A 144,179-nucleotide genomic window follows, 5' to 3' on the forward strand; every position below is an offset into this window, starting at 1 on the left:
GTTCAACGTTTAATCTGGTTCCACTTCCAAAGATTATCTTAGATGCACCTCCAGCATTCACACAACATGAAGCACCATAACACAAACTGAACTGTGCAACAAACTGAACCAGACTTCATTGAGAATAGCATGATTTCTACTTTGAAGACTTCTGTCCAGTTACAAAAGGTCAATATTTTCATTAAATACATGTGTTTGTGATGTGTGTTAATGTTAAATAAAATGTAAACGGTCATATTTACTGTGCATCAGGGATATCGAACAAACTGTTTTAGCGTTCATTAATTAATTAATTGCAGAACAATCTCAATTTTTGCTCATAAAAGCTTGAAGATTCATCATTTTGTATATTTTTAGACTGTTATCTGAGTTTTTCGCTTTCTGGATATACAAGGATTCAACGTGACAGCTGACAGTGATATACTGAATTTTTTTCTACTTTGCTGATTTTATGAGTCTGAAGGTTCGAACAATCATTTCAGTCACTGTTAGCAGCTTTTTACCTTTTACATCTAATATCGTCTTTCTGTTTGTTTTCCTGTATAACATGAGTATTGTTCAGTCTTTAAGACAGTTATCAGTACTCACTGGGCTCAATGTTCAGTCTGGTTCCACTTCCAAAGATGAGCTTGTCATTTCCAGTATTCACACAACATGAAGCACCATAACACAAACTGAACCAAGCAACAAACTCAACCAAACTTCATTGAGAATAGCATGATTTCTACATTGAAGACTTCTGTCCAGCTACAAAAGGTCAATATTTTCATTAAATACATGTGATATGTGTTAATGTTAAATAAAATGTAAACAGTCATATTTACTGTGCATCAGGGATATCCTACAAACTGTTTTAGCGTTCGTTAAGTAATTAAGATTCATCATTTTGTATATTTTTAGACTGTTATCTGAGTTTCTCGCTTTCTGGTTATACAAGGATTCAGCGTGACAGCTGACAGTGTTATACTGAATTATTTTCTACTTTGTTGATTTTATGAGTCTGAAGGGTCAAACAATCATTTCAGTCACTGTTAGCAGCTTTTTATCTTTTACATCTAATATTGTCTTTCTGTTTGTTTTCCTGTATAACATGAGTATTGTTCAGTCTTTAAGACAGTTCTCAGTACTCACTGGGCTCAATGTTCAGTCTGGTTCCACTTCCAAAGATCAGCTTAGCTGCAGATCCAGCACCAGTATTCACACAACACGAAGCACCATAACACAAACTCAGCAGAATAACAAACTGAACCAAACTTCATTTAAAAAACGTAAAATTATTTTTACACTCAGGTTTTTTAAATTTGATTTTAAAATAGCTACCTCCCAAAATATTTCATAAAATGCAGCCAATTTGTTTTATTACATTTACGTCACTTTTACATTTAGGATTTTTGCCTAAAAGATTGAATTATGATCGAAACAAATGAGCGGCTTTTCTCATTAAAAATAAATGTACAATATTTTTATGAATTAGGCCTAAATGTAAATTTAGACATTTACTTTCACGTAGACACACAAACTATTTTTGCAATTTGAAATATTCCGGTTAAACTTTATAAAATTAGCTTCATATAAATAATGATTATGACCTTTATCTGTACTCACTGGGCTCAATGTTTAATCTGGTTCCACTTCCAAAAATGATCTTGTATCCACCTCCATCAGTCACACAACATTAAGCACCATGACACAAACTGAACTGAACCAATCTAAGCACTGTGTGTTTACTCTCACATAAACATTGTTTTAATATTTGAGAGTTATAACTAAATAATGACAGTTCTGTTACAAAAACAGAACATTAATTATATGTTATTTTTAGTGTATATGACCGTCTACGATGAAGAAAAATACAGGAAGTATTTCTGATTAAAATCAAACTCAGGCCTGCATTTTAAATTATATATAATAAATTCAGGTCATTAAAAATATATTACAAGTTTTCGTCATCAAAGAAGCATTGATTTATTTTATATTTTAAATTAATTCGCTTCAGTTTAAATTATTGTTTTCTGGGTTCAGTGTTTATTCCAGCTCCAGAGTGACAAACTCAAACTTCATTAAGAAAACAAGCTTTTTAAAATTTCCATCAAACACATGCAGTTTAATATAAGTGGTCGAGCGAGTGAGGTGTTTCAGTGTTGATGCTCTGAATCAATACATTGATTATTCTCATTAATACTCTCTCAGCTGCTGATTATTACTGTCAGGATTAAAACAATCTTTGAATCAGCCCAAAACTGCAGCATCATCCAAAAACAAGGAGATACTTTTTTTTTTTTATTTTTACACAATTATACTGAATCCACCTGATCTCCAGAAGAAATGTTAGCCGCTGTGGTCTGCAGAAACGTTCACTGCTAATATTCCTGCAACTGGGCTGAACAAATGATTCTCTACTTTGTTCTGATTCTATGATTTCATACCAACATTGATTATGATCCATTTCAGTACTCACTGGGTTCAATGGTTAATCTGGTTCCACTTCCAAAGAAGATCTTGTATTGACTTGATCCAGTATTCACACAACATGAAGCACCATAACACAAACTCAGCAGTGACGAACTGAACCAAACTTCACTTAAAAAAACATGTTTTTTACTATTGAGAATTCTGTCCAGTCAAATAAACACCCTATTTTCCTTTATGATTAATAATTATGTTATAATATGAATTGATACATTTATTTAATGTATCGTGTGTGTTTGTGTGTGTGTATAAGTATTAAAGCCAGTGATTAATACGTGAATGATTAAACACGATCTGTCAACAATTTCTGTTTGTAACTGATGATTCTTCCTTTTTCATGTTGTCTTTGTTCCTGACATGTTGGTGATTTACATTTCCACCTCGATTTTCTACTTTTGCTGTTTTGATGATGTTGAAGAGTCAAATGAATAATTTCCATCATCGTCAGCAGCTTCACTCATCAATCAGTCCAGATAACTACCAGCTTTTATCTCCTGTATCTACTGCTCTACACTGAAGAGTGTGCGTTTAAAGATGTTTCATTTAGATGATGATAAACGACTCACTGGGTTCAACGTTCAGTCTGGTTCCACTTCCAAAGATCATCTTTTGAGTTCCAGTAAACACACAACATGAAGCTCCATAACACAAACTCAGCAGTGACAAACTGAACCAAACTTCATTTAAAAAAACTACGACTGAACAATTCACTTTGTACATAAATAGTCAGATGTGACTGAAGAGTTTGTGAATTATTCAAATGATCATTTTTTGATTATCGCATTGATTCTTCTGAAAATCAATTGAATTTTAGTTTATGATCGACACAATATTACAGCTGTTTTTACTTTAGTTTCTGACATTTTTACTACCTGGAAGAGTTTCACTGAATAATGTTCTGATTTAATGACTCTGCAGAGTCCAGTGAATCATTTCCATCACTGTCAGCAGCTTCACTCGTCAATAAATCCTGATAACTACAAGTTTTAACTTTATTATCTTCTACTCTGGTTTGTATATATTCATGTCAAACTCTGTAAACTGTGTGTTTAAAGATGCTTCATATAAATAATAGTTATAATAAATTACTCACTGGGCTCAACGTTCAGTCTGGTTCCACTTCCAAAGATGATCTTGACATCATTCACACAACATGAAGCACCATAACACAAACTGAACTGAGCAACAAACTCAGAGACAAACTTCATTTAAAAAAACTGCAACTGAAAAATTCATTTTGCACATAAAATATCCAGATATGATTTAACTATTTAAATAATTATGTATTTGATTATCACATTGATTTAAGAGGTTTTGAACTATTTACTATTTATCACACTGATTATTCTGATTAACAATTACATTACATTACAACATTAATTGCATTTGTCTTTGTTTCAGCTGGATGATTCTTCATTTTTGATGTTTTCTAAAGATGTTCCTGTCCCTGACATTTTTAAATCCTGACAACAGACTTATACTGAATGATGTTCCACTTTGTTCTGATTTAATGACTCTGCAGACTTCAGTGAATCATTTCCATCACTGTCAGCAGCTTCACTCATCAATAAATCCTGAAAACTACAAGTTTTTATCTTTTTTATCTTCTACTCTGGTTTGTATATATTCATGTCAAACTCTGTAAAGTGTGCAAATATGCTTCATATAAATAATTATTATAATAAACTACTCACTGGGTTCAACGTTTAATCTGGTTCCACTTCCAAAGATCGTCTTAGTTGCACCTCCATCATTCACACAACATGAAGCACCATAACACAAACTGAACCGAGCAACAAACTCAACCAAACTTCATTGAGAATAGCATGATTTCTACATTGAAGACTTCTGTCCAGTTACAAAAGGTCAATATTTTCATTAAATACATGTGATATGTGTTAATGTTAAATAAAATGTAAACAGTAATATTTACTGTGCATCAGGGATATCCTACAAACTGTTTTAGCGTTCGTTAATTAATTAATTAAGATTCGTCATTTTGTATATTTTTAGACTGTTATCTGAGTTTCTCGCTTTCGGGATATACAAGGATTCAGCGTGACAGCTGACAGTGTTATACTGAATTATTTTCTACTTTGTTGATTTTATGAGTCTGAAGGGTCGAACAATGATTTCAGTCACTGTTAGCAGCTTTTTATCTTTTACATCTAATATTGTCTTTCTGTTTGTTTTCCTGTGTAACATGAGTATTGTTCAGTCTTTAAGACAGTTCTCAGTACTCACTGGGCTCAATGTTCAGTCTGGTTCCACTTCCAAAGATCATCTTAGATACAGCACCAGTATTCACACAACACGAAGCACCATAACACAAACTCAGCAGAGTAACAAACTGAACCAAACTTCATTTAAAAAACGTAAAATTATTTTTATACTCAGGTTTTTTAAATTTGATTTTAAAATAGCTACCTCTGAAAATATTTCACACGTTTAATGTGGCCAGTTTGTTTCATTACATTGACATCACTTTTACATTTAGGATTTTTGCCTAAAAGATTGAATTATGATCGAAACAAACGAGCGGCTTCTTTCATTAAAGTACAATATTTTTATTAATTAAAATTTAGACTACTTACTATTTACTTTCACATAGACACACAAACTATTTCTGCTATTTTAAATATTCCGATTAAACTTTATAAAATTAGGCTCATATAAATAATGATTATAATCTATATCAGTACTCACTGGGCTCAATGTTCAGTCTAGTTCCACTTCCAAAGATCATCTTAGTTGCAGATCCAGTATTCACACAACATTCAGTCCCATAACACAAACTCAGCAGATTAACAAACTGAACCAAACTCCATTTAGAAAAATGTGATTTTCTACAATGAAAAATACCGTCTGGATAAAAAGGTCAATATTTTTCATTAAATGAATTGATTACTAATATATTCTAAATAAAATGAAGATATTATGACTATATGATCGAGATACTGAACAATCTCTTTTCGTGCTCATGCTCTTGATTAATACATTGATGATTTGATAATTACGATCAAGAACAATCTTTCAACAATTTTTGCTAATTCAGGCTCATTGTAATCTTTTTTTAGCTGGAAGATTCTTAGTTTGTTCTAACAAATGTTTTCTTAGTTCCTGAAATGTTGGATATAACAGTTTTTCACCTGACCGCAGTATTTCTACTTTGTGGTGATTTCACAAGCCTGAAAGTCAAACGAGTGTTTCCATCACTATTAGACGCTGTTTTCAGTTTTCAGTCAGGTTTTGTTTATATTCCTGTAAAACACAAGAATCATTTGAATATACTCTACATGGGACATCTATAATATTAATCTGTACTCACTGGCTTCAATGTTTAATCTGGTTCCACTTCCAAACACGATCTTGTATCCACCTCCATCAGTCACACAACATTAAGCACCATGACACAAACTGAACTGAACCAATCTAAGCACTGTGTGTTTACTGTCATATAAACATTGTTTTAATATTTGAGAGTTATAACTAAATCATGACAGTTCTGTTACAAAAACAGAACATTAATTATATGTTATTTTTAGTGTATATGACCGTCTACGATGAAGAAAAATACAGGAAGTATTTCTGATTAAAATCAAACTCAGGCCTGCATTTTAAATTATATATAATAAATTCAGGTCATTAAAAATATATTACAAGTTTTCGTCATCAAAGAAGCATTGATTTATTTTATATTTTAAATTAATCCGCTTTAGTTTAAATTATTGTTTTCTGGGTTCAGTGTTTATTCCAGCTCCAGAGTGACAAACTCAACCAAACTTCATTAAGAAAACAAGCTTTTTAAAAATTTCCATCAAACACATGCAGTTTAATATAAGTGGTCGAGCGAGTGAGGTGTTTCAGTGTTGATGCTCTGAATCAATACAGTGATTATTCTCATTAATACTCTCTCAGCTGCTGATTATTACTGTCAGGATTAAAACAATCTTTGAATCTGTCCAAAACTGCAGCATCATCCAAAAACAAGGAGATACTTTTTTTTTTATTTTTACACAATTATACTGAATCCACCTGATCTCCAGAAGAAATGTTAGCCGCTGTGGTCTGCAGGAACGTTCACTGCTAATATTCCTGCAACTGGGCTGAACAAATGATTCTCTACTTTGTTCTGATTCTATGATTTCATACCAACATTGATTATGATCCATTTCAGTACTCACTGGGTTCAATGGTTAATCTGGTTCCACTTCCAAAGAAGATCTTGTATTGACTTGATCCAGTATTCACACAACATGAAGCACCATAACACAAACTCAGCAGTGACGAACTGAACCAAACTTCACTTAAAAAAACGTGATTTTTACTATTGAGAATTCTGTCCAGTCAAATAAACACCCTATTTTCCTTTATGATTAATAATTATATTATAATATGAATTGATACATTTATTTAATGTATCGTGTGTGTTTGTGTGTGTGTATAAGTATTAAAGCCAGTGATTAATACGTGAATGATTAAACACGATCTGTCAACAATTTCTGTTTGTAACTGATGATTCTTCCTTTTTCATGTTGTCTTTGTTCCTGACATGTTGGTGATTTACATTTTTCTACTTTTGCTGTTTTGATGATGTTGAAGAGTCAAATGAATAATTTCCATCATCGTCAGCAGCTTCACTCATCAATCAGTCCAGATAACTACCAGCTTTTATCTCCTGTATCTACTGCTCTACACTGAAGAGTGTGCGTTTAAAGATGTTTCATTTAGATGATGATAAACGACTCACTGGGTTCAACGTTCAGTCTGGTTCCACTTCCAAAGATCATCTTTTGAGTTCCAGTAAACACACAACACGAAGCTCCATAACACAAACTCAGCAGTGACAAACTGAACCAAACTTCATTTAAAAAAACTACGACTGAACAATTCACTTTGTACATAAATAGTCAGATGTGACTGAAGAGTTTGTGAATTATTCAAATTATCATTTTTTGATTATCGCATTGATTCTTCTGAAAATCAATTGAATTTTGGTTTATGATCGACACAATATTACAGCTGTTTTTACTCATTAAACTTTGTTTCAGCTCGATCATTCTTCATTTCTGGTGTTTTCCAAAGACTGTTTTCTTAGTTTCTGACATTTTTACTACCTGGAAGAGTTTCACTGAATAATGTTCTGATTTAATGACTCTGCAGAGTCCAGTGAATCATTTCCATCACTGTCAGCAGCTTCACTCATCAATAAATCCTGATAACTACAAGTTTTAACTTTATTATCTTCTACTCTGGTTTGTATATATTCATGTCAAACTCTGTAAACTGTGTGTTTAAAGATGCTTCATATAAATAATAGTTATAATAAACGACTCACTGGGCTCAACGTTCAGTCTGGTTCCACTTCCAAAGATGAACTTGACATTATTCACACAACATGAAGCACCATAACACAAACTGAACTGAGCAACAAACTCAACCAAACTTCATTGAGAATAGCATGATTTCTACTTTGAAGACTTCTGTCCAGTTACAAAAGGTCAATATTTTCATTAAATACATGTGTTTGTGATGTGTGTTAATGTTAAATAAAATGTAAACGGTCATATTTACTGTGCATCAGAGATATCGTACAAACTGTTTTAGTGTTCATTCGTTAATTAATTAATTGCAGAACAATCTTAATTTTTGCTCATAAAAGCTTGAAGATTCATCATTTTGTATATTTTTAGACTGTTATCTGAGTTTCTCGCTTTCTGGATATACAAGGATTCAACGTGACAGCTGACAGTGTTAAACTGAATTATTTTCTACTTTGTTGATTTTATGAGTCTGAAGGTTCGAACAATCATTTCAGTCACTGTTAGCAGCTTTTTATCTTTTACATCTAATATTGTCTTTCTGTTTGTTTTCCTGTGTAACATGAGTATTGTTCAGTCTTTAGGACTGTTATCAGTACTCACTGGGCTCAATGTTCAGTCTGGTTCCACTTCCAAAGATCAGCTTGTATTGACTTGTCATCACACAACATGAAGCACCATAACACAAACTCAGCAGAGTGACAACTGAACCAAACTTGTTCACTTTTTCTTCACTTCGCTTTGCACATAAAATATTCAGATATGATTTAAGAGTTACGACTTATTATTTATCACACTGATTATTCTGATTAACACTTTTTAATTGAGTTTGTTTTTCTTTTAGTTGTTTAGATTCTTTATATTTGGTGTTTTATAGAGACAGTCTTTGTTAAACACCAAAGTTGAGGAATCGTCCATCGTAGTTCCTGACATTTTGAAGAAACAAGTGTCTCACCTGACAGTGCGGACTGAATTATTTTCTACTTTGTGCTGATGTCATGTTTCTGGAGAGTCATATGAATCATTTCTATCAATGTCAGCGGTTCATTATTTTCATTAATAAACTCATTAATAAGTCAAGACAACTTCAAGTTTTTATCTTTATCTACTACTCTGTATATATTCACGTCAGTACTCACTGGGCTCAACGTTCAGTCTGGTTCCACTTCCAAAGATGAACTTCTCATTTCCAGTATTCACACAACATGAAGCCCCATAACACAAACTCAGAGGCAAACTGAACCAGACTTCATTTAAAAAACTGTAAACTGAATATCCAGATATGATTTAACTATTTAAATAATCATGCATTTGATTATCACATTGATTTAACAGGTTTGAAACTATTTATTATTTATCACACTGATTATTCTGATTAACAATTTTTAATTGAGTTTGTTTCAGCTGGATGATTCTTCATTTTTAGTGTTTTATAAAGAATCTTTTCATAATTCCTGACATTTTAGATACACAAGTTTTTCACCTGACAGACTTTTACTGAATGATGTTCTGATTTAATGACTCTGCAGAGTCCAGTGAATCATTTCCATCACTGTCAGCAGCTTCACTCATCGATCAGTCCTGATAACTACAAGTATTAACTTTTTTTATTATTATTATTCTACTCTGGTTTGTATAAATTCATGTCAAACTGCAACAAGTGTGTTTAAAGATGCTTCATATAAATAATTATTATGATAAATGACTCACTGGGTTCAACGTTCAGTCTGGTTCCACTTCCAAAGATCATCTTAGTTCCAGTATTCACACAACATGAAGCACCATAACACAAACTCAGAGCAACAAACTGAACCAGACTTCATTTTAAAAAAAACGAATTTTACTTCTGAGAATTCTGTCCAGTTAAAGACCCCATTTACCTTTATGATGAATAATTATAAATATATAATCAATACATTTTTTATTAATGTATTTATTGTTGATCAATGTTGACATTTACTGTACATTATTTAATGTACAAGTATTAAAGTCAGTGATTAATACACGATTGACACGAACTGATTTTGATAACTTGATTATTAAGATCGAGACAATCTGATGATTTTTCTGTTTCAGCTGGATGATTCTTCATTTTTGGTGTTTTATAGACTCTTTTCATAATTCATGACATATTTCCTCCTGACAACAAACTGAATAATGTTCTACAAGTTTTAATCTTTTTTAATATACTACTCTAGTTTTGTATATATTCATGTCGCACTCTTTCAAGTGTGTGTTTAAAGATGCTTCATATAAATAATTATCATGATAAACGACTCACTGGGCTCAACGTTCAGTCTGGTTCCACTTCCAAAGGTGATCTTTTGACTTCCAGTATTCACACAACACGAAGCACCATAACGCAAACTCAGAGCAACAAACTGAACCAGACTTCATTTAAAAAAACTGCAACTGAAAAATTTACTTTGCACATAAAATATCAAGATATGATTTAACTATTGAAATCATTATGCATTTGATTATCACATTGATTCTTCTGAAATTTATTGAATTTCAGTTTGTGATGAGATAATATTACAGCTGTTCTTTGTTTCAGCCGGAGGATTCTTCATATTCTGGTGTTTTCTTGGTTCCTGACATTTTTCAGATTTTCCTTTTTTCCATCTGACAACAGTGTTAAATTATTTTCTATTGCGTCGACTTTATCAACTAGTCTGGTTCTTTGTATAAATTCATGTCAAACTGCAACAAGTGTGTTTAAAGATGCTTCACATAAATAATTATTATGATAAATGACTCACTGGGCTCAACGTTCAGTCTGGTTCCACTTCCAAAGAAGATCTTATTTACAGTATTCACACAACATGAAGCACCATAACACAAACTCAGTGACAAACTGAACCAGACTTCATTTAAAAAAACATGATTTTTACTACTGAGAATTCTGACCAGTTAAAGAAAGACCCCATTTACCTTTATGATGGATAATTATAAATATATAATCAATATATTTATTTTATTTTATTTATTACTGATCAAATGTAAATGTTGACATTTACTGTACATTATTAAATGTGTAAGTATTAAAGTCAGTGATTAATACACAAATGACACAAACTGATTTTGATAACTTGATTATTAAGATCGAGACAATCTGATGATTTTTCTGTTTCAGCTGGATGATTCTTCATTTTTGACTCTTTTCATAATTCCTGACATTTTAGATGTACAAGTTTTTGACCTGACAGCTGTCAGCAGCTTCACTCATCAATAAATCCTGATAACTACAAGTTTAACGTTTTTGTCTTCTACTCTAGTTTTGTATATATTCATGTCAAACTCTATAAACTGTGTGTTTAAAGATGCTTCATATAAATAATAGTTATAATAAACTACTCACTGGGTTCAACGTTCAGTCTGGTTCCACTTCCAAAGATCATCTTATTTCCAACATTCACACAACATGAAGCTCCATAACACAAACTCAGAGCAACAAACTGAACCAAACTTCATTTAAAAAAAATACGACTGAAATTCACTTTGTACATTAATAATCAGATGTGACTGAAGAGTTTGTGAATTATTCAAATTATCATTTTTTGATTTTCACATTGATTCTGAATGAAATCAATTGAATTTCAGTTCATGATCGACACAATATTACAGCTGTTTTTACTCATTAACAAACTGAACCAAACTTCATTTAAAAAACGGGATTTTTACTATTTTATACTATTTTTACAGCTGGATGATTCTTAATTTTTTGGTGTTTTATAAAGACTCTTTTCATAATTCCTGACATTTTAGATATACAAGTTTTTCACCTGACAGACTTTTACTGAATGATGTTCTGATTTAATGACTCTGCAGAGTCCAGTGAATCATTTCCATCACTGTCAGCAGCTTCACTCATCAATAAATCCTGAAAACTACAAGTTTTTATCTTTTTTAATATACTGCTCTGGTTTGTATATATTCATGTCAAACTCTGTAAAGTGTGCAAATATGCTTCATATGAATAATTATTATAATAAATACTCACTGGGCTCAATGTTTAATCTGGTTCCACTTCCAAAGATTAACTTTTCATATCCAGTATTCACACAACATGAAGCACCATCACACAAACTCAGTGACAAACTGAACCAGACTTCATTTAGAAAAAACTGATTTTTACATTAAAGACCTCTATTCAGTTAAAAAAGGTCAATATTTTCATTAAATTAATTTATATCAGTTCATGTTAGAAATACATTGTAAATGGTCGTATATACTCAGAGATGCCGAATGAACCGTTTAAGTGTTTGTTAATTAATATTTAATAAAGATTAATCTTTCAGCATGATTTGCTCTTAACATTTTGATTTGTCATTTTTGATGTTTAAAACTCTTTTCTTTGTTCCTGACATCCTGGTTATGCAAGTTCCTTTTTAAAACCCGACAGCAGAGTTATACTGAACCATTTTCTGAATTGTTGTGTTGACTTTTAACACATTTTAAACAACATTGAACATCCATCACTATTAGCAGCTGTTCATTCATCAGTGAGTCCAGAAACTTTTCATCTTTTTTAGCTACTGTTCTGGTTTTTGTTTGATCGGGTCATTAAGACAGTTCTCAGTACTCACTGGGCTCAATGTTCAGTCTGGTTCCGCTTCCAAAGACCATCTTAGTTCCAGCACCAGCATTCACACAACACAAAGCACCATAACACAAACTCAGCAGTAACAAACTGAACCAAACTTCATTTAAAAAACGTAAAATTATATTTACACTCAGGTTTTTTAAATTTGATTTTAAAATAGCTACCTCCGAAAATATTTCATAAAATGTGGCCAGTTTGTTTCATTACATTTACGTCACTTTTACATTTAGGATTTTTGCCTAAAAGATTGAATTATGATCAAAACAAACGAGCGGCTTCTTTCATTAAAAATAAATGTACAATATTTTTATAAATGTAAATTTAGACATTTACTTTCACGTAGACACACAAACTATTTTTGCAATTTTAAACATTCCGGTTAAACTTTATAAAATTAGCTTCATATAAATAACATCACATGAACTCAGCAGTGACCAACATTATTTTTTACATTTACATTTGTCCAATTTAAAAGTCACAATTGATTAATTAGAAAATGATTTAAATAAACTGTAAACGGTGATTTTTACTGTACAATATAGGCTATGTATAAGTTATGAACAAGCTGCATACTCTTAATTAATACATAGATGACTTCTTATTATGATTGAACAGTTTCTGCTCATATAAACTTTACGTTTGTTTCAGCTGGATGTTGATCCACATTGGTGTCTTCTGACATTATGACTGGATTATTACTTTTTCATCACTGCCAGCAGCTTCACTCATCCATCAGTCCAGATGAACAACTACTGCAGGCTTCATCGTATTATTAACCATTCTGGTTTTTAATGCAACACACAAGTAACGTGTGTTTTTAAAGATGCTTCGTATAGATAATATTTATGATCTGTATCGGTACTCACTGGGTTCAACGTTCAGTCTGGTTCCACTTCCAAAGATCATCTTATACCCAGTATTCACACAACACGAAGCACCATGACACAAACTCTGACCACCTGAACCAAACTTCATTTAAAAAATGTTACTTTTAAACCATAAATACATTTTTAATGTTGACTGAACAGAATTATTGAGGTGTTCTAGTGTTTCTGTGCTCTTCATTAATACAGTGATGACTTGATTATCATGATCAGTGTGTCCAAGTAAAACACAATAATGTTTTCTTTAAAGACACTTCATATAGATAGTGTTTATGATCTCTATCAGTACTCACTGGGATCAATGGTTAGTCTGGTTCCACCTCCAAAGATCATCTTTCGATTTCCAGTGTTCACACTACATGAAGTATCATAACACAAACTCAGCACAGCAACAGCCTGAACCAGACTTAGCTGACAGTGTTATACTGAATTATTTTCTACTTTGCTGATTTTATGAGTCTGAAGGGTCGAACAATCATTTCAGTCACTGTTAGCAGCTTTTTATCTTTTACATCTAATATTGTCTTTCTGTTTGTTTTCCTGTGTAACATGAGTATTGTTCAGTCTTTAGGACAGTTCTCAGTACTCACTGGGCTCAATGTTCAGTCTGGTTCCACTTCCAAAGATCATCTTGTCACTATTCACACAACATGAAGCCCCATAACACAAACTCAGAGACAAACTGAACCAGACTTTATTTAAAAAACTGCAAACTGAATATTCAGATATGATTTAACTATTGAAATAATCATGTATTTGATTATCACATTGATTTAACAGGTTTGAAACCATTTATTATTTATCACACTGATTATTCTGATTAACAATTTTTAATTGAGCTTGTCTTTGTTTCAGCTGGATGATTCTTCATTTTTAGTGTTTTATAAAGACTCTTTTCATAATTCCTGACATTTTAGATATACAAGTTTTTCACCTGACAGACTTACACTCATAACACAAATTCAGCACAGCAACAGTCTGAACCAAACTTCATTTAGAAAAACATAAGTTTTACATTTGGGACTTTTGTCTGAATGATGACATCACCCTCACAGAATAGGCTGTTTTTCTAATTAAAATACATTTTGATTTGAATCATTTTTTGATGTTGACTGCAGTACAGTACAGAGACAGTGACTGAACTGTTTCACTAATGAGGCTCGTAAAGAATCATCTCTCAGTTGATGTTTTTATTTTTATGATTCACATTTTAAGTTGTGTAACTTTTGTATAAAAAACACTTGTTTCTTCTGTGAGTTCAGGTTCAGTCAAAGATCAGATCAGCAGTCTGTGTGGATTTGAGCTTTAACTTTAAATTAATTTCTGTTTGTGTGAATGAAAATGATTCAACTTACTGTTATATACATGCAGTTTGGTGCCGCTTCCAAAGATTAACTTGTTACCACCAGAGTCGAATGTCACACAGTCCGAAGCTTCAGCACACAAACCTCCCTCTCTGAGTTTCTACCTGACAACAGCTTTATACTCACTTATCTTCGACTTCAGCAGTAATAATATTTATCACTGTCAGCGGCTGTCCGCTCATCAACACAGTCTCACTGATGACTTCATGAAATAAAGATAAAGTAGAAGACTTACTGGACTGAACCACTAACAGAGAACCAGAACCAAAGATGAGTTTCTCACGTCCGCTGGCAGTCACACAACACGAGAGCACAGAACAAAAACACTGATTCACTGCAGCGCACCAAACTCCACTCTAAATATCCAAACTTTACTGCCTGGTATCAGAGCACCGAGACAACAGATGGAACAAATATCACCGAGAGGAATCAGAGAAAAACCATCGGAGACTTAATGTGTGAACTTAAACTCTGGTTCAGCTGAGTTTGGTTAAACCTGGATTATATAAACCTAATTAAATAAACCTGGGTTCAACCAGTCCAATAAAAGCAGATGAGATTTCATCAAACACGTTTCCAACAGAACTTTATCTTCACCCGAAGTGCAACATATCCAACACACTCAGGTAACTTTCAGATAATTCACGTACAATCTGCGTTTAATATAAATAACATTTATTATCAGTACTTACCGGGTTCAATGGTTAATCTGGTTCCACTGCCAAAGATGAGTTTAGTTACACCTCCAGTATTCACACAACATGAAGCACCATAACACAAACTCAGCAGGGTGACACACTGAACCAAACTCCACTTAGAAAAACATCATTTTAACATCTGACTTGAATGGTTAAAGCTGATATTTGTGCAATATTATAATTAGAATATACATTTTTTATGTTTTTATACTTTATTACTTTAAGTATTTAACATTATGATGATCTTTTGTTGTGTTTGAACTTTTCAGCTGTTGAGTTTTTATCACCACACGTTTGTAGAACTTGTTCTTTTTGTCATCGAATCGTTTCTGATTGAAAACAACTTTATATATAAAAAACACGTATTTTTGATTTTTTGCACATTTTACACGTGATCATTTCTCACATAGCCTCGTGTAACTTTCAGATATTTCACATGCAGTCTGCTTCTTATATAAACAATGTTTATGGTCTGTATCAGTACTCACTGGGTTCAACGTTCAGTCTGGTTCCACTTCCAAAGATCATCTTATTTACACCTCCAGTATTCACACAACATGAAGCACCATAACACAAACTCAGCAGGGTGACACACTGAACCAAACTCCATTTGGAAAAACATCATTTTTACATTTGAGTGCATGGTGACATTCCACTCACATAAAAAGCTGATATTTGTACATTATTTTTTAATATCAAGATTTAAGTGTACATTTTTATATTCTAGTGTCACATTAGAGATGATGCTCATGAGTGATACTGTATTAGATATGTATTTAACATTATAATGATGTTATTTTGTCTGTTTGACCTGTTTTTAAAACTTTTTTTAGTTTTCTTTTAGTTTTAGGAATATGAGCGTGTTGGTTTGTGCTGCTGCTGTTTACCTTCAGAGACCCAGAACAGTTTCTGTTCACCTGTATTTATCCAGTTTTTCAGTCAGCGTCAGGTGTCGTACATCATTTGGTTCTGTTCTCACACAAACTGTGGCTGCAGATCAAATCTGTTAAACTCATTATTTTATATTATATCATTTTCTCAACGTGTTTATGAAATTCACTAAGTTTAAAACAATTCACAGAGATGAGCATTTTCTTTCTCTTGAAGCCATCAGTCAGTTTTCACATGATTTAACGTGGATATTAATTCTTTATTGTTTCTATTGACGCTACTTCTGGTTTCTTCTTGTTGAATTTAACGCTTCATGTTTTGAGTCCGTCTTGTTTTAAACATCTTATGATCATGTTCAGAATCTCACTTTAAAAAGTTCAAACTCACTGGACTCGACGGCCACTTTGGTTCCGGAGCCGAACAAGATTTTGTCGTAGCCTCCAGTTTTCACACAGTGTCGAGTGTCAGCACAAAAACCTCAAACTACAAGAGCCCATCAACTGTGTGTGTCTGAAACATGACGGCAAACTGAAAATCACCATCATCTTTTTATCAAAGCTTTTTCTTCTGACTGAGCTGCAAGAAACGTTTTATCAGCCTCGATTCAAAACACTGAGCTGAAGAAATCATTTCCAGGAGTAAATCCGGCTGCTCAGTTTGTCAGATCACTTCAAATTTCACCGCTTTCAATCAGAAAAATGTCAAGATTCAAATAATCAGATGTAAACATGTGAGGAGACACAACAGCTGTGAGTTTGATCAGCTGATCATGTTTTAAGATCATAACATTAACATCATTAATTCAGATTAAAGATTTTAAACAAATGAAACAGCAGCTACAGAAACACGGATCAAGTCTGCAGAGCCGTCGTCTCCGCCAAACTAAACGTTCATAGGTTTAATTATAACATCATGAAAATCATCACTTCCATCTGATTTCACAGCTCAGCGTGTCAAACATCCAGAAACAGAACCGAGCCGACACGTTCGGTGACGGACGTCAAACTAAATGAGAGAAACTACAAACTGACGAGCAGACCCACAGGAGTCCACCGTCACTCTGGTTCCAGCTCTAAACAGGACTTTACTGACACCAGAACTCTTTACACAGCAACACAACACATGACCCAAACACACAGTGACTCAGAACCTCTGAGAGACCATGAGGCAAAAAACTGGGCCGCTGCCCTCCCTGAACAGAACTCTGCTCAGAACTTCAACCCAACAACGTCTCGTTTTATTCTCTTTAAAATGGAGATTTTCCAAACAGAGTTCTGTTGAAGAAACTTCACCGACAGCAAAACACACAAACTGGAACCAGATCAATGAACAGAAACTCAGAACGAACCGATGAACTGATCAGACCCAGAGACCAGAACTCAAACCAAACTACATTTTAGACACTCTTGTTTCTCTGCTTTGTGTTTTGTGTATCAATCAGACAGAAAGTTCTTACGTGAGTCGACAGTCAGTCGAGTTCCTGAACCGAACATCATCTTCTGCCCTCCAGTTTTCACACAGCACCAAACTCTTCAGCAAAAACCTCAAACTCCAGACAGAAAACTAATCTGAGCAGTTCTGACCTGAACCGTCTACAAAGCCACATCAGAGTTTTGATATTTAAAATACACTGAAGAAAATAATGTCCCTGAAACACTGACTGTAATGACTCATTAGTGCAAACTGGTTCTGTGAATAAATGAAATAACTTGGTCTGATTCATTCAAGTTAGTATTACACATAAAAGTAATCCATTACATATAGATTACATGTAGAACTCATGTGATATTATTACATGGACATTTTTATGTGTGACTGAAATATAAAATGTCAAAAAGTTATTTATTTATCTTCTACTCTGGTTTGTATTTTCTGTATCAGAACTCACTGGGCTCAACGTTCAGTCTGGTTCCACTTCCAAAGATGAACTTATTTCCAAGATTCACACAACATGAAGCTCCATGACACAAACTCAGAGCGACAAACTGAACCAGACTTCATTTAACAAAACAGGATTTTTACTACTGAGAATTCTGTCCAGTTAAAGAAAGACCCCATTTACCTTCATGATGAATAATTATAAATATATTATAAATATATAGATGATATTTTCTGTTTCAGCTGGATGATTCTTTATATTTGGTGTTTTATAAAGACTCTTTTCATAATTCCTGACATTTTAGATGTACAAGTTTCACCTGACAGACTTTTACTGAGTGATGTTCTGATTTAATGACTCTGCAGAGTCCAGTGAATCATCTCCATCACTGTCAGCAGCTTCACTCATCAATAAATCCTGATAACTACAAGTTTTTATCTTTTTTAATATACTACTCTGGTTTGTATATATTCATGTCAAACTCTGTAAACTGTGTGTTTAAAGATGCTTCATATAAATACTAGTTATAATAAACTACTCATTTTTTAAAGTCACATTTTCTGAAGTGTTTCACTGAACTGCTGAGATGACGTGAGAGACACTGATGAACACCGGATCAACTCTGGACTTCATGTTTCATAAATTAGTTTAAATTCAGATTTTGTCATAATTGTGATTGTATTTATTAATAATGTACTGATGAGAATCCTTTAACTGAAACAGACTTCAGTACGTAACTGAGAAGTCTCCAAGTGTTCATGTTTTTTTTCCCTTTGTGACAGGACTCTACTGTACATTTATATTTTTAATGTTCAAAAAAACAAGAATAATAAAGTTGTGCAGGATCTCAAGTTTCACCGGTCGACCGTGTTGACTCTGAACCAGCTGAAGCTGGTGGATCTTCTCAGGGTGACGCATGAGAACAGTCCTCTCGTTAATGAAGGTGATTCACTCGACTGAAGTTTGTACGTAGTTAAAACACGATGTTATGTTCAGACGTATAAAACCTGCAGTCTGTGTTCACTCGTATAAAACATGAAGTTTTCTCTCACCTGAGTCGACCATCAGCTGAGTTCCCTCTCCAAAAATCATCTTTTCTGTTCCTCTCATCACACTGTGACTGACAGCTGGCTGAAAACCTCACAGAGCTTCAAACTGTCTCATATTTAACTTTCAGTCACTTGAATTAACTCGGATCATCTCAGATTAGATTTAATCTGAGCAGGATTAACTTTAAACGTGTCATTAATCTCAGTTTACTTCTCTGTCAACTTATTCTCATCTTATTTCAAGCTGACGGTTTTAAAGTTGTTGGACTCTGAAACAGTTTTAATTCTTTGGTTGTCATTGTGACTCTTTGGTGTTTTTCTGTCGATCTTTAAACTGAGCTCACATATTAAACCTGGATTAAATAATAGTAATTAAATAAATCAACATTCCTCACATTTTCTCTGAGTTGTTAATTACATTTCTTGTTTTTCTGTTTTTTGGATAAAACATTAAAATCATTCACACAAAGTAACTGTTTGGGTTTTTTTGGTTTTAAGAGTCAGTAGAGAAGATGAAACTCTGAACAGTCGGTTTTAAAAACCAAACGTTCAGGATTTTAAGCTCTGACAGAAGAGAGAGTTTGGGATCAGCTCATTTCAAAGTTTTTACACTCACGGTTCTGGACGTTCAGCGTGCTGCCCGATCCAAACACCAGTTTACCGTAAGCAGCTCCAGTGTTCACACAGTCACACGCAGCAGCACAAAAAACTGACTTCAGCTGCTCAGTTCAGCGACAGCAGCTTTTAAATCCTCACTAAAGTCTGAGGAAGCTTTTAAACCATAAACCAACATTTATTAAACAGTCCAGTTCCTCCAGCAGCAGAACTGTAACAGCATTAACATCAGGTCAATCATTACAGTGTGAACACATGGACGTGTTTGGATCTGTGTCTTCATCAGCACTTTGACTCATTTCAGATTAAACTCACGGTTCTGGACGTTCAGCGTGCTGCCCGATCCAAACACCAGTTTACCAACACTGCCAGTGTTCACACAGTCACACACAGCAGCACAAAAACTGGACTGAGCTCAGCTCACATTCACTCACGTCTCCATTTTAACTCTCTAACCTTCAGTTTTTTTCATTAACCGGCCGTATCGTAGCTTTTTGTAGTTTTCATCTTCAAACTATTTTCTTTTCTTCACAAACTCGGTTCGACTGGATCATGAAGTCACAGACGGCTGCAGTGAAAACAGACTCGGGTCCATTCACCTCCAGAACACAGCGACAGCCTCGTTCGAAGGGTCAGAGTTAACCCAAACCCAAACCCAAACCCAAAGCCTTCTTTAGCACAACAACAGAATACCGTCGAGTGAAACTCTTCAGACTCGTCTTCTGATTCGTTTCTGCAGAAATCTTTGATAAAAAACATTCGATGTGTTTTTGTTACAATTTTTGGAAACATTTGACTCATCGTTGTTTTTTAAATTATTTGTTTGCCTTTTTTTCCTGTTTGTTAGTTTCATGTTTGAGTCCAGACTGTTGGTTCGACCTCACAAACGATCACTTTCAGACCTTTTAGGATTTAACTAAAGTCAGAAATGACTCGACAGGACGGAGGTTTTTTCAGTGTTGGTTTAAAAACATATTTGTGACTTTTTCATCTCACCTGAGTCGACTATCAGCCGAGTTCCTCTCCCAAAAATCAGTTTCTCACTGTTTCCTGTCACACTGTGACTGACGGCTGACTGAAAACATTCACTGTCCAACAATCAGTTTGTTACTAACCAGGTTTGAAAAATCTCCATTTTAACAGCTTTTATTTTCTCTTTTAGAAGAAGGGAAAATAATCTTCCTGTTGAAAACGAGTCAAACTGGTTTCAAGAGTCATTTTGTGTTTTCTCTAAAGTTTCAGACTCATTTCTTACTTTACTGGAAACTAATGTAACAGCAGATTTTATCACTTTTTAGAGAAAATTACAACATTTAGGACTCAGCTGTCGACACAAACTAGTTCCTAGGAAGGAGTTTTTTGGAGCGTTAGTTTATCATTAACATTAAATATTGATTTCTGTCTCACCTGAGTCAACGATCAGACGAGTTCCTCTCCCAAAAATGAGTTTATCTGCAGTTCCTCTCACACTGTGACTGACGGCTGACTGAAAACCTCCCTGAGCTGAAAGTTTTAACCGAACTGAACACGACGGACTTCAGATTGGATCCAGTTAGTTTGAAGTTTTCAAACTTTTCATTTGACACAAATTAAATTCATTTTTAATATTTTACAAAACTATATTTGAACTAGTTTCATAGTTTTCTGATGATTTGAGTTCTTAAAACATATTTTTAAAAATAAAGACTGAACAGTAGTGAATAAAATCAGGCGTTTTATTTTTGTTGTATGATAAATTCATTTTTCTTTTATTGTTACAGTTGTTCAACTCAAACATTTAAACCTGAGTCAAACAAACCGGGTTTAAGAAATCTCGACTTCTCCAGTTTGTTGTTGTGTTTATTTCGACCGACTTTAATCCTCAAACCGTCAGTTTCATTTAACCCTGAACAGATTTAATCATCACAACAAGACAAACAACATTAAAAACTTCATCCTGATCTGTGACAGAACTGAACTGATATATTATATTTATCATATAATAAAACATCACTTACTGCTTTGTACAGTGAGTTTTGTTCCTGGGCCAAACACAGTCCTGTATCCTCCCTGACCAGTCACACTGACATACACAGCTCAACAAAAACCAATCACCCATTAAAACTTCTCCTACATTTAGTCTTCAGCTAATCAACACGTAGATTCACAGAAAGAACAGTTTTAGAAACGATCCCGTCCGTGACGCCACGTCCTCGACTCTCATTTTAACATTTAAAACTTCATTTTCTGTCAAATATCTGATTTTTTTCACCGACCTGTCGATACAACGAGCTTCGTGCCGCCGCCGAAGATCAGTTTGTTTCCACTTCCATACACACCACCACACACACCCATACACAAACCTCTCTCTCTCACACACACACACATATAATCAGTGTATCTGTTGAACTCAATATAACGACTGTACGACCAGTTCTGCCAGGAAAAGGAGCAAACGTTATTCACAGTTAAGAATGAAAATAATTTTCATGTTGAGTCAAAGTTATGAGTTTTTAAGATGGAGGCTTCAATACTGATTAAAAAATGACTATTTGTAACTTTGACTTCAGTTTTCACTCAGTAAATTTGATTTATTATCTCTTAGTTGAATCTCTCGCTTTTTCCTGGCGGGAACGGGCGTCCATACATTTGGGCTTTTGTAATTTGTATTTATTATTATTAACTTTTTATTTTTAATTTCATTGAACTTTATTGTTATTAATTGTTTATTTTTATGCATTTGCACATTTTAATATCAACTTGTTTATTGTATTTTTCAGATGACGTTTCATATAAAGCCGATTTGTCTGAATCGTTCTCTCTCGTACTGGTTTTTACACAATTTAAAACCAATTAGATTTTTTTTGTCTCTTTATTTTTAACTTTAATATTCATTATTACTCTGTGCAGTTTTGCAACATTTGTATATTTGCATAATGTCAAAACCATATTGTGATAAACTAGAGAAGAATCTCTGATCAGTGTTTAAAGTGTGAAGTCATTGAAACATGAATCTTACCAGTTTGAACAGTCAGTCTGGTTCCACTGCTGAAATAAAGCTTCCCTGTTCCCTGATTATTCGCACTGTGACTCACACTGGGACAAATACTGCTGCTGTGCACTGAGGACACATCCTGATTATCTGATCATCTCTCAGTTTAATCTGTGACTTTTATATTTCTTTCTTGTCATGTCGTCTCAGTTAGTTTGCGCTGTTTTCATTCTGATCTCAGAGTTTATTGTAATATTCATCATGCTGATGATTCCTGCTGCTTTTACATTAACTCCAGTTTGTTTTTAACTTTAGTTCCTCGTAACCATTTCATTATAATTTCTTGAATAGACGAACTGCTGTACAGCCTGCGAGTGTTCGCGTCAGCTTGTATAAGTCAAACTCTATAAAAATGGAATAAAATAAACTAAAATGTGAAAAGACAAAGTTCAATTAACACAATTTAAAGTGTGAAATCATTAAAATACGGATCTTACCAGTTTGAACAGTCAGTTTGGTTCCACTGCTGAAATAAAGTTTGTTTCCCCCCTGAGTATTCACACTGTGACTCACACTGGGACAAATACTGCTGCCTCCACGTGCACACTGTTGTTCCTCCATGAATCTTTGTTTAAATGTGTATTTGTTGTCATATTTCATGTTGTGTATTTGTGCAGCTCTCGCTCTGTTAAATCACAATCATCGCTGCTGTACAGTCTGACGCCTGTTTCACACTAAAGCTTATAAAACTCAAACTAAACGACCAGTGAAGATTTATAGTAACACGATTTAAAGTGTGAAATCATTAAAATATGGATCTTACCTGTTTGAACAGTCAGTCTGGTTCCACTGCTGAAATAAAGTTTGTTTCCCGCCTGATTATTCACACTGTGACTCACACTGGGACAAATACTGCTGCTCTGCACTGAGGACACATCCTGAATATTATTTACTGTGATCTGTTTTTATTTGTTTTGGTTTTTAATCTTTATTTTTCTCTCCTGTTGTCTCCTCTTTTAGATTTGTATCCACTTCATTTTGCATGTAGTCACAGATCTTAGATGTGTTTTCAGTTCCTGCAGGTTCAACAGTCCAGTTTTGTCCAGTTTTGTCCAGTTTTGTCCTGCAGTTTGTGTCTTTTAGTTTTACCTTGACTGTGTTTTGGTGTTTCTGTTAGTTTGTAGCTGAACAGTCTGCAGTCTGCACGTGTTCACAACAGTTTGTATCGATTCAACTCCACATTAATGGAAGAAACACAAATATAACGACAAAAGCATCAGTTCTATCATTAAAATATGGATCTTACCTGTTTGAACAGTCAGTCTGGTTCCACTGCTGAAGTAAAGTTTGCTTCCTGACTGAGTATTCACACTGTGACTCACACTGGGACAAATACTGCTGCTCTCCCTCTGAACACGTCTTACATTTATTTTTTTGTCATGTTGTCTCAATCATTTTTATCCACTTTCATGTTTCTTAATATCTAAATGTTTATTGTAAAATGTCACATTTCATAAATGTTTCAATCTCTACCCGTTTTTTCTTTGTTGCTGTTGTTTAACAGCTTCAAACATTTTATCCTGTTTATTTTTACCATCATCAGTGTTACTAGATGGAATAAACACAGATACACAGATGATATATATATACACTGATCGTTTTATCTTTATTTGTCACTTTTATTCTCGTTTTGTCTCAACTTTCAGTCTGAGCTCCTGGTTCTTGTCTGTTCTGTACTAATTCAGTTTGTGGAGCCTTTTTAAAACTCCTGAGAACCACAGAGAAGCGTTCTGCTGACTGTTGTGTTCCCTTAAAGGAAGCAGCTCTGATCAGAAAGACTCAGTTGGATCTGAACACCGAAGCTTCTCATGGTCTCATTAACTGTGTCGAGCTCCAGGCGAGGTCGTTTTCTTCTCTCTTGGACTCAGTCGGGTTTACACAGAAGAATGAGGTCCAAGTTCTGCTCTAGTGTCTAGAGTCCAGACAACCCAACCAGAACCTTGTTTAACAGTGGCTTCATGTCACTCAGTGGTTCACCTCCACAGATCTAAACTGTCACAGAGGGTGTGATGTGAGCTGAGCGGGGCAGTCGTACCTGGTGCTGAGGAGAAGTCCTCTTGGATCCGTCCTGGTGATGATCAGGTTCATGACTCCTCTTCAGATTCTTCCTCTCTGACATCAAACCTCCTCCAGGACTCAAGGCAACGTTTCTGTGACAGACAGGAAGGAAAGAGCCGAACTGACGTGACCCGATTCAGAACCAGACTTCACCTGCGGCCTAAAAACAAACTGAGTCTGAGAGGAAGCTGGGAAACACACACACACACACACACAAACACACACAGACACACACAGATAGGTGTCAGGTGAGTTCAGGAAGCCTTCGTTAACTCACCTGACACCTGTGTCCTGCACTCAGCTCCACGCTCACACAAACCTACAGTCCTGCTGCAGGAAGTTGCTCAGATGCACCGTGTGTTCATGTGCTGGTACCCGAGGTGACTGGAGGAAAGATACAGTGTTAAAATAGTACTCGAGTACAAGTCTTAAAGTATCTGATAGTAAATGTACTTAAGTATCAAAGTATCAGTAAAGTAACTGATCCATATAGTTACATGTTTGTATAAACTGAGTCAGCTGATCGTCACAATCACTGTTTTTATCTGATTGATGAGAAAATACATTCATTTAAAAATGTAATCTGTAAAGTAACTAGTAACTAAAGTAATCACATAAATGTAGTGGAGTGGAAGTTCAAAGTAACAGGAAATGGAAATACTCAAATAAAGTACAGGTATGTAACTGTTGGTTGAGTAAATGTACTCAGTTACATTCCAACAGTCAGAGTGATCTGAATCATTTGATGACATCAGAATGTCACTTAAATGTTCGTGTCAATAAAGATTGTTTGAATTTGAAATGTGAGTGATTGAACTCTGCCGTCCAGCAGATGGCGGCGTCGCTCAGCCTCCATCGTCAGACGTCACGACGTCACTGTGTCATCGCTGATGGTGACAGGTTCAACAGACACAAACAACGTGATGAATCTGTGATGTCACAGTCTGTGAGACCTCACTGAGACCTCGCTGTGTCCTCACTGTGTCCTCACTGCGTCCTCACTGTGTCCTCACTGTGTCCTCGCTGTGTCCTCACTGTGTCCTCACTGAGACCTCACTGTGTCCTCACTGAGACCTAACTGTGTCCTCACTGAGACCTCGCTGTGTCCTCACTGTGTCCTCACTGTGTCCTCACTGTGTCCTCACTGAGACCTAACTGTGTCCTCACTGAGACCTCGCTGTGTCCTCACTGTGTCCTCACTGTGTCCTCACTGCAACCTCACTGTGTCCTCACTGTGTCCTCACTGTGTCCTCGCTGAGACCTCACTGAGTCCTCACTGAGTCCTCACTGTGTCTTCACTGTGTCCTCACTGCGTCCTCACTGTGTCCTCACTGTGTCCTCACTGTGTCCTCACTGAGACCTCACTGAGACCTTACTGTGTCCTCACTGTGTCCTCACTGAGGCCTCACTGTGTCCTCACTGTGTCCTCACTGTGTCCTCGCTGTGTCCTCACTGTGACCTGTGCTGATCAATAACAAAACTATAATCCAAAGACTCAGAAACTGAACAGATCTCATTCTCCTTCCAGGTCCTTTACGTGAGACAAGATGATTTTTGAGTGTCACTTTCAGCTCGTCAGACACTGAAGCTCTGGGCCTGTGGGTCGGGTCGATCCGTCAGTACCTGACGAGCTGGGAGCTTCAAACTAACCAGAACTGAACTTCTTTAATTACAATCTCTGAACAAATGTTTAACATCAGCTCTGATGTGTCACCTTTATAACCCACACTGCACCATTTCATTCACTTCAAAACGTCCTCTGATCCGTTGTCTCCATCCGTCAGACTGAAGTCAGACTTTCAACAATATAATCTTAACAATATAAAGTTTCTCATGAAGTCAGACTTTAAAATAATGTTAATAATATAAAGTTTCTGATGAAGTCAGACTTGCAGCCCAGCAGTGAAACACAGCTGAAGAAGTGTTTCCTGTCGCTGTGACTCTGAGCTGCTGCTCGTTTCCTGTCTGATCTTATCTGCAGCTTCAGGTTTGACTGTTGTGATGGTTTCAGCCTTCTGTTGAAATGTGGTTTCAACTGTGAAACTGCTGCAGACACAAACACACACAGACACAGAACCAGAGCTGACGGATCAGACAGAGCAGTCAGAGTTCAAATCAAATGTACCAGCGAGACAAATTCAGTCCTGGAGACGGACCAGGCGGGACAGAATAATATAAAATGTGACTGAGGTGAAGCATTAATGATGAAGATAAGACTGAACCTGAGGAGCTGCACATGTTACACAGGAGACACGTCACAGCAACAGGTTAAAGGAAACCAACCTGCTGAAGCTTTTAGAATTACTTCATCGTGGAGCCAGAACAGTGACAGAACCGGACCTTAGAAACTGTGTCAGAACTATTCACAGAACATCAGCTGACTTCTGCCTCAGAATCGTTCAGTCAGAGATTTTCTACAAAGCCAACAGGCTTAACACTGAACACCTCCATCATGTGGAGTCCAAAGTGTCTGGAGCTGCTCAGTCCACGTTTAAGTTCACACCGACAAACACGGAGGAAATCGTCCCCGAATATTAAACACAATGATTTTGTAAAATAGGTCAAATATAGATATTTAAAGGAGCAGTCTGTAGTTTAGGAGAGGAAACAAACTGAATAAACAAACTGACCTTAAAGGACAACACAGTTTATACTGTCCTACTGTGTTTATATGTGGCGGACCCTGCCACCTCTCTAGCTTCAAACAGTGTTCTGGGACCTTATTGTCCTCTGAGAGCAGCTGGTTTATTCACTGATGGAGACAGTTTGTGTTATTACATCATTAATGTTGTAAATGTTAAAATTCTCACTTTGAATTGTTTCTACAAAACTACAGAGTTCTGCTTCAGAAATAATCCAAATTAAAGTTTTTAAAATATTTATATATTTTGAAGACAATTTCTTTTGCTACCAAATTATCACAACAGAATATAAAACAGTGGAAACTGAGTTGTAGTGAAGAATGTGAACAAACAGTTTGTGTACTGTGTTTGTTCTATAATATTCCTGTTATGTATTTTATGTCATTTCTTTCTTTTCCACTTTCTTGTGTCTTTGTTGTGAAGATTGAATTCTGTCATCACACAGTCACGTGTCAGTTTGTGTTTGCTTGTATCAAATTTAAAAAATAGATCAAATGAAATGAAATGAAAATAAAACCTGAACTGGAAAAATAAATAAAGTATAAAGTGCAGAAATTATAATTTATTTATTTATTTATTTATTGGTCACAGTTTCAGTGACAGTGGTTTAGTGATGACAGAGTCATCTTCATCATCCTGCTCACAAACTCAGAGAAATCAAAGATCTGAAAGATACTGACATACCTATTCCACACTATTTATATCTCCGGACTTTATATTCCCGAATGTCTCTTAGCTGTACATATTTTATTTTTATTTTTATTTTTAGATCTATATTTCTATTTTATTTTATATTCTTATATTTCTTATTTCTGTCTGGACAGAGGGAAACACAATTTCAATTCTCTGTATGTCTTGTACATATTGCAGTTTTGACAATAAAGTCGACTTTGAACTTTGAAAAAAAAAAGAAAACTGAATCAGAGTGACTGAACTTTTATTAGAAACAAAACAACAACAACAACATGAAGAAGAGCAGAGCGACGAGCGTACAGGCACAAAGTTCACTGCATCAGATCGATCAGTCGAGCAACACAAGTCAGAAAAACACTCAGATACATTTCAATACATTTCATTTTCAAATAGTTATTAAAGAAAACTCACAAACTGAAAATATTCAATACATTTGATCAAATCTTCAATATAGGTAATATAGAAAACAGACTATATGATGACACACTGAACCAGCTTTACGCAGCGATGATGCCGTACAAGTTTATTTACAGGCGTGTGCAGGCAGGTTTCTACAGTGGCCTTTAAAGGACAAACGTGTCTAGCGGAGCACAGCTCTGATGGTGAAGATGGTGCTGAAGGCCAGAACTTTGGTGAACACCACTCTGACCCCGTTCATCAGCAGCAGGTACAGGTTCAGCTTGGCTTTCTCTGAACAGGAGAGAAACAAAAGGTTCAGTTTGTGTTTGGACCGAACGCATTTCTGACTCTGACCCACCAGATCACTGACAGGACACGGTTCTGATCGTGGCTGGAATGAGCCGGTGTCCAGGTGTGTTTGGACTCACCTGGATGAAGGTCAGCACAGAGGTCAACTGGTTGATGAAAACACAAAGAAACATTCGTCAGAGATGTAAAGAAAACTCACAATAATGATGAGCACTGATTATTCTCAGTGTTTGTCTCTCGTCGTCTGACGTCACCTGAGCCGACTGAAGAATCAGTGTCGGCTCATTATGGAGTGAAATGTAACTAAATATTGACTCGGTGTCGGTCAGTGATCTCTAATGAATCACACCGACAAAGAGAACACGTGAATTAATGTTCAGATACCATTTCAAATGTTTTACAGGTGAAATATATGAATAATATACAAATAATATTTGTGATATTTCACATGAACATTTCAAACCTGATTACTTTGCACGTCAACGTAAAACCAAGTATAATATTTCAGGTGAAGTGAGATGAGCTTTTCTTTATGACTTTGATCAGGAGTTTTCCTTATTATTCATATTTTTCCTGTCTCAGTTGTCAGTGGTTGATGTGAAGCTTTGTATGGTTTCATCAATCTGATATGAACCTGAGCTTCATCCTGACACTGAAAATGATTTACATTAGTTCATCTCCTTTCCATTAAGACTCAGACAAACATCACTGCCATCCTTCAGCACCCGACAGTTTACACATATTATTCTGAATATTATGGCAGCAGTCTTCGTACCGTTGTCGTTGTTGGATGACGTGCCGTTGATCTCACAGGAGAAGATCGTCTCGTTGGTGAATCCAGCGTAGAAATAGGTTTTCTCTGTCTGAGAAATGACGGCGTCGCTGGTGCTGGTGTTAATCTGACGCTTGTTACGCACATTTATAACCAGATCGTCTCCCTTTGGACGGAAATTAGTCGCCAGGCAGACCTCGTCCGCCAGCTCCGTCAGCGGCACCCCTTCCGGGTGAAGAGGACTCAGGACGAACAGGGTCGGTTCAACAGGAGACGGATCTGCACAGGAACCAAGAGCGAGATAAACCAGATCCACACAGATCCTGACACAGGACATGTTTCAAACAGTCATCTGAGCCCAGAAATTAGATTTTAAACATTCTTGTAACAGACAGTGTTGTAAAAAGTACCCAACAGTCATAATCGAGTGAAAGTTCAGATATGGTGTTAAAATATGACTTATTTACATGTACGTACTGTTTACTATGGGTCGACTGATTGTTGGCCTTGCCAATTGTCAGATCAGCATTTTTCTAATATATAATACAAAATAAAAATGTGATTGATGATATATGATATATACACATTTATTTAAAATGTGATACTTCGGCTCTGACGCAGCACGTTATCTGTAAAGAAACTAGTAAGTTAAGTTAATAGTAGCGAAGTGGAGGTTTAAAGTAGCAGAAAATGGAAATACTCAAGTAAGGTACAAGTATTTTAAATGTGTACTGAAGTACAGTAGTTGAGTAAACAGAAACAATGATTGAAACATTATAAACATCAAATAAAAACATTACAAGACAAGTTAAAAAATAAAGGCTTTACCAAAAAGAAAAGAAAAACAAAACATTGTTAATCTGTGTGAAACTTTCTATCAACATTGCAAATTAAAAGTTCAGTCTAAAGTTGAACATAACGCAAATTTGTTATCATAATTATCTTTTTTTTTTACAGGACAGTTTAAATTAGAATTGAGAATAACAACAGATTGGAGTCTAAACTGGGTTCAATGAATAGATTCATTTTCTAATACGTCGTAAACGTTATTATCTTTATGTGCACTGCGTAATAACAATACACTTTATTATCAGCAGTAGTAGATTGATGGATGATACTGTTTTATATTATCACCAAATTAGTCAAATTAGCCATTAAGAATTAAAAGCTCTCCTTTATTCTTGTTTTACTCTACGACACTTTTATTTATATTTACCTTTTCTTGTGCACTAGGAACCATAAACAATGTTTAGTAGTAGTAGTAGTAGTAGTAGTAGTAGTAGTAGTAGTAGTAGTAGTAGTAACAGATATATGATTAACTAGATTTTCCCGCAAACAACTCAACAACAACTTATGACCTGCTGTATTTTATTTCACTTAAAGGCACTTAAGTAACGCACATTAAGTTGTATATCTTGTATTAATGAACTTCATCATAATATCATAATATTTATAATAATCAGTCTGAATTGTAATTTTCCACAAACAATGCATTAAAAAAACACTTTTAGGTTCATGTTTTATATATAAGAGCTAATTTCATTTTTCTGTATTTAAAATCACTTAAATCCTCAAAGTCCACATTGTTTTATTTCATTTAATTTTACACAAGTACAACTTAGATTTGTCATTATTTTTATATTAATATTTGTCATTATAAGTATAATCACCAGAATCTGTATTTCTCATCAGAAGAGAAATGCATAAAGAAATCCAAACATTTCTAAGAGATGAAAATATGTTTGACTCTTTATGGTCACCAAAGTTAAAGAAATGATTTGAAGACTTTTTCAGAAGAAGAAAGATTTAGTTTTTATTCTGACTTCATTAAATCCAGAACATGATTTTCTCTCAATGCCTTTTAACTCTAACTTTAATCTCATTTTAAGTAGATTTTCATCAACATAAAAGCACATAAATAACATTTAATCATTCAATATCAATATTTATGTTTATTATTATAGTTATCAGTATTTTTACATTTTTCCAAAGACGAACAGCACATCAGGACACCACAGCATTTCTGAAGCTTTGAAACTGAATTTAAGATCGACTGTAACAGATTTTATTGAAAAACACTTAAGTCTTTACATTTAGAAAAACCTTTCAGGACTTTTCTAAAGCTTCCAGATACTCTGTAGATTTAGTTTGTGTGTTGCCTTCAATAAATCATTGTGCACTCAAATATTTTATATTTTTAGGTTTTAATGACTTTTAACTGTTTTAACTGATCATTGTACAGTTGGTTGTTTTTCTTTATCATAAAAAGCACTTGTTGCATTTCTTGTACAACAAATTGTTATGATTATCAGCAATGTTCTTTATTTCTTATTATTATTATAAATTGTGCTTTTTGACAACCAACACATCAAGAAACAACAAAGAGGCTGTTTAATAAACTGATTTCATTTGAAGGTATTTAAAACACTTCGGTCCACACATTTTCAGTAGATTGCTGTAAATTTAAACATTATGATTTTCATTTTTATGGTTTTCTCTTTAATGCTGTGATCGTTTTAAGTTGATTTTCTTTATCATAAATAGTGTTTCTTGTACAACAACTTAATGTTATGATAATCAAAGACTCATTATTTCTCATTATTATTTTAAACTTTCTGAGCAGTGCACACATCGAGAAACCTCATTGATTTTAGATGATTTTAGGTATTAAAAACCACTTAAGTTGGTTCATTTTCAATTGATTTCAGTTTTCTCTTGAATGCTCTCAAACCTGAAGTAGTTTATTCTTGTATTTTTTCATTAAAGTGATTTCAGCTGTATAACTTGAATATTTTGTTTTTTTACAATTATTTTTTGTTATTACAGCACGGCAAAAAACTGACTTACAGACCTAAAACGTTGCAGATTTCAGGCTCTGAATCGACAGAAAACATAATTTAAGACATTTTAAGACTTTTCCAGGACTTCCTGTCGGAGACGTCTTCTGTCAACATGCATAATTTTTTCTTAAATCTCCATTTTGTCGATCTGAACACAGTCTCACAGGACGTCTGCAGCTCTGCTTCACAGCAGCTCGTCGTCTCATCTCAACTCAGCTGATTCATCAAGTTTTAGCTTTAAAACATAAAATCTCAAATCCAAACCTAAACAGAGCCTTTAAATGAAGTTAATCCTGTTAAGTTATCAAGTAGAAAGTTTGTTTTCTTACCTTTAGGTTCCACGGTGAGCCTGATGGCTTTCCCAAATATTAAAGCATCACAGTGTTACAGCCCCATACAAAAACCTCAGCGCTGCCATTTCCATCAGAGAAGCTCAAAAATGTTAAAAATCCACTTTCTGTCGACACACACTGAGCTGTGAAACATAGAGGAAGCAACACAAAGAGTTTAAGTTGTGTATTTATCTGGTAAATGAAAGATTATTCGACATTTCTGCAGCAGATGCTGCAACATGTCAGACACATGAAGTCCAGTAAAGTGAAGAAATGTGACAGTTTTCAGGTAGAAAAAAGCAGCTGAGGACTCACCTGAAACACAGGTGTGTTTGGTTGGTTATTTGTTGATTCTGGATGTTTCCTGGCTGGAAAGAGACACTTTAGAGGAGCCTGGAGGTTTTTGTTCAGCTCTGTGCGGAGGCTCAGTCAGTGTGGTACCCCAACACGGTGAAAAACCCTCGTACAAAAACCTCTGACAGCTGCAGGAGGAGGCAGCCGAGTGTTTCTGCCAGCAGACAAAAACTCCTCGAGGTTAAAGACCAAATGTTCTGTCTTCATATTTTAATGTTATAATGACATATCTTCCTGAGCATCATTATCAGTTTTATTTTAACTTTTCTTGTTATGAAATAATATTTTTTCATTTGGAACGATCTCAGTGCATCTCAGAACAAAAGCTGCTGTTTGACACGATGTTTAATATTCTAATGTTTCATAAAATGGGAAACTTCTCTTGTAGAAATGTTCATTACACAATATTAAAGGTAAAATATGTAAGAACTGGCCACCACACGTTGAATTGTTACTCCAAACAACTCCAAACATATAGCCGCTAACGGCTGCTAGCTGTAGCTGCCGTTAGCTTGTAAGATAAGTTAACCTGTCGTATTAGCTGACTCTGTCGGGACTGGGAGCTTGGCACACCGGGGGAGTGTTGATGTTGTATACTTTTCATTATTGTCATTTTGACTTGGTCAAGTCGAGTCATGTCGAGTCCCTTCCCCTCCCAAAGATTCTGCAGTCTTACCTGCAGTTTGCGATCTTTAGACGAGGTGTGAGTCCCTGTCTTTATATGGACTATTTTATGTTTCTGGTTCAAAAAGTATGAAGATGAATTGTTTTTGTACGTAAACTGATCATCAGGTAAATAAATGTAATCAAAAAAAAAACCAAATAATTATATTAAAGCTTATTTATTTCTTAATTTCCCTCCCATCACATTTAAACAGTGAAACGCTGACAATTTTTTAAAAAAGTTGTTAAAAACTTAAACATCGAATGAACACAGACAAGTCATTCAAGTCATCATGTCTCAAATAAAGCCAACTCATGACATTTAAGTTGCCAGTTCAAGTCCAGTCTCAAGTCATTTATCTTCTGTCGAGTCAAGTTACAAGTCATTATAACAATGACTCAAGTCCAAGTCTCTGATATGTACCAAATTATTTAAATAAAACATGTTTTTCTAACCACAAACCAACCAATCTCATTAAAACAATGTTATGTTTGTTGTAACATGATCAGCTAAATGCTAACATCAGCATGCTAAAATGCTCACAAAGACAATGCTCACATGCTAATGTTTAGCAGGTATAATGTATTATGTTCAGCAGCTTGGTTTAATTTGTTAGCATGCTGAGATTAGCTAATTAGCAGTCATCACAGAGTAAAACCGATGCGAACGTCTGTCTGTGTGTCTGTCCTCCACTTCAGTTCAGACTTAAACATCTCAACAACCGCAGGATGGATTGTGATGAAACGTGGTTCAGCAGCCTAGTCGCCACTTTACATTTCTGCAAACCACTGATATCGTTTGTACGTGTCAGAGGCTACGTACCATCGACACTGACATTGCTACATTACATGTTCATGACCTGACTCTCACATCGGGAGGTGGAGGTGGTGGTGTTTGAGTTACAGGTTGGCGAAGAAGCTGCCAAGCCAGAGACTGCGGTTTTAATGGTGTTTCAACATTTGTAAGCGTCACATCACTGGATAATGTTCATGAGACATCAGGACAGTTTCCAGCCATGTTTGTGGAGACAGAACCAGGTCTTTTAAGACAAAACACGATCTGTTCCTGAGTCTAATCAGGTGGTTTTTGTGCCTTGACCTTAACAATGTTGTCACAACACACAACTGAACCCAAAGATTTGCCAACATTTATTCAGGCATTTGGTTTGTGTTCAGATGTTTATGTTCCCCTCAGGGTGGACTGTAATGCTGCGTTCTGACCAAACGTGATGAAAATATTTGTGTTGTGTTACAAGTTCGAGCGCGGGATTCTTAATTTTCATCCAGCTGGGCGAATGTCAGCGTCTGGAGCTGCGCCTGGATGATGGCAGCTTCCAGCTGAGGCTGACTGGTCCCAGGTCTCAGATGCAGAGCATCTGTCCATCTGTCTCAGCTCAGAAGCAGCTTCTTAACAGGTGTGTTAAAATCAATAAATAGTTACTGTGACCAGCAAGTAGACCGAATTAATCTGTCTTACCACATCGGTATTAACCCAAAACAAAGAGATTTCTCAGTAGCCTCATTCACACTGCCCATTGAGTGCAGGAATCATGCCCCAATTCTCTGCATTGCCCTCGGTGTGAAAGTTTCAGATGTGGAGAGGGTGGACAGTTTCGCTAGGCTCTGATCCGCCTCCAGAGGTAGTATCAGAGGTAGAGTCAGAGGTAGAGTCAGAGGTAGTATCAGAGGTAGTATCAGAGGTAGAGTCAGAGGTAGTATCAGAGGTAGTGTCAGAGGTAGAGTCAGCGGTAGTATCAGAGGTAGTGTCAGAGGTAGTATCAGAGGTAGTGTCAGAGGTAGTGTCAGAGGTAGCATCAGAGGTAGAGTCAGAGGTAGTGTCAGAGGTAAAGTCAGAGGTAGTGTCAGAGGTAGTATCAGAGGTAGAGTCAGAGGTAGAGTCAGAGGTAGTATCAGAGGTAGAGTCAGAGGTAGTATTAGAGGTAGTATCAGAGGTAGTGTCAGAAGTAGAGTCAGTGGTAGAGTCAGAGGTAGTGTCAGAGGTAGTATCAAAGGTAGTATCAGAGGTAGTGTCAGAGGTAGAGTCAGAGGTAGTGTCAGAGGTAAAGTCAGAGGTAGTGTCAGAGGTAGTATCAGAGGTAGAGTCAGAGGTAGTGTCAGAGGTAAAGTCAGAGGTAGTGTCAGAGGTAGTATCAGAGGTAGTATCAAAGGTAGAGTCAGAGGTAGTATCAAAGGTAGTAACAGAGGTAGTATCAAAGGTAGTAACAGAGGTAGTGTCAAAGGTAGAGTCAGAGGTAGAGTCAGAGGTAGTATCAAAGGTAGTATCAGAGGTAGCATCAGAGGTAGAGTCAGAGGTAGTGTCAGAGGTAGAGTCAGAGGTAGTGTCAGAGGTAGTATCAGAGGTAGTATCAAAGGTAGTATCAGAGGTAGTGTCAGAGGTAGCATCAGAGGTAGAGTCAGAGGTAGTGTCAGAGGTAGAGTCAGAGGTAGTGTCAGAGGTAGTATCAGAGGTAGTATCAAAGGTAGAGTCAGAGGTAGTGTCAGAGGTAGAGTCAGAGGTAGTATCAGAGGTAGTGTCAGAGGTAGTGTCAGAGGTAGTGTCAGAGGTAGAGTCAGAGGTAGTGTCAGAGGTAAAGTCAGAGGTAGTGTCAGAGGTAAAGTCAGAGGTAGTGTCAGAGGTAGTATCAGAGGTAGTATCAAAGGTAGAGTCAGAGGTAGTATCAAAGGTAGTAACAGAGGTAGTATCAAAGGTAGTAACAGAGGTAGTGTCAAAGGTAGAGTCAGAGGTAGAGTCAGAGGTAGTATCAAAGGTAGTATCAGAGGTAGTATCAAAGGTAGTGTCAGAGGTAGTATCAGAGGTAGTATCACAGGTAGAGTCAGAGGTAGTATCAAAGGTAGTATCAGAGGTAGTATCAAAGGTAGTATCAGAGGTAGTATCACAGGTAGAGTCAGAGGTAGTATCACAGGTAGTGTCAGAGGTAGTATCAAAGGTAGTGTCAGAGGTAGTATCAGAGGTAGTATCAGAGGTAGAGTCAGAGGTAGTGTCAGAGGTAGTATCAAAGGTAGTGTCAGAGGTAGTATCAAAGGTAGTATCAGAGGTAGTATCAAAGGTAGTGTCAGAGGTAGTATCAGAGGTAGTATCAGAGGTAGAGTCAGAGGTAGTGTCAGAGGTAGTATCAAAGGTAGTATCAAAGGTAGTGTCAGAGGTAGTATCACAGGTAGAGTCAGAGGTAGAGTCAGAGGTAGAGTCAGAGGTAGAGTCAGAGGTAGTATCACAGGTAGAGTCAGAGGTAGTGTCAGAGGTAGTATCAAAGGTAGTATCAAAGGTAGTGTCAGAGGTAGTATCACAGGTAGAGTCAGAGGTAGAGTCAGAGGTAGAGTCAGAGGTAGTATCACAGGTAGAGTCAGAGGTAGAGTCAGAGGTAGTATCACAGGTAGAGTCAGAGGTAGTGTCAGAGGTAGTATCAAAGGTAGTATCAAAGGTAGTGTCAGAGGTAGTATCACAGGTAGAGTCAGAGGTAGAGTCAGAGGTAGTATCACAGGTAGAGTCAGAGGTAGAGTCAGAGGTAGTATCAAAGGTAGAGTCAGAGGTAGTATCACAGGTAGAGTCAGAGGTAGAGTCAGAGGTAGTATCAAAGGTAGAGTCAGAGGTAGTATCACAGGTAGAGTCAGAGGTAGAGTCAGAGGTAGTGTCAGAGGTAGAGTCAGAGGTAGTATCAGAGGTAGAGTCAGAGGTAGTATCACAGGTAGAGTCAGAGGTAGAGTCAGAGGTAGAGTCAGAGGTAGTATCACAGGTAGAGTCAGAGGTAGAGTCAGAGGTAGAGTCAGAGGTAGTATCAGAGGTAGAGTCAGAGGTAGAGTCAGAGGTAGTGTCAGAGGTAGAGTTGCTTGGTTCTGTGTGAACAAACAAAGGCTTAGAAATGGCGAGTCTTTGCTGCGCCGATAATGTGGTGTCTCTCTGTGAAAAGGGTTTGTGATGTGATACAATAAATGGATCAGAAGACGTTGAATGTCGCCTTGTAAAAAGCCTGAACTCATGCTGAGTCAGACGACAACAAACTACTTTTAAAATGTTTGTTCTCTGAATGGAGTTCGGGTCGATCAGAGCTATGCTGTGCTGAGACATATTTCCATGACTTACAAGGTAGTCAGACTTCCTCACTCACTGTCCTCCACGGCAGCTCCTTCTCTGTCCTGTCTCAGTACAGTAGATGTGTCATCGTACAGCTCTGTGTCTGCAGGCGGCAAGATTACTGATTATTATCCTCCATTGTTGTTCATGAATGTCTGGACATCAACAACGTCAGTGTGAACGTCAACGCTGATACAGCGTCACACAAAAATCTCACTCAAGTTCACTATTTTCAACTCACGCGAATGATGTGAATTTTGCATTTTCACATCATTCGCGTCATTCGTGGCGCCTGCAGCGACTAGACAGGAGCTTGCGTCTTTTCATTGACTTTATATGTAAACTAGACACGTGAAAAATTCACCCTGCGTTTGGTCTGAATGCACCGTAATAACTCCTCCGATGTTCATGTAGCGCCATCGGTCAACATGTTCATGTGGTATTTGACCAAAAATCTGCAGAACTGATGACATCATCAGCCTCAGCTGCACTGTTTACTGATGATGATCTGGACGGTGAACGTGGTAAACATTATAGCTGCTAATAATTAGCATGTTAACATCTCTGCTGTTAGCGATTGTTTCGGTTTGTTGGCCATCCTTTTTAACTCGCCATCATTGTCATATGTTTTTTAAATGCAAATGTCATTCAAAACTCTGACGAGACCAGAACCTGAGCAGCTCTCAGTGATTCAGTCCTCTGGACCTCCAGCTGAGTCAATACCTTTACAGCTACTGTAAATACTTTGTGAATAACTCGAGGACGGACACAAGGTCACTCCAAACTCAGCTGGTCAGGAGCCTGAGGATGTTTGTGAATACGGCCCTGAAGAACTGTGTGTGACTGGGGGGCTTTTCTCTGGGACGACGTCCTTCAAAAGTCAGGATGACCCAGATGTTTCCATGTCTCTGGTTCTCCTCTGAGGGAAAAGGTTTCATCAAATCTTTCCAAATGAAGACAAGATAATGTGTAAAACCTCTTCAGGATTTAATGTCCCAGTCTGTGAGGTTTAGGAGCCCTGAAACCAGAACCAGTTACTCTCCACGAGGAGTACTGAGGCCTGAAAAGGATCTGGAGGTTTTTGTATTGGTGTCAGACTGACTTGACTCACTGTGGTCCGTCGACACTGTGAAAAACTGTCGTACAAAAACTGTTGAACTGTTTGTCTATGGGAGCAGTGAGCAGCAGCAGCTGAACTCGGCTCGAGGTTTTTCCATCAACCACTGTGGTTCCTTTGAAGACAGGAGGAGTCTTATCTGATGATTCGGTCTAAAAACAACCGTGAGAGTCTGTGACGCGTCAACACAGACGACTCTGACGGGTCACATGACCTGATGATCAGAGCCCATCCTGAAACATCACAGGTTTCACCAGAACCACGTCCAGAGTTCACCTGAGGGCAAAACATCTGGAGCTGAACTGCACTCTACTGCGTTTATTTACTACACTGTACTGCGTTTATTTACTACACTCTACTGCGTTTATTTACTGCACTCTACTGTGTTTATTTACTGCACTCTACTGTGTTTCTCTACTGCACCCTACTGCGTTTATTTACTGCACTCTACTGCGTTTATTTACTGCACTCTACTGCGTTTATTTACTACACTCTACTGCGTTTATTTACTGCACTCTACTGTGTTTCTCTACTGCACTCTACTGCGTTTATTTACTGCACTCTACTGCACTGTACTGCGTTTGTTTACTGCACTGTACTGCGTTTATTTACTGCACTGTACTGCGTTTGTTTACTGCACTGTACTGCGTTTCTCTACTGCACTGTACTGCACTGTACTGCACTCTACTGCGTTTATTCACTGCACTGTACTGCACTGTACTGCATTTATTCACTGCACTGTACTGCGTTTCTTTACTGCACTCTACTGCCAGAACCAGTTACTCTCCACGAGGAGTACTGAGGCCTGAAAAGGATCTGGAGGTTTTTGTATTGGTGTCAGACTGACTTGACTCACTGTGGTCCGTATATCCAGACACTGTGAAAAACTGTCGTACAAAAACTGTTGAACTGTTTGTCTATGGGAGCAGTGAGCAGCAGCAGCTGAACTCAGCTCGAGGTTTTTCCATCAACCACTGTGGTTCCTTTGAAGACAGGAGGAGTCTTATCTGATGATTCGGTCTAAAAACAACCGTGAGAGTCTGTGACGCGTCAACACAGACGACTCTGACGGGTCACATGACCTGATGATCAGAGCCCATCCTGAAACATCACAGGTTTCACCAGAACCACGTCCAGAGTTCACCTGAGGGCAAAACATCTGGAGCTGAACTGCACTCTACTGCGTTTATTTACTACACTGTACTGCGTTTATTTACTGCACTGTACTACACTCTACTGCGTTTATTTACTGCACTCTACTGTGTTTCTCTACTGCACCCTACTGCGTTTATTTACTGCACTCTACTGCGTTTATTTACTACACTCTACTGCATTTATTTACTGCACTCTACTGTGTTTCTCTACTGCACTCTACTGCGTTTATTTACTGCACTCTACTGCACTGTACTGCGTTTGTTTACTGCACTGTACTGCGTTTATTTACTGCACTGTACTGCGTTTGTTTACTGCACTGTACTGCACTGTACTGCACTCTACTGCGTTTATTCACTGCACTGTACTGCACTGTACTGCATTTATTCACTGCACTGTACTGCATTTATTCACTGCACTGTACTGCGTTTATTCACTGCACTCTACTGCGTTTCTTTACTGCACTCTACTGCCAGAACCAGTTACTCTCCACGAGGAGTACTGAGGCCTGAAAAGGATCTGGAGGTTTTTGTATTGGTGTCAGACTGACTTGACTCACTGTGGCCCGTATATCCAGACACTGTGAAAAACTGTCGTACAAAAACTGTTGAACTGTTTGTCTATGGGAGCAGTGAGCAGCAGCAGCTGAACTCGGCTCGAGGTTTTTCCATCAACCACTCTGGTTCCTTTGAAGACAGGAGGAGTCTTATCTGATGATTCAGTCTAAAAACAACCGTGAGAGTCTGTGACGCGTCAACACAGACGACTCTGACGGGTCACATGACCTGATGATCAGAGCCCATCCTGAAACATCACAGGTTTCACCAGAACCACGTCCAGAGTTCACCTGAGGGCAAAACATCTGGAGCTGAACTGCACTCTACTGTGTTTATTTACAACACTGTACTGCGTTTATTTACTACACTGTACTGCGTTTGTTTACTGCACTGTACTGCGTTTGTTTACTGCACTGTACTGCACTCTACTGTGTTTCTTTACTGCACTGTACTGCGTTTATTTACTGCACTCTACTGCGTTTCTTTACTGCACTGTACTGCACTGTACTGCGTTTATTTACTGCACTCTACTGCACTGTACTGCGTTTGTTTACTGCACTGTACTGCGTTTGTTTACTGCACTGTACTGCACTCTACTGTGTTTATTTACTGCACTCTACTGCGTTTATTTACTGCACTCTACTGCGTTTGTTTACTGCACTGTACTGCACTCTACTGTGTTTCTTTACTGCACTGTACTGCATTTATTTACTGCACTGTACTGCGTTTCTTTACTGCACTGTACTGCACTGTACTGCGTTTATTTACTGCACTCTACTGCTCTGTACTGCGTTTGTTTACTGCACTGTACTGCGTTTATTTACTGCACTGTACTGCGTTTGTTTACTGCATTGTACTGCGTTTCTTTACTGCACTGTACTGCACTGTACTGCACTGTACTGCGTTTGTTTACTGCACTGTACTGCACTCAACTGTGTTTCTTTACTGCACTGTACTGTGTTTCTTTACTGCACTGTACTGCACTGTACTGCACTGTACTGCGTTTGTTTACTGCACTGTACTGCGTTTATTAACTGCACTCTACTGCGTTTATTTACTGCACTGCACTGCATTTATTTACTGCACTGTACTGCGTTTGTTTACTGCACTGTACTGCGTTTATTTACTGCACTCTACTGCGTTTATTTACTGCACTGTACTGTGTTTATTTACTGCACTCTACTGCACTGTACTGCGTTTATTTACTGCACTCTACTGCGTTTATTTACTGCACTCTACTGCACTGTACTGCACTCTACTGTTTCTTTACTGCACTGTACTGCACTGCACTGTACTGCGTTTATTCACTGCACTGTACTGCACTGTACTGCGTTTATTTACTGCACTCTACTGCGTTTATTTACTGCACTGTACTGTTTATTTACTGCACTGTACTGCGTTTATTTACTGCACTATTTACACACTGTAGAGGATCAGTGTGTTGTGTGTAGTATCAGTGTGTTGTGTAGTATCAGTGTATAGTGTAGCATCAGTGAGTTGTGTAGCATCAGTGTGTTGTGTAGCATCAGCGAGTTGTGTAGCATCAGTGAGTTGTGTAGCATCAGTGTGTTGTGTAGCATCAGTGTGTAGTGTGTAGTATCAATGTGTTGTGTAGTATCAGTGAGTTCTGTAGCATCAGCGTGTTGTGTAGTATCAGCGTGTTGTGTAGCATCAGTGAGTTGTGTAGCATCAGCGTGTTGTGTAGCATCAGTGAGTTGTGTAGCATCAGTGTGTTGTGTAGCATCAGTGTTGTGTAGCATCAGTGTGTTGTGTAGCATCAGTGAGTTGTGTAGCATCAGTGTGTTGTGTAGCATCAGTGAGTTGTGTAGCATCAGTGTGTTGTGTAGTATCAGTGAGTTGTGTAGCATCAGTGTGTTGTGTAGCATCAGTGAGTTGTGTAGCATCAGTGTGTTGTGTAGTATCAGTGTGTTGTGTAGTATCAGTGAGTTGTGTAGCATCAGTGAGTTGTGTAGCATCAGTGTGTTGTGTAGTATCAGTGAGTTGTGTAGCATCAGCGTGTTGTGTAGTATCAGTGTGTTGTGTAGTATCAGTGAGTTGTGTAGCATCAGTGTGTTGTGTAGCATCAGTGAGTTGTGTAGTATCAGTGTGTTGTGTAGTATCAGTGAGTTGTGTAGCATCAGTGTGTTGTGTAGCATCAGTGAGTTGTGTAGCATCAGTGTGTTGTGTAGTATCAGTGAGTTGTGTAGCATCAGTGTGTTGTGTAGCATCAGTGAGTTGTGTAGCATCAGTGTGTTGTGTAGTATCAGTGAGTTGTGTAGCATCAGTGAGTTCTGTAGCATCAGCGTGTTGTGTAGCATCAGTGAGTTGTGTAGTATCAGCGTGTTGTGTAGCATCAGTGAGTTGTGTAGCATCAGCGTGTTGTGTAGCATCAGTGTGTTGTGTAGCATCAGTGAGTTGTGTAGCATCAGTGTGTTGTGTAGCATCAGTGTGTTGTGTAGTATCAGTGAGTTGTGTAGCATCAGTGTGTTGTGTAGCATCAGTGAGTTGTGTAGTATCAGCGTGTTGTGTAGCATCAGTGAGTTGTGTAGCATCAGCGAGTTGTGTAGTATCAGCGTGTTGTGTAGCATCAGTGAGTTGTGTAGCATCAGCGTGTTGTGTAGCATCAGTGAGTTGTGTAGCATCAGTGTGTTGTGTAGCATCAGCGTGTTGTGTAGCATCAGCGAGTTGTGTAGCATCAGCGAGTTGTGTAGCATCAGTGTGTTGTGTAGCATCAGTGAGTTGTGTAGCATCAGTGTGTTGTGTAGTATCAGTGAGTTGTGTAGCATCAGTGTGTTGTGTAGTATCAGTGAGTTGTGTAGCATCAGCGTGTTGTGTAGTATCAGTGTGTTGTGTAGTATCAGTGAGTTGTGTAGCATCAGCGTGTTGTGTAGTATCAGTGTGTTGTGTAGTATCAGTGAGTTGTGTAGCATCAGCGAGTTGTGTAGCATCAGCGAGTTGTGTAGCATCAGTGTGTTGTGTAGCATCAGTGAGTTGTGTAGCATCAGCGAGTTGTGTAGCATCAGCGAGTTGTGTAGCATCAGTGTGTTGTGTAGTATCAGTGTTGTGTAGCATCAGTGTGTTCTGTAGCATCAGTGTGTTGTGTAGCATCAGTGAGTTGTGTAGCATCAGTGAGTTGTGTAGCATCAGTGTGTTGTGTAGCATCAGTGAGTTGTGTAGCATCAGTGTGTAGTATCAGTGAGTTGTGTAGCATCAGTGTGTTGTGTAGCATCAGTGAGTTGTGTAGCATCAGTGAGTTGTGTAGCATCAGTGTGTTGTGTAGCATCAGTGAGTTGTGTAGCATCAGTGTGTTGTGTAGCATCAGTGTGTTGTGTAGCATCAGTGTGTAGTATCCTCACAGCCTGAAGAGAAGCACAAAGAGAAATGGACCCAGAGTGAAGGGAGAACATAGTTAACGTTTATTTAAAGGCTGATCCAGTTCCGGTTCTGAACGTCTACAGAGAGACAGAAACAAGTCACAGCTCGGGTCTGATGTTTCCTTCAGAGCTCCGACCAACGAGGACCCGCCGCCCTGAAGCCTCCCGAACATCTTACAGAGTGGAATGTCACCGACAGATCCCAGTCCGTTCGGCTCTTACTCCAAAAACAACAAAAAGGCAACCAGAACCAGAACCAGCTCAGATCCACGTGGTCAGCTTAAACATGAAAACAAACAGGATTTTTTATTCTTCTCTCCTTGACACTTCTGGCCAAATTCGTCCTCACATTCATTAATATTTTATCTTTATTATTTTTCAAATACATTTTGTAAATGCAACATGAAAAGCACAATCACACGGAAAATAGACACGTCTCTCTGAAGTCTGCTTCAATAAAACGCCTCGGCGGGAAAATAAAAACAGGCTCTGAATTTTTTTTAATCCCGTGGAACTAAACGATGAGTGTTTCACTGTGAAGGTAGAAAAACGGCTGTCTGCTGGTTTAAACTGGACAGGAAGTTACTTACAGTGCTGCAGTCTAAACCGTCACTTCCTGCTATAGGGGGACGTTTGAGCCTCTGAGCGACCCGATTGGTCAGCTGTCACTCGCTGCTCTACACCAATCCGGAGTGACAGCGTGTAAATGCTCTACGAGGGGGAAACCACGGAAATAAAACCCCTGAAAGTCAACAGGACTCTTCCAGTTTCCACCACAGGAACTCTTCAGGAACTCAGGAACCTTTTAGGGGAACATTTAGATCCTGGACCTAAAAGAAGTCAGAACATTCAGGGTGCAGCTCGAGTGTAATCGGTCGTTACGAGTCGCAGCAAAAATAAATATCTAACGAAACAAGTGCTGTCCACCTTCACCTGTCGCCTTTCAAAGAAGACTCAGGGCTGCACTGCAGTGAGATCAGGGAAAAGAAATCATTTCACATTTTTCAAACAGAAATACCAAAATATAGAATATTTAAAACAGATGCTGGGTTCAGCTGCTCGACCGTGGAAAACTGCAGCCGAGCAATACGAAGATTTTTAAAACATTTTTTGACAAAGTGAGCAGAGCTGCAGTCGATTAACAGAACTCAGTGTTGGTAATCGACACGTCGTGGCCTGTAAAGAACTAAAGATCATCTGGTCCTTTTCTTTTTCTGATAATAAACTGAGCGTCTTTTAGTGATGGACTCTTTTACTCTCTTCAGCCCTGAACAACAGGACACTCAGCTTTCTCTGACCCGTTTCACCACTAACGGTTTAATCCATCAGACGTGAAGGGGACATGAAAATGTGACTGTACAAAAAGGGGCTTTTAGTTCCTGAGTTTGGTTCCTGTGGTTCCGTCATTTTCAGGTTGAAAAGGGGCTTCAGTTCCAGGTTAAACAGCAGCAGAGCTGCAGGGCTTCCAGACGCTACGACTCATCAAAAATCTGCTGTACAGGGTCGAGCTGCAGTAGTGGTTATAGAAGAAAAGATAGTGGAAAACATTCAGGCCGAGCCAACTACCTGTATACACCTGTCTGTCTGTCTGTCTGTCTGTCTGTCTGTCTGTGGCGTGGTGCGAACCTTTACAGCAGTCAGTAGTGACGGACAGTGAGCAGGCACAGAAGAGCCGACAGAGCTGCTTAAAACTAGTAAAAAGGCAGAACATGAACAAAAGAAACAGTAAATGCAGGTTAAGTAAGCGAGCAGGGTTACATCTTTTCTTTTCTTTTTCTTCGTTAAGTAAAGAAATAACAGGAAGAAGAGGTCGGAGAGGAAGAGAACCCCAAAAATATTCAAGCAGGAAGCTAATAGACATACCTGTATTCACCTCAGAGGGCGTGAAGCTAAAACTGCTACGAACAAATCACAAAATACAGTTTTTTTTTTGTTAATATCTGCAATCTCTTGAAGCTAACGGTAATACTATCCCTAAGTGAGACAGGGTGTTATGTTCTTAGCCCCCTCCCTTCTTCTTCTTTCTTCCCTGTGACGTTTACTGGCACTGCCTAGCCGTCCCGTCGTCGGGCCTCCAGGCTCTTCCTTCAAAAAGGTCGGTCCAGGTGGCGTTAACACCTGGCGTCCAGTCCTCATTCTCACAACACGGCTAAGAGACAAGGCCCGTTTAAAGTCCAACTATGGCAATATATATTTATTTATATATTTATATAGCTGTACCAACCAAACCGTCCTCCGTTCCTTCAGAGAGCCTTCCTCCTCCTCCTCCTCCTCAGTAATGAAAATGAATGAGAGATCAGAAAGTCCAGTTTATTTTGACCCCGCTGCTTCACCTGACCGCCCCCCTCCGAACCCGATCACCACACCGCCCTCGCTCTCTCACAACACCCCGCTTCAGTCTGTGGCGGCGGAGACGCTAAAAACAGGCGCTCCGAGCGAGCCAGCAGACGTCCAGGAGGTCGTTTATTTTTTAGTTTTAGTTCCAAAGAAAGAAGAAGTTCTTCCAGATGAGAGAGGAGTGGTGGAGATGTGGCGTCTGTCCAAAACCAGGGGGGGCGCAGTGGTGGTGAGGGGGGGGGTTATGTTCCTCAATGTTCAGATTACCGCGGGTTGAAGGGAACCCGGCGGTGGCGTGGCGCGTGGCACCGCGGTTGAAGAGATCCCGCGCCCTCCGGTCCAGGAGGGGCGTCACCGCTCCTCGACAGCCGAGGGGGGTGGGGGGTGTTTCAGCCTCGTCGGGGGGTCGTGTCGCCTCCCCAGCCTCCACCGTTTCTCACCGGTTTAATTTTCCATTTTAGTTGGAGCTCGTCTTCGTCAAACTTCTGTTTTTTTTCCTCCCGTTTCTCCTGGTGGTGGTTTTGTTGACGTCCGGACACAAAGCGCCGCCTCGGCCTGCCGTTCAGTGAGGCGGGTTCATGGTGCCGTGACCTCGCTGCTGCTTCTGTTTCTGCTGCAGGAGGAGCTGCTCCAGCGCCGACGGGCCCGGCTGCATCATGGAGCTCGACCAGATCGACTGCAGACGAGGAAATCAAGAGAACATTTCAAACAAATCATCGACAAACAACTACAGCAGAACAAACACCTGGACACTGATCAAACCCAAAATACATGTCACACAAAATAAAATACATATTAAACATAAATGAAGAAAAGTACTGATGTTAAAATGCAGAATAAATGTAACAACTGTTAAACTGTGACACCACTTCCTCTCTTTACTGACACGCGTCACATGTTTCTGACCTTGAGGCTGTCGAGCAGCACGGTGGAGGACGACTCCTCCATCGGAGACTCCTGATTGGTCCAGGAGCTGCCGGTCGGTCCGGCCTGGTGCCAGCTGGTGTCTGAAGCTGCAGAGGAGGCTGCGGCCGGCAGGTAGTCCAGACCGAACCCGCTGACCGCACCTGAAACACAACAACCAACCACAGGTCAACATCTGGAGCGAGAGCTCGCAGCAAGTTTAACCTTCTGAACTGAAGACAACATCCACATGTCTGATAATAGTTCTGTTGTCTTCAGTGAAGCTCAGAGATAAAAACTGTTCTGAGCTGCTGAGTTTCACTGAACTGGCTTGAAATTTGTCCGAATTCAGTTGAAACTGTGAAAATTCATAAATTCAAACAGAACTGTGTGAATTTGTGCTGTGAACAGTTCTGGTTCTGGGTGAGTAGGTCTGGATTGACCCTCCCTGGACACCGTCGCTCTCTTACCGGTCTTGTCGGCCTTCCAGCGGTCCACGACCCTGCGGTCCCGGCTGTCCGGAGTGCCGATGGGCCCGAAGTTGGAGAAGGGCATGGCTCCGTGGTTGTGTGTCGGGGGGGAGGACGGCAGGCTGCTGGGGTTGGAGGAGTGAGGGGATTGGCTGGCCGGGGTGGAGTGATCTGCCAATCAGAATACAACTGACATCAGAGCCCTGTTCCCCTCAACATGAACACACTTCCTGTACCTGTCTACAGGTGTGACGTACCTGAGCTGGCAGGGAGGGAGGGGGACCAGGGAGTCCCCTCGAACAGGGAGTAGAGGGACGGCTCCTGGTGCATCATGGGAGCGTCGGGCTTGGAGCTGGGCGGCAGGTTCTTGCCGTAGGCCTGACTGAAGATGCTGTTCTGGTTGTACTCCTGAACACATGGAGACATCAGGTATTTTCAGTTTCACCTGTCTGACATTTTCTTGATTAATCGATTAGTTGTTTGGTTTATAAAATCGATCAGTGTTTCCAAAACCCGACATGACGAATGTCCCAAACACAAAGATCTTTAGTTTTCTGCTGTAAAAACTCAAGAAAACAGAAAATTCAGGCTGAAGTCAGAGTTTAGACTTTAGACACGTCATCATGTGTTTTCTGCAGCTGCAGTCAGAATCAGTCATCTTGTGATGAACTTAAACACTAAAATCTGAATCATGTCACAAATATTCATTCAGATGTTTTAAAACCTTAAACAGAAACATTCAGATGCAGCTGATCAGGTGTGAGAAACAAACACACTGATGGATTTACTGACGACAGACTGACACAGTGTCTATTGTGCCTCCTGGTGGTTGACCCACGTTACAGCAGTCACACGGCAGCAGCTTCTGGACATTAAGTTAAAGTGTAAAGTGTTTGTTATTAAATGGAAACGAAGTGTTTTGAGGTTTATATTCTGTATGATCTGATTCTGACAGGTTCCACTCCGGCAAGACCGACTGCAGGACGAGCCAGAACCTCCCAGACTGGAACCAGCAGCGTACAGAGATCCACTTCTGACAAACGACGAGGTTCAGTCTCTGAATTATAATAATAATAATAATATTAATAATTGTGTGAATTATTAAATCACAACATAAGATTTCTCTGTTTGTTTGTTTGTTTGCAGATCAGTTTTAAAAACATGATCCAGAACAAACTGTTCAATCTTTTTATCTTCAGAAAACTCGACAGGTGAAAACAATATTTCTCAACTTAATCAGATGTCAGAAATACTTTTATCCAGATTTTAATATTAGTATATTATGTTATATAATAGTATTATTATAGTGACATAGTTTTAAATAAGTGAGCAGAAAATCACTTTAAGTGCATAAAATCCACTGGAGAAGATAAAATCTGGATCGAAATATTTTAACATCTTTTTTAGACGTCCAGTTTTCTGACAATAAAAACATTTAACAATTATTGCAGAGACACTTGCTGCGTCTCTTCTTCCCGCCACCATCTTGAATTTATGATATCATATCTCAAAAGAGATACAGAGATAATAATCAGACGGTAGAAACATTGTTCTCCAACTTGAATGGTCAAAATGTCGACCATATGTCTGGAGTGGACACGGTGTATGAACAGGTTCGGGGGGCAGAAGCCTCAGCAGGTTTGTGAGACGACATTTTAAAGACAATCGTTTCCAGGTCTGACCTGCATGGGGAAGCCAGATATGGGCAGCAGAGAAGAGGACTGGCTGACGACCTCGGGGCCGCTCTCCATCCTGGTCTGGTTTGGCAGCTGCAGAGACGAAGGACAAACAGGATGAGGACGGACAGACAGCTGCTGGATGACATCACACATCTGTAGAGCTGCATCATTAATTATTTTTACCTTCTGTGGTGTATAAATAAAGACATGAGGCTGGTTTCAATCTCATCTACAAATAACAAACGGCTGCCAGAGTATAAACACACATTCATGTTCATTCATCACATCCTCATTATTTACTGTCCTGTCAGTCTGAGCACAGCTGAAGCTTCACAACCATCAGACTCACATGTTGAGAAGGACTGGACTTTAACTTTACTGTTTTTAAAGATCTAGTCTTAGTCTGCTGATTATAACCAAGCCACGTCATTATTACTCTACACAACAACTGACAACACAACATGTGAAAGATGGCAGCTCTGTTCAGTGAAGAGATGGCAGATGATGAGCAGAGTGGAGGTGGAGGAGGAGGAAAACAGGGCTACATACAAATATGTTTGGTCCAGGAGCAGTGCTAAGAGGGCCAGCCAAGGCCTGGAAGAAATCAGGAGGCTTAGAAAAGACGAGCTCCTCCTCCTCCTCAAAATCTGCTAGAGTTTTTAACAGGTCAGGAGGTAGAAGAGGCGAGCTCTTGTTGTCCTAGTGAGAGATGAAGCAAGAAGAAGAAGAAACGAAGGAGGAGGGAGAAAAAGAAAGAAGGCAAGCTGGTAAGACAGAGGTGGAAAGAAGGAAAGTTACACTTAAAGCTACAGAAGCCTGAAAGCTGAAGACAGATTGTGATCAGTTGAACATCACACAGGACGGCAGAGAGAGAAACATGAAGACCGAAGACCTGGAATCAACTTCTGTCCTGAGTGATCCGATCACAAGAGGACATCTAACAGACGCCGTGTTTCTACACAAACACAAAGAAGTTCATGTAGAACATTTGCTGAATTCACAAGAAGGAACAAATAAGTCAGAATCAGTCAGAGACAGAGTTTCACACAGTTTATAAAGTGTCTCCAACTCAACAACTCACTAAACTGACACATTTGTTAAGGGAGTCTGGGGACAAAGAAGTCGCCTATATTGGTTACTTTTTAGTGTATTTGTAAAATGTGACATGTTTAGCATCAATAAAATGTTTCTTCTGTCATAAATTGAGTGTAAATGGTGAAATCAGTGTAAACAGTGTGTTCAAACAGCTGCTAAATGTTGGCAGGTCAGACTTTAGCACTTTAGACACAGAAGCAGACAGGCTGGTGCAGCCATGCTGCCACAAACTGACACTTTTTACAAGGAAACACACAACTTACTGTTTTCATTTAATGCTGAATTTACAAGAAGGAGACAATGATTCAGAATCTGTCAGAGACAGAGTTTCACTACGTTATAAAGTTTGTTTTAACTCAACAACTCTGAAAATCACCACATTTGTTAAGGGAGTCTGGTGATGTTGTGTTACTGGTTCAATGGTTGGATCAGTTGAAACAGACGGTGTTCACAAACATCGGCAGGTTAACAGAGACCCAACATGTCATCTACATCACAGTGAAGCACCTGAGGCCTTACAGACCTCTGGTCCTGGTCTAGAGGTCAGAAAGAAACCAAGTAAGAAAAGACTGTAGGAAAGAGAAGTAAAGCGACAGATAAGCGGCAGAACGGGACCACCTCCTCCTCCTTCACATCACCTGGGAGCTGCTCACCTCAAATGGGGGTCCCCGGGGCCCAGAGGAGGGGTCCTGTTCAGGACAGAGACCACCTGGCGGCGGCCTCTTCATCCTGTCTGCCATCACAGCCAGACCGTCCCCTATCCTGTAGGACGGCTCCCAGTAGAAGTCCTGCATCTTGACGTTGGGGTACTTCATCTTCTTGTCCATGTTGGAGAGCTGTGGCTGCGTGGGCGGCTGCAGCTGGTGCTCGTACAGCTTGAGAGGATCCTGAGCCGCCATGTAGAAGGCCTGCTGCTGCTGAGGCTGCTTCATGGACATCTGCATGGGAGAAATCTTCTGCAGAGCAGCCTGAGCCTGGTTCCACATCTGAGCCGGCTGATCCTGGACCTGCATGTACTACAGAGACCAGACACACAACCAGAGTTAACGTCATTCACCAGGTCTCAGAGACCTTTCCAGGTATGTGGGTCGTGGTACATTTTTGTCATAGTTTCAGTTTAATGTTTCTGTGTGTTGACAGACACAAACTGGGAGTACTTTGTTGACCTTAAAGGAACAGTTCACCTCTTTCAAAACTGTCACGTCGAGGGTGTAACTGACAGATCAGGTTGATCTCTGTGATCACAGCAGACGAGCTGCATGGAGACATCTGATGTTCAAATCATCTCCAGCTGCTTCAGCTGTTCAGCAGAACGCTGCAACTCTGTTTTACTGTGAAGCTCCAGAAATGTTCTGTGGACTACGAGACTTCACCTGACTTTATATCATCAGGAGGAGATGATGGCTGAGCCTGACTTTATATCATCAGGAGGAGATGATGGCTGAGCCTGACTTTATATCATCAGGAGGAGATGATGGCTGAGCCTGACTTTATATCATCAGGAGGAGATGATGGCTGAGCCTGACTTTATATCATCAGGAGGAGATGATGGCTGAGCCTGACTTTATATCATCAGGAGGAGATGATGGCTGAGCCTGACTTTATATCATCAGGAGGAGATGATGGCTGAGCCTGACTTTATATCATCAGGAGGAGATGATGACTGAGCCTGACTTTATATCATCAGGAGGAGATGATGGCTGAGCCTGACTTTATATCATCAGGAGGAGATGATGGCTGAGCCTGACTTTATATCATCAGGAGGAGATGATGGCTGAGCCTGACTTTATATCATCAGGAGGAGATGATGGCTGAGCCTGACTTTATATCATCAGGAGGAGATGATGACTGAGCCTGACTTTATATCATCAGGAGGAGATGATGACTGAGCCTGACTTTATATCATCAGGAGGAGATGATGACTGAGCCTGACTTTATATCATCAGGAGGAGGAGATGATGAGTGAATATACATTTTTGGGTGAACTGTTCCTTTAGCCCCTCAGGCTTCATACAGGCCGACGCCTCCCTGTGATTGTGATTGGTGGAGGTCGTTGGGTCCATATGCATCTGAGAGGAAATCTACTGACCTGCTGCAGCCCCGGGTGGTGAGGCGGACTCTTCCCCATCCCGACCTGCTGGACCGGTTTGGTGGGAGACTGCTGCTGCTGACTCATCACCTGAACCTGCAGCTGGACCGACTGTTGCAAGGCCTGCTGGGAAGGCGACTGGGTCTGGGGCTGCTGACCCTGGGAGGGGCCCGAGGACCCAGGTCCCTGACCTGGACCAGGACCAGAGGGCCTCTGCTGACTGTAGGGAATGTGGGATTGCTTCCCGGCCTGAGCGCCAGCCTGCGTGTGGACGCCCGGCTGGAGGAAAGGTCCGGGGACGGACACTCCAGTGGAGAAGGTGAAGCCCGGATTCACCTGAAGACCTGGGAACGCCACTGGGGGAGGGATCACGTAGGCGGAGGGAGGGAAACCTGTAGAGGAACCAATCAGGAGCAGGAGTTTAACAGACTGTGAAGCTGCGAGCAGAAACAACATGAGGACACGAGAACTGTTTCCACGAGTCAAAGTTCAGTTTCTGCTACTTTACATTTACTTGGTAACTTTAGTTACTTTGCAGATTTACAATATTCAGTGTTGATTGGCTGGAACTGGAAAATAAGGACAGTGTGTGTGTGTGTGTGTGTGTGTGTGTGTGTGTGTGTACCTGGTCTGCTGGGCAGTGGTGGGAAGGCTCCAGGATGATGGATGGGGATGAACTGGGAGGAGCAGGTGGTTTGAGTTTGAGTGACCGGAGTCTTCTTCGCCTCGGACACCGGAGTCTTCCTCAGCTCCGTCTGCGCCTTCACCTGAACGAGACAAAACAAGTCCATCTTCATCATCGGCTGCTTCAACGTGCCTCAAATAAGCGGCTCTTTCGTGTGGTGACATCACTAAAGATGAAGGTTATACGTCCTCACCTGTTTCCCAGCGTCGGTACTCTTCTCATGAGCAGCTTTTTTCAGCTCGCTCTTCCTCTTCCCGTCTCTCTTCAGCTCTCCTTTCCCAGCAGCCCCGTTGCCTTTGCTGAAGTCTCGCCGTTCTTTGCCGCTGTCCTTCAGATGATGGTTTCGTGTGGGCTCGCGGCTCTGTTCTCTGGGTTTGATGTTCTCCTTGAAGGTGACGACGGGTCGGTCGCTGCCGTCGGGCCACGAGCTCTGCGTCTTCCCCGCCGACAGCACCGACTTCAGGCCCGAGTTTCCTCCGTCGTTGGGCGTCTGCTCGCCGTTGGACGACTCCTGCAGCACCGGCGCCTCCTTCTCCTGCGGCTCCTCGATGGCCTGCTCTGGAATGTCAGTGATGAATACGAGGAGGCCGTCCTCACTCACTCTGCACTGGATCAGCCTGCAGACAGGAGACAGATAATGTACCGATGTCCTGCCTTGACCACTGAGGAGACTCTCTGTGCTCTCTTCTGTTATTTGCTCCTTTCAAGGTTTCAAAAAGGCAAATAATTTAAGATAAAATGACTCTAAAGCTTGTGGAAGACAAACTATCACACGGTTACGTGATCTTAAATCAGACAGTCTGCATCTGTAAATCTGACCCTCAGTGCTCAGATTCTGCTGCAGAGGAAGTAGACAAGTTGTTTTTTTCCTTACAGGCGCAGCGACAGCGCAGATGAACACTCACCCCGGCTGGTTGTCGGCCACCCATTTGCCCAGACTGACGAGCCTCTGATGTCTAGTGTGGACCGGCAGGCCGTCCCTGTCCACCAGGATGCCCTGATGACCTTTAGTGAAGTCCAGAGACCTGAAACACCAACAGAGACCAGAACATTCAGACTGATTCAGCAGCTCAAAACTGAACATTCAACACAACTACTGATCACAGAAGTGCTGTACCTCAGAGCGGGCCGCAGCGCCAAGAAACCCTGCAGCTCAAACTCCTCCGGCAGGGGCGTCACTGAGGAGAAAACAAACACACCTTCAGTTACAACAGCTTCTACCTCACACGAGCCAGTCAGCATCTTACAGCTGAACAACCCTGAGTGGATGAACGTGGTGGATTTAGACTTTCATGTCTGGGACGTTGATATGAATCTCAGTGTTGAGACAAACTGACATCATCATGAGTTTCATCCTCTAGGAGCTTTGTTAAAAAGCTTAATGTTGAGGAAGACGAGTGCAGACATGTGAGAAGCTTCCTGGGAAATAGAAAGTGTCCCTGCGACACTGCAGGACAGACAGGGACATCCACATACAGAGCAGCTTTTATTCTGAAGGGAACACAGCATCATAACAACAACAGAATTGTTTGTTCCTGTAACTTCTGTCCACTTCTCTCAGACCTGACTGACTGTAACCTGAAGAGACTCAGATCAGAGCTCACATCGATCTCTGCACCAAACATAGAATCTATATCATACCTGAGGAACAGGACACGTCGTCCTCTTTGGGCTGGAAGCTGTTGAGGATGGAGACGAGCCAGGGCCAGACACTGAGAGACAGGAAGAGGAGTTAGACTTCCTGCTCAGAGCTAATCAATCAGACGTTTACTAAACAGCTACCCAACAGAAGACTTACTACTGCCTCTTGTCGACAGCGGCCTCGTGGAAGACGCTGGGTCTCAGTTTGAGCCAGTCCAGAGACACTTTGATGGCGGGCAGAGGACACTCCCCCATGATCTCCTCCCCTCGGTTCTTGTTGAGCAGAGCTCGGCTGCACATGACACCCAGGAAGGACACTGAGGGGACAGGAAGTCAGACACCATCAACCGCCAGCCTGAGGTCAAGATCTGGTTCGATCTAAACATTTATCTGATGACTGACAGCTCGGTCATTGTCACACTATCACATGTGGATTATTAAGGATCAACAGATGATTGTTTAATGTCCAGACAAACGCTTCTTTAAAATATCGGTGTATTTTACAACAACAGTTTAACTTTATCCTGCTGTCTTTTTGACAAGTTCAAATAACATTCACCAAAAAACAAACACAGCCGCCTCCAGTGATTCGACAATTAACAACAAAGACAGAAGTTCAGTTTGTTACAAAGTTCAGTTCCTCTAATCTGTCCACAGTGAGCCCTCTTCACAAACAGATCAATAGAGGATCTCTGACAAAGTAAATAAACCAACATGTCCGACGCTCTCAGAGTTTCCTCTGGTACCAGTCAGCTGGTCGTCTTCATCCCACAGGAGAAGAGTCTGTGTGTGAGTGTGTGTGTGTGTGTGTGTGTGTGTGTGTGTGTGTGTGTGAGTGTGTGTGTGTGTGTGTGTGCGTGTCTTACTGAAGAGTCCGAGCAGCTGGAACCAGCTGATCTGATGCTCGCTGCTGTAGCTCTGCTCACTGCTGTCGGCTGTCAGGTCTCTGAGGTGGTGGAGCTCAAACAGGTTGATGACGGTGATGTGGACGAGCTGCTGAGAGCTGAAGGCTTTCTGCAGGATCAGCCTCTGCACGCACACACACAGACAGACACACACACACACACAGACACACACACACACACACAAGGTCAACAAACAGTGACTTTAAAACCCTGTTGAATCACTGCAGCATCAACTCTGCCGAGGTGTTTTTGTTGTACCTGAAACTGCTCCTCCAGTTTCTCCCTCAGAGCGTCCAGTTTGTCCAGACTCTTACTCAGGTAGACGTGACCGTGAAACTTGATGAAGGCTCTGATGAAATCCGACACGCTCCACTTGGTTTTCACCTCATCGCGGCTGCAGAAACACAGAGAGGACAGAAAAGCATCTGAGTCACAGCTGATCATCAGGGTTCGTACAGCTTCTTAACACTGAAATTCAAGCAACTGAACCAAATATGTCCAGACTTTATCACCACATCTGAACTGTTACTGTCAATCACATCAGGAAAAACAACACGAACAGAATGATCTGTAGTCACAGAGCCGCTCATATGAACTCGACTATCGTGTGGATCGTTTCATTTCAAATAATGGTTGTAACTTTACAGGAGTGATCGTGTCGATGAAAGAATCAAGTGAAGCAGAATCTAACATCAAAACATGAATGTTAAAGTTTAAAACACTTTGTAGTCCTGGTTCACTGTCCATAAATCTGTAGTTTATTTTTTCTATTGATCGATAAGTTGTTCGGTCTATAAGATCCTCAGTTTAACGTCACCGAGGAGAAAAGAAATCAGAAAATATTCACACCGGAGAATTTAGACTTTTCTTCTTATAAAAATAACTCAAACTAAATAATTGATAATGAAATAGTTGTTGGTTTATTTAATAGTTGATGACTAATAGATGATTTGATTGATCGTTACCTCTCCAGAGCCTTGGACAGGGCCTTCTGCAGGTTGGTGGAGGCTGCTGGGAAAGGGAACTTGACTGCGATGCTGCGGCAGTAGTAGAAGATGGTGGTGAGGTGGTCTCCTTTAGAGGACGCCAGGATGGCCAGCTGGTTGTAGGGCTGACCTGCAGGGGACACACAGGAGCGTCACCACACAGAGACAGGGAGGAACTACAAACATGGCCGCTGATGAAGACCTGCCGAGTGTCATCTGACATGACGGAATAGTTTCAGTCTTTATTTTGTCAAATCTTTATCTGAAGGAGCGATTTCACATGAAGCCCAACGTTTAGTTTGGGATTCAATGATAATCCAGAGCTTTAACAGCCGAGGAGGAAACATCGTTAGCTTTAGTTTAATAAGATCAAACATTCATTGTTGTCACAGTTGAGCCGCAGAACATTTGGAGGTTAAACATCAGCACATTTACACATTTACAGCTTCGGCAAAACAAAAAAAGGGCATGCTGTTTTTTTTAATATCATCCTTCAGAAACAGGGAAATTCAAAGAGTCGTGCTTCTCCTGAGCCTCCAGTAAGATACTGTGATAGCCTTTAGCCTAGCTTAGCACACAGATTGGAAGTAGGTAAAGGAAACTCACCATTTGACGGCACCAGCTGGGCAGCGTGTCTGTAGTACGACTCCGCCTGGCTGGTCTGGTTTCGGTAACGTGCTGAAAGACAAATAAGGAGCAGACACTTGATTTCTCTCCACTGTCGGTTCTGATCACACCGAGCAGAAATAAAACCACGTGTGGATCTTCTCACCGATGTCCCCGAGGTGGACGAGGCAGTGCTGGCAGATGTAGGAGCAGGAGCTGGGCTGCGGCGTGACGATGGCGCTGGTGCTGCTCTGTTTATTGCTGATGATGCCGAGCTGAGACGACTTGACGCGACACGGCAGGTCCACGTTGAACACGGTGCACAGCTCCTGCAGCAGCTGCAGACAACAGAACACGGAGACTTTACCAGGACCAAGAGCTTCACACTTCTGTCTGAGGCTTTTCAGGAAGGAGCGCTTCCTTCCTTCGCCTGATTGGCTGATAATAGTTTCTGTTTCTGCCGCTATAAAGCAGGCGATTGGCTTTTAGGGGAAATTAAACCAGAATCTCTGGTGTGATAAACTTTTCTTTTGTCTTCTCTCCTCTTATAACAGCTGAGACATCACGAGACATTCACGGCTCATCATCGCTGTTGTGAGTTGTGATTTTATTCTACATAAACTGTGGAAGAGGAATTTATCCTCAACAAACCTCCGTCATGGAGCCGGAGCACACAGAGAAACTTCATTTAGAAACTTTTGTTCGAACTACAAAACTCCCTCTGATCAAAACTAAAGACATTAATGATTAATGATTAACAGCCGTTAAGAATTGAACTGGTTCAACAAGTATGAAGCAACAATCAGAGCGAATACATCAGAAAGTATCTGGTTGGATGAAGGAAGCCGACCGTCGGCCGAAGAGAAGAAACTTCATCGCTTCTTAAAACAATGAGACATCTGATCATCATCGTTTAGATTCTGAGACGTTCCTCATCTGGACCGGTCATCTAACAGAACCACTAGATGAAAAACTGATACTTCTCCTGATTGCAGAACTTGGTTTTCAGATTCCAGGACACATCGGCCGTACTGTGTCAAACAAACTGGACCAGAACGATCAGAGTACCAAACAGTACCAAACCCTTGTTGAACCTGAACCTGCTGGTTCTGTCTGAATCTCACCTGTGTGTAAAACCCACTGGCAGCCTCCAGGAACAGCGACAGGTTGGCCTGGACCTCGCTGCGGTTGGGGTTGGCTCGGTTCTTGGCCTGGCTCTGCAGTGTGGTGATCTGGTTCTTGAAAGCATGATTCCACCTGCAGGCAGACAGAACAGACACCATCAGCACCAACACGAGGGATCTTATACTGAAGCGAGTGTGATGTGGGCGCGGCAGCTTACAGGTCCTGCTCCACTTTCTTGTCCAGGGCGTACTCCAGGTCCGTCACCAGCATCTTCTGGTACAGGTCCTGCAGGGCCTGCCGAGACGTCCACACCTCTGCCGCCCCCAGCTTGGAGTCTGACCCAGACAGGACACGGATGTTAATCAGCTGATGTGTGCCGACATATTAATACATATCTAGAGCTGATGGGAATGTGTTCGTATGACTGAAGATCTGACGACTGAACGTTGGCATCAAATGTCTGATCAGACTCAAAAAGCACCTTTCAGAACCAGACTGGTGCTGTAAGACCCAAACATCAAGAACATGAAATAAGTATAAACACCACACGGAGGGCAAATACAGTGCTTCTGAAAACTATCGACGTCTCTGAACCGTTTTAAAACCTTCTCGTCTCGTCAGAGACAGAAGTTACTGGATGCAGACAGATGATCTTCAATCATCAGCTGACTGTGCCGTGTTTTGGTTCTTCGGCTGCACGACGTCACAATGTGTTCATGAGAATCAGTGACGAACACGAATGAACTCAAACACATCATGTTTCAACTTTTAGCAGCTTGATTGAAAAGGAAAACATTTCTTCAGCGTCCAGGAGACGTCTGATCAAACGTTACATTTAAGGCTTCTTGGGTTCGTGGAGGTTGTGAGTGACATGAGCCGGTTCTGTCTGATGAGCCGACTCCACCACAGAGTCACAGAGTCCGTAATCATTTCAAATGGATCTATTCAAGTCATCTGGAGGAAATCCCTGTATTTTTTCCTACAGCAATATAACTCACAGAAACACAAAATATCACGATGTCGATTGTTTCCAGCATCGTTCAACAACCTGATCGATTAATTATTCGCTCCATAAAATGACGACAAACACTCGTCAACCATTAAACTATACATCAGTTTCTTATCGGCAAAATGTCCAACAAATGAACTGAAACCGTCACGTCTGAGACACCAGAACCAGAACTGGTCACCAATGCCACACACACGTACATTATTATCATTAGACAGATTAAATCATTTCTCCTGCACAGAGGCAGCCATGTTTAATCTCCTCTTACGACACACACACAAACACTTTGCTGTTTTAATGGATCTGTACTCCTGAGTCACAAGAACCTGCGTCCGACTGACGGTTCTGATTCATTTGACCAGAAAAACATCAGCCACAACTTTATTGAGCATTTGGGGACTCGGCAGTCAAAGATGGAGGTCAGAACTTCCCACGAGAGATTTCCAACTTTCAACCTCGAAATGAAACCGAAACGTATCTTAATATTATTGATAATATTGATATTATTGATATTATATTCACAGATCATCTACAGATCCATCCCACCGTCACCGCTGTGTGACGTCAGCAGCAGCTCACCGAGGGAACTGTTGGATATCTGAGCTGCAGCGTCGATCGGATCACAGCTGCTGTGATTGTGTGAAACATGTTGCAGATCCATTTAATCACTGTCAGGTGTGTCAGACAGAACCAGCACCGGCCTGCAGGCGGACAGCAGTTTCCTGTAGCAGACGGTCTGGCAGGAGTCCAGCCAGCGTGTGAAGCTGCGGCGCTGCTCAGAATCACACCGAGCGGCAGAAATAAGTAAAGTGAGTTCTGAACTTAAAGAGTCGGGCGTGTGTCGCTGCCGGCACCGATCACAGCAGCTGAAAGACATCGTCACAAACACTTCTCTACCAGTGCTCCATTCACATCACAGTGACTAACTATCAGCCTGATATTGGGAATTAATTGGTGAAATTATATCTGGTAAACAGAGCAACCTGCACCTGTGAAGACTTTAGAGCCAAACATGTGGTTACAGGTGTGGACGCTCACCTGAGCCTCAGGCAGAAACTACAGGCTGGGAATAAAACACAAAAATCACATAAAGACAGTTTAAAGAAATAGTGTGCTGTTTTTGTGAAGTAGTGCTTTAACAGAAAGTCATCCTGGAACTAGAGATTATAAAAAACACCAATCAATAACTAAATGTGTTAAAACTACAGTGAGCAGAGGATCCATCTCTGCAGCAGCAGAGTCCTGGTGACTTCATTTAATTAAACATAAAGGTTTGTCTGATGTCACACTGAATCTATGTACAGTAACGTGAAGGCAACTGCTGCGTACAGCCACACCTGTGGGCCGCTCGTTCCACTGGACAGGTGAGTCTGTTTAAAGTCTCCATTATAGAATCAACCTATCAATAGAGATTCCCCACTATCCACCATAACTATAGAGAGAGAGAGACAGAGACACAGAGAGAGACAGAGAGAGAGAGAGACAGAGAGACAGAGAGAGAGAGACAGAGACACAGAGAGAGAGAGAGACAGAGAGAGGGAGGGAGGGAGAGACAGAGAGAGACAGAGAGAGAGAGAGACAGAGAGACAGAGAGAGAGAGAGGGAGGGAGGGAGAGACACACAGAGAGACAGAGAGAGAGACAGAGAGACAGAGAGAGAAAGAGACAGAGAGAGACAGAGACAGAGAGAGAGACAGAGAGAGAGACAGAGACACAGAGAGAGAAAGAGACAGAGAGACAGAGAGACAGAGAGAGAAAGAGACAGAGAGACAGAGAGACAGAGAGAGAAAGAGACAGAGAGACAGAGAGACAGAGAGAGAAAGAGACAGAGAGACAGAGAGAGAGACAGAGAGACAGAGACAGAGACACAGAGACAGAGACAGACAGAGACGTGATGAGCTGGTACAGGTCGTCGGGTGTCTGAACTGCAGATTCTCTGTAACAGACAAACAGCTGACTCACCTGAGCCTCGTACAGTCGACGCTCAGGTGTGAAACCTCACAACACTAGTTTCTTAAAGCATGACGGTCTGGTCATGTGTCACCGCTCAGCTGCTCCACCACCTCAGGTCTTGGTGGTGCATGTATGTAGTGAGGAAGATGATCAGCTGATTGATTTTGGTTTCTTTTCTTTTGGCGTCGCCAGCAGAAACATGATAATACGACGATGATGGTGGATTTAAAAAACAAAGTCTTGACATTTAGTCACACTGTCTTTTAAAATGAATCTTAATGGTCGCAGTCTGAACAAACCTGCTCTTCTTCTTCCAGACTGACAAACATACGACACCTGTTCTCACGTGAAACATAAAAGATTAGTTTAACAACAATTAAACGATTAGTTGTCAACTGCTAAATTAATCCACTAACTATTCTGATCCCAGATTACTCAGTTTGAGTCATTTCTCTGTTCTCAGCTCGTTAATGGGAGCATTTTCTGTGACAGTAAACTGATTATCTTTCTGAGGATGAAACATTGATCACTATTCTCTTCTTTCTCAAGTATTTTTTCATGGCTTTATTTGATGGGACAGCTGAGAGGTGACGGGAGACAGGACCGGGGGGGGGGACATGCAGCTGTGGCCACAGCTCGAACCTGAACCCTGGGCAGCTGCAGCGCGGACGCAGCCTCTGCACATGGAGCTCCTCTCTAACATCTGAGCTTCTGTGACGCCACATTTTTCACCATTTTCTAAATGATTGAGCCAAAGAATAATTAACAGATTGAGCGACAAAAATCATTTCAGCCCAAAACAAACACAAACACAATTCTTGGTACTGTATTCAAATTCTGTCGCCCTGACCACTTGCACTTTCAGTTTACCTCACTCAGCAAACAGCCTTATCTCATGTACGGACGTTGATTCATCAGTAATAACTGAACCCAGGAGGTGTAAACTGGAGTCTGAGCAACATTTGGTGCCATTCAGAGCAGTTAGTCAGACACATATCAGCCAGCACTCAACATGTACAGTATCTCTCCAGCTGAGACACATCATTTGCCTGCATGTGAATAACAAAGCAGCTGAGTGTGACTGCAGCTGTGCACCTGAGCAGACTGTACAGGTGTGCACCTGAGCAGACTGTACAGGTGTGCACCTGAGCAGACTGTACAGGTGTGCACCTGAGCAGACTGTACAGGTGTGCACCTGAGCAGACTGTACAGGTGTGCACCTGAGCAGACTGTACAGGTGCACCCGTGAACATCGTGTTTGAGGTGAAGGTGCAGACCTACCTGTCATGTCAGCCTTCAGGGCCTCTGCCTGTCTGCTCGGATGTAAACAGAGAGGAGGAGGTTAGACACGTCCAGCAGAGACACAGACACAGACACACAAACACCAGGACAACATCATACATGCTAATAACATTAGCACCACGCAGCACTTGCTTATTCAGTCCAGATATGTATCCAGGCTAACGGCTAACGACAGAGACAGAAACCTGACAATGAAGCCACGATCACTTACTTCTCTATCAGCTGAGACTCCATTAAAACATTTAACAGCTCATATCAAGTGTCGACATGAGGACACAGAGGTGATGTCGGGCTCACTCTGTCCTCTGGATCCGAAACACGATGAAATAAATACAAACACCGAACCATCGATACAGACGCGTCAGCTAGCTAACATCCAGCACTGACCGCCCACTGCTAACTCACTGCTCCGGGTTTAAATCACAGCTAATCATTTAAATTTCACTCTAATAGGCAACTAAAGAGGAGAGAAGCTGTCGTGTCAATTAACCTGAATCACATTTAAAACCAAACTACATCATTACGCTAATGCTAACCTGACATACGCAGAAAGACGCTAGCAAGCTAAAGCTAACTAGCAATAACACACTGTGTAACACGTCTCTGTGTGGCGGGTAATCGCACATTTAGCCTTAAATTGACAGTAAAGACAGACGACAAACATTACATTAATCTGAAACTACACCAACTGGAACAAAACCCTCCGAATATTTGAGTGAATTTGAGGACGGCGGCGCCAGGCGGTAGCATCGATTGTTTGTTGATATGTGAAGCTAGCTAGCGCCAACATTTAGCTAAGGGGGTGGTACCCAAAGCAGCTAGCTTTAGCTTTAGCGTTAGCAACCGAACAAAACAATTCACCTGTTGGATTGAAGAGTCGGTCCCTGACTACACCTGTACCACCGGGTGAACCGCCAGCTGACACAGCGCCGAGCTTACCGTAGAAATTGGGCGCAGAGGTTCATCCTGCCGGATCGCCAGTCTTTCAGACAACGACTGGTCCAGAAGCTAACGCTCCTCCCGGCGCCATATTGTTCCTGTCTGACCCACAGAGGGCCTGACTGAGAGGAGGGGGAGGGGAGGAGGGGGAGGGCGGGGGAGAGAAGAAGAAGAAGAAGAAGAAGAAGAAGAAAAGAGACGAAGAAGAAAAGAGGAGCAGACATTTCACTGATGTACTTGGTTTAACTTGAGTATTTCCATATTCTGCTACTTCATACTTCCACTCCACCACATGTGTTTGATGACTTTAGTTACTAGTTACTTTACAGATTACACAACGTCTCCATAAACGAATGGCACAACACAGGAGGACCAGCTCCTCAGGTCCAGACTCTGCTGGAGACAAAGCCTTCCTCTGAGGACAACAATGTAAACATGTTGTCCAGAGGAGACAGACGGCCTGAGCAAGGCCGGTTTGACCAACGACCCACAAGTGTCCTTAACAACTCTGTGAGGACACTCACACACTCAGTGAGGACACTCACACACTCAGTGAGGACACTCCCACACTCTGTAAGGACACTCACACACTCAGTGAGGACACTCCCACACAGGGGCGGAGTGGGGCACCAAAATCCACCGGGAAAATTCTGACCGCACCGGCCCACCCCCTACATTTCTGTAAATCAGTGGCGAACCGTGCCTATCAGAACTGGGCCTTCTGTACACAGTGAAAAAAATCACTAACGAAAAATACGTGGCGTCCCTGGCCATTTTTAAGCTTTAGGCAAAATATAGTTTTACTGCTCCATCTTCAAAATTGCGTTGTTCTAGTTATGCACACAGCCACACACACGTTCACAGCCACACGTACACACACAGCCACACACACGTTCACAGCCACACGTACACAGCCACACACACACGTACACAGCCACATGCACACAGCCACACACACACGTACACAGCCACATGCACACAGCCACACACACGTACACAGGCTGTGTACGTGTGTGTGGTTGTGTGCGTGTGGCTGTGTAACACAGCCACACACACACAACCACACACACACACACACACACTATCTGACGTCAGGTAGACAGTCACTTTATGAACAATCATTTAACAAGTGTGTGAAAACAAAATGCAACCAGTTCAACAAGATGCACCACTGCAGCAAAACCAGCAATAACACATCAGTTCCACTCACCAATGACGTCACTTAAAGACGAAATCTTTTCATTAAACGGTCGTCTTGAAAAGGGCACTGACAATAAATCCGCAACAATATCATCTCCACCTGTTGCCATTTTCAACGTCGGCTATCAATCACAACTCGCTAGTTACGCTAGGTGTTGCGTGACTGCAATTGGTTCATTGGATAAACGCAGTGATAGGCCCTCCCATTCCCAGAAGGCTTTGCTCCAATCTACGTTATTTTAAGAACAAAGAAACAAATTAAATTGCAGGTCGTTTTTTTATTTGTGACCATGAAAGTTCTGTAACGCCTGAACAAGAAGAATGAAATTAAGATAGGCTACACAAACATCAGTAGATCGATGGGAGAGATCAGAGATGAGTGTGCAGGGTAACCATGACTGAGATATAGAGAGTGAGCAAGCGGTATAAATATTGGTTGGACTTTTAATTTAGCCTAATATAGTAGATCTTAGAGATTTTCGCGGAGAATTTCAATAACTTCAGTAATTTCAACAAGTCCAAGGGCCGGCCGCGGTCGTATCACGGCCGTTCAGAATGATCTGTGTGCAAATTCATAGGCCGGCCGGCCGACCGGGAAAACTCCCGATCGTCCCGATTACGACTCCGCCCCTGCTCCCACACTATGTCAGGACACTCCAACACCCTGTGAGGACACTCCCACACTATGTAAGGACACTTCAACACCCTGTGAGGACACTCCAACACCCTGTGAGGACACTCCAACACTATGTAAGGACACTTCAACACCCTGTGAGGACACTCCCACACTATGTAAGGACACTTCAACACCCTGTGAGGACACTCCAACACTATGTGAGGACACTCACACACTCTGTAAGGACACTCCAACACTATGTAAGGACACTTCAACACCCTGTGAGGACACTCCCACACAGAGTTTAAAAGCCTGCAGCTCCTCCAGTTAGTTAGAAGTGAAGCAGCCTCTTGGACGAAGGTGAAACGTCTTAAAGGAACTGTAAAAACTTGACTGCGATATATTTCCTCATGAAGGACTGAAGTGTGACTGCAGCTGGTCATTACAGTCAATGAATGTATGAACTGTCGTGCTCTCTCTCTTCAGACCTCGTCATCAGTTCAACTCGCTGCTCGTTAACTATTCTTAACAGCATTTTGATCTTGTACTTTTCTGGGCTGTGTGGTTTCTCAAATCACACAACAATGGACCAGTAAGAAACATTAACAGGTGTCAGAGAAGTGGACGATCAGTGAGAGGCTCAATAAACCAGCTGTTACCTGGTTTTACATCATCAACAACAGACTTGTTCTCGGTGGCGCCCCCTCGTGGCCGAGCTCAACACATCAGTTATTAAATAATGTGACAACACAAACTTCTTCTGTTTGTTGAATGTGGATCTTTTCACTCAGACTTTCCCTCAGCTGCTTCATCTTTATATGTCCCCTGTTACTGCCTGTGTGTTACTGTCTGTGTTACTGTCTGTGTTACTGCCTGTGTTACTGTCTGTGTGTTACTGCCTGTGTTACTGTCTGTGTGTTACTGTCTGTGTGTTACTGTCTGTGTGTTACTGCCTGTGTTACTGTCTGTGTGTTACTGCCTGTGTGTTACTGTCTGTGTGTTACTGCCTGTGTTACTGTCTGTGTTACTGTCTGTGTGTTACTGCCTGTGTGTTACTGCCTGTGTGTTACTGTCTGTGTGTTACTGCCTGTGTTACTGTCTGTGTTACTGCCTGTGTGTTACTGTCTGTGTGTTACTGTCTGTGTGTTACTGTCTGTGTGTTACTGTCTGTGTGTTACTGCCTGTGTTACTGTCTGTGTGTTACTGCCTGTGTGTTACTGTCTGTGTGTTACTGCCTGTGTGTTACTGTCTGTGTGTTACTGCCTGTGTTACTGTCTGTGTGTTACTGCCTGTGTTACTGTCTGTGTTACTGTCTGTGTGTTACTGCCTGTGTGTTACTGTCTGTGTGTTACTGCCTGTGTGTTACTGTCTGTGTTACTGTCTGTGTTACTGTCTGTGTTACTGCCTGTGTGTTACTGTCTGTGTGTTACTGCCTGTGTGTTACTGTCTGTGTTACTGTCTGTGTTACTGTCTGTGTTACTGCCTGTGTGTTACTGCCTCTGTTACTGTCTGTGTGTTACTGCCTGTGTGTTACTGTCTGTGTTACTGCCTGTGTTACTGCCTGTGTTACTGCCTGTGTGTTACTGTCTGTGTTACTGCCTGTGTTACTGCCTGTGTTACTGCCTGTGTGTTACTGTCTGCGTGTTACTGTCTGTGTTACTGTCTGTGTGTTACTGCCTGTGTGTTACTGTCTGTGTTACTGTCTGTTACTGCCTGTGTGTTACTGCCTGTGTTACTGCCTGTGTTACTGTCTGTGTGTTACTGCCTGTGTGTTACTGTCTGTGTTACTGCCTGTGTTACTGTCTGTTACTGCCTGTGTGTTACTGTCTGTGTTACTGCCTGTGTTACTGTCTGTGTTACTGCCTGTGTTACTGCCTGTGTGTTACTGTCTGTGTTACTGCCTGTGTGTTACTGCCTGTGTTACTGCCTGTGTGTTACTGCCTGTGTTACTGTCTGTGTTACTGTCTGTGTTACTGCCTGTGTGTTACTGCCTGTGTGTTACTGTCTGTGTGTTACTGTCTGTGTGTTACTGTCTGTGTTACTGCCTGTGTGTTACTGCCTGTGTGTTACTGTCTGTGTGTTACTGTCTGTGTTACTGCCTGTGTGTTACTGTCTGTGTTACTGTCTGTGTGTTACTGTCTCTGTTACTGTCTGTGTGTTACTGTCTGTGTTACTGTCTGTGTTACTGCCTGTGTGTTACTGTCTGTGTGTTACTGTCTGTGTGTTACTGTCTGTGTTACTGCCTGTGTTACTGCCTGTGTGTTACTGCCTGTGTGTTACTGCCTGTGTGTTACTGTCTGTGTGTTACTGTCTGTGTGTTACTGTCTGTGTTACTGCCTGTGTTACTGTCTGTGTGTTACTGTCTGTGTGTTACTGCCTGTGTGTTACTGTCTGTGTTACTGCCTGTGTGTTACTGTCTGTGTTACTGCCTGTGTGTTACTGCCTGTGTGTTACTGTCTGTGTGTTACTGTCTGTGTTACTGCCTGTGTGTTACTGCCTGTGTGTTACTGTCTGTGTTACTGTCTGTGTGTTACTGTCTCTGTTACTGTCTGTGTGTTACTGTCTGTGTTACTGTCTGTGTTACTGCCTGTGTGTTACTGCCTGTGTGTTACTGCCTGTGTGTTACTGTCTGTGTGTTACTGTCTGTGTGTTACTGTCTGTGTTACTGCCTGTGTTACTGTCTGTGTGTTACTGTCTGTGTGTTACTGCCTGTGTGTTACTGTCTGTGTTACTGCCTGTGTGTTACTGCCTGTGTGTTACTGCCTGTGTTACTGCCTGTGTGTTACTGTCTGTGTGTTACTGTCTGTGTGTTACTGCCTGTGTGTTACTGTCTGTGTTACTGCCTGTGTGTTACTGCCTGTGTTACTGCCTGTGTGTTACTGCCAGTGTTACTGCCTGTGTGTTACTGCCTGTGTGTTACTGCCTGTGTTACTGCCTGTGTGTTACTGTCTGTGTGTTACTGTCTGTGTGTTACTGTCTGTGTTACTGCCTGTGTGTTACTGTCTGTGTTACTGTCTGTGTGTTACTGCCTGTGTGTTACTGTCTGTGTTACTGCCTGTGTTACTGTCTGTTACTGCCTGTGTGTTGCTGTCTGTGTTACTGCCTGTGTTACTGCCTGTGTGTTACTGCCTGTGTGTTACTGTCTGTGTGTTACTGCCTGTGTGTTACTGTCTGTGTTACTGTCTGTGTTACTGTCTGTGTTACTGCCTGTGTTACTGCCTGTGTGTTACTGTCTGTGTTACTGCCTGTGTGTTACTGCCTGTGTTACTGCCTGTGTGTTACTGCCTGTGTGTTACTGCCTGTGTGTTACTGTCTGTGTTACTGTCTGTGTGTTACTGCCTGTGTGTTACTGCCTGTGTTACTGCCTGTGTGTTACTGTCTGTGTGTTACTGCCTGTGTGTTACTGTCTGTGTGTTACTGTCTGTGTGTTACTGTCTGTGTGTTACTGTCTGTGTTACTGCCTGTGTTACTGTCTGTGTGTTACTGTCTGTGTGTCACTGCCTGTGTGTTACTGCCTGTGTGTTACTGTCTGTGTGTTACTGTCTGTGTTACTGCCTGTGTGTTACTGTCTGTGTGTTACTGTCTGTGTTACTGCCTGTGTGTTACTGCCTGTGTGTTACTGTCTGTGTTACTGCCTGTGTTACTGCCTGTGTGTTACTGTCTGTGTTACTGCCTGTGTGTTACTGTCTGTGTGTTACTGTCTGTGTTACTGCCTGTGTGTTACTGTCTGTGTTACTGCCTGTGTGTTACTGTCTGTGTGTTACTGTCTGTGTGTTACTGCCTGTGTTACTGCCTGTGTGTTACTGTCTGTGTTACTGCCTGTGTTACTGTCTGTGTTACTGCCTGTGTGTTACTGTCTGTGTTACTGTCTGTGTTACTGCCTGTGTTACTGTCTGTGTGTTACTGTCTGTGTGTTACTGCCTGTGTGTTACTGTCTGTGTGTTACTGTCTGTGTGTTACTGTCTGTGTTACTGCCTGTGTGTTACTGTCTGTGTGTTACTGCCTGTGTTACTGTCTGTGTTACTGCCTGTGTTACTGCCTGTGTTACTGTCTGTGTTACTGTCTGTGTTACTGCCTGTGTGTTACTGCCTGTGTTACTGCCTGTGTGTTACTGTCTGTGTGTTACTGTCTGTGTGTTACTGTCTGTGTGTTACTGTCTGTGTTACTGTCTGTGTGTTACTGTCTGTGTGTTACTGCCTGTGTGTTACTGCCTGTGTGTTACTGTCTGTGTTACTGCCTGTGTTACTGTCTGTGTTACTGCCTGTGTGTTACTGCCTGTGTGTTACTGCCTGTGTGTTACTGTCTGTGTTACTGTCTGTGTGTTACTGTCTGTGTGTTACTGTCTGTGTTACTGTCTGTGTGTTACTGTCTGTGTGTTACTGCCTGTGTGTTACTGTCTGTGTTACTGCCTGTGTGTTACTGTCTGTGTGTTACTGTCTGTGTGTTACTGTCTGTGTTACTGCCTGTGTGTTACTGTCTGTGTTACTGCCTGTGTGTTACTGCCTGTGTTGTCTCACACTGTTTCTGTTGTTGTTGTTGTTGTTGTTGTTGTTGTTGTCTGTGGTTCTGAGGGAGACGACCCGTCCAACACTCAGAACCACAGAACGACCACACATGAACCTGAGTTCAGTTCACTGAAGTACAATTTTCAGGTATTTTACTTGAGTACTTCAGTTTTCTGCGACTTCATACTTCCCCTCCGCTACATTTATGTGATACATTTAGTTACTAGTTACTTTGCAGACTCAGATTACTTTGTGTTTACAGGCTGTTAATTGAGACCAATCGGACCAGAGGACGAGGCATCAGAGCCACAGCAGCACATTCAGAAAATACTGAGTAACAGTTACATCTAATAACAACAACAACTAATAATAACTAATGACAATAACAACAATAACAACAACAACTAATAATAACTAATGACAATAACAACAACAACAACAACACTTGGAAACATGTGTATTTATGTATGTTGTGTTTTGTAAGATGCTGAGGGAGCAAACTGAGGCTTTAACACATGAGATGAGATTATGAGCAGTGATGCTGTGTTAGATCACACATGAGGATGGCGTACCCCGCCACTGACCGTGAAAACGACTTAACAGAGAGAAAAATAAAGGTGCACTACTCATAAGAGACACATGAAGACAGGTGTCAGTGTCTCTGTCTTATTATTGGACCTCGGTGATGATTGGTTCTGCTCGGTGTCTCTGTCTTATTATTGGACCTCGGTGATGATTGGTTCTGCTGTGTCTCTGTCTTCTGATTGGACCTCGGTGATGATTGGTTCTGCTGTGTCTCTGTCTTCTGATTGGACCTCAGTGATGATTGGTTCTGCTGTGTCTCTGTCTTATTATTGGACCTCAGTGATGATTGGTTCTGCTGTGTCTCTGTCTTCTGATTGGACCTCGGTGATGATTGGTTCCGCTCGGTGTCTCTGTGCTGTCGTGTCTCTTTAACACACTGACGCTGCTTCCTGCCGCAGACACACCAGCCTCGCCTCTCTCTCTGCGGCTGCTGCCTGCTACAAACAACCGACGACCCGGGAGCACAGAGGCACACAGGACCGGGACCGGACCGGACCGGGACTCAAGACGAGCGGCAGAGACCGACAGACACCATGACAGAAACCACCAAAACCCACGTCATCCTGCTGTCCTGCGGCAGCTTCAACCCCATCACCAAGGGACACATCCATATGTTCGGTGAGTGTGTGTGTGTGTGTGTGTGTGTGTGTGTGTGTGTGTGTGTGTGTGTGTGTGTGTGTGTGTGTGTGTGTGGTACCAGATAAACCCTCTCTAATAACAGTAACGCGTCGTGTGTGAGCTAAAAATGAGAGAAATATGAATGAGGTTTGGTGTGTTGTGATTGGTCGCTGTCCAGCAGGGTGGTGCTGAAATGGCCGACGGCTCCACATCCAGCAGAATTTGTAGAAAACACAAACAAGAACACAATAATCACACACTGACGACACAGTGTGACCCGCTTCGTTCAGTCTGGGCCCGTTTTTAGACGTTAAAGGCGGAAATGTTCCGTGTCGACGCTCCGCAGGCCTCACGCAGCGTGTGGCGCAGCCCAGAAAAGAAAGCAGCCTCTCCTGACGGATCCTCCAGAGGATCGGTTCAGCCCGACACAAACATGATGCACACACACACACACACACACACACAGGAGCTCCAGCAGCAGGTGGTGCCTTGCTCAGCGGCGGTTTCCTGCGTCATTACAGAGGAGTTAGTGAGAGAGGAGCTGCGGTGGAGCAGCAGCAGATGAATTATTCAGATTCATGTTGCTGCTGTTACAAAACAGCCATCACATGTTTGAGTTCAGGCTGTTTCATCAGGAGGTCATTTTATGTGACGGCTGTATCTCTGATAATGACGTAATGACACGTTTGAAGGGGTCATGAACAGTTACTGAGGTAGTTTTACCTGCACAGGTCGAGGTGTTCAAAGGGCAAAGAATCAGTCAAATGAACCAAATATGTGAACAACCCTCAACTTACACATTTAAAGGGTCTTAATTTGAAGTAATGTAAAAAAGGAAATTAAAGGAACAGTTCACCCAAACATTAACCTCAGTCACCATCTCCTCCTCCTGACGATGTAAAGTCAGGTGAAGTCTCGCCGTCCTTTTAGGCTTGTAGCTACAGTGAAGATCTGATGTTTTAAAGGGTGTAAATAAATCAGATTTATCAGGTGCTGCATACCTGATAAATGACCTCCAGTGATGTCACTCTGGGGCTAAGTTGCATTGTGGGTAATGTAGGCACCAGGTTTTAAAAAGGAAGAAGGATGTGTGAAATAATAAAGGTGATATCTTTGGTTCATCTGTTTTTAAACTGCCCACATGAGTCCAACAGTGTTACAGGAGGACAGTGTTAGTCAGACCCTGTAGCCTACATTACCCACAATGCACAGTGACATCACTGGGGCAGTTTATCAGATTACATGCAACGTCTGGAGCCACAAAACCTTTAACAGTTTTCACATCTGCAGCAGCTCCTGTCAACACGTTCATGTGTAAAACTGGTGGAGTTTCCCTTTAATGCTGTGAGACAGTCACAGTTTGGTTCTGGTTCAGACTTTGGGTTTAAATATCTGCCTCGTAAGAACCTAAACAAATCAATCTTGACTCTCTGAAGAGAAAGGTCCAGCGTGTGACCCGTCCAACCTCCGACCCGCCGGACTTCAACTGTTCTAACTCTTCATACTTCAGGAGCGCTTCGACCACCACTGGACACAAACTGCAGCATCAGACTCAGAAGTGCAGGCCGTCATGTTTCTCTGCTCCAACTGATGTTGGTCGACGATTATAGAAAATCTGATAATTAATCTCTAAGAGCCGCCACGTTTCTACAATCCGACAATCAGGAGCACAGACCAATGACAGGCCAGGGAGCTGTGTGTCATCCAATCAGACGTGAGGGGAGGGTTCATGTTGGTGTCAGTCGTGTGTTGTCCAGCTGACTCATGGTGACACGGAGGAACAAACTGTGGACGCTTGGATCTTTATTCAAACTGAATCAAACATGTTTGAAGAGTCTGTAAACGCTCTGGTTTCAGACAGGACTTCTGCATTGAGATGCTTCATTCAGAGAAATGATTCAACATTCATCTCCAAACCTGAGCTCACGAGCGTTGTGCTCAGACGCTCTGATGTGGATGTGGAGTCTGACGATGCAGCAGCGCAGCAGCCATGTTCCCATCATGACCTATTTACACCAGCAGCTCCTCGTCTCTCAGCGTCCTCTGAAGGTGGAGACGGGAAATTAATGAGAGCACCACGAAAACATCAAGCAGGAGTGGATTCATCACAACGTAAAGACCAAAATCAGATCTAATGTGAAGTACTCAGATCCTTTACTGCAGTAAAAGTACTCATAAATACTTGAGTACAAGTAAAAGTCCTGCAATGAAAACCTTACTGAAGTACATTATGTAAATGTAGTGGAGTAAAAGTACAATACTTCCCTCTGAGATCTGAGATGTAGAAGCAGAGATTTACATACAATACAAATACTCAAGTAGAGTACAAGTACCTTGAATCTGAACCTGTGTACAGTACTTCAGTTAATGTACTGTTTTATGAGGGAAGTATTTCACATGAAACATGACTAACCGAGTTTAAATGTTCCCCTGTCAGTCAGCGAGGACGTCAGTTTAGTGAGATTCATCATCGTTATTTAATGAACACCTGAGTCATCAGCAGAGACTGAGGTCATCACAACAACAACGACAGGAAGCAGTCGTCTTTTCACTCTGACGATTAAAGTCACGATGACCTTAAACTCACCGTCCTCCTCGTCTGCAGCCTCTCAGCTGCAGCTGGACACAAAACTCTGCTTCTTCTGAAAAGTAAAGAAGTGAACAGAAAATGAAACAGGACACAAAAAAGTGGATGATTTGTTCTGAACTTGTACAATAATGAAAACATGTTGTGATATTACAAAATAAAGTGACGGTTCGTTATAATGACATATGTAGCGATGTGTCCAGATATTAAAACAAACGCAGCTGAAGATGATTTATTGATCACTGAGGGGGAATAAATAGATTCAAAGTTTCCTGCTCTGTCTGATAATCATCTTTATAACAACACTGAGTTTGTTTCAGCCTCAGATTCCCAACGATCGCAGTAACACAGTGACACTCTGCCAACGAGTCAAACAAAACCCTCCGTCAGTCACATCCTGCTCAAAGAGCTCGTTAGCGTCACTGTGGCCGCGGTAACAGACCGTTCAGTCGTTCTCCTTCTTTAAGAAAAAGTGAGTTGGGAGTGCAGACGAAGTCCGGAGCTGAGTTTCCAAAATAAGAGCCAGCAGCTACGAGTCAAGAAGTCTTTGTTCTGATCCGAGGAGCTGCTCAGAGACTGAAGACAAAACTGGGCCAGAACAACCTCACAGAGAAACTTCAGCTGCATCTGATAGAAGTCCAAAACTAATGTCCAGAGGAAACACTGAGCATGAACACGAGATTCAATAAGTCCTGAAAAGAAATAAGTGTTCTTACATCAATCAAGAGAAATCCACAAGTTTCCTCAAAGTAACGCTGCGTTTCATCTGGTCTGTCGCTGTAACTTCAGCAGAGAGTCAGAGAGGAAGTCAGAGAACGAGACGAAACATAACGAGAAGTAAACTTTAAAACACCTGGTCTGAGTCCCAGAGACCGATTTTGATCAGCAGTGGTGGTTGTTACGGTGTGTTCACCACCAGAGAATGAGTTTGAATGCGGGATCATTTTTCTTTATTCGCCCCAAACAGCCACATTACTTTACTGAACATCAGGTGAAGCTCTGAGTGAAGTCAGCACTCAGCAGAGACTGGTTCTGGTTCTGGTTCTGGTGCTCTGTCTCCTTTCTGTAACGTTACGTTCATGAGGTAAAGTCCATTTCCCCTCCAGCTCCAGTCAGCAGTCGACATTATAGAACCTGGAGGTCACCTCCGGATCACTGCTGCAGTCAGGTTGATAAACAGGAGTGAAGATAAATCCACTTTTGAATCCCACAAGTTCAAAAGTAATCTCTGAGCTCTCCTCCCATCAGTAAACAGCTCCGGATCAGAATCTGATGTGACTCCAGGTGTTTATTCCTCCAGGAGGTCTGGATCTGCAAACCAATGACATTACATTAAAACCTGGAGTTGCTCAGTGATGCTCGAAGTGTGGTGCGGCCCACAGAGAGACTTCTGTCGACCGAGCCGGCTAACTTCCGGTTTAGCGCCCGGCTAACTTGAAGGCATGTCTCGGAGGTTGTGACGCTCAAAAAAATGTATCCACCGTTTTACAGACGCTTCTTTCACAATGTTAGCTTATAGGAACAAGTCTGTTTGGGCCGCAGTGCATCACGTGACCAATCACAGTTTGACCACTACAAAAACTGTCTTCAGAGTCTGGAGCTCTTCATGGAGGCTTGACTGCAAATGTCTTTACGTTTGATTTGATACAGAGCCCCCTAGTGGCAGAAATTACATACTGTGTGTCTTTAAGCAGAAATAACATTTGAAACTGACCGAAGATCAAACGCAGTTTTGTTTTTCTGAAGGACTCATTTTCCAACCATGTGCAGAAACTGAAGGAACACTGTTAAAAGTACTGAATTATCCATTTGAGTCATTTTTTAAGATAAAAACATTTAAATTCTCGGCTATCAGCTCGTTAAATGTAGATATCTTAACACTGATCGAAATGTTTCACTATTTTATGACATTTTATGACCAAACAACAATGAAGCCATGAAAATAATCTTTGTTATTTAATATTGTCAACGTGGGGCGGAGCAGAATATTCTTATAGATATGATCATGAATGTGTTTCTGCTCTGAGCGCTTCTGTTTTAAAGCTCAGTGATGATTCTGTCTTCACGTTGTTTAAATTTTTATCCCTGGACTTTTTCTCTTTGTTTGTGTGTTTGCAGAAAAAGCCAGAGAATATCTGCACAAAACAGGTCGTTTCATCGTGATCGGAGGAATCATCTCTCCGGTGCACGACTCGTACGGGAAACCTGTAAGTCATGAAGAAAATCCACTTTATTTCCAAAATGTCAGCTGGTTTATTGAAGCGGTTTGTGATGAGAGTACAGCAGCAGCAGGCTGTGTGTCTCACATGTTGAAGACATTAGAGATAACATCACATCCAGCAGCGTCCTCGTGCTGCTGCTGTTGTTTTCCTGCTGGAATTAATGAAGCTCTTGTCCTACTTTTACTGTTCCTCTACAGAAACACACTGCATGAATAATAGATGCCGAGGAGCACTGTGAGACACCAGGAAGCTTCCTGCTCGCTTCACAGTCTCACATCAGTACTTCAGCCCACAGTTTAATGGTGCAGATGACTAGCATTAATTATTAGCTCGTTAACACATCAGGTATTATCAGACCTGATCCAAACAGATGAAGGTTAGAAGGTTAATAGTTCATATACATATTAATCATTAAGTACTAGTCATATACGGTATATGTACGCAGCTACAGTACCAACCATAGATACTGGACACTTAAAGGATCCGTCTGTAACGGATCATACTAACATGATGAACAGACTGAAGCAACAACAGTGTTGATGTCAAACACGTCTCTGTTCTGTGTTACAGAGATGTCTACTGAAGTTAGCATGCTAACCAGCTAGCTGCTAACAGCACTGTGTAGCTCAGAGGTGACAGTCTGACAGCCTGTAGCTTCAGCTGGAGATGTAAAAGCAGCCAGTTCACTACTGAGTCTAATAAGTCAACAACATAAACTCACTAAATGTGAAGAAAGGAAATATTTTGACATCTATTGTCATTATAAACAGAAAAATACAACCGTCCACCGTCTGAACTCAAGTTTCTCTCTGTGACTGAACTCAGACAAGTTTAATCGCCTTGTTAACACACTTCATTCAAACTGGACACAAACTGAGTCAGAGTCACCAGAACAGTGTTGGTTTGTCTCCACAGTCACCTCTGGTTCGGTCCAAATAAATCCTCAGTTCACAGAGTAACATGAAAATATTCCAGCTCTACACGCTGATGATGTCCGACTCTCTCTCTCTGTCCTCTCCTGTCCTCGCCTGCCGTGTCTTCTCGTTACCGGAGTCATAGTCCTGGTCAGAGCCGCTGTAAATCACCTCTGTACTGTGTCCTCTGTCTTCACACTGACCTCCATTATTCTCAGAGGCTGAGTTCAGTCCCTCCCTTCAAAACACTGACCATTTTATTACATATTACATCATTAAGTTTAATGGATGTGGACCTGAGCATCCTGATGTGGCTGCGGCAGTTAAACAGCTGCTGACTAAGAACAAACATCAGTAATAGTGAAGAAGGATTCAGTTTTAATGACTTCCTGTTGCATGTTCCTAATCTTTTTTTTACTGCACCTACAGTAGGGACCAGTGCTGACACGTAGAGACCAGTGCTGACCTGTAGAGACCAGTACTGACCTGTAGAGACCAGTGCTGACCCGTAGAGACCAGTGCTGACCCGTAGAGACCAGTGCTGACCTGGAGAGACCAGTGCAGACCCACAGAGACCAGTGCTGACCTGTAGAGACCAGTGCTGACCTGTAGAGACCAGTGCTGACCTGTAGAGACCAGTGCTGACCTGTAGAGACCAGTGCTGACCTGTAGAGACTAGTGCTGACCTGTAGAGACTAGCGCTGACCTGTAGAGACCAGTGCCGGCCTGTAGAGACCAGTGCTGACCTGTAGAGACTAGTGCTGACCTGTAGAGACTAGCGCTGACCTGTAGAGACCAGTGCTGACTTGTAGAGACCAGTGCTGACTTGTAGAGACTAGCGCTGACCTGTAGAGACTAGCGCTGACCTGTAGAGACCAGTGCCGGCCTGTAGAGACCAGTGCTGGCCAGTAGAGACCAGTGCTGACCTGGAGAGACCAGTGGCTGTAGAGACCAGTGCTGACCTGGAGAGACTAGCGCTGACCAGTAGAGACCAGTGCCGACCTGTAGAGACCAGTGCCGGCCTGTAGAGACCAGTGCTGACCTGCAGAGCTGCAAACAGTTAAATCATATTTCTGTAGCATTTCAACAAAAAGGGACCAAACACAAGAGACGAGGAGGCAGCCAGGAGAAAGAACAGAGGCCGAGTGTAAAAAAACAAAGATGATGTCAACATCAAATACAAAAATACAAAGAGCAAGTTACAAAAGGCAACAGGAAACAGAAGACGCAGGCAGGAGCACAAAAAATACAAAACATAAATAAAGTACAAACCAATGAAGCACCGGAGACATGAGAGTAAAACAGGACCAGGGAACGGACTGAGCTGGAGCAACATCACAGACTTAAATACACAAGAGAGGCTAAATAGAGCCATCAACAAATACTGGAAGAAACACAAAGACAGGAAGTGGAAAGTAAAACACGACATATGAGGAGAGAACTACAAAATAAAACAGGAAACACCTGAACCAAAACGTAAACCACGACACATATCAGTGTTGTCCTCGCTGCTGCACCATGTAGAAACTCTCTCTGACCTCCAGTCTGAAGTACCTGCACTCTGTTTGTGTTCAGACAGCACTGATACTACAATACCCATGAGCCTTAGCTGCTGTTGCTCTGGAGACGCTTCATTGTTGTGTACAAAACGGACCCAGAATCTGTTTCTCAGCACTGTTTTTATCTTCCACGTGTCAGATCAGTTCAATCAGCTGCAGCTATCAATCAATCACTGATTTATGTGTGTGTGTGTGTGTGTGTGTGTGTGTGTGTGTGTGTGTGTGTGTGTGTGTGTGCGTGCGTGCAGGGCTTGGTGCCGAGCAGACATCGTCTCACCATGTGTCAGCTGGCCGTGCAGTCGTCTGATTGGATCAGGTGAGACAGCGTTCGTATCTGTGTGATGTTGACGGTAAGAGATCAATGTTTACAGCCTCATCAGATTCATTGATTATCGTGAATCTGATGTCAGCGTGACAGGAGCGACAACAGACTGCTCCACAGGTAACAGGTGGATTAGTTACAGGTGAGCGTGTAGTGACTGAGGAACACTTCAGTCATCGGTTTTTAATGATTGATTGTGTTTTATTTGTTGTGAACAGACGAGCAGCTGTTTCAGAACAGGATGTTGTGATAATAATCTAAACCCAGCTGTCTCGTCCTGTCACTTAAATGCGTGTGTTTCTCTCTGGGGTTTGGTGCAGGGTGGACCCCTGGGAGTGTTACCAGGACACCTGGCAGACGACCTGCAGCGTGCTGGAGCATCACCGCGACCTGATGAAGGTCAGAACTGGTTTATTATAATATCAAGTATTTGTATTGAATATTCCTCTGTGACCGTCTGAACTATTTCACTGGATGATTCAAACACTTTTCAACAACAGAACAACATCTAAAAGGTTGTGACACATTCAGACAGGTCGTCCAACAGGAAGTGAGCTGTGAGGTCAAAATATAAAAGTGTGAACAATAAAAAGCTGGCGACAGAAAAACTGGCAGCTGAAGGAAAATAACTGAGAACAAACCAGGATGGTGTCAGACTGGTTTCAGCTGTATTGAAGTCTATGGGAGAAACAGTAAAACCCAACAGATCTGCACCGTCTGACTTCTGATGGGACACACTTCAGTCTGTCTGTCTCCTGGAGTGTTGATGAAGATGTCTTCCCTCCTCAGAGAGTCACCGGCTGTATTCTGTCCAACGTCAACACGCCATCAACGACTCCTGTGATTGGTCAGCCACAGAACCAGACTCCTCCCATCTACCAGAACCACAACAACATGACTCACAAGCCCACAGCCAGTGAGTCACATCCCTCCAGTTGTTAATGAGTCCATCAGGTTTGACTCTGAATAAAACAGTGAAGTGTTAACGATGTGTTGTTTCTGTGCTCAGTCAAACTGTGGGGGAAGGTCAGTGAGAGTTTGGGGAAGATCTGCTGCGTCCGTCCTCACATCGAGCGCTTCACCTTCGTCGGTGAGTAGAAACATTCATAGAGGAGGGAGAGGAAGACACAGCAGACAGACAGTCCACCAGAGGTCATCCTGCCAGCAGAACCATCACACCAACATTCATTTATTTATTTATGTCCATCTTAACAACAAGCTGGCAATGTACCGTTCTTTGGGTTCAGTTATCAGTTGCTTATGTTCTGGTCAGGTTTAGGCACAAAAACCACTTGGTCATATCGCAGTGTTGAACAGTGGTCTCTGGCTCACCAGTATAGACCTTTTTGATGGCAGACATTTTGAAAAGCTTTGACCAATAACGTTAACGATGGCTCAGTTCTGTTCAGTGTCCCAGCAGGACCCGTCTGTCCGTGAGCTCAACACCACAGACTGGACAGATCCCCTCAGTATCAGCCGCCATCATTAATGTTTTATGTTCCACGTTCAAAGAAAAAGTGGCAGCGAAGGCGAACTGTTGCGTCAACACGACCCTGCAGACACATCACAGCTGGACTTTAGTAGTGAATGAATGAATTTATAATAACATCTAGAAACTGACCCCTCTGAGCCTCCGTACGTCTCCGTACGTGTATGAACTGATGATGTTTTGTCTCTCTGTCAGATGAGAATGCGAACCTGGGGACAGCGATGAGATACGAGGAGATCGGTGAGTCGTGTCTTCTCTCTCTGACCCTGAACTCACTGGTGTGTTGTGTCCTCTGGTTTCCTTCCTGTCTGGTTTGTTTGTGTGCAGTAAACATGTTGTTTACTCTGTTTGTGTGCAGTAAACATGTTGTTTACTGAGGGCGTGTCTCTTTCCTCCTGCCTGTGTGTCGTCTGTAGAGTTACGCATCTTGCTCCTGTGTGGCAGTGATCTCCTGGAGTCCTTCTGCATCCCTGGCCTGTGGAAGGACAGTGATGTAAGCACACTGTAGCCCCGCCCCCACCCTGCCTTTGACCCCGCCCCAATCTACCATGTGGCCCCGCCCCTCAGCTCTTTCCTCTGACCTGTATCGTGATAACCGACGGGTCGTGATAACCGACGGGTCGTTTCGATGTTGTTGATGAAGGAAACATCTGCAGAACGAGACCGCGACGACCCAGAGCATGCAGCGTTCTGTTCCTATGACCTGCTAACAAACAAACCAACATGCTAATATGAATGCTATGCTAGCTGTTAGCAAGAGACGATGACAGACGTCTGAATCACATTATTCATAAAACTAGTACAGTATTTAATCATTTTAAGATGTTATTGAAGACGTGAGGGAACGAGTTAACAAAGGTTTTGCTTCAGTCACATCAGAAAGTGACTCAGATAAAATACATTTCTGAATTCTGACAAACCCGATCCGATCGGGTCCAAAACGTGTCATAAAGCTGGTGTGACGCTGGAATCACCTGCAGCCTTCAGACCCTGAGCGGCGGCTGACGGCGGTCTCTCTCTCTGGTTTCAGATGGAGGTGATCGTGGGGGATTTTGGGATCGTGGTGGTTCCTCGTGACGGAGCCGACACAGAGAGGATCATGAATCACTCCTCCATCCTCCGCAAGTACAAGGTCAGAGCAGAATACCACAGTCACAGCTGCTGGCGTCCATCTGTACTCTGTCGGTAGAGAGACGTCCTCTTCATTGTCTCGTCTTTGGTTTCAGGACAACATCATCGTGGTGAACGATGAGATGACCCACCCGATGTCCATCGTCAGCTCGACCAAGAGCAGGTGAGGATTTTACTCAGACTGATGTTGTTACTGTTAAATATTTACACATAAAGTCCATAAAGCAAATTTTATTTTAACACGACAGCAGGATATTTACCTCAGGTCTGTTTCAGCACAAACTGTTGTTACAGGTTTTAACTTGTATCTGTACCAGCGGGTTGGTCTCTGTTAACCTGTCAGTGTCAGCAGCAGCAGTTTCTGAACACACTGATCAACCATTTAACTGGTAACCACAACATCACCAGACTCCATTAACAAATGTGGTGATTTTAAGAGTTGTTGAGTTAAAACAAACTTTATAACGTAGTGAAACTCTGTCTCTGACAGATTCTGAATCATTGTCTCCTTCTTGTAAATTCAGCATTAAATGAAAACAGTAAGTTGTTTGTTTCCTTGTAAAAAGTGTCAGTTTGTGGCAGCATGGCTGCACCAGCCTGTCTGCTTCTGTGTCTAAAGTGCTAAAGTCTGACCTGCCAACATTTAGCAGCTGTTTGAACACACTGTTTACACTGATTTCACCATTTACACTCAATTTATGAAAGAAGAAACATTTTATTGATCTAAACATGTCACATTTTACAGATACACTAAACAGTAACCAGTATAGGCGACTTCTTTGTCCCCAGACTCCCTTAACAAATGTGTCAGTTTAGTGAGTTGTTGAGTTGGAGACACTTTATAAACTGTGTGAAACTCTGTCTCTGACTGATTCTGACTTATTTGTTCCTTCTTGTAAATTCAGCAAATGTTCTACATGAACTTCTTTCTGTCTTTGAGTAGAAACATGGAGTCTGTTTGTCTCAGTGATGGACGGGTTAGTTTCATGTAGAGCAGGAAGATGTGAACGTCAGCTGTGAACTGGCTCTAAGAGTTCAGGACCTTAGAGATGCTCTGAAGCTAAATGCTACAGCCACACTGTGTCCTTTTATTTCATGTTTCATGTTTGCTGTGTAAATGCTGCTGTGACTGAGCCCTACAACAGAACATCAGGGTTTAACAAAAGACGTAAAGGTCACGTATCTTCATGTGAATCGATCAGGTTAGCTGAGAAATGCTTGTTGCTGTTTGGAGAAACGTGTTCGTTGCAGGACAGTGATGAAGAGTTTAACAGGTTAAATATTAAATGTATAAAACTGATTTACTGTCTCACGTCCTCCTCCTCTCCTCCTCCTCCTCCTCCTCCTCCTCCTCCTCCTCAGACTGGCCCTGCAGCACGGTGACGGTCACGTCGTGGACTACCTGAGTCAGCCGGTCATCGACTACATCCTGCAGAGTCAGCTGTACATCAACGCCTCAGGATAGAGGCGACGAGCCGGCGCATGAGATCAGGAGGAGTGTGGGGGAGGGTACCTACAACCACCATCATCGTTATAAATATAAACCCCGCCCCCTAAAAAAACGAGAACTTCCTTCTCTGTCTTCTGTGTCAAACATATACTCTTCTTTGAGCTGTCGCTTTCCAACAGGAGCATTCGTGTCCCTCCTTCTGTCTGTGTCATGTGACTTTACCATCGGGGAGGGGGCGGGGGGCATTTTGGGATGACTGGGGGGTGCTGGAGACAAGGTACGGAGGTAATCCCAAAGGGCTGCAGAGGTCACTGATGTGTTTTTGCTCTGGCGGCAGTGTTTTCTCACTCTGTTTTCTGTCTTTATTAAAGTTTGGGGGTGCATGACACTCGGCCGGCATGCTCAACTCTTCTTCTGTGTCAGGGCGCCGATCAGCTGAAACACCACCGGGTCCGTGGGCCTCGCGCAAGAACAAGACGCACGAATCGATTTCTTTTTAGCATCTAAAAAATACAGTGGTCCTTCCAGTGTCACGATGCTGGACTTTCTAACTTCAGTCAACCTTGAAAAATATCGATATTTTGGATAAACTGACTCAACATGGAGGGCACAAATTATAGATTTGTATTAAAAGCCGACAACGACGTCCGACTTTTCTTTTGTTGGACAGCAGCAGAGAACAAGAGACTGACTGTGACATTAGATTAAGATTTTTAGAAACTTAAAAATAATGTGTCAACTCAGCTGGTGGCGATGGATCGAAACTCCTTCACCGTTTCAAATATTCACAATCAATACGTATCAATACATCCATATTTTTGACATCATTAGTGTTTTCAATAAAAAAAAACTTACAAAATCATCAAACTAACATCAAATAATGAAAGAAAAATTTTACGTAAAACTGCTAATATTTTTTCGCTAAGCTCACCATCTTCGTTAGCTTAATGATCAGAGCTGCAGATTTACTGTGTCAACAAACAGTGATGTGAAACAGTGGACGCCTGATTTCATCTCAGCTGACATGACAACAGTTGCTAGCACCTGTAGCTATCTAGCTAACCAAGCTAACATTAGCTCTACGAGTTGATCGAAAAGTCTCCAGCTGGTTTTTAAAATATTATTTGTTGCTGATTTGTTTTAATTGAGAATGAGAAAAGTTTTTAAATATGCCGGTGATATCATGCTACAACAGGCTAAAGCTAACAGGAAGCCTCAGACGTCATCACATCCTCTGCAGCTGATGATCCACAGGAGACAGAAACTTGTAGAGCTCATCAGATGATAAAGTGATTCATTATTTCACTGTAGAACAAAACATGTTTGAACAAACAACAAAGATTTCTGCTTCACTGTTTGTGTTTCAGTCACTGAAGTCTTCTCTGTGTGGTTTTTAACTCTGTTTGACTCCATGAACACATGAACACACTGACACACTGACACATGAACACATGAACACACTGACACATGAACACATGAACACACTGACACACTGCTACTTTTAAAGAACGAATAAAGTCGGACCACCAGTATTTTGTGTTTGTCTGCTGATGTCCAACGTGACTTAAAACTCACTGTCAACTTCTAATATTTACTCTTTGGTGACGTTTTTGTGATTAAAACGTGATTTCAATCGAACGTCCTCATGAAGACGTCTTTTAAAGACAGAAAAAGTCAAACGTCAGAGCGTCGACTGCTCAGATGTTCTTGCACGAGGCCCCGCTGTCGACGACCGAAGGAGATCAATAACTCGTTGATCGTCTGGGCCGATCGACAGGTCCGGCTCAGCTCCCGGCTCAGCCTGAGGTCCTTCTGTAGCTACACCTGTACATAGAGACTCATCGGTCGTAGTTCAGGTCAACAGTTTAACCTCTCACCTGCAGGTAACCATAGCAACAGTGCTGCTGCCTCAGGCTCTGTGAGGTAACAGCGCCGACAGGACGGACGTCTGTCTGACAGCAGAACTCGGTCATGACTATAACTGAGTTGGACTTTAGTGCCAAAATCAAAGATAATACATGGTTCAATAAACGAGTCAATGTTATTAAATGACATTAAAACTAAATCAACTTTAACTAAATTATAAAATGTGACATGAATTATTTTGATTTGTTTCTGTATTTATTTACTTTCCCATTTTTTCAGTTTGATTTATTTATTTATTTTTACTTTTTACAATTTTTAAATGTTTTTTTATGAACAAACAAACAAAAGAATACAAAGTGGGCGGAGCTTCAAAAAATACTTCAGTAGTTTCTGTTTTTGATCAATTTTCAGTTTTAAACTTGTATTAAAGTATTTATGTTTATTTAATGAGATCTAAAGGAAACAACACAAATAAATATGTAAATAAACCAATTAAAAAATAATACATTGAGAAATAAAGTGGGAAAGTAAATAAATAAATAATTAATAATCTAAATTCATGTCACATTTTGTAAATTGACTTTTTGGGTTCAATTAATGGAAACTTAATTACTTATTGATCCATTTATTGATTGATTTTTGATTTTTGCAATTTGTATCCTACAAATGTCAGAAGAGTCCTGCAATCATTGATGATGATGTGATGATGATGATGATGGTGATGATGGTGATGATGGTGATGATGATGATGATGGTGATGATGATGTGATGATGATGATGATGATGATGATGGTGATGATGATGATGATGGTGATGATGATGTGATGATGATGATGATGATGATGATGATGATGATGATGGTGATGATGATGATGATGATGATGATGATGATGATGGTGATGATGATGATGATGGTGATGATGATGTGATGATGATGATGATGATGATGATGATGATGATGATGGTGATGATGATGATGATGATGATGATGATGATGATGATGATGGTGATGATGATGATGGTGATGATGATGATGATGGTGAGGATGATGATGATGATGATGGTGATGATGATGATGAAGATGATGATGAAGATGATGAAGATGACGGTGATGATGATGGTGATGATGAAGATGACGGTGATGTGTGCAGTGTCGGGGTGTTTTTTCTTCTTCATGTGCTCCTGTTAGCTCCTCGTAGACTGCATGCGTAGACAGTTTGGTTCTGGCATGAATGTTTCTCACTCGGTAGATTTGATCTGTTGTTGTTTACAAACAGTAAATATATAAATAAATATAAATATGAATATAACATGCAGCGGGGGGGTCGTCATCACCCACGTCCGTCCATTTTCTATTCACTCTGTAAATGTACAGATCTGTAACGCCTCATCAATGTGAAGCGTGTGTGAGCGTGTGTGTGTGAGTGTGTGTGAGTGTGTGTGTGTGAGAGTGAGTGAGTGAGTGTGCGTGTGTGTGTGTGTGTGTGTGTGTGAGTGTGCGTGTGTGTGTGTGAGTGTGTGTGTGTGTGTGTGTGTGTGAGGTCTCATTCTGTTGACCATGTAGCTGTAAATGAACCTGTGTTCTGTATTGATCGGCCGTTTGTTGCTCTGACTTCTTTTGATTGTAAAACGTGATGCACTCTTAAAAATGATGTGTCGTCTTTTTTTATGTGTGTGTGTGTGTGTGTGTGTGTGTGGTTCTCAGCACAACTGTGTGTTTACAGAAATTTAATTTGATGTATTTAAAGGGACAGTTCACCCGATAATCCCAAAAGATCCCAAACTGATTTGTAAAGACGATGTTTAAACTCTCGACGCGATCGGACGGATTAATGTTATTTTGTAGTTCCCATGTTCTGCAGGCCGTACACCATCTCATGTGTAGTTTCTGTATTTACTTACTTATTCTATCTGTACAATAATTATAATCATTTATATAATTCCTAATTTGTTTTGGATGATTTTTGGCAGGATTCAGCTTCCATATCCTCCCCGAGCGCTTCATATAGAAACATCAAAAACATAAATATTATCAAAGTGAGGAATAATGAGACTTCAACATGATGTCAATTATAAAAAGTGCAGCAGGTTTTATTTAAGAGAAGTTACAAAACATAAATATTTCAGCAACAGAACAAATGAAAACACTGAATTTAAAGAGTAAAAACTGATTTACTGTACAGATATAAATATAATAAGTCTACAGTCACACACACGTCACGTCGTTATCAGAGATACAAACACAAAAAACTAGTTTCATGCACACAGTGGTCACCAGGTCAACGTTAGATTTCTAAATGAGTTTGTTTTAATGCTTAACAACCTGCAGGGGGCGTCAGAGAGGAGGAAGAAGAAGAAGGTTATCAGTTGTTATGTGCAACAATACAAAAAATATAATGTTAAAAATGTCATGTCCAGGTCCGACAGTTCTGAGTTATTTACTGTAAAATACACAAAAACAGCGAGCCGTGACGCTGCGATCAGGTCGGGGTGATTAAACCTTCAACCATCACTGACAGGAGACGTCCATGTTTGTTTTTAGAGAATGACGTGAGCAGCGTCACATGACGGCAGGTTATTGAAGTGAGTCGTTGGTGAAGTGACCGACAAAGTGAAGAGATCTTCTACGACACTGTTGCTTTATCGTCTGAGCGCTCTGAGACGTGCAGATACATCAAATATACAAGGCAGACATGTTAATCTGGAAGTACACAACTTTCTGTGGAGTCCCTCTGAGTCTCACAGCCTTTTTTAAATTACTTGATGAAACAAACTCATTTTTGCGTTAAAAACTACATGACAGTTCGTACAGCGGGTCTCAGGACTCTGTGGAACCAGAACCTGGCAGCAGGGACCGTGTCGTGTCTCCTGGCGGAGCTTAGGCCTCCTCAATGAACGGGCTGTTGTAGCAGCCGGGGGGAATGGACTTCAGGATTTCGTCCAGGTTGGCGATGTCTGCCAGGATGGTGTCGATGTCCACGTTGATGCCGGTCAGCTGGCGTCGCTGGGCCGCCTCCTTCTGCTCCATGTCCTGGAGACGAGGCCTCAGATTCCCCTCCACGTCTCTCTGAGCGCCGGCCAGAGAGTCCTCCAGCTGCTTCAGACGGTCCTCGTCCACCACGCCAGTCTCATCTGAGGAGAAGAAGAAGAAGAAGAAGAAGAAGAAGAAGAAGAAGAAGAAGAATTAGAAGAAGAAGAAGAAGAAGAAGAAGGAGAAGAAGAAGAAGAGGGTCAGAAAGAAGCTTTAATCTGTCCTGTAACTGTGACTTTAACCGGTATGAGGAGACCTTTGGCCACTTGGGGGCAGCAGAACATTGTTAACATTAGTTTGGAGCCAAAATGTGTGAAAGTAAATAAATAAATAAATAAATGGTACCAACAAACATTTATAAAATCTTACACAAATTGATATTTTCTTTTTTAAATTGCTTCTGTATTTATTTAGCTTTTATCACATTTGTATTCCTGTTTTAATTTGTTCATTTTATTTACTGAGTTATATATTTTTAAATGTTTTCGCTTATGTATTTATTTATGTTACTTCCCCTTTGCATTTTGGAAAATAACTAATACATTAATAAGTTTAAAAATTAATAAATTGACCAATAAAAAACAAATCGGTTGGTGAATAAACAGAGGAAATCATGAAAAGGGAAAATAATACATAAATAAATATGTTTAAAAAATAATCAATGAATAAATTACATAAATAATAATTTGGGGAAATATTACAAAGGTAAATAAAAGCAGAAGCGAATTAAAACAGAAATATACATGTATGTCACATTTTATAAATTAATTGTTGCCGACTTTATTTTAAATATTATTTTAAGATAAAGTTTTATTCTGGCAGCTTCAGTCCTCCATATAAAAAATATATAACAGCCAAAAACAATAATCTGAAAGCTAAATGCTAAATGCTAACGTGGCCGAGAGGAAATATGATTTATTGTTTAGATAAAAACTTGTTTGTGTGTTTTACTTTAAAAACATCATGTTTGACTCATTTTATGACACAAGGACCATCGAACCACCTTCACAGATCGGATCAGTAGAAGACAGAGCGGCTCGGTTCTGTTCAGTAAGTAAAGTTGGACTCACTCATGTTGGCCAGCAGGGCGGCGATGTCTCGCAGTGTGTTTCCCACAGCAGCTCGGGTCTGTTGGGCGTTGTTGAGCGCTGCAGCCGCTCCGACCGCCGCCTGCCGAGGAAACGTGGACATCACTCAGTGTTTCTACAGCCGGCTGTGACTCTCACAGACGGGACCAAGTATTCAGATACTCTGCTTCAGTAAAAGTACTAAAACCACACAGTAAATACTGTTCCAAGTACATTTATACATTTAATACGTGTGTGGAAGTCAAACCAGCAAAATGTACTAAAGTATTCAAAGTAAAAGTACTTGTGTAAACTGTTGGGTAGTTTGATTCATAAAGACTCTTCTCATGTTTTGTTTGTAAAAATCTTCATCTGTAAAGTAACTAGTAACTAAAAATACAGATAAATGTAGTGGAGTAAGTACAATAATCCCCTCTGGGATGTAGTTGCGTAAAAGTAGAGAATAGCATGAAATGGTAATACCAAAAGTAAAGTACAAGGGACTGAAAACTGTTCTGAAGTACAGTACTTGATGGAATGTAACTAAGTACATTTACTCAAGTACTGTGCTGAAGTACGCTTTCAGGGTACTTGTACTTCACTTGAGTATTTCCATTTTCTGCTTCTTTATACCTCCACTCCACCACATTTATCTATTTACTTTAGTTACTAGTTACTTTACAGATTACATTTTTAAATGAATGTATTTTCTCAGTTTATACAAACATGTAACTATATGATCAGTTACTTTACTGATACTTTGATACTTAACTACATTTAACATCAGATACTTTAATACTTTTACTCGTGCATATGTGACTTTCACTTTTACCAAAGTAGTATTTTAACACCAGATCTTTACTTCTACTCCAGTATGACTTGTGGGTACTTTTTACTACACTGAGTACTTAGTTACATTTCATCCCTGGGCCCTCACCTGTTCAGCGTCAGCCTCCAGCGTCCTGGCAGCGTCCAGCTCAGACTTCAGGTCTTCAGCTGCAGCGACGGCCTTCGTCTTCAGATCCTTTGAGTCTCGGTTCAGTTTGCTGGCTTCGTTCAGAAGAGAAACCGGAGACGGAAGAGATCCAACTGCCCCCTGAAGGACGAACACGACACAGTCAGTCATCAACACTTTGTTTCACAGCAGCCGGCAGACGGACGGGTCTTTGTGAGAATATCAACTGCCCTCAAACTGTGAACAACCACCAGGTGGAGCCAGAACCACACACCTGCAGCTCCACCGCAGCCTCCTGCAGGTGGCGACACTCATACAATGATTCAGAAAAAGGTTTTTTAAACGTCGTTGGACACAGAAGAAGAAACTGGAATCCATCTTCTCATCTAACTCTGGTTGCTTTATTAGAGCGGTGATGATTGGTGGTTACCTCCAGACCGTTGAGCTGGTTCTCCAGCATGTTGATGCTTTCCAGTGCCTTGTTGTAATCGTTGGACACGTCTCCCAGGACGAACTGCGTCTCATCGTTGTTGCTGACGGCCTGCTGGATGGTGGCATTGATGCCGGGAAGACGTTTGATGGCGGCGTCAGCCAGAGCTTTGCCGTCGGCGATCTGCTGATCAAACCCTGTGGAGGAAGACGAGGAGTCAGTCTGGAGCTTTTAGAGGTTTCAGAGAAAACAAAGAGTCTCTTCAGTCGGTCTGTTTACCTTTCAGGGTGTTCAGGGCGTCGTCCAGCTCCTCGGTGTTGCTGTTGATGCGGTTCAGAGCAGCTTCAGCGTCGGCCTTGGCGACGTCCACTCTGTCCACCAGCTTGTTGGCGTCCTGCAGAGGAAACACATGAACACCAACATACTGAGACACAACTCAACAACAAAAATGTGACGAATAAAGCTCTGCAGACAGGAAAGTGTTTGTACTTCAGCAGTCTGTACGACACAAATGTGATGATTCATTTTACCTGATTCTTGTTTTTTTAGTTTATGATTGTTTCATTTTGATGATTTTCTGTTTTTCTGTTTATTGTTCCAGTTGATGTTGGACAGTTTGTGTCCCATCAGTTCACTTCTCATGAAACCTTGTTGACATAGTGACTTAGCAAACAGCTAACATGCTAGCTAACAGGTAATATATGAGGGCATTCTGCCAAAACAGGATATCAAGCTAACTGGATTACTACTAGTTAGCTAACAGGCCTGGACTAGATTTCCATAATCCTTCAGTACCTGCTGAGCGATCTTGCCCTTGGCCAGCAGGTCCTCGGTGGCGGCCTTGTCTCGCTGCACGCCGTCCCGCAGCGCCCTGAAGCCTGAGATGTTCTCGTCCACTGCATCTCTCAGACCGCCCAACTTGGAAACCATGGTGTCTGCTGCCTCCTGAGCATGATGGGAGAACACAGAAGGTAAGAGACTGAACAGAACTTACAGAACTTTCTCATGAATTTCTTCAGTCAGGACTCTTTGTTTTAAAGGTGAACTTTACATTTTATCCTCCAGTTACCTTCAGGGACGGTGGGATTCCTCGCTCCATGTTGGCGATGTCTTTCAGCATGCCGTCTGCCATTTTGCTCTCGTCTCTGGCCTCGCTGCTGAGCCGGGATGCCTGGTCCTCCAAACTCTTCACCCGGGTTGAAGTCTGATCATACCTGAACACACACAGACATCATCAGTTTAGAGTGTCGCTACAGATTATTGAACTATACGACCAGATCATTTATTGTTCTTCCATCAGGAAACACAGGTCCTAATCATCTCAGCATTCAGACTGACAGAAGGGACTCACATGGTTTTCAGGTCTCCGATCAGCTCTTTGACTTTGTTCTCTTTGTTCATGAGGTTTCGAACCAGAGCCAGACTCTTCTGCGAGTCACTCAGAGCGTCGGTTGCAGTTCGCTCCACATCGTCAGCCGTCGTCTGGTGTCTGCAGGACGGAGAGACGGGAAATAGTGAAGACAGAAACGTATAACACGATGTAACGGACCTGTTGTCAGTTCATCAATAAAGTGAAGCACATGAAGAGAACATGTTGGACTTACTTATCAGCCAGACTCATAGCTGTGTCCACCAAAGGGGAGAGGAAGTTTGAGCCCACAGGAGCGTCTCTGAGAGGAACCTCCTGACAGGAAGGGAGAGAAAAGCAGGATTTAGAGAAAAGTATAGTCAGTGGACACACATCAGACCTCCGGCAGTCTGATTCAGTGTTAGTACGACTGCATCACATCGCCTTACAGCTGCTCTGAGGTCGGCCTTGGCCTCGTCCAGTTTGCGTTTCATCTCCTCCATGAGAGTCTGAACCTCCTCCACCTTCGTCTTGTACGTCTGCTGTTGTTGTTTGATGTCGTCCGCTGCGTTGGCCATGTTTTGGATCTCCTGCCCCTCGGCCAGCTGACTCCTGCTGATAGATGACAGACGACCCTGCAGGCTCTTCTCCGATCCTATTGGACACAGGAGGTGTGAAGTCATTTTCTGGTAATGTTGTCATCATACGTGTCGTTAAAGATCAGGAAGTGTTGTCTTACCTGCGAGCCGGTTGGTGTCGTCCTGCAGTTTGTCCACCAGCTTCTTGGTGGCACTCAGAGCAGCCTCAATCTCAGCAGTGTTGGTGGGCTTCAAGTCTCCATCCATGTTTGAGAACAGAGTCTCCAGCTCCTTCAGTTTGGCAGCGTAAGCCTCCATCTGAAACAAACAAGTTCAACAAATTCATTTACAACTGTTGTCTGGTTTCAACATGATCCCTAATGTCACATATTAACATGGTGAGTTCATGTTATTAATGTCATTAATGTGATGGGCTCAGTTTTCACAGCTCTACCTTTGACTTGATGGGGCTGAAACAGGCGGGACAGTTGGACCGTTGGCACCTGAGACCCTCGAAGCCCGGTCTGCACCGACAGCGACCCAAATCATCACACTGTTGGGACTCAGATCCCTGAACGTCACAGGCACATGCTGGTCCACAAAACAAGACGGGAAACAACTGTTAATAACCTTGAAGTCTTTCGACCTTTACATCTTAAATTAAGAGCGTGTGATGTGACAAAATCACTGATTATGTAGGAAATCAGTTGATCAGTTTAATTTTTTCGTCTGTTTGACGTCGTTCTTACGTTTGCAGGCGTCGGTGGCTCGGCTGTGGTAGAAACCTCTCACACAGTCCTCACAGTTCCAACCCTTCGTGTTGTTCAGACACTTCAGACATTCGCCGCTGCGGCGATCGCAGCTTCCCGCCACTCTGACATCAATGTGGCCGTTACATTCGCAGGGCTGACAGGACTGCGGCAAAGTGTCCCCCCGTTGAGGTTCACCGTAGAAACCCTCCTTACAGACGTCACAGCGAGGACCTGAAGGAGGATACAAACACTTTATTATCATACTGTTGAGACTTTAATATCAGTCATTTGATATATCAGATATTTGGTCTGAGTCAGCTAGAGCAGTTTGATCAATTGATTTCTAATATTATCAATCAAACCGGTTTCTAATCTCATGTAACGTAATAATCCTGACACCTACCGGTGGTCCCGGTTGGACAGCCGTCACAACGTGGCACCAGCGATCCAGCGGCCAGCGAGCAGGACACTCCCTCCGGACAGGGACACTTCACGCAGGTACGAGGCTGCCCGGGGTCACGGTACGACCCGTCAGGGCAGCTCAGCTCTCCGGGGGTCTCGTCAGCAGAGTAACAGTCTCCGGTCTGCGGGTCACAGCTGCCTCCTCTGCAGCTGCAGGGCTCACAGGGGCTGAAGGCTCCGTCCGCAGGAATCCTGCGTTTGAAACCGGCTGAGCATCGCTCGCAGAACTCGCCCTCATATCCCGGCGGGCAGCTGCAGGTCTGAACCCAACGGGCAGGGACACCGTCGCCACGGCGAGCCGACGCCAGCTGCACATTGTCAAGGTAACCACGTCCTGAACAGACAACAATCAATAAAGATCAGCCTCCAAATATTCAGAAACAGACAGGAGCTGATGATGGAGCTCATTTTAAAAAATAAAAACAAGAATGTAATTTTATGGAGCTGCGTGTGACTGCTGAAGCTCACCATTTTCACCAAATGTTGCTCGGATCTTGATGGCGGTGAGGTTCTGTAGAAGCTTCTGGAACTGGAAGGAAGAGATCTGAGGCCTCCACCTGCTGCCAGGCTGCTCATCCAGTCTGTTCAGAAGAGACAGAAGATATGATTTCACTCTGAACCGCTGGTATCGGATCAGTCCTGCAGTCCTGCCACAAACACCAGGTCACATGACTTTGTTCTTTCATGAAACAAGTTTCTTCAGCTTCACTCTTTCAGTAAATCTAACATTTCTACTTGTTCTGGATACTGAACCAGGTTCCCTCAACTGTGACGGACAAGAATGTTCTGACCTGAATTATTGTCTGACCTGAAACTGTATTTGATCTTCTGTCCACAGGGGACGATGGACCGCAGGTCACCCAGCGAGGCTGAGACTCGTAGACCGGCACCTTCCAGGATCACATCATTGGTGGACGGGTGTCGGACGCCGCGGTCCAGACGCAGTGAGAAGGAAAAGTTCTGACCATAACTCAGCAACTGGTTCCCCAGGTAAGGAGCTGTAGAAGAGGAGAGACACGCCTGGTCAGGACAGGACAGGACATGACAGGACAGGAAAGGAAGAAATTAGCAGATAATAGGAGGAGGAGGAGTAGGCGGGGTTTGTTCTCACCTGGGGCGTACAGGTAAAGTGGCAGGCTGTTCTTGGAGATCACCTCCAGGTCCCGGTATTTTGGTGACCAGCGGAAGTGAACGTCATCAGGCGTAACGCCCTGCACTGTCGCCGCCCTCCAACCCTCCGGACCTGAAAATACAACACAGTCTGTCACCTCACACGTTATCACAGTGTTATCTGGACTTTTATTTTGTAAACTCAACCCAGAATCCACTGTTCACTGCTGAAATTGTTAGGGCTCTTTTATTCTGAAGGAGAGAGGTGAAAGGTTACCCTCGGTGAAGGTGGAGGTGATGCTGTGGACCGAGTAACCGGACCGTGCAGAACAACTGCTGCTGTGTCCGTAACAGAAACATGGTGAGGTCAAACTCCCAGAATCCTCTCTGGGCTGACGTCTGAAAAACACAACAATCAACAGGAAGTTAGACCCACAACTTTTAAAAAACATTTCCTGAAGACGATTTATTTGTGTCCCTTTGCTGAAGACATTTTTGTGAGAGTGACTCTGAAAGGAGCTGAAGTGTCAGCTAAAGCTAAAGTGCTGAGCGGAGTTGAAGTGTTGCTTCATTAAAGAGCCGCTGGTGTAAATGTGAGATTATTTTAAGGAGTCTGTGTTTCGTCACCTTTGCGGGCAGCCGTTCGGTCCGATCTTGGATCCGTCCAGGCAGCGGTTGCATTTGTCTCCTGCGACTCCTTCTCTACAGCTGCAGCGCCCCCTGCTGTCACATGTGGCACTGACAGAGCCTGGAGGGAAAGAAACAAGTTGAGAAGTCCGACCTTCATCATAACACTGAACAGTTTCCCTTTTCAAACCAGTGGGTGTGTCTTGACGACAGGTGTATGTTGTGGTTCCTCACCTGTGGGGTTGCAGCGACAGCTTGTGCAGCTCACTCCCGCCCCCTCCAGGTAGAAGCCGTCCTTGCAGCGCTCGCAGTGTCGGCCCTCAGTGTTTCCCTGGCAGTCGACGCAGTGCAGGCCCTGAGCGTCCCGCAGGCAGTATCGAGATCTCCCGTTGCAGTCGCAACGTGTGACAGCTGCAGGAGGAGAAGTCAGTTTATTTTTAATCACATTTATTCATCGTTGTTGTTGTAGAAACTGTCTTCTGTCTCTTCTGGTTGTCGACGTTTTGGGGTATTTTAGATTTTTAGATGTTGTTTTGGATTGTTTTAAGTTTTTTAATGGCAGCTGTTCGGTCGTTTTGTCTTATGTTGTTTGTAACTTGTTGTCGCCGCCTTTTATTTATTCAGATAATTAAGAGCTCATCTTTTGAATGTCCTGCTCTGTTGTAGATCCATGTGGCCTTTGTGTGAATCACTTTTCTGTATAAACTCTGCTGTAAGGTAAATACTATGATTAACAAAATATAGATATCCAACTTAACACATAAACTAAAGGATATAAACTGCTGCGTACAGAGTCACAATATAATATAAACAACATTCAGGTGATTGATTCTGAGAGTCGAAGCAGTTCAGGAGCTGAAAATGAAAACCTGAGCAGGAATAACTGAAGTAAATACACAAATCTGATCAAACAGTCAGTAAAAACCAGAGTTTTTGGGTTCCTGAAAAGCCCTCTGAGGTTTAACCAGCATTACAGATGTTTACAGAGGCTGAGGCGTCTCGTATGATCTGTGGTTTGTTCACAGATCTCAGAGAGAGCTGCAGACAAATCATCATCCACAGAGTCCCACCCACACCAGCCAACGCCTCGTCTGCCTGCAGAGATCTGAGAAGACTTCATCCATAAAAGCTTCATTTAAATTCACCATCAACAGGCTGCTACTTGTTGCTGCTGTAGCAAAGAGCCGTGCAGCCTGTAGAGGTAAAGTTACGTAATGACAGGGAGGGAAACTGAATCAGGGGCCTGAACCAACCTGCAGGACGAGCTGACGGAGCAAATATATGTCTTAAATACATATTATTTGGCTTCAGTTTAAATGACTGAGAGAAATTAATCTCCTGACACGTGATTTGGTTTGAGAAGCTTTGTGAGTGATTGACGACATGCAGGATGAGTTGGTAAACTGCTGTGGCTCATTAGCTAACTGTTAGCGGCTCTTACCTTGATTTGAAAAATCTTTAAAAAGAGCTGCTGTTATAAACCCAAGACGTGCTGTCCAGTTAGCTTGGTAGCTAACTGGACAGCACGTTTATTCAGAGATATATTTGTAGAAAAGGTTTTTCTCTGTCTTTCTTTTTGTTGAAGCAATTAAAAATAGAGCTAACGTTATCAAACCAACACAGCTCGGCTACTTTTATTGTTAACAAGAAACAGAAAGTTGCTACTTCCCCTAGTTAGCTGACCAGCTACAAGTTAACTAGCTATCAGTTTCCAGGTCTGGGATGTGTTTAGCCTAGCTTAGCACAAAGACTGGAAGCTCAATCAAAAGAGAAAAAAGCCACAAAATCTGTCTGGCGTTGGTGTTTTAATCAGATTTAGGACTTTTCAACATGTCAAAGTTAAATCACCTTCACAGGCTCGTTGGTCACCTCATCAGTGTTTGACTCTGCAGGTCTAATGTGAGCGTTCACAGGTGAGGTGACTTTAAGGTGCGTCTGTTTGTTCGTCTGTCTGACCGTCGGGACGCGGTTCACCTCAGATCAGCCTCTGATTCAGGCTTCATGTAGCGACAGCAGACTTAGCGCTCGGTCACTGCGGTTCACAGTACAGCAGGGAGTGACTCACTGTGATAACACTTCATGTTCAGAGATGAGCTCAGCTCTTACAGCTTTTATGAGACAGTTTCCAACTTGTGTGTCTGGAAGGATTCCTCCCTCAACATACAGCACAGAGACAGGAAACACAACACAACACAACACAACACGACATGAGATGTTATCACCCGAGGAAACCAGAAACACACGACAAATAATCACAACCACAACCTGTTGTTACGTCACAGTCATGGAAAGTATCATGTAAAGGTTGATCCCCAGAATTCAGCAGGTCCAAATCTGTGTCCAAATGTACGTCTGAACTTAAACCCACTGTTGTGTTTGTGCTCCAGGTGACCCTGATCCCTCTTTAACAGCTCAGAAATATACTTATAACTCATTTATCACCTTTACACTTTATGATTTTCTCCTGATATCATGAGAATTAACTTTTTCCCTCAGAAAATAAGAAATGATTCCTGCTCCCACGTCTGTAAAACCTGATGATACAACAAATTATCTTAATAACTTCATCAGTGATTTGTGTGTTTTTATGCCAAAAATCATTATTCATTATTTAAAGTGATAACGTTGTGATTTGGTCATTTCTGTCTTATATAAGACGTTTTATAAAACAATGATCTTGGTAAATCAGATGATTTTGATTGAAGCGTACAGTGATGAAGTTAAGGTCCACTTCTCGCTTTGTCCAGAACTTTCTTCCACGTGAAAAAGTACCCAACAGTCATACTCGAGTATTAGTAAAGATCTGGTGTTTTTTATTTCAGTCACTGATAAAATGAATTAATTGATTTAACTCTGTTTCTCTCTGACGCAGCATGTAATCTACAAAGTAACTAGTAACTAAAGTTAACAGATACATGTGGTGGAGTATGTGTGTGTATGAGTGGAAGTATAAAGTAGCAGAAACTGTAAATAAAGTAAAGTACTCGAGTTCATGTACTCAGTTACATTCATCAGTGGATGCTGCTGCTGAGAGTTCTGTGATTATTCTGATGAGTTTCTGTTCATTTAACGTGTTTCATGTATTTTAGAAGAACGTGACAGTAAAACAGACGTCTGATGTAAAATCACATGAAAAATCTGTGACTGTGAATAAAACAGGTTTTATTCATTTAACAATTAAAATGTGAAAATGTTCAAGTTCAGAACTGTCAGTGTTTATTAGTTTGGATTAAATTAGTGATGATTAACAGCGAACTGTTTTTATACTCTGACAGTCACATGTGAACAGAGCTGATCTTATCTCCAGGTTTCAGTAATGGTCCTGTTTTATTTTCTACGTTTCGTCGTTTCCTGACTTTAGTCGTATCGCTGGAGCCTCTGACGCTGACAGTTACCTGAGCACAGCGCAGTGAGACAGGTGAGCCAGCTGAGCCGTCACTCGTCATCAGTATATCATTATAACCATGACAGGTAATAACTTCCCTCCCTCAGGGGGGAGGCAGCTCCCCTCTCACTGCTCAGGTCCAGGCCTCACCCAGGGGCCAGGGGAGGGCGGCGGCCTCACCCGGGGGCCAGGGGAGGGCGGCGGCCTCACCCGGGGGCCAGGGGAGGTTGGCGGCCTCACCCGGGGGCCAGGGGAGGGCGGCGGCCTCACCCGGGGGCCAGGGGAGGGCGGCCGCCTCACCCGGGGGCCAGGGGAGGGCGGCGGCCTCACCCGGGGGCCAGGGGAGGGCGGCCGCCTCACCCGGGGGCCAGGGGAGGGCGGCGGCCTCCCTATTTCTGTTCAGTCAGAATAAAACTGCTGAAAATGTAAAACTGATTCGATTGTGAGCTCTTCAAACTGTGAGACAGTCGAGGTAAACGGACTCAGAGTCGGCAGAAAAATTCAATTATTAATTATTGTTTCATGTGTTTTTTTTTCTGTTGGAAGCTGAACGTTTCTTTAGAGAGTTATAATTCAGAGTATCTCAGGCGTTCACTCAAAGTGTTTTACATACATGATAATAACCACCGTCATGAGGATCTGAACATTACATCACAGTTCATATCGTTTAGACTTCACATGAACGTTTCATTTTAACGTCAGTAGAAATCCTCCTGAAGACTCTGACCCTCAGTAACAGGAGCTGATGTGAGAATAAATCAGTGAATTCACTTTAATGTTCAACTTCTCTTCTTTAAAAAGTACATTTACTCAGGAAATACTCTTAATTAAGTGCAACTTTGAGTATTTCCATCTGTTACTTTATTCTTCCACTTAACTACATTTATCTGATACCTTTAGTTACTAGTTACTTTACAGATTACATTTTTAAATGAATGTATTTTCTCATCAGTCAGATAAAAACAGTGATGGTGACGATCAGCTGACTCAGTTTGTACAAACATGTAACTATAGATCAGTTACTTTACTGATACTGCGATACTTAAGTACATTTAACATCAGATACTTTAAGACTTTTACTCGAGTACTCTTCATACAGGCGACCTTCCTGATATCTAACTCCAGACCTGTACTTCTGTGAGTGCTGCTGCTCCGTGTGTCTGACGGCACATGTTCTTTGTATAATCAGTGTTGGGCTGATGGATTTAGCTTCTTACTGAGTCACAGACAGTTGAAACAGTCACAGCTCTGAAATGTTGTCGTGTGTAAACTACAAGCTGCTTTCTGGAGGCAGCAGCTGAAACTAAGCTCAGCTGTCAGTGTGAAGATGCTGAGTGAGCAGGTACTTACAGTAATATGTGTAGGTGGCCTGGGCGGCACAGACGGCAGTGAGGAGCCCGCAGAGTGAAATCCAGCTGCTGCTCTTCATGTTGTGTGAATCCTCAAAGAAATAATCAGGTCTGTGTCCGATGTCCTCTGAGCGGCACCAAGAACTCGTCCGGCTCCTCAAACCGTCTCCTTTTAACTCCTCTCCTGCTGCAGGTCCCAACACGCCGCACACACTCACATGTGATTCACACTGTACACACACACACACACACACAACGTCAGAGGATATGACTGACTGACTGTGTGTGTGTGTGTGTGTGTGTGTGTGTGGGCGTTCACTGGGATCTTCCACCATATTTACATTTTCACGACACAAAGACGTTTCACAGGACTGAGATGAGAGGGTGAACGTGAAGAGGACACACTCTGTTCCTCAAGTGGAAAATATTCCAGTTCAGACTCTAAATGAAACTGAGTGCTGCTGAACACGGGTCGGACTGAACCGGCTGGACTGGACCAATAAAACCCCATTAAACATTGCCAGGTCCTGAAGGGCCCGTCTGTGTCCAGCTGCTGTGATAAAGCTTTAGAGCCGCTGTGGTTAATGTTTATGTCTGTGTGTTGTGTCCTCGCCGCACTGCATGAAACACTTTATAGTTCCCTGTGTTGTTGTCACGTCTCATGTAGTGGTTGTACTTTACACCTGAAACAGAGAATAGAATAGATTAATTTATTGATCCCAAGCTGGGAAATGAAGGAAGTTGGTGCAGCTGTTTAAGTCTTAACTGGCTCGTTGCCTGTAACTGCATCACGACAGGAGCTCTGCGGGCCGGGGGGCCTGCGGGCCTGCGGGCCTGCGGGCCTGCGGGCCTGTGGGCCTGTGGACCGGGCCGGGCCAGCGGCACCACAACACCTCAGAACAAACGAGGTCTTTGTCCAACTTTTGACTTGAAGTGATGATTTGTTCAATCAGCTCGTTAAAACAGGTTTCTGAAAGAAACACTATCAGCAGGAAACACTTCTCCGTCATACTTTGAGGAAAGCTGAGTACTTTTACTCGAGTACTGTTCACACAGCTGACTTTCAGTTACCAGAGTAATATTTTAACTGCAGATCTTTACTTCTACTCGAGCACGACTAGCTGTGATGAAATAAATAAATAATAATCTGAAATAAAAAACACACAATCCTCTGAATGTACCTGTAATCTGATTACATCTTCTGTTCTGTAACTTTTCTGGAACACCGTTACCTTTTTTATGTATCCTAATTACATAATCCTGTTACATGTATCCCATTACTCTGAGGACTGGAGATCAATATGTTTCTGTTTTATTAAATCTGCAAAGTTACTAAAGTTATTGAATACATGTAGAGTGCAAGTACCACAGAACTATACTTAGGTACACAGTAACTTAGTAAATGTATTTAGTTACTTTCCATCACATGTATTCTTACCAGGGGTGGAAGTAACTAATTACAGATATTTGATTGTAATTAAGTCATTTTTTGAGTATTCCTTAAAACCTGTAATTGTACTTAAGTATACATTACACCATGTAATCTACTTAGTTACTTTTGAAATCATAATTGAGTACTGAGTACAATTTGAATTCATATATTAATATCGAGTCCGTCTGATCACAAACAGGCCGACAGTTTAAAAGTAACTAAGACTCTGAGAGCTCTGATTTTAATAACAGTAGTTTACTTGTAACTGAGTAATATTTCAGTAACGTAACTGAACTCGTCTTCAGTTCTGATTCTGACACTTTGGGTCTGATTCACCAGAGTCCAGAAACGTTTCTGTCATTTCTTAATACCAACAAAACTCCACCTGAGCCGCGAGCTACTCGTCTCCAGACGTCCCGTCGGTGTGTGTGTGTGTGTGTGTGTGTGTGTGTGTGTGTGCGTGCGTGTGTGTGTCCAACACTAATCAGCGCCCGCGGCTCTGATTTCTCGTTGTGCGTCTTCCTGCTGAGGATTGTTTCCATTTGTAAACTGTATCCTGAGGCTGAGGTTGTGACAGAGCAGCAGACACACCCTGCACCGCAGACACACACACACACACTCACAGTTACTCACACACACATTATGACCCATCACACACACACACCCTGTCAGTACCTGGTTACACACACAAACACTTTCCCCATCGCTAATCTGCACAAGAACCCTGCTGCAGGCCTCCACACACACACTCACACACTCACACACACACACACACACACTCACACACACACACACACACACACTCAGAGCCACGCCCGGCCTGTTCCTGTTGCCGTGTCAACACCACACCCTGAACACACACACCTTATCAACACCTGGCTGCATTTCTCAACCCTGAGTTCACTTTTTAGCTGGAATGTAACTGAGTACATTTACTCGAGTACTGTGAGGACACTGGTGACATATTTGTACTTTGTTCGTGTATTCAGGAGGAAATATTGTAGTTTTTACTCCACGACACTTAAAGTTTGTGGTTTGCTGACAGATTTTACAGGTTTTATGAAAAGTCTGTTTACTGTCCGTGTGTTTGAGTGAAAAACTGCCACAAGAAGAAACAGAAACAGGTCAAACGTCATAAATAACAACAAAACAAGGCAAAATAACAATCTGCTGTAAAATGAAAACACTGTAACAACATTTAAAACAAAGGATGAAACGTGAAAGTGTTAATAAGACTGTGCAGACGTTCACAGCAGGAGGGACACGAGGCATGTAGACAAACAAAACAACACCGAGGCAGCCATCTTGGATCTGTATAATTATATATATATATACATATGTATATATATATATATTTACATATATATATATATATGTGTATATTTGATAAGTAGGATACAACAGGAAACGAGGCATTTTAAACTGGACGTCAGCAGCTTGTTGAGGAGCAGACGGATCACAGAGGGCTGAAGGATGATGTATTATCAGAGTATCTGGTCTCTGACCGTCTCTTCTCTCACTGACAACAGTGAAACTACAGACGCAGTTTGATGATGTCATATGAATGTAGTTTTAAAGTTTTCTTCATGTTTGTTTGGACTCTTCTCAGACTTCCTTCCTCTCTGACTCTGCTGAAGTTACAGCGACAGGCGAGCAGATGCAACGTTCCCTCGAGGACGCCGGTCCTCTTGTTTATCTGCTCAGGCTCAGTGTCTCTGTAAGTGGGTCATAGTGAAACAGTTAGTTTGGGACGAGCAGGTCTCAGGACCACGGGCTTTGTCCTCACTGCAGCAGCCCACGGCTCAGGGCCGACCTGTGGCCCTCTGCTGCATGTCATCACCGTTTCCCGTGAGTCCTGAGCTGCCCCATGAAAAACCCATGAAAAGGTGAAAAACACAATAAAAACCAACAACTTTAAATCAAAATCATCTGAATAATGAAAAGCACCAAGTCTGTATTCATCAGAAAAGCACCAACGAGAGCCTGAGCTGGAGGACACATCAGAGATACCTGCTCAGCTTTTATTCCTTACAGGCTCCTGATGCTTCCACACTGGATCAGTCAGTCTGAACACGAGCGAGCGTGTTCAGAACCAAACCAGAACCTGCTCACAGCCGATCACCCCATCAAGTTATTGATTATTATATTTAAGATACACATCAAGGAGGAACATGTTCCTGATGATTTCAGGTTTATTTTATTTTATATAATTATGATGTTTATTATTACAAACCCATTCAGGGTTCTGTAACACCAGTCTGGTCAGTCCCACTCCGGTCCAGTAGGCGGCGGTACTGCAGGGAACACGGACCGGCAGTGATCTTCAGAACACGGACGCTGTGGTGAAGCCAGGACCGCCGGTGTGGTTCTGCAGGAGCTGCTCGGCTGACTGTCGGTACCAAAGCTGCTGTTGATCAGGAGTTCTGTTCAGGTGACGGTGCCGCAGTGCTGTTAGCTGCTAGCTGTTAGCTGCTAGCTGTTAGCTGCTAGCTGTTAGCTGCTAGCTGTTAGCTGCTAGCTGTTAGCTGCTAGCTGTTAGCTGCTAGCTGTTAGCTGTTAGCTGCTAGCTGTTAGCTGCTGCTAGCTGTTAGCTGTTAGCTGTTAGCTGCTAGCTGTTAGCTGTTAGCTGTTGAAGCGAGTGGACGCCAGCAACTAGCAAACATTAGCTTGAGCACCGGGCAGAGAGCGCGACAGGTTCGCTCAGTGATGGTTACTAACTGTAGTCGATGCGTGTGAAGTGTGAATATATGAAATGTGTCCCGCTGGACAGAAGAAGTGGAGTAAAGCTGCTAAGTGATTTCATTTCAGCGCTCCTTTCGGTAGCTAGCGTTAGCATTCAGCTTGCTAACGAAGGTAACCGGTGTGTATGCTAACGTTAGCTGAGCTGCACACGCCCCTTCAGGTCTGATGTGATTGGAATAAAGCTAACTGACATTAAAGGACGGAGAATATTAACCCTGAGTAAATTATAGCTTGTTTTTACGTCCACTTGGCGTTTAAAAGGCCCCGCTGTCTCAAACTGTCCGTCTAAAACAGACAGCCAAACTCCATTGAAAAACTTGTGAAATTAAAGTGAGTATCCCTCTCGGACACGACATACAGTCTTTCAGGAGTCAGTTGGGTCTACTGCTGAAATAACCTGGTGTTGTACATCGTTCGGCCAATATTTCTATCCCGAATCCAACGAAGGGTTTCATTTATTCATTAAAATGTTAAATCACATCATTGCAGTCGATAATGTCTCCCAGGTTAGCAGAGCGGGAAAATGTACTCATTTATGGGCGAAGTCTGGCATTGCATAATTTATTTCATTTGGTAGCCATGTTTCAAAACCTAGTAATATTTGCAGTAAATGCTTAATTTCCACAGGTTAAATCTGAGAGTGTGTCCAGTCACTGAAGCAGCAGGTTTAACAACCTGTACAAGAGTTAATGTAAAGACAGGGAGCGTGAGTTTGGATCCCAGAGAAGAGTCGAGTCAACTGACTGCAGTTTGTCACGTCTCAGGTTGAAGGGTCCACAGAGGAGGAAACTCCCCCGGGCCTCAGTCCACCATGGCGGACATCAAGAACTTCCTGTACGCCTGGTGCGGAAAAAAGAAGCTGACTCCAAACTACGACATCCGAGCTGCCGGCAACAAAAACAGGCAGAAGTTCATGTGTGAGGTGAGTTTTCTGACCATCACATCTTCTCAGTGCACCTGGCTGCCTGTCTGCAGCCCGTCTGCAGCCCGTCTGCAGGCTGTCTGCAGCCTGTCTGCAGCCTGTCTCCAGCCTGTCCGCAGCCTGTCTCCAGCCTGTCTGCAGCCTGTCTGCAGCCTGTCTCCAGCCTGTCTGCAGCCTGTCTGCAGCCTGTCTGCAGCCTGTCTCCAGCCTGTCTGCAGCCTGTCTGCAGCCTGTCTCCAGCCTGTCTGCAGCCTGTCTCCAGCCTGTCTCCTCACCTAAACCCTCCTCTGTTCAGGTCCGTGTCGATAGCTTCAGCTACATCGGGATGGGAAACTCCACCAACAAGAAGGACGCTCAGACCAACGCTGCCAGGGACTTTGTCAACTACCTGGTCCGAATCGGGGAGATGACGGCAGCAGAGGTCCCGGCTCTGGGGGTCAGCACTGCTCCAGTTGTTCTGTCAATGATGAGATGAAGTTTCAGACGTCTCAGTTATAATCCTGGTGCTGTATTAAAAAGCTCTGATTGAAGCGTTGCTTAAAAGCTGAATGTTGTGACACCAGGCGAGCGCTCCAGACGCAGACCAACTTGATGGAGGAGGAGCAGGAGCAGGAGCAGGAGGAGGAGCAGGAGGAGGAGGAGGAGGAGGAGGAGCAGCTGGTGGGTTTGGGAACCTTCCTTCCAGCGGTCCACTGCCTCCTCACCTTGTAGTCAAACAGGAGCACGGTATGTTGTTGTCCCTCTAAGAGTCTGAAGGTCCTTCATGTGGCGGGACGGAGTCTTCTGTGGAGACGTCACCGTCCATGTTGTTGTTCTCTTGTACTTTGGCCACGCTGAGCTGTGATTGGTCGGTTTGTGACCAACAGACATCTTCACCGTCAGTGATGTTGATGGTGGAACAGGAGATGTCCACAAAGTAAAAATGTTGATTATGTGTCTGTCTGTTGTTAGAAGAGAGCGGCTTCAGCGGGCCGGTACCAGGAGTGACTGGACTCGGTTACTCAGGAGGAGGAAGCATGGGGAGTGGCGGTGGAAGAGGAAGAGGAGGAGGAGGAGGAGGAGGAGGAGCTGAGTGGGACCGAGGGGCCAACCTGAAGGAGTACTACGCCAAGAGAGACGAACAGGAAGCTCAGGCGGTACGGCACCAGAACCAGCTGGCTCTGGATTGGAAATCATTAAGTATTTCCTGCAGACAGTGAACGTGTTCTGGTTTTCTGTTTGGTCCCTGTAGACTCTGGAGTCGGAGGAGGTGGACCTGAACGCTAATCTCCATGGTAACTGGACGCTGGAGAACGCCAAGGCCCGTCTGAACCAGTTCTTCCAGAAGGAGAAAACCAGCGCTGAGTATAAATACAGCCAAGTGGGACCGGACCACAACAGGTCTGGATCAGAAATCTCCAAATCCAGTCTGACAGTTTGAGCTGATTGTTACCTGTTCACTCTTATTCACCTGAGCGTGATCACATCAGGCCGCTGAGCCCTGAATGACTGAATGTGTGTCAGTGAGTCGGTTGGTAGTTGAAATCCCACTCGGTGTTTGGTTGTTGGTCAGAGATGTTTCCTGTATGTTTTTCTGCTGGACGGCTGTGAACCCAGAGACCTCCAGAGTGTGTCGGCCACACACGGAGACCTCACTGTCCCACTGTCGACCAATCAGAGCAGAGAGCAGGCTCACACACACACACACACACACACACACACACACACACACACACTCACCAGCTGAGTCCTGGTCTGAGCGTTGGTTCTTCAGGAGTTGATCTGCAGCTCATCTCAGGTTTCCCAGCAGACATGCAGCAGCTGATGCTGATGTTGCAGCTGCAGCTCGTTCTCTGATCTTTTCCTTAATTTCTTCTGACTGAGAAATAGAAACTTTAATGTTTGTGAGTCCACAAATCCAACAACGGTTCATTTGTGTTCAACAATGTGGCACAGATGTGTTTTCTCAGATGAACTTTTCTGACAGAACTTCTGGCAGAACTTCTTCACTGATTCAAATGAGTTCATTAACTGATGAATCAGTTTCCAGAATGATTATAAATGAGAACAAACGTTCTGTTCATGGTTTGTGGAGAGTTGTTGGACTATAAAACAGAAGAAGAAGAGAACGGTGCAGATTTTATAAAAACAAGAACATTTGTTACAACCAAAAAATCTACTGAGCATAAACGCAGACATGGAGAAAACATGACGCACAGACAAGGACAGATTTTGGCGTCCTGTTAGAAGACAGCCAACATTTAGCTGGTGAGTCGGGCCGCTGTTGAGTATTCGTAGGCTGAAGTGACACCAGAACTCAGAACCACACTGAAGGAAGACATGGGGCAGCGTTTAGGTGCACTAAAGCTGTCCCATGGGTGCAGCTCAGGCTCAGTGGAGTCTGGTTGTGATTTCTGGTGTCACTGTTCGCTGCAGGGCAGAGAGCAGCCGGGAGAAACCGGAGTCAGAGCTGTTGATTGGTGTTTTTTAATCTCACGTCTGGCAGAAAAACATACAGGCTTCCTCCTGAGAGCACAGCAGGTGAGTCCATCACTTCACCAGTTACTTCTGTTTATTCTGAAACCCACAGGAAGTGAAGCTGCGATGTTTGTGTTTGTGTCTGCAGGAGCTTCATAGCAGAGATGCAACTGTTTGTGAGGCAGCTCGGCAGAAGTAAGAGACTTTCCTTCTGAATACGCATCGTGTGCCGTCGTGAAGTAGTTTACATCCTCAAGCGTCTGCAGAGCGAGCCGTGACGACCACCGAGCGGTGTCGTCTGTTAACGATGTTGCGTCCTGTGCTCTGCTCCTCAGGGATCACAGCTCGAGAGCACGGCTCCAACAAGAAGCTGGCGGCCCAGTCGTGTGCTCTGTCTCTGGTCCGACAGCTTTACCACCTGGGAGTGATCGAGGCGTATTCAGGAGTCACCAAGAAGAAGGAAGGAGAAACTGTACGTCTGCAGCGCCCCGTAGATCTAACTGAAACGTTTAACTGAGAGATGTTTGTGTTTGACTCGTCGTCCTGTGTTTTGTGTCCAGCTGGAGGCGTACGACGTCAACGTGTCTCCTGACCTGCAGCAGCAGCTCGCCAGTGTCGTCCAGGAGCTCGGAGTCAGCATCCCCTCACCTGTGAGTCACCTGAGCCACCAAACTGACCGCAGATCAGTGTGCTGAGGGTTAATCCTCTGCGACCTGGACTCTGACTTTACTGTGTTTGATCCCGTCCAGCCTGCAGACGACAGCAGCTCGGTGTCTCTGGTTCAGGGGAAGATGGCGATGTTTGAGCCGTCACAGCGTCAGAGCGGAGCCGGGGTCGTCCCCTGGTCGCCTCCGCAGGTCAACTGGAACCCCTGGACCAGCAGCAACATCGACGAGGGACCGCTGGCCTTCGTGAGTCTTTAACCTTCAACCAGGCGTCTTTTATTTGTTGTTAACGTCTAATATGAACACAGTTGATCCAGAACAGACCGCACGTCACGTAACGTAGTGATGTCATCACACGTAGATCATGATGAGGCTGCAGAGGGAGGGGTGTTAAAACAATGAACGCTAAACAGTTTGACGTCAACATGATCTGCAGCAGGAGGTCAGCTGGAGGGTTAGAAAGGGAAGATGTTGCTATTGGCTGCTCTGTTGTGATGTCACCATGTTACATGAGTGACTGTGACCTGAATTATTATTATTATTATTTTTGTATTTTCCCTCCTGCAGTGCACCCCGGAGCAGATCAGTGGCGACCTGCATGATGAGCTGATGTATCAGCTGGACCATGACGAGACTCTGCAGAAGGTCGGTCTGCTTTTAGTGACGTTTCCTCTCGTTCTTTGTTCTGAAGTAAAACTTTATTTAAAACGTGTGTTGTTCAGATCCTGTCAGAGCGCGACCAGCTGCCCGTCAAACAGTTTGAGGAGGAGATCATGGCCACCATCGACAGCAACCCTGTGGTGATCATCAGAGGAGCGACGGGCTGCGGTAAAACCACTCAGGTTCCTCAGTACATCCTGGACCGCTGCATCAAAGGAGGCAAAGCGTCTGACTGCAACATCGTCGTCACACAGGTGAAGCTTCCTCTTTGTTCACCTGCAGACAGCAGTAACAGGACACACAGGAACTGAACTTTAATGTTGTCAGAAGAAATCATCAGATGTTTTTTCTCCTCAGCAGTTTACAGCAGAAACTTCCCAACGTGTCACATAAATAACAGGATGATTAAAGAAGAAGAGCTTAGAAAGCTTCACTGACGGCTCAGTGGATCGTGGATCACTAGAGGCTCTTAATATGCAGCTCAGCATCTGTATTATAAAATGTGAAGAATTTATTTAAAATCCTCGGGCTTTTCTTTCAGATCTCATGTTTATGATTTTGTAGAAACTTTCAAACTAAAAGTGTTCGCTCAGGTTTGATCTGAATCTGACCTCAGATTTAAAGACCAGTGATGATGTTTAATATCTGACAGAATATCAGCTGTCGTATTAAATCCCCTCTGACAACTGTTACTGTGCATATTCTGCTTGTTGACTGCTGATCCACACAAACGCGGTACCTCTCTTACGTTCTTCAGCCCAGGAGGATCAGCGCCGTGTCTGTGGCCGAGCGAGTCGCCTACGAGAGAGCAGAGGATCTTGGGAAATCCTGCGGCTACAGCGTCCGTTTTGAGTCCGTCCTCCCTCGACCCCACGCCAGCATCCTCTTCTGCACCGTCGGTACGTAAAAAGCCTGTAACTGATCCCTGCTAGATGTTTAATTTCTAGGGAGGACCCAGAAGCTTCTGAAAGTGTCCACCACTGAGGTCCAGACCAGTCGGTCTTTCTTTGTCTTTCTTTTAAGAGGCAGCAGACGTGTTGGCTAACATGAAGCTCCTCTTTGGCCTTTAATTTGTCTCCAAACCAACATAGAAACCAGACAAGTGTAAATTACACAAGTGCAAACATCAGCATCCCTGAGCAGAGAAACAAGCATTTCTGTCCTCTAACCAGACTGATAGTCAGAATGAGGGTCAGATATATGTGTAAATCATGATGAAGAATGATGCTTGTGTCCTCACAGAGCAGCGTGACGTGACGATGGTGTCGCCTCGCTGAGTCAAAAACACAGAAGTTTGGTCACTGCTCGTTTAACTGTTGGAACTGAAGCGAAGACTAGTTTATTAATATCCACCAACAGGAGTATTGCACCAACAGCTAACCATGCTGATGTAGAGGACGCTGTCACTGCAGGAAAACACAGGAAATTCAACTGTTTTTCTTTTTTACTGAGTAGAATTTTGTTCGAGTTCAATTTTTTCAAGACAGATGTATTTAGCACCATCAGTCATCATCGTTTCCCGAAAGATCACTTTTACCTGTTTTTCTGAAAAGATGCATCTTCAGATTGAAGTTTGTTCTGGACTTAGTTTCCGTCAGCAGGATGTTGATGAGTGGGTTTTGTGTTTCAGGTGTTTTGCTGCGAAAGCTGGAAGCAGGAATCAGAGGCATCAGTCACGTCATCGTTGATGAGATCCACGAGAGAGACATCAATGTGAGTTCTTTTATGATGTACAGATATATTTTTATTTAGACGGTGCACACCGCTTCACTTTAAAGGCTCACGAGCTACACAGTCACAAACCAGCGATTTATGGGATCCATCGTCATTCTGTGTGTCTGCAGACGGACTTCCTGATGGTGGTCCTCAGAGACGTGGTCCAGGCCTACCCAGAGGTCCGCGTCATCCTCATGTCGGCCACCATCGACACCACCATGTTCAGAGAATACTTCTTCAACAGCCCCATCATCGAGGTGTTCGGACGCACCTTCCCTGTTCAAGGTACATCTGCCGGCCCACTTCAGTGTGGTGGCACGTGATCCGGAGCATCGCTGTCCGAATAAACCTGAGACGGAAACCTCGTTAAAAGTTATTTAAATGTTGCAGATCAACAGTAAGACTTCAGAGGATCTGAAACACCTCATTTAAATAACTTTGTTTGCTCCTCCAACTACGATATTTGAGAGTTTACAAAAATCAAATCACTTCCAATAAATCATGTTTCAAACTTAACACAGGATGAAGATTTATGATGAGGATTCATTAATACCTTGGTGCTGTATCGAGAGCTTTCAGGACTACTCATGTTTGCATGTTTCACAGAGTATTTCCTGGAAGATTGTATCCAGATGACCAACTTCGTCCCTCCACCGATGGACCGCAAGAAGAAGGATAAAGACGAGGAGGGAGGAGAGGACGATGTAAGTTTCCTGATTAGACTTATTGTTTCTGCTGCTCAGTGTGGCCGAAACAAACGATGAAGAGAAAATATCACAGCTTTCTATAAAAGTATGAGTGAGCGTAACGCCCTCCCTCTCTGCAGACTAACTGTAATGTGATCTGTGGGCCGGAGTACTCTGCGGAGACGAAGCGTTCGATGGCTCAGATTAACGAGAAGGAGACGTCGTTCGAGCTGGTGGAGGCTCTCCTCAAGTACATCGAGACGCTGCAGGTGGCCGGAGCCGTGCTCATCTTCCTGCCCGGCTGGAACCTCATCTACTCCATGCAGAGACACCTGGAGACCAACCCACACTTTGGTACATCATCACAGCACAGCACACCACAGCACAGCACATCACATCACATCACATCACATCACATCACATCACATCACATCACAGCACATCACAGCACATCAGAGAAACAACAAAACACAAGAAATAGTCTCAAAACAGCTTAAAGTTCATTCTTCATTCTTTCTTTAAAGAGTAAAAAGCTCAAGAATAAACATGTTGACTGTTTTTCAACAGCTTTTTTCAAAGAATGAACTGCTTTTTATTTTATTTTATTTTATTTTGTTAATTCCCCCTGGAGACATAAATCTGAGGGAGAGATCTCCTAACCTGGACAGATAAAACCAAAACTGTGGAGACATTCAAGGTTTTTCTCTCAGATTTTGGGTGAACTGATCCTTTCATCCACAGCCAAGTACACCTTCAAAATCAGACATGAGGTTTAATTCATGGCATAGAAATAAAATAAGCTCTAAAAGTGCAACAAGAATATTGAACATCAAGAATCCAAATTGTTCATCAAAATAAATGAAACCTTGTTTGAATGAAATCAGTACAAATGTCGTATCAAACATGGAAAGCAGCTTCAGGTCCGACTGTGGTGAAAGGGTTGTTTTTTTTGTCTTTCCAGGAAGTAACCGGTACCGGATCCTGCCGCTGCACTCACAGATCCCCCGGGAGGAGCAGAGGAGGGTGTTTGAACCAGTTCCAGACAACATCACGAAGGTCTGAGACGCTGCAGGACACAAAAATACTTTGTTGTTTTTTATTTGATTAGTGAGATTCAGACCAGAAAGAACAACATCCATTCAGTTTAGATCCATTATCGTCAAGTCGATGGCAATATTGCCTCCCTCACAATCAACGGAAGACAAAACATCCGTCACGTGTTCTGGTGGTTTTTAGTTTTCTGCCTCATGTGAGACACGAAGACTCAACTCTGTGTTTGTTCTTTCAAAAGAAGGAAACAATTATTCTGCCACCAAACCTTCTGAATAAACTCTGTCCAGCTCGTATACCAACATCCTTTCAGATCTGTGTTGCATGAATCACTTGATACGTAACAAAGTGCGGTACAGAGACGTCACGGTGACGTTTGTCGTTCGTATCTGCAGGTGATCCTGTCGACCAACATCGCAGAGACGAGCATCACCATCAACGACGTCGTCTACGTCATCGACTCCTGCAAGTAAGTGTGTCAGAGCAGAGTAACTGAGTACTTCAGGACAAGTTGAGTCGTCTCCTGTCATCCTACTTTCCACTTCTACATCTCAGAGTGAAATATTGTGCTGTTACTGCGCTCCATTTATGTGACAGTATGACAGTGTAGTATTAATACTGTGCTGCAGTAAAGGATGAGTATTTCCTCCGGCTCTGTGTCGGACTTAAATGTCACATCCCAGTTTAAAGATCCACCTGTTGGTGTCCTGACAGGCAGAAGGTGAAGCTCTTCACCTCCCACAACAACATGACCAACTACGCCACCGTCTGGGCCTCCAAGACCAACCTGGAGCAGAGGAAAGGTCGAGCCGGCCGAGTCCGACCCGGGTTCTGCTTCCACCTCTGCAGCCACGCTCGATTCGAGAGGTGTGACCCGTTAATACCCCCGACACCTCCTGAAGCCTCCTCAGTCTGCAGTCAGCTGTGTGGTTTCCATCAGACTGATCACAGCTGTGTGTCTGTGTCTGTGCGTGTGTGTGCATGTGTGTGTGTGCATGTGTGTGTCTGTGTGTGTGTGCATGTGTGTGTGTGTGTGTGCATGTGTGTGTGTCTGTGTGCGTGTGTGTGCGTGTGCAGGCTGGAGACTCACATGACTCCAGAGATCTTCAGGACTCCGCTGCATGAAGTCGCTCTGAGCATCAAACTGCTGAGACTCGGAGCCATCGGACACTTCCTGTCCAAGGCCATCGAGCCGCCGCCGCTGGACGCCGTCATCGAGGCCGAACACACTCTGAAAGGTACAACACACACACACACACACACACACGCACACACACACACACACACAAATGAAGGCATCAATTAATTTATAAAATGTGACATAAATTGATATTTCTGTTCTCAGTATGTAACTTCTGCTGCCGTGTGGTTCTCCGTCACAACAAAAGGTGTTTGTGCAGAAACTGGACCTGAAGTGTGTTTCTGGTGCGTCTGTGCTGTAGCAGGACGAACACACTGCCGGGTGGCACGAGCTCACGTTTTAAAGTTTTATTCCCCTGAGATTTAGTCTCGTTCTGACGGCGACGGTGACCAACGACTTCTCTTCCATATTTCACTTTTTATTCATTTTTTAATTAATGTATTTGTTTACATGTTTATGTATTATGTTGTAAAATAAAAGGCAAAGGAAAACAAAAAGAATAAATATGTAAATAGATGAAAAAGGTAAATACATACAGAAGCAAATTAAAATCAGTTTGACACATTTATTAAATTCATTGATGCCTACATTTATTTTACTCTTATTTCTGGTGCATTTAATGTCATATTTACTTCTTTATGTATTTTAGATTTTGGCGGTGTCGGTGTAGCAGATGACATCAGAGACTCTGTTTAATACAGTAACACCACATTAAATCTGACTGAATATTTAAAAGTCAAAATAATGTCAGAGGGATTTTCCAGAAGAAAAAAAAAGGCTTTTGAGGAAATCTGAGAAATAATCTGGATGTTTGTTTTTATGGTATAAAACAAGAACATTTCGTCGTCTTGTGTTTCAGAGCTGGACGCTCTGGACTCGAACGATGAACTGACTCCTCTGGGACGGATTCTGGCTCGCCTGCCCATCGAGCCTCGGCTGGGGAAGATGATGATCATGGGCTGCATCTTCCAGTCAGTTTGTCCTGCTGCTCTTCACCGTACAGATCAGCGGACTGCCTGATCCTGTCTGACTGATTTAAATGTGTTTCCTCACGTCTCCCTCTAGTGTTGGAGACGCCATGTGCACCATCTCAGCCGCCTCCTGTTTCCCGGAGCCGTTCATCAGCGAGGGGAAACGTCTCGGCTTCGTCCACAGAAACTTCTCCGGCAGCCGGTTCTCTGATCACGTGGCTCTGCTGTCCGTCTTCCAGGCGTGGGACGACGTCAGGTCGGTCTGAGCGCTCAGTCTGGCAGCAGTGATGTGCCAGCTCAAATGAAGAAGACTCGTGTGTCTGACCCTTCGTTGTTGTTGTCGTTGTGTTCATGTCAGGATTAACGGTGAAGACGCAGAAAATAACTTCTGTGAACACAAACGTCTCAACATGTCGACTCTGAGGATGACCTGGGAGGCCAAAGTCCAGCTGAAGGAGATCCTGGTCAACTCTGGGTTTCCTGAAGGTACCTGAACGCACCACAGATATACGTTAAAGCTCGAACCGTCAGTTGTCTTCATGTTCGTTCTCCTGCGTCTCTGTCAGAGTGTTTGATGACTCAGATGTTCAACACGGTCGGACCGGACAACAACCTGGACCTGGTGGTTTCTCTGCTGACCTTCGGCTTGTACCCGAACGTCTGCTACCACAAAGAGAAGAGGAAAATCCTGACCACCGAGGGACGCAACGCCCTCATCCATAAATCCTCCGTCAACTGCCCCTTCAGCAGCCACGACATGACCTACCCCTCTCCGTTCTTTGTCTTCGGGGAGAAGGTACGAGTCACATTTATGTTTTCATGACGAGTGACCAAATCACCCAGTAAACCTCGAATTCTTTATTGAAGCTTTCAGTCCTGAAAAAGTTCCAGAAAATAACAAAGCCAGCCGACATTTCCTGCTAAATACTGAGCTGACAGAAGAGTAACTGTAACTAATATCCCAGATCTCTGAACACAACATGTTGTGTGTCATGGTTGTGTTGTTGTAACTGTGTTTGTTGTTTGCGTCTCAGATCCGAACGAGAGCGATCTCGGCTAAAGGGATGACTCTGGTCAGTCCGCTGCAGCTGCTGCTGTTCGCCTGCAAGAAGATCGGCTCCAACGGAGACATCGTGGAGCTCGATGATTGGTGAGAAGTCACGTGAGACCTCCAGCTGATTCACATCTCAGTTAACCAATGAACAGCCTCGGTTCAGAGAAAACCTTTTTCTCTTTCATGAATCAAATATACAAACAGTCTGAGATTGTTTGTGTTGACTGACTGATTGATTAATCAGCTGATCATGTCACTGCAGACTGATGAGACAGTTCATAGTGACCATTGATCGTCAGAACAGACCAACAACATGTGGTCCGCTCTGAGTGTCCCACAGGAAGTGAGTGATGACCTTTCACATTAATGCGTGCAGGATCAAACTGAAGATTCCTCACGAGGTGGCGGGCGGCGTCGCGGCTCTGCGGGCCGGACTGGAGGCTCTGGTTGTCGAGGTGACCAAAGATCCAGAATACATCAGACAGATGGACCAAAGCAACCAGCGACTGCTCAACCTCATCAGACACGTGTCCAAACCGTCTGCAGCCGGACTCAGCATGGTGGCCAACAACCAGAGGTACACACACATGTACACACAGCAACCAGAGGTACACACACAGCAACCAGAGGTACACACACAGATACACACATGTACACACAGCAACCAGAGGTACACACACAGATACACACATGTACACACAGCAACCAGAGGTACACACACAGATACACACATGTACACACAGCAACCAGAGGTACACACACAGATACACAGAGGTACACACACATATACACACATGTACACACAGCAACCAGAGGTACACACACAGATACACACATGTACACACAGCAACCAGAGGTACACACACAGATACACAGAGGTACACACACATATACACACATGTACACACAGCAACCAGAGGTACACACACAGATACACACAGCAACCAGAGGTACACACACATATACACACATGTACACACAGCAACCAGAGGTACACACACACATGTACACACAGCAGCCAGAGGTACACACACAGATACACACAGCAACCAGAGGTACACACACACATACACACATGTACACACAGCAACCAGAGGTACACACACAGATACACACACGTACACACAGCAACCAGAGGTACACACACAGATACACACATGTACACACAACAACCAGAGGTACACACACAGATACACACATGTACACACAGCAACCAGAGGTACACACACAGATACACACAGCAACCAGAGGTACACACACAGATACACACATGTACACACAGCAACCAGAGGTACACACACAGATACACACAGCAACCAGAGGTACACACACAGATACACACATGTACACACAGCAACCAGAGGTACACACACACACACACACACACACACACACACACACAGTACAGGTCTTCTGACAGAAGTTGCTGAATATAAAATCAAAGTTTTTGACTTTGATTTTTTTAAAACATGTTTTAACTTTATAAACTTTAGTAACTCTTAAAGGGTCAGTTCACCCAAAACAAGTCTAACTGTGACTCACCTCCATCACCTCTCTGCACAGGATGGGAGACGGACCTCGACCTCCAAAGATGGGACGCTTTGACGGAGGAGGTGGTGGAGGAGGAGGCTACCGAGGAGGAGGGGGAGGGGGAGGTTACAGGGGAGGGGGAGGATACGGAGGTGGAGGGGGAGGGTATGGAGGAGGAGGGGGAGGATACAGGGGAGGAGGAGGGTACAGGGGAGGTGGGGGTTACAGAGGTGGAGGAGGATACAGAGGAGGAGGTGGATATGGAGGAGGAGGAGGTTATAGAGGAGGTGGGGGCTACAGAGGAGGTGGAGGGGGATACCGAGGGGGAGGAGGAGGAGGAGGTGGAGGGTACCGAGGGGGGGGAGGAGGAGGAGGAGGAGGAGGGTACAGAGGAGGTTATTAATGTCCTGATGACATCATTCAAACACAAACTATGTTTTTAGTTTTTTAGTGGTTCAGTGAAGAAACATGCTGAAGATGAACCTTCACGAACCTGCTGCTGCTTGTTGTGTCAGCAGCTAAACTCTCTGTGGTCTCATGTCTGTCTCAGTTTGGTGAATTGTGTTTGATTGTATTGATTATTTGTATCTGCTGTCAGTGTCCCCAATAAATCTGTCATCGCTGATCAATCAGACTCACGAGTGTCATTAAAAACCAGAGATATGATGTTTAGTTATCAGTCAGCCAGGCGAACAGCACTCGAGTAGGTCTGACAGTCTGATATTAAATGTTGGATCTATAAATGACACACGTGTTTACATGGAACCACGATATTATATATTATCACTGATACTTTGAACGGACTGAAGGTGTTTTTATGTAAACATCAGCTGCAGTAACAATAACTGAAACTTTCACAAACAGATGAATGATTTTATATATTTTACGTCTTGTTCTGACATCTTGATTGTTTCTGTGACACCGGCAGCAGCTGAGCAGCAGGTGGCGCCGTCTGTTCACCGCTCAGCTCAGGAAACTGGAAAATATGATTTTAATATTAAATGTTTGTTGATCAAACTGATTATTATTCTGTATTAACAAAGCTGATGATCAATACGATTTATTATGAACAATAAACTCATCTGAAGGAATTTGTAATCAGATTACTGACAAAATCAATTAATTAAAAAATGTGCTACTTTGGCTCTGATGCAGCAAGTAATCTGTAAAGTAACTAGTAACTAGTAACTAATACATTTATTTGATAACTAGTTATTAAATAAATGTAGTGAAGTGGAAGTATAAAGTAGCAGAAAATGGAAATACTCAAGTAAAGTACAAGTACCTCAACCTTCTCGAGAACATTATCATTGTTTATCAGTGTTTTTACCCCGGAAAGTAACTGAGTAAATTACATTCGTAATTCAAGGTGCTCTACTTTATACTCTATTACATTTGTCTGACAGCTTAAGTTACTAGTTACTTTTCAGATTACCTTCCTGTCCAGTGATCTCCAGATGTGTTGATGTTTGTGATAAAATGGCAAAGTCGTACTCGAGTAAAAGTAAATATCTGGTGTTAAAATATTACTTTGGTAAAAATAAAAGTCACACATATGAAGAGTACTCGAGTAAAAGTCTCAAAGTATCTGATGTTAAATGTACCTAAGTATAACTGATCCAGATTTACTCCAACACATTTATCTGATATCTTTAGTTACTAGTTACCTTACAGATTACATTTTTAAATGAATTGATTTTCTCATCAATCAGATAAAAACAGTGATTGTGACGATCAGCTGACTCAGTTTACACACATGTAATATATAATCAGTTACTTTACTGATACTTTGATACTTAAGTACATTTAACATCAGATACTTCAACACTTTTACTCGAGTACTCTCTGTACTCTGAAACTTAAAAACTCTTCTGATGTGAAACATTTAAAAATAATTCATCTGTTTAATGTTTCAGCTTCTTTGTTTGAGCGTTAGTTTTTATTATCTGATGATTTATTGAACATGACGACACGTCAGCTCCTCGATGAACCGACTCATGGTCAGTTATTGATCCGCTGCTGACTCGTCTCACAGGTTAATGTTCGACCTTTGACCTGTCGGGTCATCGTCAGGCTTCACTGTGTGAAAGTGATGATGAAGATCTAATCAGAGCTCAGCTGTGTGTTAATGAACGACTCCTCATCACAGTGACTAGTTTCACTCAGAGAGGCCTGAAGATCCAAACGTCCAACATCTCCGCCAGAACCTCCGCTGAGGCACCAGACGACTGGTTTCATGTCAACCTGGGAATCATTCAGACACAGCAGGCTGCAGAGGGCCCATCATCAGCGACACCACAGTGATCCAATTAACTCTGACTGCAGAGTCGCAGAGCCCAGAGAGACTCAGGACGCTGAGTTCTGATCCAGAGTCCTGATCCAGAGTCCTGATCAAGAGTCCTGAACCAGAGTCCTGAACCAGAGTCCTGAACCAGAGTTCTGATCCAGAGTTCTGATCAAGAGTTCTGATCCAGAGTTCTGATCCAGAGTCCTGATCCAGAGTCCTGAACCAGAGTTCTGATCCAGAGTCCTGAACCAGAGTTCTGATCCAGAGTTCTGAACCAGAGTCCTGATCCAGAGTCCTGATCCAGAGTTCTGAACCAGAGTTCTGATCCAGAGTTCTGATCCAGAGTCCTGATCCAGAGTCCTGATCCAGAGTCCTGAACCAGAGTTCTGATCCAGAGTCCTGAACCAGAGTTCTGATCCAGAGTTCTGAACCAGAGTTCTGATCCAGAGTTCTGATCCAGAGTTCTGAACCAGAGTTCTGATCCAGAGTCCTGAACCAGAGTTCTGATCCAGAGTTCTGAACCAGAGTTCTGATCCAGAGTTCTGATCCAGAGTTCTGAACCAGAGTCCTGATCCAGAGTCCTGATCCAGAGTTCTGAACCAGAGTTCTGATCCAGAGTTCTGAACCAGAGTTCTGAGAAAACATCTGAATTTTGAGTAAAAAGTTGAAATCTTAAAAAAAACAAAAAAACAATCAGAATTCTAATAAATAAAGTCAGATTGTAATCTGTAAAGTAACGTAATCTGTAAAGTAAAGTAATCTGTAAAGTAACGTAATCTGTAAAGTAACGTAATCTGTAAAGTAACGTATCAGTGTTCAGTACTTTACTTGCTAGTTTAACCTGTCAGATCTCTACCTGAAGAAAAGTAACTAAAGTAAAAGAAAGAAATCATCATTTCTCTTGTCAGAAAATCACTGAATGGTTTAGGTCCAGAATACATGAATGACATGTTAGTAGAGTACAAACCCAGTAGAGCTCTGAGATCTACTGACTCAGGTCAGATAGTGGAGCTCAGAGTTCAGACCAGACATGGTGAAGCAGCATTTAGCTGCTATGCTGCACACAAGTGGAACAAAATACCAGCAGAACTGAGATCAGCCCCAACTGTAAGCACTTTTAAATCCAGGTTAAAAACATTTCTCTTTTCACGTGCTTATAGCTGAGAACTTAAAACTTTATCTATTTTCTTTTATTTTACTTTTATTTGCTCTTGCTTTTAACTCTGTTTTCAGTGTTTTCAGTGTTTTGTTTGTTTTTATTCTGTCTTATGCTTCCTTTTATGTTTTGTCTTTATGTAAAGCACATTGAGTTGCCTTGGTATGAAATGCGCTATATAAATAAAGATGCCTTGCCTTGTGTGGTGACGTAGTTCAGTTTCACTCAGCGGACAGTAAAACAGTCAGAGCACCTCTAACATGTGCTGAAGTTCAGTAGTTGAGTAAATGTACTTAGTTACTCTGCTCCAGGTGTTAATGATCTGAACTAAAGTCCGTCAGTGACTCAGTCTGATGACGTCTCTTTAATTAATGATTCATTAGCGGCTCCGTCACAGAGCTCAGGAGTAACAAAGTAACGAGCTGGAGTAACGAAGTAACGAGCTGGAGTAACGAAGTAACGAGCTGGAGTAACGAAGTAACGGCGGCGGTCTCTGGCTCGCTCAGAGTCTCTGCGGGACAGACCAGCTCAGGACAGACCAGCTCAGGACAGACCAGCTCAGGACAGACCAGCTCAGGTTGGACCAGCTCAGGACAGACCAGCTCGGGACAGACCAGCTCAGGACAGACCAGCTCAGGACAGACCAGCTCGGGACAGACCAGCTCAGGACAGACCAGCTCAGGACAGACCAGCTCAGGTTGGACGCGGAAGTGTCCGGAGTGTCCTCTGCGCAGTGGCGCTGCGCAGTGGCGCGCGGGGTGTAGTCTGGAGCTCGTCTCTTCCTGCGGAGTCGGTTGATGGCGGCGGACACAAAGAGCTGAGGCCGAGACACACCGACACTCTCAGGACAGCACAGCCGGGACACGAGCTGCGGACGCGGCCTGGAGCGAACACGACCTGCCGCTGCGGAGACGCCCCGCATGTTCCCACCCGCCGCCTGTGGCCGTTTCCTCGGGAATCCGTCGGTAACCGGACCGTCACCGCAAACTTTGGAGAAGTTCGGGGAGAGTTTGAGTCGGAGCCGCGCACCGTTTCTGCTCGACGCGGAGGACGGAGAGGACTGAAAACATGCAGAGTTTGATCCGGGCTCTGGTGGCCTGGAGCGGGGTGCTGCTGTGCGTCCGCGCCGCCATGGACGAGTGCTCGGACGAGCGCGGCGCGGCGCAGCGCTGCATGCCCGAGTTCGTGAACGCCGCGTTCAACGTGACGGTGGTGGCGACCAACACCTGCGGCTCCCCGCCGGAGGAGTACTGCGTGCAGACCGGCGCCACCGGGGTCACCAAGTCCTGCCACATCTGCGACGCACAGGACCCTCGGAACCACCACAGCGCCGTGTACCTGACCGACTACAACAACCAGCAGGACACCACCTGGTGGCAGAGCCAGACCATGCTGGCGGGCATCCAGTACCCGAACTCCATCAACCTCACCCTGCACCTCGGTAAGACCCGGAGCAGCCCCTCTCTCCGCCGCGCCGAATCCCACTTGAAAAACACTCAATTTAAGGTTCTCTTGCTTACTGATGAACGCACCTACACACACGAACACAACTACGCACTTTCTATACATTAATTGAACTGCGCTTTTATTCGGCACAAACTTTAAAACATCAAACTAATTCCTTCTCTTGTAGAAAACAACTTTACAGAGCAGGTCTCCAGTGAGTCGCTCCACGGCGACACGTCTCAATACACCTTAACGGGCAGAAACACAGCGGTGAAAATATGTCATTTGAAAAGTTCATAAGGCAAAGTTCTGTCCGGTTCTGTTCGGTTCTGTTCGGTTCTGTCCGGTTCTGTCACTGCGTGTCGAACCAAAGACAGCATCGTTTAATCCAAAGAACATCTGAGCTGTGATCTGTGATGTGAGCAGGCTGCAGGCTGAAAACTGGCCCGGTTCTGTGAGGAGTTCGGCCTGACTGTGTGTGTGTGTGTGTGTGTGTGTGTGTGTGTGTGTGTGTGTGTGTGTGTGTGTGCAGTTTGTCTCTGCTTGTTCCTTTAATCAAAGTTTGTCAAACTGAAACTTTGGGAAAGAGGAATTTTTGCTGCCAGCAGTGAAGCAGGAGGACATAGTTTTCATTGTTGGGGGTGGAGTGTGTGTGTGTGTGTGTGTGTGTGTGTGTGTGTGTGTGTGTGTGTGTGTGTGTGTGTGTGTGTGTGTGTGGGGTCAGGCCCAGCAGCAGTTGGAGTTGCTCCTCCGTCACCTTCACTTTGTGATTTCCGGTGTTTGTCTGACAAACCCAGCAGCTCAGGGTTTCTCCTGACAAACAGCCTGAGGTGTGAAGTTAGCAGCCTGGTGTCCTATCGGCCCCTAAACGCCTCACCGGGGCTGTGGACTCAGTGGTTGGGGGGGACCGAGGCTCCTCTGAGGACAGCTGGTCTCTTGGTGTCTCTGTGGGACTGAAGTCGTCCTCAGGAATCGGTCCCAACACATCGGCCTTCACTCCGACAGTAAATAACAGAGGAGGCTGCAGATGTCTGCTGTCCAAACAATAAGTACAGCATGAAAGTTCACTCCTGACCTGGAAGCTGTAGTTTGGGGAGAGGAGGCGTCTGATCTGCAGTTACACGTGTTAAACTTAATGTGCTTCAGATTTTGGGACAAAAGGAGCTCCAGGGATCAACAACTGAACCAGCATCCATCTGGATGATCGGTTAATGTTTCGAGTCATTTTCAAGCAAAACCACAAAACACTCTTTATTTCTGGCTCCTCGCGTGTGATCGCTTCTCTCATGTGACAGTGAACTTGATGTGTTTGAGTGTTGGACTGTTGGTCGACACTGTGACGTTTAAAGACTTCAGGTTTATTGAATAATTAGTAAAATATGAAGTTTTTGTTAAATACTCAGAAAATTGAACCGAGTTTGGTTGGTGGTGAGTGAACGCTTACTTTGGTTTGAGGTGTTCAGGGCCTTCGAGTAGTTTTTCATTCTCACTCTGTTTTGTTTTTGGAAATTATAATTAACATTGTTTGTTTTTGTGTTTAAGTCATTTCTGAAGCAAAAATATCAAAATATTATTTCGTAACGTGAAAAACCCCAAACGTGTGCTGCGTTCTCTCTTTGCATCGCGATGAACTGAATATGTTTGGATGTTGAACTGTTGGTCGGACATTTACAGACTTTCAGACGTCTGTTGACTTGTTACATAAAACTTGACTTTTTCGTTAAATACTCAAAAAATTGAACAGAGTTTGGTTGGTGGTGAGTGAACGATGTCTTTTGTTAGTATAAAGTGAATATGTTTGAGTTTCAGACTGTTGATCAGACAAAACAAAGCTGCGACGATTAATCAATAAGTTGTAAACTATTAAATGAATCAGCAGCTGTTCTGATTGATTGATTGATTGATTGATTGATCGATCATCAGCTTGTTAAATGTGAATACTTTCTGTTTTCTTTCCTCCTCTGTGACAGTAAACTGAATATGTTGACATTTTTCTGATGAACAACTAATCGATTAATGAAGGAAATGATAAAAGAAGAGTTTCTTTGTGACGAGGATTTTTTCACATTGTTTATGTTTAATAAACTAAAGGACCAATCAGACCGGCTCTCCGCAGCTCTCCTGACTTGCAGCGCTCGTCGCGGCTCTGTTAGCCGTCGTCTTAGTTTCCCGGAGCTGCGACTCGGCCTTTTAAAAATACCTGTCTATTTGTGAAGCCCCGGCCTCCCTGCAGCACTACTGTTTTTAACAGGGCCTGACATTCCTGAGCGGTTCAGTCACGCTGCTGGTTGGAGCTGAGCTGCTGTCTCTGTAGCCTCAGGTGCTGGGCTCTGATTGGAGCTGCAGTGGGCTCAACGCCTCGTTTTCAAATGGAAATGTGTTTAATTACACGCTGAGTCTTCTGTCCTCGGGCTGCTTTCATTGTCGGCTCACTGTTTTCCTCATAATTAGAGCTCAGGCTTTGTTGAGCTGCAGATAACCTCAGAGATGTGTGATCGGAGGAATGTGTGAAGTCAGTCTGATGTGATTTAATTATCTCACACGCTCTTATTGTTAAAAACCAGCTGTGGTATGAGGCCGAAACAGGAAGTGAGCGTCTGATCGCCACCAGCTGAGCCTCCTGTTTGCTCATGTGACGTCTCTCCTGTCACCGGTGGGACAAGTCCTCCGCACAGGAAGTCCCAGCCTGTCCTCCTGAAGCAGCACAGATTGGAGGGTGAAGACGTGTTCAAACATCCAGATGTTGTGACTGTGACGACGTCTGTCAGTGAATTGGACAGGAAGTGATCCTGCGTCTGTTTGTTTAAGAGCTCGTCGAGTTTCATGTTTTCATCGAGAGTTTGTTTCCTGTTTACAGGATTTTAAATATTTAGTCTTTTGTGCCAAAATGATTTTGAACAGAGATCCTCAGAGGTCAGAGCGCTAACAGGAGGTCTCACTGTGACGCAGTGATTCAGAAACTGTGATGATCGAAAAAAGCAAGTTTTTCTTTTCATGAAATGTGTGAGAGGTCGTCTCTGGAGCGTTTTATAAAAGTGTCTCCTGACGCTCAGTTAACTATGATTAACATAATTAATGTTAAAGTCAGGCTCAGCCATCATCTCCTCCTGATGATATAAAGTCAGGCTCAGCCATCATCTCCTGATGATATAAAGTCAGGCTCAGCCATCATCTCCTCCTGATGATATAAAGTCAGGCTCAGCCATCATCTCCTCCTGATGATATAAAGTCAGGCTCAGCCATAATCTCCTCCTGATGATATAAAGTCAGGCTCAGTCATCATCTCCTCCTGATGATATAAAGTCAGGCTCAGCCATCATCTCCTCCTGATGATATAAAGTCAGGCTCAGCCATCATCTCCTCCTGATGATATAAAGTCAGGCTCAGTCATCATCTCCTCCTGATGATATAAAGTCAGGCTCAGCCATCATCTCCTCCTGATGATATAAAGTCAGGCTCAGCCATCATCTCCTCCTGATGATATAAAGTCAGGCTCAGCCATCATCTCCTCCTGATGATATAAAGTCAGGCTCAGCCATCATCTCCTCCTGATGATATAAAGTCAGGCTCAGCCATCATCTCCTCCTGATGATATAAAGTCAGGCTCAGCCATCATCTCCTCCTGATGATATAAAGTCAGGCTCAGCCATCATCTCCTCCTGATGATATAAAGTCAGGCTCAGCCATCATCTCCTCCTGATGATATAAAGTCAGGCTCAGCCATCATCTCCTCCTGATGATATAAAGTCAGGTGAAGTCTCGTAGTCCACAGAACATTTCTGGAGCTTCACAGTAAAACAGAGTTGCAGCGTTCTGCTGAACAGCTGAAGCAGCTGGAGATGATTTGAACATCAGATGTCTCCATGCAGCTCGTCTGCTGTGATCACAGAGATCAACCTGATCTGAGGAGACCAGATTTAACTCTTTATTAAGACGAAGTCTTCGCTGGAGCTAACAGTGTCTAAAATTAGCTACATTTTGAATGGAGTCTGGAGCTATCTGACCAGTGAACGAATACTTTCAGGGGTTGTCAGATGTTGTTGGTGGTAATGATTGAAATCAGGAAGTATCTGATCAAACGGGTCAGAAGATCTGACAGAATCGTTCCATGTGAACGTTCTCGACAGTTTTTTGAAGCTCGGTGCTGCAGGAACATTTCAGCGCAGGTTTGAGACTCGTCCCTGTCTTCATGTGTGTCTCTGCTGAGTTGGAAGATGAGGTTCAGGTTGAGGCTGTGATGCCGGCAGACTTAATCTCAGGAAGCGTGAAGTGTTTGTGGAGCTCAGGTCGGCTCGTCTTTCTGTGTGTTTGGACTCTTTGATGCGGCAGGAAGGAGACGTGTCCCAACTCGACTCTGCAGCTCAGACTGCACGGCCGAGTCCGACATGAAAGACCGACAAAGAAGAGACGTGCAGATGGACGGAGACGGGCCTCCTTCATTTATCAGCAACACAGCTGAGACTCTCTGCTGTTCTCTCACCTCATCTGTTCTGACCAGAATCCTGTAGTCGGGTCAATATCTTGCTCTCGTTAAGAACTTTTATAAGTTTCACAAAAAGCCCAAACTTTAAAATCTAAACACAAGCAGCCGTTTGTCTGAATTAAATTGGCAAAATTTTGAATGAAATCTGGTTCAATCAAAGAAAAAGTGTTGATGCTCCGCACAAAATCCAAAGAGCAGGAGGAGGGTGGAGGAGGAGGGTGGAGGAGGAGGTGGGTGGAGGAGGTGGGTGGTGGAGGAGGGTGGTGGAGGAGGGTGGAGGAGGAGGAGGAGGGTGGAGGAGGTGGGTGGAGGAGGGTGGAGGAGGAGGAGGTGGGTGGAGGAGGAAGTGGGTGGAGGAGGTGGAGGAGGGTGGAGGAGGTGGGTGGAGGAGGAGGTGGGTGGAGGAGGAGGAGGAGGAGGAGGAGGAGGAGGAGGAGGAGGAGGAGGAGGGCCTCTGTTAGTGCTTCAGTACCTGAGAGGCTCTTTGAAGTGTGAACATGGAGAGAAACAGGCAGAACAGTCAGAAACTACAACTGAGTCCAAACTGTCAGAACTTTATTTAAAAAGCTGGTGCAGATCCAGAACCGGTCTGAAACAAAGCGACACGTCAGGATTGTTGAGTCCAGAGTGATTTTGAGGTGAAGTCGTGTTAAAGGGACTCCGTCTGTCATCAGCTGCAGAGTCCACAGCAGCAGCTTCCAGCTGTGCAGCTCATAATCTCTGCTCAGCCCAGTTTCCCACGCTGAGCTCATTCCTCAGACACAAAACAATGAGTCCGGACCAGATGACTCCCCCTCCTCCCCCCTCCCCCCCGCCTCCCCCCGACACACACACACACACACACACACACACACACACACACACACAGATTGGTATAATTTGCAACAGCTGGCCACTCCAGAGGAAAAAGAAGTGCACTTGTTCTTTTATGGCTTGTTGGGAAGATGAGGAGCTCTCAGCTGGTTTTCCCACACTGCACTGCTGCCGCCGCCGCTGTCTGCAGGACAGACCCATGTCTTCCTGTAAGACTCGATGCATGTTCAGCTGCACGTCTCTGTCATTTCACAGCCAACAAACGTCTGACAGGTGGACTCCTGCAGGACAGTCGGTTGTTGTCAGGTGTGTTCACGTTACAAACATCAGAAATCTAATCGAAGTCAGCTTTTAGTTTAAACTTTCAATTCAAAAGAAGTAACAGTGGCAGAGGAAACGCTGACAGCGTCGGACATGTTGGTTTATTGTCTTCTCCAGAGATCCTTTATTGATGAGTTTGTGAGGAGGGCTCACTCTGGACAGATTAGAGGAACAGAACTTGTGCTGTTTGATGTTTTATTTTTGGTGAATATTATTTGAACGTGTCAAAAGTGGAGAGTCTTTACTGATCCACATGTGAGAGTCCGACAGCAGCAGAGCCGTCAGTGCTCAAATAAAAAGATGAAATCAGAAACAGAACCATGAGTTTGGACAGTCGTGACCCGTCTGCTTCAACACAGTTTACATTCTCAGCTCTGATTTGGCACCGTCGGTCCATTTTGATGCAAATGTTTTAAAGTGTCTTAATGAGCCTCGTGACCTGTGAGTCACTGCTGTCGCTTCAACCGCCGACAACTTCCTGCCTCTGACAGGTTACCATAGCAACAGGAGTGATGCGTACCACCGGTGGTGCCAGAGAAGAAGAAAAGTGGTTCCCTGAATGTAAAGACGGGTCAGACTCAGGGATTTGAACCTTAACATCTTTGGTTGGAGTCCAACAGGACCTCTGTTGTGTCTCCGTCTGCTTTATTTCCTGTCGCATCTCTTCTGTCTGACACACAAGCTCAGAATAAAACTAGATAAATACATATAAAAGCTTTTTGAACAAAGCAGCTGTGATCAGCGACTGCAAAACAATTATTTTAATGATCAATTGATTCATTAACTCGTCTTCAGGTGTCTTCTGTTGTCCAACCAACAGTCCAGAACTCAAAGACTCGTCATTCACAGTCAGAGAACATTTAAGAAGCTGAACCGGATCATTTTTTGATGTTTTTGCTTTAAAAATGGTCCAAACGATAAATCAGTGACCCAGATAGTTTGTGACTAATCTTATTTTGATCGATGATTTGATCAATCGTAGCAGCTCTGGTCAGTTTGCATATTTAAGATGATTGTACGACAGCTTTGTGGAGACAGTGCTGCATGTTGATGCTTCTTTTACAGTCGATGTATAATCTTCACCTGATGAAGTCTGTGTGTCGGACGCTGTGTCGGAGCCTTTCAGGAGGTTTTCACATGTTATGACTCTGACATGTGGTTTAATCTCTGAGTCCTCTCTGGGCGGAGGTGTGATGGGTGACAGGTGGAGGAGCTGCTCTCACAGACAGATAGAAACAGTCTGTGGTTCAGTTTCCTCTCTGAACAGTCCGGTTGACCTCGAGGCCTCCAGGGGCCTTTTATTGTTTCCCTGACTGACACTCGAGGGGCCCCGAGGCCTCGAGTGACGAGAGCTGAAGAATTTTAAGAGTTCAGTTTGACAAAAACCCGAAGAGGAGAGCGAACAGAACAGCTTCTCTGTGAAATCATCCTCCTGATGACGGAGCGTCAATCACTGTTCTGTGACTTGAGATAATATTTTCCATATATGATTAAACTTCATACCACAGTGAACCTGATCAGTAATAAACAGCTGCAGCTCTAATTAATAATCATTTGCTTCTCGACTGAGAGAAAACTTCTCAGCAGTGATTCTGATGATCAATCAATCAGTTTTATTCATAATCGCCTGAAATTATCTGAAGTGATGAAGACATGATGAATATTTAAATTTTCCCACATTTTTTGATAAATTACTGAATTATTGATTTAAATAGATGTTTGTAAAATTAACAGTCAAGATGTCATTACCTGCTGAGATGGTGTTTATATAGTGTGTATGGTGTGTAGAGCGTAGTGTGTGTAGTGCGTATGGTGTGTAGTGCGTATGGTGTGTAGTGTGTATGGTGTGTGGGGTCACAACAGTATATAATTCTGTGTGTTCTGTAAACAAAGATGTCTGTTGGTGGGTCAGTAGGACCGTCTCAGTCGAAGTGTCTCTGCAGGTTAAGGTGACATTTTATTTTCAGTCAGATCAGAAACAACAGAAACGAACGTGAGTCTGTAGGAGGACACGTTTCTGTAGGACACGTTTCTGTAGGAGGAGAGAACCAACAGTCAAAAACTCAAAAAGTCTTCATTCTCTGTCAGAAGTGACGAAGACGAGCGGCAAATCGTCACATTTAAGAAGCTGAACCAGAAGTTTGATGTCTTTACTTGAAAATGTCTCTTCAGGAAAAAGCTTGAATGTCAGATTAATGTTGGGCTCTAGATGTTGTAACTGAGACCTGGCAGGTGACATGATGCTCCACCTTTGACCTTTCTTTATGTTCTCCACCATCTGATAAAAACGAGCTGCAGATGGTTTCTGACGTCTGAAACCTTCGTGGTCACGTGACCTTTGATCACTCACCTGAGCTCTCGTGTCATTATGTCGGAGGACGTTCAGATGTGTTGCTTGATGAGGAAGTTTCCCGCCTCAGATCCTCAGGAGCGTCTCCAGCTGCTGACGGCTCTTTATTTACCCTCCTGCCCCCCCGACACAACAAACGTCCTCCTCTTCCTGCTCCTGATGTTTGTTCTCTCATCTCGCTTCACTTTGAAGAACAAACTCCACATTCTTGTCGCTGTGTGCTAATTAAAAGGCCTGTGGTGCGTTCAGGGTCACTGCTGCACCGTCACTCGCTGTCATTGGGACTCCATGACAACACAAGTCCTGTCCTGTCCTGTCCCCCACGACGCAGCCGCCATTTTGTTTTTTGAGACGGTTCTGAAAGAGACGGTCTTACTGTCGAGGCAGCTGGTGTCTTTATCTTTTGTTTCTGATCGTTTAGTTTCGTGGCTGCAGAGATTTACAGGAAGTCGTTAAAGGATCAGTTCACCCAGAGTGTAAATTCAGATATAAAGTCAGGCTCAGCCATCATCTCCTCCTGATGATATAAAGTCAGGCTCAGCCATCGTCTCCTCCTGATGATATAAAGTCAGGCTCAGCCATCGTCTCCTCCTGATGATATAAAGTCAGGCTCAGCCATCGTCTCCTCCTGATGATATAAAGTCAGGCTCAGCCATCGTCTCCTCCTGATGATATAAAGTCAGGCTCAGCCATCGTCTCCTCCTGATGATATAAAGTCAGGCTCAGCCATCATCTCCTCCTGATGATATAAAGTCAGGCTCAGCCATCATCTCCTCCTGATGATATAAAGTCAGGCTCAGCCATCGTCTCCTCCTGATGATATAAAGTCAGGCTCAGCCATCATCTCCTCCTGATGATATAAAGTCAGGCTCAGCCATCGTCTCCTCCTGATGATATAAAGTCAGGCTCAGCCATCATCTCCTCCTGATGATATAAAGTCAGGCTCAGCCATCATCTCCTGATGATATAAAGTCAGGCTCAGCCATCATCTCCTCCTGATGATATAAAGTCAGGCTCAGCCATCATCTCCTCCTGATGATATAAAGTCAGGCTCAGCCATCATCTCCTCCTGATGATATAAAGTCAGGCTCAGCCATCATCTCCTCCTGATGATATAAAGTCAGGTGAAGTCTCGTAGTCCACAGAACATTTCTGGAGCTTCACAGTAAAACAGAGTTGCAGCGTTCTGCTGAACATCTGAAGCAGCTGGAGATGATTTGAACATCAGATGTCTCCATGCAGCTCGTCTGCTGTGATCTCTTCTGTTCTGCAGACTGTGATCGCAGCAGACGAGCTGTATGGAGACATCTGATGTTTCTCCAGCTGCTTCAGATGTTCAGGAGAACACTGGGGGAGGAGATGTGACGTTTTTAAGTGAACTGTTCCTTTAAGATCAGTGGAAGCTGTTTTCTGGTCATAAAGTCTGAAGTTCAGCTGAATTATTTTCAGAGATCATTTTAAATGAGTCAAACTTCAGCGGTGACTTCAGGTCGTGTCAGTCGTTTTTAAATCTTTGTGTCTTTTTTTGAACTCTGAACTGTCGACTTCACATCACGTCTGTGACTCTGATAGTTCCTCGATGTTCACCTCCTCTAGCAGTTTGCTGTCAGGTGACAGTCGTGAACGATTCAGTGATTTCTGAGTGAGTCGATCAGCTGAGTGGAAACTCTGCTCAGTGTGTGTTCGTTTCCATGAAGCGTGTCGTCGTCTCTATTCGTCGATCATGTGACAGGTTGTCATTAAACCGACACCTGGATCAAACCTTGTCGGTGATGAAGTCACAGGAAGTTGTAACTGTGTAATTACACCTGGGCCTCCACACACACGGATGCTTTCCCACCGGAGACGAGCTGATGACGGTTGATTGTAGCTGTGGGTTGTTCTGGCTGCAGGCGCTGACATTTCATCTGCAAATGAAACTAAAGATCACGAGCTGACAGTTTCCTGCTGCAGCGTCTGAACTGAGGGTTTTTATATCAGAGCTCGGTGCGTCCGGGCTGTCTGCAGTTATTAGTTATAAAGTTATAAATACATTCATGTCAGCGTATGAAGCAGAATATAAAACTATATATGCTATAATAAATGTGGAGGTCTGTCTCTGACACTCAGCTGATCCAGAGTCTGTTTTTAGATCTGTGTTCTCCAAACAGCACCGGGATCAGTTTAGCACTGAGGACAGACTGTGTTCAGCTGCTGACTAACAGGTTTTATATATTTATTGATTTAAAGTTGGAGACAACGCTGAAAACTGCCTGTTGGTGCTTTCAAGGACAGTCCGACACTCGAGGTTTGACATCAGACAGCTGCACTTTTTATTTCAGTGCAACAAACGTCTAAAAGTTTCTCTTCAGTTTGATTTTCTGATAACTTTTCTCATGAGTGCATGAAGATCTTCTGTCTTTGTTTGTTTTTTTGGTCTGGTGGTGCGTTCATGGCCCTCTGATGTCAAAGACAAATGAACAGTATTTATGAGGGAAGTTGTTGGAAAATCAAAGATCCAAAGTAAAACATCGTGTCTCAAATCTCGAGTATCTGAATGTCCTTGAACGCACAGATAGTCAGTTTGCAGCGAGGTGCTGGTTCTTCACAACACCACAGTAACTTAAACACGTTGACTGAACGTCAGAGGTTCAGATTAACTTCAGCCTCTGCAGCTGTGAAGAACCAGTATTTATATAAATGTGTCTGAAATAAAGAGCAGAATGTTCCTTTAGCTCGTCCTTTACATTCAGGTCGGTGTCTCTGAACTCTGATCGGGTCTGTGTCTTCAGATTAAACATGTGAATGGGTCGACTCATGTCGGCTCAGACTAAACAGCTTGATACAATCTGCTGCTTCACGTCAACATGGAGGCGAACATGGAGGTGAACATGGAGGCGTCCTGTGAGGAGGCGCTGCGCTGCAGAATGTCTGCTGTGTTATCAGCCGTCACAGTCTGACAGGAGGACAGGAAGTGCCAGGAGACGCCAACACACTTTTTTTTACAGCAGTTGGGAAAGATTGATGGAGACGGCAGCGTTAAGATTTCTGCCTGATGGAAACACAGCGAACATTTAACTGACACGATCAGCTGTGGCTGCTCCCAGAGGAGGAGGAGGAGGAGGAGGAGGAGGAGGAGGAGGAGGAGGAGTGTGAAGAGCTCTTAAATCTCCCGGCGAGGCGACTGGTTCTGATGTTAATTAGTGGTTGTTGTGTCCAATGACTGGTCTTGTTTCTGGTCCGCCACCTCTTCTTCTGCTCTGTTTATTACAGCCTCGTGTGATCGTCTGATCAAACTCACTTGTTGTTTAGTTTATTGGTTTCATTGGAGCATTTGAAAGTTTCTTGTAGACGAGGCGGACCCAGCTGTGGTTGGTTTGACTCTGAACATGAGATTTATCACAAATGAAACGGTCTGCGTTCGGTCCATTAAAGAACCAGGCTGCTGCTTTTTGTTTCACTCTGATGCTGGTGAAAGCGGGCAGGTCGGTGCGTTCGAGGACCCTCCAACATCCTGAGAGTTTTGAGTGTCGGCTGCTGAAATAACCAAATTCACATGACCCGTTTTACAAAGACATTCCTGTTCCAGAGCCCCTCAGACAGCCACACCGGGTCAGCAGCAGAGGGTCCACGTCTGAGGGACGTCCTCAAACTGCTGCGTTCAACAGCTGCAGCTATTAGTTAGTTAGTTTGTATATATGATGAAGAACAAATCTCCGTGTTTGTTCGGAGATGGAAGTAGAGAATGTTCTGAAAGAGTCGAGCAGAAAGAGATCCCACAAATGTCCCACGCTGACGTTGTGGGTCGGTGCCGGCGCTGTAAACACGTTGACAACAGTTGCTGAATAATTCAAATAAATCAAATTAATTGATTGACTGTTTCAGTCGTCATGACAACACAGGCTCGACTCTTTCTGCGTCTGACTTTCTTAAAACGTGTTTTTCCAGCATGGACTCTGGTGCGTTCACTCACGCAGTCATGACTTCCAGTTCTGCCAAAGCTGACCGGCCGTGGAGACCTTTAACCTTTGACCCGACTGTAAACGGACATAAAGAAGCACTTCCCGTCCTGTGGGACGACACGCTCGCTGTGGGAATCGAGCTGGACGGACCCGACTCGCAGGAAACTGAACTGAAGTGTGTTACGGCATCGTGGGGGGGCTTCAGGGGGTCCTGGTCCTGCTGAGACTCTGTGATCTGTCTGCTCAGGAAGTGATTCAAGGCCCCGGGGACAGCAGAGACGGGGGTTTTCTATTATTATAGACGGTGTGGAGTCTGTGAAGGGGCAGAGATGCATTACAGGGACAAGCAGATGCATGCAGGGTAATTTTAGCCCTGCTCCCTGAGAGGAGGAGGAGGAGGAGCAGGAGGAGCAGGAGGAAAAAGTGACTGGTTTTCAAAGCTGAGTGAGGGTAAACAGATAATTACGGTGAGGGCTGCAGAGTGTGGACTGATTGATGTGATCGTCAGGTCTTTGCTCATCTTTTCCACCACAGTGTTGGAGATCGTACAGCTGACGGAGCTGCTGGACGTTCAGAGACGCCGAGGTTCAGGCTCTTAGCCACACCCCTGATCTGTGATGTCACTGGAGGGGTTTTACCTGCCAGCTGATGGAAAACGCCTGTCGTGACATCACAGGTGGGTGTGGCCAGAAGTTAGAGCCGCTGAACCGTACAGTATTTTAACTGAAGCCTTCACGGCGACAGTGGGCACTGTAACGCTAATATATTGTTATCGTGAGACGGCAGAAGTGTCGGCTGCTTTTGTTTATGATTTTAGATTTTAACATTTTACCTTCTATCGCGTCCAACTAGAAACAATATTCACGCACTAAAGAACATCTGGAATTAGACGGATATTTCCTGAAATAAATAAAACTTCATGGACTGAGCTGTTATTATGTTTAATAAACTGAGTTACGTTTGTCTCGAGCATGGAACATAAAATTGACTGATTTTTAAAGCAAGTTTTGTATTGTGAATATTTCCTCCTCTAAACTGAATATTTTTGGGTCGTCGTGGACAAAACAAGACATTTGATTCCACATTGTGTTGACCAAACAACTCCATGATCAATCAGAGAAATAATAATAATGATGATAATAATAATAATATAATAAATAATGCAGCTCTGGTGTCCCTGCAGCTGTCTTTACATCTGAACATCTGGATGCTGGCAGGTCGCCTGCAGCTCTGGACATTTTTCTCACGTGAGGTTTTGTTGTGGTGACGTCTCTGCTGTAAACCTGCTGCGACAGAAACACCCGGCCAGGGTTTCATTTCCAGGTCTTCACTGTGAAACGGGAGACGATCCAACAGCAAACAGAGGAGACGTTTACAGAAACAGAGCTCAGAGCTGAACTTCATTATTCTCTGTTTGATAAACAGAATTAATTACGTGTGAACTCAGACTTTTAATTTGGTTCAACTTGAGTCTTTGATCACCTCGTCTGAAGTTTCAAAGCCTCGCTCAGAGACAGTCTGCACCGCAGTCAGCAGCCTCTTGTTTCAGATGCAGCAGCAGATAGTGGCTGGACGTCCTCGGGCGGTGAAGACGGCGGCTCATTGTTCCTGTTGTTGATGTCTCAGACATCTGCAGACGATCCACTCATGTGGGTTTTTTTCATTTGTTGAAGAGCTGAAGCAGATTTCCATGTTGTCTTTTCTGCTCTGTGGTTTTTGGGAGGACATGATGTTCCTGATTACCGTCATTTAATCCTAAAGACGACATGTTTTGGCTCTTTTATTAAGTTTTTAGTGTTTCCAGAGACAGAAGACCTCCAGCAGTCTGTTTCCTGAACGCCAGGTTCACCTTCAGACTCCACAACATCCACGTCTACAACTTTATCAGCAAACAGAAGTATTTATCACACTGGAGGAAATGATTCAAAAGTCCCTTTGAAAATCACTCAGTTTTATGTTGCATTGCTCGAGGCAAACTTAGCTTTATGAAACACTGACGACAGCTCAGGTCTGTTGTTTGAAACTGAATCCATGAAGCTTCAACTGTTTCAAGAAACATCCTTAGCATTTCTGTAGTTCATGTCATAGTGCCGGAAAATCGTTCTATTCACATGGAAAAGAACAGAAACTAAAAAAACTGAAAACTAAAAACTTCTTCTGAAGTGAAGCAGACTGAAGGTGATCTGTCGTTACCAACAGATGTGTCCAGCGCTAGTTCTAGTTAGCTTAGCCAACAAGCTATTATGTCTGCAGACCATGTCGTGTTATTTACACCCTTAATCTGAAATCTTCACTGTAGCTGCTGAGCTAAAAGCGTTAGCACCCTGTCTGAAGTGTGTGTAGAGCTCGACCGCGTGACGAAGGTGTAAATAATTGTCTCTCACGAGCTGCATGGAGACATCTGATGTTCAAATCATCTCCAGCTGCTTCAGCTGTTCAGCAGAACGCTGCAACTCTGTTTTACTGTGAAGCTCCAGAAATGTTCTGTGGACTACGAGACTTCACCTGACTTTATATCATCAGGAGGAGATGATGACTGAGCCTGACTTTATATCATCAGGAGGAGATGATGACTGAGCCTGACTTTATATCATCAGGAGGAGATGATGGCTGAGCCTGACTTTATATCATCAGGAGGAGATGATGGCTGAGCCTGACTTTATATCATCAGGAGGAGATGATGGCTGAGCCTGACTTTATATCATCAGGAGGAGATGATGGCTGAGCCTGACTTTATATCATCAGGAGGAGATGATGGCTGAGCCTGACTTTATATCATCAGGAGGAGATGATGAGGTTAATGTTTGAGTGAACTGTTCCTTTAATCTCCCTTTAAAGCTCAGACAGAAGGTCTCCTGAGCTGGATGTTTTAGAAGTAGTGATTTTGTTTCCTTTTGAATTTCATTGAAGGTGAAGTTGGTCGTCTGTCTCTGCAGTGTTTCAGGTCAAACCACAGTCACGTCTCATCAGAGTGTTTGAAATGTTTTCCTCCAGCAGTGTGTGTCAGACTTCAGTCCACACATTCAGGACTGTGTGTCAGCAGCTGTGGGGTCTTTGTGAGGTTTGTTGGTGGGTGGAGGAGGTGGAGGAGGAGGTGGAGGAGGAGGTGGAGGTGGGGGTCCTGCTGGGTGTCTTTGTCTGTGATAATGAGGGCTGTGTTCGTTTGTTCCTGACGTCCCGGTGTGGTGACACCTCTGGGCGGAGCGTCTTCTTCTTTGGTGGTCTCTGCTGTTAAATCTTCAGCAAACACACTGCTGTGTGAGAGCGAGCAGAGCCGGGGCTGATGGGAATCTGCTGCCGGGTTATTTTAAGGTGGACGGCTGGAGTTTGTAAAGTCTCGTTGTTGATTGTGTTCGATGAACATTTCACCTCATTTACAACCAAACTTACAACTCAACTACTGACTTCAAGTTTCACTAAAAACTAAATTACAGAAGAGAAAATGTCCCAAACAAAAACTCAGCGTCACAAAATAATAATTATTTGTTTGGTTTCATCCAGTTGAAGGAAATCTGTGATTTAATGAGAGAATAAATGATGACAGGGCAGCTGCTCCACCTCCCACCTCCACTCCCTTCCTGTCTGCCCCCAACACACACACACACACACACACACACACACACACACACACACTTAATTGGAAATCCCCCCACCACACACACAGACACACAAACACACACACACACTTCTGACAGTACATGAAGAGTTTTGGTTGGATGAAAGACGTCACTTGGCTCTTTCAGAAACTGTGATGAGTTTTTAACACGTTTTTTTGGCCTCTTATTATTTAACATTAATACAGTAACATGTTTAAGCTGAACCCGTCTCAGTGGGGGTTCTGCAGGAGCTGGGTTACTTTTTTGATGTTGAAAGATCCAAAAACTGATCTTAACTGTGACGTCATCAAGACGAGTGAAGACGTCCTGAAAGTGATCAGTGTCGCAGGAACACGCATCAGTACAGACTGAGTTTATAAAAACATCCACTGAACTACACATCACCAGACCCCCTTAACAAATGTAGTGATTTTAAGAGTTGTTGAGTCAAAACAAACTTTATAAACTGTGTGAAACTCTGTCTCTGACTAATTCATATTTATTTGTTCCTTCTTGTAAATTCAGCAAATGTTCAACATGAACTTCTTTCTGTGTTTGAGTAGAAACATGGAGTCTGTTCGTCCCAGTGGTGGACTGTTGATTTGATCACTCAGTCGCAGGTTGATGTCAGGTGTGACTGAAGCTTTCAGGTCAGCAGGTTCTTCAGTGAAACTTTCTGTAGACTCGTTATCACCTGAAGCTCTTATCCATTCAGACCTGGAGCCGTCACACACACACACACACGCACACACTCTCCAGATTTTCACCTCCAGCCTGCCACTTTAATCTCCCCTCGTCCAATGAGAGCGCCCGGCTGGTGGCGGCTCTGTTTATCAAACAGAAGAAGAGATTAAGGTGATATCAGCGGCATCCTGCAGGCGCTCTACTGAGCGCGCTCACACCGGCCTTCAGCTCTAATTCCTCTCTGTTTGTTATTTTTGAATTCCAGCTGCGAGTCGGACTCACGGTCCTGTTTGTGTGGAGTACGATCCGGTTCAGTCAGGTGTATGTTCAGTCTGAACGTTTCCTCCTGATAACAGTGGGACTGATAGCACAGGGCTGTTCCTGTGTGGAAACCAAACACACCTTAATGTCTGTGTACATTCCTCTATAGGAGCCGTTACACATTAACAGAGACATTAATGTGTAACAGCTGCTCCTCCTCACTGACCCAGTTCACACACGACTGGACAGAACCAGAGAGGCTCAGGCTGCTGAGGCGGGACAGAAGCTCCCAGCTTCAGACACACACACACACACACACACACACACGGACATGTTCAAACAGGAAGTGGTGATGTTGTGACGACAACAAATTCGACCAATTGCTGTGAAGAAGAAATCAAAAGAGGGCTGAAAGAAACAAAAACGGCCAGAAGACGAACAATAAAACCTCCTGTACACTGTGTGTGTGTGTGTGTGTGTGTGTGTGTGTGTGTGTGTGTGTGTGTGTTACCTACACCTGGCCCAGTCCCCAGGTAGTTCAGGAGTTCCTCAAACTTCACAATAACATGAAACCTGAGTCTGAACAGAAGTTTAACAGCGATCCAACACAGAGGCGCTGAGTGTGACGGGCCGCGGGCCAGAATCACACACCTGCTGTTGTTTCCTCACATTACAGTATGTACATTTTCTTCAGCCGATAAGAGAACTGAAGCCTTTTTCTCTTGTGTTTTAAAATGTTTTGAACGGACTCGGTCTCGGTCTGGTTCTGTCACAACACCAGTCAACAGGATGATGTCATTCATAAAATGAGCCCAGATATGTAACGTGATGATGATAATGATCCTCAGTCTGTTTTCTGTGTTCGGGACTTCAGGAGCTCGTTCAGTTCTTCAGGCGTCCTCCGTGTGACTGACCTCTGTTCACGGTTCTGGTTGATTGTGTTGAAGGTCTGTGGTTCTGTACCAGGCTGCAGTCACAGCACTGAGGGAGTCTTTACAAGAGTCTTGTTCTGCCGGTGACCTCTGACGGGTCCAGGATCAGAGGAGTCTCAGCACTAAACTGTTTCATGTTGTGGACTTTTGACTCTGCTGCATTCCTCACATTCCTCCCTGTGAGTCAGCCTCTCCTCCCCCACCAGCAGAGCTTTATCTCTCTGAGGCTTCAGCTTGTTGACCTCTGACCCGGCAGCACCTGCAGAGAGACCAGATCTGGTTTACTGTGCTGCTCTGAACCTGACTGAGTCTGTTCGTTGGTTTATGGCAATAATTATTGAACTTAACCGTCATGTGAAGTCGTCACATGCTGCTCTTCTGCCTCAGAGCTTTAAAATACACCACTTGAGGTTTTTGGACTGTTAGTCTGCTTCAAACAAGCGAGTTAGTGTGACTTGTGTCTGCAGTCAGTGTTTCTTTCTGTTCTGAATGTCGTGCATGAAATCCCTGAGACGAACGGACACAATGTCTTATTTTTTACACAAAGAAATAAATAAATGATGTTTAATATGCTGAATTCACAAGAAGGAACAAATAAGTCAGAATCAGTCAGAGACAGAGTTTCACACAGTTTATAAAGTGTCTCCAACTCAACAACTCACTAAACTGACACATTTGTTAAGGGAGTCTGGGGACAAAGAAGTCGCCTATACTGGTTACTGTTCAGTGTATCTGTAAAATGTGACATGTTTAGATCAATAAAATGTTTCTTCTTTCATAAATTGAGTGTAAATGGTGAAATTAGTGTAAACAGTGTGTTCAAACAGCTGCTAAATGTTGGCAGGTCAGACTTTAGCACTTTAGACACAGAAGCAGACAGGCTGGTGCAGCCATGCTGCCACAAACTGACACTTTCTACAAGCAAACACACAACTTACTGTTTTCATTTAATGCTGAATTTACAAGAAGGAGACAATGATTCAGAATCTGTCAGAGACAGAGTTTCACTACGTTATAAAGTTTGTTTTAACTCGACAACTCTGAAAATCACTACATTTGTTAATGGAGTCTGGTGATGTTGTGTTACTGGTTCAGTGGTTGGATCAGTTGATATTTTTCTCTTTGTATTCTTGAGTCAAACAAATGTGGACATTGGAGCACATGTTCAGGCTCTCGTGTGGTGACAGGAAGAAGGCCTCAGTCTGAAGCCTGTTCGCTGCATCAGGGTTTAATGTTTGTCTTGGTGTGTTTTCATTGTTCGGGACGAGGTCAAAGTTCGTGGTTGTGACTTCAGTGTGAACTTCTTTGCTTTGTTTCCTGCTTCGGTCTGAACTCACATGTTCACTGAAGGTTTTCTACGTTTTCTTTTCCATCCAAAGTTTATCTCACGTTCGTTCACAAACGATTCTGGATCTTATAACTGTTTGAATAATCAGTAGTAACCCTGACAGTATTTGTTCATCTTGATTGGAGAAGGCACCAAACTCCCTTTGAAAATCTGTCAGTTTTATGTTGCATCACTCAGAGAAAACAAGACATAATTTATTAAACACTGATGACAACAAATTCATAATTTTGGGCATGAAAGTGAAACCAAATTTCTTTTCTTTTTTTTTGGAATTCAGGTTCATCTGAAATGTTTTAGTACTTTGATTTGTTTTTATAGTTTTCTAAAACTTCATTAAAGAATACTTCTGTGTAGTTTTGAAGCAGTTAACTGAACTCAGTTGAGTGTTGAGTCAGAATAATCTGGTCCGTGCAGCTCGCTCAGAATAATCAGATTACTGACGAGCCTGTAAACACAGAGGTGACCTTTGACCTCGGCCCTGCTCGGTACCTGCTGCGTGCACGTTGTCGTTGCCGCTGCGAGCGTCGACTCTCTGCAGACGATGCTGCAGATGGAGGACGAGGCTCGCTCATGCCCACACGTCCAAAAGTCAAAGCGGCCATTGTTCGTTCCTCCGGAGAAGAATGCGATGAGGTCATGGGAGGAAATTTAATTGGACCGTGCTGCGAGCCGGGGCGTTCCCCCCGGACCTTCATCCCCTGTCCTCCCCCTCCTCCTCCCCCCTCCACAACAACTGTAAACCCCCTCCTCCCCCTCCCGACCCTCAGGCCGACCCCGAGGCCTCGCTCCACCGGCGGGAAGACGATTCACAGGAGGCACTGCACAAAAACATCCGCGGTCACAACCGAGCCACACTGAAGGACCTGAAACAGGACGTCTGAAGGACTGACCCCGCCAAAATAAGCTAAACCAAAAACAAAACTTCAGATACGTGTAGATGTGAATTAATATATACAATGTGACATCATTTAATGTTTCTGTTTTAATTTGCGTCTGTTGATTTACCTTTGTGTTAATTCTTCATCATTTGTTTTAATACTTATTTTATTCATTCATTCATTTAGTCAGTTATTTTCACAGCGGCTTCCTGTTCGTGTCCCGTAGCCTTGGCTGAAATCTGGAAACATGAAGTTCTGTTGAAGGACAGCAGAGCTCGTTACGTCCTCTCAGGAGTCTGTGGACTCACTGTGGTGTCTTCCTCCCCCGTCCTGATCTGTCCTCCTCAAGGACGTCTTCCTCGTTAAACTCTGGTGGAAGACAAACATCTGTCTCTGAGCTCTGAGGATCAGATCCTCCTCACTCAGACTGTGATGACGGAGGAGGAGGTTTGTTAGCCTGAACAGAGGCGATGAGGTTAAAGTTCACTGATGGAGAATCAGATGAAGTCTGATGATCAGTATCTGGTCTTCAGACCGCTCGTGCTGCTGAGCTGCACTTCTCTCTCCTCTCTTATCAAACCCTCGTTCTGCTGATTGGATGAACGTCTGGTCTGCCGAGGTTTCGTCCTCCGACACGTCTCGACGCGTCTGTAACGCTGCTGCTGCAGGTCTGATGACAGGACGGACTGCAGGAAACCAGAGCGAGGAGGACAGCAAAGAGCCGAGACAAGACGAGACAGGCAGGACGAGCGGCTGGGTCTGCTGCAGCCTCTTACGCTCCTCAGCTTCCTGTTTGATATCCAGAAAAACAAAGATGTTACACTGACGGACTGGATGTGTGACGGCTGGAAGCAGAGAAGAAATGAGATAATAATCAGTTATCGTTTATCATGATCACGTTTGTTTCTGAGAGAAACAAGAAATGTTTTTGTCATGAAGTTTCTAATGTACCCAGGTATTTAAAGGTCCTGCTCACAGGATGCTGTTCTCTGGTATCTGTCCGTCAGGAGACCCGCGGATCGCCTCGGTACTGTAACTGTCCTCCAAATCACAGAATGAAGTCATAAAGTTGTGTTTGTACGGTGGTCTGTGAGGCCCAGAAACACTCAATATCTGGCATAACTGTAAAATGTCTGCGGTTATTTTACGTTATTGAAGTTTTTCTGCCGCTTGGTTCTGAGGCGGGGCTCTGTCACCAGCCTGCTGAGGGACTCTGTTGTTAGTCACTGCTCAGCTCACTGTGGAGTGAACGAAGGGGACGTTCAGACGCTGTTGGAGACGCAGAGGAAGACGTGATGAACGTTTAAACATCGGGTTGACACAGCGTGTTTCCTCCTCCGGCTGGTGACGCTGACGACCAGCGAACTCTTCTCTGCTGATCGCTCAGAGGTCAGAGGTCAGAGGTCAGAGGCCGTGGTTTGTTGCTCAAGGACACTTCAGCAGAGTCTGAAGGAAAATCCTCCTCTGCTCTCAGTTGTCTTGTCTTCCATATCTGGGCAGGAAAAAACTCCCAGCAGCCCTCTCTCTCTCTCTCTCTCTCTCTCTCTCTCTCCTCTCTCTCTCCCCCTCTCTCCCTCTCTCTCTCTCTCTCTCTCTCTCTCTCTCTCTCTCCTCTCTCTCTCCCCCTCTCTCCCTCTCTCTCTCTCTCTCCCCCTCTCTCTCTCTCTCCCCTCTCTCTCTCTCTCCCTCTCCCTCTCTCCCTCTCTCTCTCTCTCTCCCTCTCCCCTCTCTCTCCCCTCTCTCTCTCTCTCTCTCCCTCTCCCCTCTCTCTCCCCTCTCTCTCTCTCTCTCCCCTCTCTCTCTCTCTCTCTCTCTCTCTCCCCTCTCTCTCCCCTCTCTCTCCCTCTCTCTCTCTCTCCCCTCTCTCTCTCTCTCCTCTCTCTCTCCCCCCCTCTCTCTCCCCCCTCTCTCTCTCTCTCTCTCTCTCTCTCCCCCCCCTCCTCTCTCTCCCCCCCTCTCTCTCCCCTCTCTCCCCTCTCTCCCCCCCCCTCTCTCTCTCTCTCTCACATGAACAGCCTGTGTTGCTCGCTCGCCCTCTTCTCTCGTCTGTGGACTCTTTCTTTCTCCGTCGGTCGGTCCGGCGTCACTCTGCCCGGCGGAAACACATTCCAGCCGGTTCATTCCTGCCGTCACTGTGTAACCCCCCCATCGCCCCCCCCATCGCCCCCCGTCACCCCCCCATCGCCCCCCATCACCCCCCCGTCGCCCCCCCGTCACTCCCCATACAGTCTTGGAGAGAAAGGCTCCTTCCCCTCAACGACTGGAGGCTCTTTTCATGTTGGGACCTGACGGCGGGCCCCTGAGGAGACTCTCCCGGGGTCAGCGCCCCACAATAGGCGGGTTAGCTCTGCTTAAAGCAAAACCAGCTAATTGACGACGTCGGCGTTTGTTTCTCAGCGGAGAGGTTCGGTTCAGGAGGGTCTTAACGGCAGCTTAAATCTGCTGCAAGAAAGAAAGACAGGCTGTATAGTGTTTGGTTCTGTGGCTTAAAGGTTGAGTTCACAGTTTTTTAACCCAGACTTTATTATACTGTCGTTTCCTGTTTATAACCGGAGGAGGAGGAAACCTCACGCTGAGCTTCAGCGGGCCACTAACAGAAAACGTTCAGTCTGAAAGG

General features: G+C 43.0%; 6 protein-coding genes and 1 long non-coding RNA gene across 11 annotated transcripts in view; 3 read left to right on the plus strand and 4 right to left on the minus strand.

Moving 5' to 3' along the window:
* Positions 1-28,427: 28,427 nt before the first annotated feature.
* Positions 28,428-32,886, minus strand: trdc (T-cell receptor delta constant; the record flags this gene model as incomplete). Its single annotated transcript, XM_073490488.1, has 4 exons — positions 28,428-28,890; positions 29,028-29,054; positions 29,684-29,959; positions 32,850-32,886. Coding segments are annotated over 4 exons (450 nt in total), but the record flags the coding sequence as incomplete, so codon positions are not given.
* Positions 32,887-46,329: 13,443 nt separating this feature from the next.
* Positions 46,330-63,997, minus strand: smg7 (SMG7 nonsense mediated mRNA decay factor). 3 transcript variants are annotated; one of them, XM_073490771.1, is made up of 23 exons: positions 63,883-63,997; positions 62,923-62,954; positions 58,898-59,015; positions 58,680-58,812; positions 57,722-57,893; positions 57,556-57,627; positions 56,929-57,079; positions 56,222-56,357; positions 55,925-56,087; positions 55,216-55,375; positions 55,059-55,129; positions 54,535-54,595; positions 54,323-54,442; positions 53,611-54,034; positions 53,358-53,499; positions 52,733-53,124; positions 51,297-51,659; positions 50,098-50,247; positions 49,552-49,638; positions 48,127-48,277; positions 47,870-48,040; positions 47,403-47,563; positions 46,962-47,172 (listed from the first exon to the last, which is right to left on the minus strand). In XM_073490771.1, the coding sequence occupies exons 1-23, from the start codon at positions 63,906-63,908 to the stop codon at positions 47,059-47,061; spliced, it is 3,570 nt and encodes a 1,189-aa protein (XP_073346872.1). In that variant the 5' UTR covers positions 63,909-63,997; the 3' UTR covers positions 46,962-47,058. The 3 variants fall into 3 exon arrangements, with proteins under 3 accessions (XP_073346870.1, XP_073346872.1, XP_073346871.1); XM_073490769.1 differs by lacking the exon at positions 50,098-50,247 and having other exon boundaries at positions 46,330-47,172; positions 63,883-63,995; XM_073490770.1 differs by lacking the exons at positions 50,098-50,247; positions 63,883-63,997 and adding an exon at positions 63,155-63,222.
* A 7,321-nt stretch (positions 63,998-71,318) lies between these two features.
* On the plus strand, positions 71,319-83,095 carry nmnat2 (nicotinamide nucleotide adenylyltransferase 2). Its single transcript, XM_073492092.1, has 11 exons — positions 71,319-71,406; positions 76,112-76,200; positions 78,937-79,004; positions 79,331-79,409; positions 79,800-79,926; positions 80,020-80,100; positions 80,695-80,739; positions 80,916-80,992; positions 81,530-81,631; positions 81,726-81,793; positions 82,993-83,095. The coding sequence occupies exons 1-11, from the start codon at positions 71,322-71,324 to the stop codon at positions 83,093-83,095; spliced, it is 924 nt and encodes a 307-aa protein (XP_073348193.1). The 5' UTR covers positions 71,319-71,321.
* A 3,945-nt stretch (positions 83,096-87,040) lies between these two features.
* On the minus strand, positions 87,041-100,182 carry lamc2 (laminin, gamma 2). Its single transcript, XM_073491580.1, has 21 exons — positions 100,042-100,182; positions 95,541-95,717; positions 95,307-95,427; positions 94,957-95,078; positions 94,681-94,812; positions 94,378-94,567; positions 94,038-94,150; positions 93,511-93,903; positions 93,105-93,338; positions 92,810-92,946; positions 92,517-92,673; positions 92,227-92,432; positions 92,034-92,113; positions 91,781-91,918; positions 91,499-91,643; positions 91,225-91,374; positions 90,709-90,823; positions 90,430-90,626; positions 89,982-90,140; positions 89,048-89,147; positions 87,041-88,078 (listed from the first exon to the last, which is right to left on the minus strand). Exons 1-21 carry the CDS (start codon positions 100,118-100,120, stop codon positions 87,825-87,827), a joined length of 3,399 nt encoding a protein of 1,132 aa, XP_073347681.1. The 5' UTR covers positions 100,121-100,182; the 3' UTR covers positions 87,041-87,824.
* Positions 100,183-103,823: 3,641 nt separating this feature from the next.
* On the plus strand, positions 103,824-117,695 carry dhx9 (DEAH (Asp-Glu-Ala-His) box helicase 9). 3 transcript variants are annotated; one of them, XM_073491320.1, is made up of 28 exons: positions 103,824-103,903; positions 104,979-105,136; positions 105,432-105,572; positions 105,700-105,862; positions 106,088-106,272; positions 106,368-106,516; positions 107,742-107,788; positions 107,929-108,065; positions 108,154-108,243; positions 108,343-108,504; positions 108,826-108,903; positions 108,981-109,172; positions 109,676-109,817; positions 110,549-110,631; positions 110,763-110,919; positions 111,241-111,338; positions 111,461-111,674; positions 112,282-112,376; positions 112,766-112,839; positions 113,085-113,237; positions 113,448-113,608; positions 114,371-114,482; positions 114,577-114,738; positions 114,841-114,968; positions 115,049-115,278; positions 115,517-115,632; positions 115,913-116,113; positions 117,100-117,695. In XM_073491320.1, exons 2-28 carry the CDS (start codon positions 105,026-105,028, stop codon positions 117,467-117,469), a joined length of 3,951 nt encoding a protein of 1,316 aa, XP_073347421.1. In that variant the 5' UTR covers positions 103,824-103,903; positions 104,979-105,025; the 3' UTR covers positions 117,470-117,695. The 3 variants fall into 3 exon arrangements, with proteins under 3 accessions (XP_073347421.1, XP_073347423.1, XP_073347422.1); XM_073491322.1 differs by having other exon boundaries at positions 106,091-106,272; XM_073491321.1 differs by lacking the exon at positions 103,824-103,903 and adding an exon at positions 104,146-104,166.
* On the minus strand, positions 111,891-113,554 carry LOC141016779 (uncharacterized). Its single transcript, XR_012180615.1, has 2 exons — positions 113,461-113,554; positions 111,891-112,386 (listed from the first exon to the last, which is right to left on the minus strand). It is a non-coding gene; the product is annotated as an uncharacterized lncRNA (long non-coding RNA).
* A 3,508-nt stretch (positions 117,696-121,203) lies between the features above and the next one.
* Positions 121,204-144,179, plus strand: part of lamc1 (laminin, gamma 1) — a 50,174-nt gene continuing 27,198 nt past the window's right edge. Inside the window, exon 1 of the mRNA XM_073490695.1 lies at positions 121,204-121,950. Within this exon, the coding sequence (XP_073346796.1) occupies positions 121,578-121,950 (373 nt within the window). The 5' untranslated portion in view covers positions 121,204-121,577. The remainder of the gene's footprint in view (positions 121,951-144,179) is intronic.

Source organism: Pagrus major, chromosome 21, assembly GCF_040436345.1.
Source record: "Pagrus major chromosome 21, Pma_NU_1.0".
NCBI classification, from domain to species: Eukaryota; Metazoa; Chordata; class Actinopteri; order Spariformes; family Sparidae; genus Pagrus; species Pagrus major.

What these genes read in the sequence shown, in the direction of transcription:
- smg7 (XM_073490771.1), bottom strand. Translation starts at nt 63,908, where the DNA reads ATGAACCTCTGCGCCCAATTTCTACG. An exon ending in CCTGAAGGCTGACATGACAG is followed by an intron (nt 59,016 to 62,922) that starts GTAGGTCTGCAC and finishes TGTCTGGGTCAG; the next exon opens with ACTCCAAGCTGGGGGCGGCA. An exon ending in CTCCTGGACCAAACATATTT is followed by an intron (nt 49,639 to 50,097) that starts GTATGTAGCCCT and finishes TCGTCTCTGCAG; the next exon opens with CTGCCAAACCAGACCAGGAT.
- nmnat2 (XM_073492092.1), top strand. Translation starts at nt 71,322, where the DNA reads ATGACAGAAACCACCAAAACCCACGTCATCCTGCTGTCCTGCGGCAGC. An exon ending in GGGACACATCCATATGTTCG is followed by an intron (nt 71,407 to 76,111) that starts GTGAGTGTGTGT and finishes GTGTGTTTGCAG; the next exon opens with AAAAAGCCAGAGAATATCTG. An exon ending in ATCACCGCGACCTGATGAAG is followed by an intron (nt 79,410 to 79,799) that starts GTCAGAACTGGT and finishes TTCCCTCCTCAG; the next exon opens with AGAGTCACCGGCTGTATTCT.
- lamc2 (XM_073491580.1), bottom strand. Translation starts at nt 100,120, where the DNA reads ATGAAGAGCAGCAGCTGGATTTCACTCTGCGGGCTCCTCACTGCCGTC. An exon ending in GCTATGAGTCTGGCTGATAA is followed by an intron (nt 91,919 to 92,033) that starts GTAAGTCCAACA and finishes TCCGTCCTGCAG; the next exon opens with ACACCAGACGACGGCTGACG. An exon ending in CGCCCTGAACACCCTGAAAG is followed by an intron (nt 90,627 to 90,708) that starts GTAAACAGACCG and finishes CTTCCTCCACAG; the next exon opens with GGTTTGATCAGCAGATCGCC.
- dhx9 (XM_073491320.1), top strand. Translation starts at nt 105,026, where the DNA reads ATGGCGGACATCAAGAACTTCCTGTACGCCTGGTGCGGAAAAAAGAAG. An exon ending in TGTGAGGCAGCTCGGCAGAA is followed by an intron (nt 107,789 to 107,928) that starts GTAAGAGACTTT and finishes TCTGCTCCTCAG; the next exon opens with GGATCACAGCTCGAGAGCAC. An exon ending in GAGTCAGCATCCCCTCACCT is followed by an intron (nt 108,244 to 108,342) that starts GTGAGTCACCTG and finishes GATCCCGTCCAG; the next exon opens with CCTGCAGACGACAGCAGCTC.